The following is a 135,530-nucleotide window of genomic DNA, read 5'->3' as shown; positions in this document are numbered from 1 at the left end:
ATTGAAGAAAGGGGAGGGGGCCCATCGCTCAGGGCTGAAGATTTGCAGATCGAGGATTTGCTGCTGACGGCTCGCCGTTGGAGCTTGGAAGGGAGGAGGTGAGATGCTTCTTCGTTGGACACTAAACGGTGTGCTCCGTACGACCTCCAGCATATGGACTAAGTGTTTCTTTCAACCAAAGCTAAAGCGAGTCGGGGGCGGAGGAATACGATATCGCGTAAAGTGGATCATCACGGATAGTTCTCCTGGCCAAAATAAATGGAAAGAGCGAATAGCGAATGCACAGTTGATCTATTTCTGCTGTGTTCGCAACTTCTCCCAGGACACGGAGACTGAATAAAAGTCGGCAGGAACGAGGAGACACACATTCTGGAAAACGAAAACAGGAAACCACCACAGCTTCCGCAAAGAGAACTAGTCCAGGGGTAGAAACGCAAACTGTTGGATCCGAAAACGTCAAATTATACGACAGCACGCTGTGTTCTGCAGAGATGGGCAGGACGGGCTTTCGCAAACAAGCACGTGTGCTGCGTAGTCTAAGCCGACGCAAATCCGAGAGTACGGAGATTGTGATGGGAGAATTACCAAGTTTGGCAGGTAGGTGGATACTCAACCGTAGACTTGCGCCCAAAATGTAGAAAGAGCAATCGCTACGCCGGGGACTCGGCCCCCGTAACTCCGGCCGTGCACAGCCCTGCCAGTGGTCCGTTTTGCCCCAGCAAACAGTCTCCGTTTTGTTTCTTGCCGTGGCTTGTTTGCCCACTTAATTAGAGTTGGCGAGACGGCGCGAAGCAGTGCGCACGGAGTGTCGTTCATTGGACCTTTGCTTGTCTTCGCACACTCTAGCAAAGAGCCAAACATCCAAAGTACTCCATAACTTTGTACGAAGTACTTCGTACTTACCAAATGACTTCATAATGCTCTGCACATTCTCTAGTTTCCCTTTTTTCTTAACATAATCAAAGTACGACATACGGCGTCAAGAGCAGCCCTCAACGACTCTTGAAGATACCGAGAGGATGTTGTGCTACCCAGGTCTGCTGGTACAAAAAAAGGTAAGAATAGTCGAAGGACACGAAAAAATGAGGACGATCGGTTGAATAGTAACACCGATTCCAGACAAAAGTCACGTTTCGTCGATCGATGGCGTGGCTGGACTTTTCGAGATCTGCGGTTGTAAAGTATCCATAGTATCCAAAGTATTTCGGCAAAGTACCTACGGAATTCGGTGTCGAATTAGCGAGACGATAAAAGAACGCTGTCGGTCAAAAACAGGACGGTATCCGGGAATGGCAAGCCAACACATTCGTTGACAGGCACGGGCAGTTCTGTATTCCGGACTGCGCAATCATTTTGTTTCTCTTTGTGTTCGCTTCTTCTCGTGTTGCGCCATCCTATTTACCTTTACATTCTCTTGAGATGGTATTTGTGTTTCCCCATGTCCTAAAATATAACGTGTTGCACAAAATCGAAGGATATACAAATAGAAAGATTTTTGAAAATAGAAAATAATAAAGGGAAAAATACAGAAAAAGAAAGAGATTACAAACTAAAGGAAAGAAACGCATAGCAACGGCCTCAACCGGGCCGTGCATGTGTTTTCTCCTTCAGATCTCTGTGCACTTGTATCGTCTTCCCAGCCAGTGTTCGTTTCGTCTTTCTCGCAGTTCAGTCACATGCTCACCCATAAGCCTCTATTGGTGGACGACCCCAAACAGGTCCTCATCCCTCTACGTCCTCAACAAACTCTACGACGTATTTACTGCATCCCATGCGCGACGCATGACAGGTCGTAGGTTTCGAGGCCCCAGGCCCTTAGACGGACTAATACTGACAATGAGCTACTCAGTCCGTGGAACCGCTAACCCCAACTTTTTGGCACTGACTGATTTTCGTTTTCACGGCGAGTCCGACCGACTCGGAAAATGGGGAAGACGAATCAGGCACATGGGACCTGCTCCTCTCTTTCTCTTTCTCTTTCTGTTTCGCATTCTCTTCCTGTCTTGATCTCCATAACTTTGTACACTTTGTTGTGTCAACAGCTAGGCAAAGCGGCTTACCGTTCAGTTTGAATATGCTCTCCGCTTTTTTCATTCCATTACTAGAGATTACGGCGCAGCTCCGGTGTGTTCGACAAGCCGCGGCCCGACACCGTTGCTCAATATGGCCATTGTCGTAATACGTCGTACACTAACAAGAAGGCACATTAGATCGTGTCGCGCTGGCCTCTACGCCTTTTGTCTGGTCAAGACGTTTGTCACTTTGTATCCTCTTTGCTTTTGAAGCAAGCATCTCCGCTTATGAAGTATGTTCTCCATATCGCATCGTCCTGTGACTTCAAAATATTCCCACATTTTATGCACATACCCACTATCAGCAAACAGAGGCACGTGCATCGTTGAAAGGGCCGACTCCAGTGAGACTTGGAGAAGGTAGATACCATGTGCGTCTTTTACTTCTGAATATGTACAACGAGCCTTTTTCACTTATGTTACTGAAAAAGGGGAGGGAAGGAGAGGGAATGAGGGAATGAGGGAATTTGACGGCCACGGGCGTGGAAGTCTCCATCTTGTGCTACAATAGACTTGCGATGCGATGCATGCTCTTGTCTTGTGTAAATGCCTCGAGCAGCTCACTCGGTCGCGCTTCTGGTCTCACGCCTGCACCCACAAAAGTCACCCACATGTTTTCGCTCGGGATGGATGGACAGGAAGAACAAGCGCGTGATAAGAACCCCGTCTTCTCTGCCCTACAACGCTTGCGCCTAAATTTCCTGTTACGGCGTATGTTTGTTAGCCTGTCCTGCCTCCACTCCTGGTATTTTGTATTTACGACGTATTACGTGGAGAGCAAAGCGTTGGACGTTGCACTCGTATCCGCTCTGCGCCCGCATGAAGCGAAACCAGGTTCTTGATACGGTGTACGGCGAACCTCTATTTGTCAAAAGGCGCCCGTCGCGCGGCAAACGTGACCGCCGTGAGTGTGTCCGTCACGAAACAAAGGCCTGGGAAGAAAGGGAATGTAAACGACGATCCATGGGATCAACGAACAATACTTTGTGACGACGGTCCCCAATAGGGCAGGTTTGTCGATCAGTTTTGGGGCCTTTTAGTGTTGTTCGGGACCGAGTTCTCGGCCAATTCGCAACTTCCAGCATCTCCCAAAATCCCGACAATTCCAAAGAATGACCTCATACGCACTCGTCCTGCTGTAGTCGAATCAACAAAGGCCAAACACACAACAATGACAAGGGTACACCTCCACGCTCTTTTCACCTCGTGCCCGCATTCGGCGACATGGTGATGGCCTGTCCCCTGTTTCTATCGTTATTCCACGATGTAGCCAATGCGTTCATTTTGCATCGTTCCCGCATTTCAGGGCTCACATGGGCACGCACAATTCAGGTCATGTTCAATTGACAAGTTCCAAGGAAAGAAGACTGGTGTGGAGAATAGCGCAAATCCCACCGATTCGAGGAATACGAACCACAGTAAGAGGGAATAAAGACAAAGGACATAAAAAGAAAAAGAAAAAGTGAACAGCAGCAACAGTCGGTTATCAAGACGAATGGTCCCAGACGAGTGTAGCTCGGGACCTGGCAGACAGTTCGTATGTGGTTGGCGTCTGCGATGCGTAGAACGGATTTAAAACCACGGACAATTCGTTTACTCCGTGACGAAGTGCAGAGCACACGCGCATTCGCTGAATGGCCTGCCCACCTAGCTTGCGCCCGCAAGATCGGTTTATTTTGCATAGCATTCATGGAACGGTGTGCTTGATGCACTTTCTCGCCTTGTAGGGAGGAAGAATTCTCGTACAGCATGGCATTGCATGACACGGCAGGGAGACAACACCGCATTTTCTGTCTGGCGAGACTGGTGGACGTCAACGGCAGAGAAGAGAAAAGCAGACAGACGAAAGCGAACAAAGTCCCGTGCCATGACGGAGTGCGGTCTTGTGCAGTCTTGTGTCGTCTTGTGTCGTCTTGTGTCGTCTTGTGTAGTCATCGTCTGTTTCGGCTAGCTGTGGTCAAATATGCACGTCCAGACTAGATACAGGACGATCCGTCATCAGAAACGTCGTAGAGTGTGGTCTGGAATCTTTTGCCGCTGACCAATTTGCAATCTGCCGAGCAGTGTTGACTACACCCTGTCGATTACACCCTGCCGACAAGCATAGCAAAAGTACATCAAAGCCAACGCTCACCGACACTCTCGTCAACCAAAATGCCGTTGATTTATTCTTGGAATCATTTTTGGACTTTTGTCTGGCATCCTCCTTCGCCCTGTCCCTGTCCAGGACGCCTAAGTTCCCCGGCTCAAAACACTCCCGGCTCTGCAGGGCAGACTGGATGACAGGAAACAGACAGATCCGGGGACGGTATCATCGTATGGCATCGTATAGCACTTGGAATGGCGTCAAACAGCGTCTTTCGCATGGTCCTTGTTATTTTCGGCGCCTGCGGGCGCTTCTGGGTTCGTCGCCTGTGCTGCGCATTCGTTTGGGTCAAGCTCTCTCGGCTCTCCCTTAGCCGGCAGCCGTTTTTTGTTTATTTTTATTGGAGAGGACTCGTCCCAGCCTTTTTCGTTTCTAATTGTAGGCCAATTCAAATTTAGAACAGCCGGAGCTGCCAATCTGCTGCCCACTTTCAAACCCGCCGCCTTCAGCCACGCTGTCGTGCTGTGCGGCCCTGTCGTCCAGTTGTCAATCGCAAGGTTGCAGTTGCAGAAGAAGCGCCTCAGCCACGCTCCCAAATGCCCCACCGTTCCCACTGCAACTCTGTTCCTTTCGAGCTTGGCTCCGTTTCTGACTTTATGTGTCTTCTCACCGTTTTGCCGACGCCCAAGAGCTACAACGGATTTGGCACTGGCAGAACCCATTTCTTACCTCCGGCTGCCGACCAACAAGTGTCGACAACGACAAAGACGACAATGTCGCGCCAAGTATTTGTTTGTAAGTCAAGTTTACGTTTCTGTGTAGGAGTTCTGTCAAGATAAACAGGACGTTGAGAAAGAATCCAGACAATGTGATTGGAATTACATGAAAGCAAATAATAACAAGTTTGTGCCTGCGACATACACCCTAGAAAACAAAGAAGCCGTTCCCAATCACATATTGTTCACATCTGCCTATTGATTTTCTCGAGCCCACGTCCCTGGCGCTTCCTGGATCTGGAGACGATGATTCTCGTGTTCTATGCCGTTTTTCCCCCCCCTTTTCTTTTTCCCATTCAGTTTCCTTGTTCATCCGTTCTTTTTCCTTGGCTGCAGCGGTTTCTCTGTCCTTCCTGTCCCCTCAAACACGAACCGATCGACAAACGTTGCAAGGGCGCAAAAGAGGAAACGGACCAGGGTTCTTGGGGTTTGCTCCATTGGGGACAGGGGGGTATTGCTCGCGCTTCGGATTGTTTTCTTTGTTTCCGTTTCCATGTCCATTTCCATTTCCGTTTTTCCCCCTTCTCATGTCGCCAAAACGATCGGCATAGAAAGGAACGACGGCCTACATCCGACGTCCATATGCAGCAGTTGATTCTCGTATCTGTAACTCCGTACACCCATCACATTGCGATTCGGCAAAGACAAGAAGAAGACAAGGAAAAGACAGAATGGGCAAGTAAAACGACAACGGCAACACGGACATGCATATGGGCTCATAGATGTCCTGTCCAGTCTGTTTCCCGTATTCCGTGGTTTTGATTTAACACTGGTTTCCAGTCTTTATCTTTGTCGTTGGCTTCTTCGTCTCTCGTATATGTCTTCCGTTTGTTTTTGCCTTGTTGCTTGCTGCGTGAGTGCCTTCGCCATCCTCCGGTCCTCGCACTCGCATCGCCCGTATAGCCGTAAACCCCGTGGCCCGAAACGGCCGTAGGATGTCCTGTGCACCGTTGCAGAAAACCACTCACCGCAACACCACAGGCGGATTCCTGCCTATCTGACGGCCAAACTGGCCCATAAGGCTGGCCTTCAGGCGGGGGAGTGCTCCATGCTTTTGTGCATTTACAGGCAAAGGGAGGGGGGAGAGGGACGTGCATGCGCCGGCTCGCAGGGCATGTAACGACAGTTTCTGGGTGGGTGGTTATGGGCCGTTTGAGACACAATGAGCTTTCCAGCGCCTTGGGTTGCATGTAACCTTGGGAGGTCGATCCTTTTTGGCTGTGCTCTGTCCACTTGTCTCGTCTCTACGTATGCAATACGGTCTATCCAAGACGGACTGGTCTGATACGGTCCATACGGGGCAGGTGTCCATCGTAGTAGCCCAAGCCAAGGAAAGAGCAATGGAACAGGAAGCGAACTGGTTCCAACGGAGGAAACAGCGGCCGTTGAAGAGCGCTAGTGGTTTTGACGGGTTGAGGAAGGAACGATCAGCAACAAAGAAAATCTTCCAGGCTGGGAAGAGGACGATATTAAGATAGGAAATAACATGAAATCAAAAGGAATAAAACAATAAAACAAAAGCGAAGGAAAAGAAAAAGGAAAAGAGGAAAGAGGAAAGAGGAAGGAGACAAGGTACGAGGGAAAAGGCATCGGGGACATTTCTCAGGGCCAAGTGCAAGGAATGGAGGGGGCGTGTGCAGTGGACGTCGAGTCAACAGGAGAGAGGGGGCGTAGGGAAGGAGCGGCAGAGGGGGGTGCAATTCCAAGCCGTACCTTACTTTGGGACGTTCGTAAACGGTCCCCGTAGGGCAGGAACTGCCTGCTCAGCATTCAGTGGACCAAGCCCCCCCCCTCCCCCTACAAACCCGCTAAAGCCCGCCCCAGTGTCAGTGCATCCACGCCTCCACTTACAAACACCACCGCCCAAGACCATCCTTCAACCCAAGTGCCATCTCCTCCAGATCAGCTTTCTTCTTGTTCGGGTTTGTCTAATCCTTCGAGGCATGGCGTAGCATGTCCGTTTTCTGTCCAAAGGCCTGGAGGAGAATATTTAATACCAGGCATCCCCCTCTGTACTGACCGCGTTCTTCCTGGACCTCCAATATCATACACCCCATATTTACGTTTCTTTTTCTATCTTCCATAAAGTTTCCTCGTCTTCCTGGTCGAGCTTCTTTCCTCGTCCTTGACATTTAAGACTCGAGACATCCCCCGTCCCTTCTTGGATTTGCTTCCTCCTCTCCCTCACATTCACCTCGCTCTCGACATTAAGCGACTCGCTCCTTCCCATTTAATATAATATCCTCCTCGCCCTCCTTCCTCTTCCTCGCCAACTCTTTTCGTCGTCAACCTCAACCGTCTCCTTTTCCACAGCTTCCTCACTTCCACATATCCTCACACGCACAGTTCCTTGCTTGGAACACCACAACCGCCCGCAATGTACAGCATGTCATCACAACACCTCCAGTACGCGTATGCGTCGCCCATGTCCACACAGGTCGTTCCCGCCGCACCCGTGGCCACGGGCCCGTCAAGACAGTACGCCAACCACAGCAACAGCAGCGCCTTTAGCAGCTCCGCAAATCCGGACGAGGACTGGACCAAGATTTCCGACCTGGCCGAGCGCCGCCGGATACAGAACCGCATCGCCCAGCGGAACTACCGTAGGCACTCATCCTTTGCGTGCTTTTGAGAGAGAGACAGAGAGAGGGAGAGGTACAGTGCGAGCACGAATTCTAACAAACGCAGGCAAGAAGCTTAAGCGCCGGCTGGAGGACCTGGAGCGCCGCGCCGGCTCGTCCGAGTTCCCCATCCCTGGGGCCAAGGCTGCGATTGGGGCCACCAGCAGCCGGAGCAGCAGCAGCGGCAGCAGCACCGGCAAGAACGGCAAGCCCAAGAAGCAGCAGCACACGCTTTCGTCCCTGTCGGCCGCGGCCGCCGCACAGCAGGCCGCTCTGGCGGCAGCACAGCAGCAGCACCAGGAACAGCACAGACAGACGTCGCCATACAGCAACCAGCACAACCAGATGGCCCCGCCACACAAGAACAGCATCTCGCAGAACCAGTTCACCCCACCGCTGAACCCCGAGGACGACATGCTCTTTGCCGCGCAGACGGCCGCCGGCGGGGCCTATGACAGCAGCGGCGCCACACACAGCCGCGATCGCTCGCACTCCCCGCCGAACATGTTCGCTGCAGGCGCTTACTCGTCCTACCCGGCACCCGAGGACGTCATGATGGGCACGACCAGCAGCAGCAGCAGCAGCCGATCGACGACAGCAACCGCACACGCCGGCGCGTCTCACGCGAGCCACCACGGCGGGCACCACAGTCACAGCCAGAGCCATAGCCCGCCCCAACACCACAGCCAGCACAGCCCACATCACCAGCACCAGCATCAGCACCAGCACCAGCACCAGCAGCAGGGCAACTACCGCACCGACGCGTCTGCGTACGAGTACAACGAGTGGGCCATGGCGGCGGCGAGCGTGCCCGTGACGCTGCCGTCCATGAACCACTTTACCGACGGCATGCTGAAGCGGGACGACGAAGCCGCGGCCGCCGCGGCGGCTGCGGCGGCTGCCGCTGCTGTGACCATGGCACCGTACAACATGGGCTACAGTTTTCTGTCGACGGCCGGCATGGACGCCGCGAACCCCTACGACTCCAACCCTCATGTGAGTTTGCGACGCTCCTCCTAGGAACAGACAAAAAATGGAAAGAAGAGAGAAAAATCACACAAAATGTCTGTTTCCTGTATTTTTCTTTTTTTCGTTCAATTTCTTTTTTGTCTGCGGTCCTTTTTATTTCTCCTCCCTTTAAACACGTCCTGACATGGGTTGGCTTTTCAGACCCCTCCACTGTCGAGCTCGTACGACCACTCGACCACCTGCTCTGACGCAGGCTACGAATACCCGACGACGCCTCTGTCCATGGCTTCGCCCAGCCTGGTTGTGTAAAGCGTGCATGGTGTTTTGTCTATTGTACAGCAAACAAACGCGCAAACCCATAAACACAAAACATGGGCAGCTCCTACGGGAGGATAAAGAACAAAGAACTACACAAGAAATCTAAACGGGCTGGTCTCCTTTACATCTTTTCACGTGCGACTCCTTCTCTTCTCACTCCTCACGGGTTCTCTTTCGTCCTGCTTCTTTTCGCGTCGTTTTATTTTCATGATACTCTGTTTCTGCGGGTTTGCCTTATTTATATACACTCTCTTGTCTCTGGGTTTTTTGAGAGTCTTGGTTTTCGATGAATTTATGCACGATTTCTTTATTTTGGTCAACTTCTTTTGGTATGGATATACGTTTTGTGGTTGGTTTACGTTATTGTTTTTTTCTCTCTGTCTAACTGCAAATTATCGTTTCGACGAGCGTTAGAACTGTGCTTCTGTTTTACTGTTCGTCACACTCCTACATTACATGATTGAGGGCGGCCGCAAGGGAATACAAAACTGGCAAGACAATTTGGGGTTTCAGGGGCGCGCCGGTTCGGTTTGCTTTTTTCTGCTTTTGTCATTATGCCAATTATATTTTAAGTTACATATCACACGACAACTTATATTCTGATTGTTTTTTGTGTCGTACATGTACATGTTCTTGACTCAACAGCTACCTAAGCGTCCCGAAAGACTCTATCTTGCTCCAATCGACTCGTGCAGAAACAAGACATAAAAAAAACAGAAACGAAAAAAAGAAAAGGTATACATGTCCACCCTACGCCCCAACGTGGGCTTGTATTACGATGGCGCCCAGGAAGCAGCAGGTAGAAGAGAAAGTGCAGATGCAATTGCTTCCGTACATAACAAAATACACCCATTTACGCTTGTGTACGGAGTACTCCGTCGTTCAGCCCAGTTTCGGTCGTCGTATAAAACATCGAGCCCACCATAAAATAATAGATGCTGCGATTGAGACGGCTCGGGATGCATAGTGCCATCGTTTGTTCATTTGGGGGGGTACAATAGAATGGAGGGGGCGTATTCGGAGCGGTCGGCGATGGGTCGAGGGCCGGACTTCGAAGAACACGGACAACACTCCAACGGAGGCGTGGGCCACGACAAATTCGTAAATGTGGAAACGGCCCCCAACCACCTTGGCATGTATATATACGATAAAGTCGTCGCCCCCCCAAACTCACCCGGGTTTTTTGGGCATGAAAAGGGGCCCGTCTGTTGTTTGAATCGCAGCTTTTCTGGTATTTCGCCTCCGAGTAGGATCACCATTTCCATTGTTGCTGCTGGATTCCCGGCTTCCTTCCAAATTGTACTGCGGCAAGAGGGCACGTTTACGAAGAGGTCGGCCTGTGTGTAAAGGATCCTCCTCGTAAATTAAACAGGCGCAGAGCGATCCTTTGGACGATTGGAGGATATGGTCTAATGCGGGCCTGTTGTGAATTGGGGGCCAAGAATATAGCCGTTGACGACAGGAAGGATTACAGGCACGGCACAACCTGGACATTGTGGTTCTAGGCGCCTGCCTTTTTACTTTACAGGTTACGTAGTAAGTGCTTCAGGATCAGAAGGAGTTGTAAAACAAACCTGTGAAATTGTGAAATCCAGGAGGAACAAAGGAGAGGGATCAGAGGAAAGCGAGCTCGGGGAATTAGTGGAGACCGAATGCGCGGTGACGAAGAGAGCTTCGATCGCCTAGGTCCCATATGTGTTGGATTCCAGGGAAAGATCATCCTTTGTCGAAAATCCTCTCTCTCCAACTCCCTCTTTTGATAAAAAAAAATTGATACGACCGTCGCGCGAGACGTGGCAGACGTTGGGCAGGTGGAAGGTGCTCTATTTTGAGCTTCTCCGTAGCCTTCTGGTGTCCTGTCAAAGTGCATATATTCTCTCAACAAGAAACAGAGGCACGAAATGCATGGCGCCCCCGCCTCTCTGTTATCTTGTTTCTGTTTGTGTGTCGTGTGTAACCACTCGATATACCCAGTATTTCTGGCCCTCGTTTGCCTTTTGAGTCAACCGTCCGAGCAGAATTGAGCGGCTTTTGAAAACTATTAACATGAATCACCAATTGTGTGTGTGTATGCGTTTTTTGCCTGCTGTTGATGAGGTTTCCTCATACTTTCGTATGATGGCTGCCAAGTAGTTACTACCTACTACTCAGAACTCATCGAGGCTTCGTGTGGGTTGAGTTTATGGATTGTCCGTTTCTAGATGCAAATCCCTCCAGCGAAGACAATACTGACTTCATGACAAAAATCTGGGGAAGAGGTTCCCCATAATAACAAGGATTCTACAAGAAGCTTCTGACGTTTCCACAGTCTCACGGCGGCCGTCTATTCTGGTTACTATGGTGCGTCCAGATGTTAGGCTTTCACAGTTAATACATTTAGGCGCTAAGACGTGTCAAAGGGTTACATCGACAAAAACGTTTCAACCGTTCAACGATTCTCTTGACCGGGAATGTTTGGACCGACGGGGCCCGCGGGGGTCACATTTCAAATTCACAAAAAGACACAAATCCGACGCGTTCGGACGGACACAACCAGACACCCTGAGGGACACCGGAACTCGGGGCAATTTCTCGCCAGTCTTTTTTGTGCCTGCTTCGCTCGTTTGCCATTTGCCTGCTTTTCGCTTTTACTACGACAAAGCAGAGAACATCTCGGAGTCCGAAACCCAGAGACCGACACGGCGACGTTGCTAGTGTAAAAGTGAACCAGAAAACGAAACGAATCTTGCTAAAAAAAAAAAAAAAAAAAAAAAAAAAAAAAAGAAAAACAGAACAAAAGGAAAAGGACTTCGAATGATCACACCCAGAAAGGAAGCGATCATCAGATCGTCTTTTTGTTTGAGCCTTTTCGAGACCGCCGTCCAAAGTGGACACAGCGGACGAAAGAAACGCCGTCGGCCGTCTGTGAGTCGTCGGCAGGCAGGCTCTCTGCGCGTTATGCCTAATGAACACAGCTCGAGTGCGTGAAGACTTTGGGGGGGAAAGAAGGGAGAATGAGGCACGAGACGAAACGACGAGAACAAGACGAACAAAAAGCAATATGCTGCATGATCGAACCACACGACTAAGAGTAAGGCCGAGTGCTCCGGGAACGATGCATTGTGGCTGCAAACACGACATCAGATTCGACGGCCGGTTCAGGCATCCGCGGCAGCTGCCTGCATCACGAAAGAAGACCATGCAGGCCGTCGGATGTGCCGGTGGACGCCAAATCGACAGAGGACAAGGCGACGACAGAAGGAGAAAGGTGTCTGGGCAAGAAAACGGTTGGACACAATAGCGGTAGTCGCCATGTTCGGAGTATGGATACGGAGTGCGGAGTAAGAGGCAAGACGCGCTGTCCCTTGTACATTCATCGTTTCTTTTTTTAAAACTCCCCAAATATGAAGCTATCTCCGGAATGCTGGGTTCGAACGCTGTCACTGCCTGTATACCAAAATCCCCAACAGCGCCTTTTGGCAGGACTGCACCGCGACCTCTCTGCCTGTGTTTTTTGTTTATTTGATCCGCATCCACCGGCTGAAATCCCCGAATTGTCCGGGCTATTTTGTTGCCTGCCACCGGTATGTCAGTCTGCCAACTTTCACCACGTCGATCGTTGTCTTTCGCTGTCGGACGCGGAACGTCGGAGTGTGTGTTCACCGACTAGGTAGAAGTACCAAATACACAAAATACGTACTGAACCCAGGCGCATGGCAGGCTCTCCGTTTCCCCAATAATAATGCCGTGCATGCTCCGAACTTCAACGTTACCATCAGGTCGAAGAGTGGCAATGTGCATCTTTTGTGCCAGGACGATTGCTCTCGTATTTTGTCGATAGACCCCTGTTGTGTCCCCGACGTTTGACCGTCGAGGTCTGGGTTCTCCGTACATTCAGTTGTATGACTCCATACTTTCTTTTTCGTTTTTTGTTGTTTTCAGATATTCCAAATTCATCGTTTAGCTGCCAATCGGGACGGGGAAAGCAACTTAAGCCCGAGCAACAAATGGAGAAGCAAACGGTACGTTTGAGCGACCGTTTTTCCTATTGTGTGTTAGCGTCTACGTCCGTCGTCTCGGACCTTTCTCTACCTATATTTCGCAGTCTAGCGCCAAAACCATAATTTGGAATCGGTACAGAATACAGACCCCACTGTTTTCGTCACGTTTATCGCCACCGTTTTGACACTTTTGCGCGCCTCTTCTCTTAGCTTCCAGCTTCAAGCTTTCCCCACAGGATGTCTGAGGCGAAAAGCCAACCGACATTTAAACGACAAAATAAAAGGAAAAAAATAAATAAAAGGAAAAAAATAAACGGCCATCGTACAAACGCAACATGGAAATGCCAATGCACAAGACGACAATCGGCATACAAGACTCGACTAGAGCTTCTATTCAGAGCGCCGTGCTGGGCATCGTCGTATCCACAAGGACTTTTCGTTGGATAAAAGAGAGGAACATAAAACTTAAAACGGTGAAGACAAGGGACAGTTGGGATTTATATAAACACCCCCACCCTTTTCTGTCGCCTTCCTTAATAGGACACTCGTGTTTTTGGGGCCCAAGAGCTGAAGCTCACTGTAATGCGCGCTGTAATACCCGAAACTTTAGTGTGGAATCACGTCCACCAAGGCCAGCCGACACTTTTCTGCTCCTGTTCTTCTGCAGAAAAACGTGAGGCTACACGAAGCACATGCAAAAATATTCCATACGATGACGAGCCAGGCGAGCAAAATAAGGCTGGGCAAAGCTGCATTGCACCAGCATGTCTCGTGCTGTTCTGTTTACAGAGGTATTGCGCCGATGGGAAGCACAAGGGCACCATGTTAGGCGGCACAAGGCATGGCAATGGGACGCCACAAAACGACCAAAGAGGCAAAAGGGCCGTGTCTGTTCTTCGGCACGGATCACAGCGACAGGCTGACATGGCTGCCAGGGACTGTTGTTGGAGCGCCACCGATGCAGGGCGCCTGGGTCAGGCTAGGCCGGCAGGGCAGTCTTGACTGTGCGAGTCTGACCTGGTCTTGTGCTCTTTTGTTTGGCCCGTAGTTGAACAGCAGCGGGTGCCGTGTTGGAGCGACTGGTTTTTTGGCCAAGTTCGCCAAGTGCACCGCGTACGAGGCAGGCAGTCGTAAAAGGGCTTTCTAAAGCATGTCGTACAGTTCGAAAAAGTGCCTTTGCCTCGACATTGGAAGGATTTTTTTGTGGAATTCGTTCGGATGCCAAGGTGCTCATGGGACGTGATAGGCCCTTGCTCCGAGCAAAATGAGGAAGTCGCAATGCAAATGGACCAAGGGGTGAAAAGGGGTCTTCGCGACATCTTGCAGCTCATAAAAAAACGTGCCGATACGGGGGAAACGAAGAGGATGGGACATCCTCGAAAAAAGGACGGGTGGAGATGACCTATACTTGAAGGGGTGTAATGAAAGGTGGAAACGGCAGAGGGCGACGACACGTCAAATGCCGCACATCATCGGATGCCATTGGTGGTTACGACGCGTGCGGCTGGACGCTAAGGCCGGTCGTTCTCGTCGTTGTGTTGGCAAGGTCCTGGCCTGGATCACCTGTTGCACGACCAGCTCGCAGGGATTGTTTTGTGGTACCATGTTGGACCTCGTTGAGGTTTGTACTGTGGTAGACACTGCTGGCGACAGTCGCCAGCTCCATAAATATCCATTAAATATTGACCTCCGAGTTGTTCACGCGGGTGAGGAGGCGCTTGGCGTGCATGATATTGTTTTTTTGCTTTATTTCGGGTTTCAAAATGTTGCCGGTTCTCATTTTTTCTTCTTTTTTTTCTCGGAACACGATCGCACTATTGATTTGTTCGTGCTGACGAACTCTGGCTGTCAGCACTCTAAACTGGGGCTGTAGGGCTGAAAAGAAGGGGGCGGGCTGACATCGTCAGCACGAAGAAACCGTAGCAATGTGGAAAACGTTCGAGAACGAGTCCGGGACGTGAGAAAAATGCACAGTGAGAGTGCCAAGTGCGCCGATTGCATTGGTTCGTTTTGGTTTTCTCTCTTGCTGTCAGCACTTGTCCCCAAAACCATCGCGGCCATATTCACATGTTAATTGCAAACGCGAGATACGTCATCATCCGTTTCATTGCTATGAGTCGACAAGCAACAAGCGCGCAGCCCATATGCTTCCCCAAGAATGAGGAATACTGTTTTCTTTTTGTTTTTCAACACTTGGTTCGTGTGAGCCCGAGCGCCTGGCGTCACGTATCCTCCTCGGCCTGCAAGGTCCGGCGGCTAGTACGCTTGCGCTGTCCGATGTGCTCCCAGGTCCAGCGCGAGCCGCTGTCGGCCCAGTGGTCCAGGCTCTCGCTAAGAAACATAAGAACCTTGCTGAAGAAGAACAGACTCAGAAACGAGACGCTGGCAATGACGGCAAAGGCGCCCCAGTAGGTACGAGCGGTGTAGCCGTCGGTGAGGTCGGGGATCTGAACGGAAAAGTAGCTGGTCATGAAGGAGATGGGCAGGAAAAAGACGCTGAGCTTGGCGAGCAACGTGGCGCTGCGGGTGAGGCGCTCGGTGGAGCGGGAGTCCTTTTGGGTGATGAGATGAAAGTACGTGTCCTGCAGCGATGCCTTTTCGTCGAGACAGTCCTGGATGGCGTCGAGCATGAGGGACTGGAGTTGGACTTGGAGGCGCCGAAACCGGTTCACGGCTTTGGGGGAGAGAAAACGGGGAGGGGCATCGCCTTCATTACCTGGGCCTGGGCTTGTCACTGGCTCTCCGTTGTTCCTGGCCTCTGATTCAGTACCGTTGCGGCTGAGGAGGCGGTCGATCAGAGTATTGTAGTTGGAAAAAAGATGCTGCAGCTGGCGCATCTCCTTGTTAAGTTTGTACAAGCTGGGAATCACATTGGTTGTGTCATCCCTTTTTTTCCAGTCCTACATAACATGTTAGTATTCGTGTGTGGAGGATTTTCTTCCTCCTTTTTTTTCTTTCTTTCTTTCTAAAGATATACGTAGACTCGACTGTGCCATACCGCAGTTCGAAGAACAATGCTGCTCTGTGAGCGGTTAGCAACCAAATTATTTGCGGTGAAATGAGGACGCGTACTACTTGGGAGACTTACAATATCGTCGAGGGCCGCCTTGGAGCTGTTCAAAACATCAAAGGCGGCCGTGTAGTCTTCAAAGAGGTAGTAGAACAGGTTGCTCGCGCCCTCCACACCCTGGGCAGCTGCACTATCTGGCCATGGACCGCGCCGCCCCGGCTGGCGGACTGAGGTGAGTTGCGAGAACTTGTGCTGGTCCTCCTTGAGGCCCCATTTTGACAGCTGGCGGAAGACCTTGAGCGTGTTGGAGCGCATGTGCCCGAGCTCTTCCGTTTCCCACGCCTTCCGGTCGGCAAATTTGGGTGTCTTCTCGTAGTATGCCGCCTCGTGAAAGCAGATGACCGTATCTACTCATGTTAGAAAGAAGAAAGACACTCGTGAGAGGCCACAGCGATGTGCATTGACGTACGATCGTCACATAAGACGAACCAAGACCAGTGCTTTGGCGGTACCAGGCTTGTGCTAGGTTTCGTTTGGCCCTTGGGTCGTTGGTGCAGCCAGTTGGCTCCTATGCAGACGACTTGCAGCCGGGGGTCAGTATATATGGGATTTCCTTTTTTTTTTTTTTTTTTTTTTTTTTTTTTTCGGTTGACAGCGGCAGAGGGGTATCAGCAAAACATACAATGTTGCTCTTGGTCAATGGTGGTGTAGTTGAGGCTGCCCTGCATGATCTGAAAGACAGCCTTGTTGCTGGAAACCATGGCGTCGAGGGCATCGTCGGCGGCGGACGCCAGGGCAGCACCACCGGCAGGCGGGCTTTCCGGCGCGGCAACAAATGAAGCACCAAACTTGCCGTCGCTGTCAACACCGTTCGACGCCGGAGAGGCTACAGCGGTAGCCACGGCGCCTGTTTCAATGTCGACCACTGACTGTGGTGGGGGTGGAGGTGGTGCTGAAGCCTGCGGGGGCGAAGGACGTCGCCAAAGTTCCTCGGCGGACTTGGCCTCGAGCAGTTTCGCCTTGACTTGGTCCCAGGCCCAAATGCTCATGGTGAGACGGCGGGAAAAGTGGTAGCGCCGGCCGATGGCTTCGACGATGCCCTGCTGGGCGCTGGGATTCCAGACGTTGATCCAGCGGACTGGGGCGGATGGATGACGGGGCACAAAATTGTCGCCGTCACCGTCGCCCTCGGCGAGCAGCTGGAGGATCTGCGTCTCCGACAGGTCAACGGCCACGCGGGCCGTGGTATCACCAAAGTCGACGACAAAGCTCTTGGCGGAGGCGGCAAATGCCTCAGCCACCACCTGGGCGTAGACGGCCGCATCGTCAAAGTCGCGGAAGACATTGAGGATGTCGTCTGGTGGAGGCTGAGGAGGTGGAGAGTAGATTCTGTCAAACGATGGCTCTGGCATCCGTAGGGGGTTGACAGATGCACCGCCTGAAATGGCGGTGGACGGTGTTGCCATGATCGTGGTTGTGGCCGCTATGACGTATTACGGTGGCCAGCGTATTTGAGCGCTTTACAGGACACGGAGAGAAAAAGGCGGCGATGACAGTCTCCTTGAAGCTCTTTGTCATCTGGGTGACACCAGATAATAAATAACCACGTGAGGAAAGAACGATGAAGTTATCTCAGGATAGAAGGAGCGCCTGAAGAAAACAAAAGAGGGAAGGAGCCATGGAGAATGAAGACGCAGCCTTGTCTTTACGCTATCAGAGCAGGACCTCTGTAAAGATCTGCGGTGGAAAGAGGGTCGAAATCATGGTGGTGATCAGCCTCGGTCACCATCAGCTGGATGGTGGACTTCTTCTACCTGCTGGCGCAATGAGTGCATGATACGCAACGGTGATTCGTCGCGTGTTCAGCCTCCACGAGGACAAGTAATATGGGGTCAGCCGTTGGGGGCATCTCACGTTCCTGGCACAGCCTTCCGGCAGCAAAAGCGTACGGGAAGGGGCGTTACACACAAATGCGAAGTGCAGGCTTGACTTTGTCGCAGTAAGAAGGGCTGCAGCTGTATTCATGTACGTCAAGACTGATACATGTAATGAAGGAGTACCTTGTCTCTCTCCAGTTTGGTAAATGCATCTTTAGATGAGGCGTCGTGCTGGAGAGTGTCTAATGTCATGGACGCGACTTGCCCTGCATTTTGGCCTCCTCACAATTTGGCAGCTTTTCGTTTTTACTGTGGTCTTTTCTTTCAGGAACGATTCGTTGTGGTTAAAAGTCGTTTTGTGGATGACGGGTACTCCAGACTGAAACATGAAACACGGGGTCGAGCCCAGGATTACACTGTGGAATGGACAGGATGACGATGCGGGAGCAGAAATGAAAACCAAACTACGCTTTCGAAGAGATACGAAGAAATCAACTATGGTCAACGGACAACACTTGTGACGAAGACACAAAAAAAAAGGTGTCTGGCTATTCTACATTTGAAGCGTGGACGCTGGGATTGGGGCTGCCCGGATCAGAAGAACCTGTTTTGCCTTTTCGGGGCTTTAAACAGAGAGTACGGCATGTTTGCGACGGCAGCCAACGAATCAGTGATGGGACGATGACGGGACCACGAGTTTGTATCTTAGGATACGGCAAAAATACCACGCGAAATGAGGCTTCAGTGCAGGGAAAGACATGGTGTTTTTGTCTCGGCAATATTTCAGGCATTTTGCTTTCTCGTTATTTGTGTTGAATGGCACGATCTTGAGTGACGTGAAGGAATACTTTTGGCGTTTTCAACGCTGTGCTTTGGCGGAGCCGTCATGTTTTTAAGGTTGAGCGTAAATTGCTTGATCTGCACAGTAATAAGCGGTTGCTGGATCCTGGATTTCCTGATCTCCTGAGGCTCCTAGGTTCCTGGGTCTTCTGGGTCTTCTGGGTCTTCTAGATTTCCTTGATTTCCTTGATTTCGTCGAGTTTGGCGTCTTTGACTTCCTAATGTTCGTCCGTCCTTATGATCGTCGAGTAATGGTTCTCTGGTGATGGCCAAGTTGAGGCGATTGCTTCAGTCGACACACGGACCCCACTTACACGCTGAAAGGGCATTAGCGGCTGGCGTCCGAAACTCTAAACTTGTCAAAGGGGACGGACCCTGGCCGAGCTTGAATGGCCCGCTCTGGCCACCCAGCCTTTTGTGTTTGGCAATTTGAACGACGGAGAGCGTATGGATAGCGAGGAGCGTAAAAGACCTTGAGAGGTGTGCTTGTCGTGTGTTTCATGTGGTTGGTCGTTGCTCCTGGTCGCAGCACGAGAGTTTGGACGAGACTGCTCTCTCCGTTTGCTGTTGTTTTCCCCTGGTCTCGCATGTCCCATTTCTCAGTTTGTCTTTTTCCTCTTCTGCACTCAGGCTTGTCTCGGCTTCGTAAAATATAGGTTGGCCGTGGCCCATCGTCGTGTGGCAACTCCTGACTTGTCTCGGACGTCTCTGTTTTTTGTTTTTCATCGTTTCTTTCCTTATTTTGGTTGTCGTGTATCCTACCTTTTCTTTTTGATTTTCTCCTCCCGTCTCTTCACTTCTTCTCCTCTACCTGACCTCGTCCGCCACTTTATATTTGCTTCTCCTTCTTCGCTTCTTCCCGTCCAGCTGGTATCTCGGACCTTTTGCACACAACTCAGCCTCCTCCAAAATAGCCGCCTGCGCCTGTTATTCCCTTCAACTTCATACTCTGTCTTAATTGCTCCCTTGCGTCTTTACGCCTTTGCGTCTTTTTTTTGTTTTTGGGTTCTCGTCTTCCATAGTACGCCTTTTAATTTTGCCGCTGGTCGCATAAACAGTCGTTTTATCCCACATCAATATCCTTCCATTCTCTCACGACAAAACAAAATCATAAAGGACAGTACTCAAATACGGCCAGGAGGACAACCAAACCTCCACAACTTTTCCTTTCTATTCATCTCCCTTTCCTTTGTTATCATGCCTTCTCAGACGACGGCCCGCCAACGAGCGTTCGCCCTGGCCGCCGCCGTCACGTCCCTGTCCACACTCGCCTCGGCCTCGTCCACCAAGGTCGCTTTCTCCGGCTGCCTCGGCCTCTGTGTCAACCACAACGGCTGCGGCGCCCGAGACACCAGCTGTGTCTGCGCGGCGTCGGCCCAGACCGCCTTCCTCGGTGACGTCGTGTCCTGCGTGGCCCAGTTTTGCCTCTTGAGCAACGGCGACGCCAGCGCCGCCACGGCCAACAGCGTCATCGGCACCATCGACGCCCAGTTTGTGGAAGTCGTGGCCGACGTGTGCGCAGCAGACAAGCAGAGCGTGCCGGCGAGCCGTATCAGCGCGGCGCTGTCGTCGGCGAGCAGTCTGGTATCGGCGGTGCTGGGCGTCGCGCCGACGGCGACAGGGGGCACGACCACCATAACAACGCACGCCACGACGACCATCTACCGGAGCACGCACACGGCGCAGGCCAAGACGACCAAGACGCTGCCAAACGGGGGAGCGACGTTCTTGTCGTCAACGTTGCCATCCGCTGTGGAAACAACCACCTCGGCAACGACTGCACCGTCACCGCCGCCCGCCACGTCGTCTCCGGCGCCCGAGCCGACACCCGCGACAACGTCCGACCAAAACGACACAACGTCCACATCAACAACCAAGACGGCCGCAACGGCCACGAAAGACGCGCCGGCAAGAGACACGACCGACTCGTCGCCGTTTACCAACACAAGAGAGGACTCGGCTGCACGGGCGCTTGCACCAGTGCCATGGCAGGTTGTGGCTGCCGCAGCTCTTCCCCTACTGTTGACACTGGGGACGCACCTGCTATAAATGCATGACATTGCACGGTGTACGATTAATACGTGGAGGGATAGTATTGGCGTATTTCTTGTCTATTTTTGTTGTTGCTTTTTATACTCATTGGCGTGGAGTCCCTGGTCCTGTACGATAATTTAGTAGACGACGGCATGAATCATACACGTTAATCAAACGGCCAGTCCATGAAAAAAAAATGTGTTGTATTTGTAACTACACGTTTTTCTCGCACAGCCATGGCTCTAGAAAGGCACGCGCTGTGTAGCCCAAAGCACGCCGCAGCCCTCGCCATGGACGTGCTGTCCCTGCTCACCGGTTCACCAGCTTCGCCACAGCCGACAGGGCCTTGGCTTCCCGCGGGCTCACAAACAGGCCCTCCGCCTCGGCCAGCAGCGCCCCCGTTTCTGTGTCGGGGTCGGCCGGGTCGCCCAGCACCTGCAGCCGGCCCCGCACCACCGCCTTGCGCCGGTCGACCTCGACCGTCTCGGCCGTCAGCACCACGTAGGTGCCCGCCAGGGTCGGTGCACGGTAGTCAATGTTGAGCCGCGCCGTCATGGCAATCCCGTGCGGCACCGCCTTGAAGCAGCAGCGCGCCATGAACTCGTCGAGCACGGTGGCGACGAACCCGCCGTGCACAATGTTGGGGTGTCCGCACAGCCCCCGGCCGACGTGCATGATCATGACGAGGCGCTCGCCGCGGTCGTCCTGCCACGTCAGCGGCGGGACGGCCATCAGGTCGGGGCCGACGAGCGTGCCGGCCGTCAGGTTGCCGTGGCGGTACAGGTGCGGCAGCTTGTAGTGGGGGTGGGTGGGTTTGAGGTCGGGGTCGTCGTTGAGCTTCTGGACGAAGGGGTGGTCCAAGAGGTACTCGGCGATGCGCTCGGCCGCGAGCTCGTCCTCGAGGCTATCAAACTCGGGCTCGTAGACGGGGCCGTTGGGCGCATAGTATCGCCTGACGATAATGTAGCCGACGAACTGGCCGACAAATAGGTACAGCGTGGCGCGGACAAGGAAGAAAAACGCACGCACGGTGCGGGAGCGCTTCTTGGGTTCTGGCTGGGGTGGTGGAGGCGGTTCGTAGACGGATTGTGCGTAGGGTGAGGCGGAAGAGGAGTATACTAGGAGTTCGGTTTAGTGCTGGCACGTGCTGGGAGAGCTTGCAGGGTCACTTACATCTGAAGTTCGCGAAGCCAATCGCAGATGCGGAAGGTGTTGACCGCAATAAAGGAACGAGGACTCGCGCGTGTGAGAGCACGCCACAGAATCGTAGGGTCTGCTGCAATGGCCGCTGCTGGCTTTGCTTCTGGAAGAGGGGGGCAGAGAGAGGTGACTGCCGGAGCAGTAATGGCCGGACGGTCACAGAAAGTGCGCGTTGCGTCGACATTGCGAAAGAGGTCCGCAAACGGCCAACAGCAGCCAATTGGAACGTGGAAGCCGCGGTTTGCCAATAGTTCGTATCCAGGAAGAAGGAGGCCCAGCCTGGGGTTCCTCGTGCTCGCCAGATCGTTGTCAGTTGAATTGTGTGAAGCCGGTCATTGCGCCTTATTTTCGCCGAGGCTCGATGCGATGGCCGGACGGAAGATGCGCGCTGTGATTGGCCCGTTTGTGCCGGTGAACGCAGCGGGCAGGTCCCCTGTAATACGTCGTACCTGGCTAGATTGTGGCTGATGGAGGCACCGCCACGAAGGACGTTTCAGGCCATATCTTGTTTGCACGGAGAGCTGGTGCGGGGCCAATACTATGCGCTACAGTAACACTGCCGTCACAGCACTCTCTAGCAAGCTGTCTGATACGTCACTCCTGAAGATCTGAACAGAGGTGACGAGGGGGGCGTCATCCCTCGACCCCGTTTCTCTGTTGCATTTCGTCATTCGTTTTGCATGTTTGTCGGCCAGGATATGCCAGGATACGCAGGACGTATTTCTTGGTTGTTACAGGATTCCAATTGACTACAAATAAGCCGTCTTTTTCTCCAAACACTTTCCTCTTCCTCGCAACAACGGAAATCGACGAAACGCAAACTATCACAAACTTTAACACAAACGAATTAAAATGGTGGGTTGAACTGGACTCGGGTGAGGTCGTCAATGGATCTACCGCATCTCAGAGCCGAGTGTAACACGTAACAGGCTACCAAAGAGACGTCTGATCTCGGCGAGGCGCATGTCCCCAAGGCGGCATCCGTCACGGCCTTTGGCGAAATCGAGCACGAGCTCAAGACGCAGCTCGTCCACCTGCGCCACGAGCACGACAAGCACGAGCCCGAGAGCTTTGCAGTGGCGGTACGTTTGCTCGCAGCAGAACCTGGAGAAACATAGATCCGTCTGCGAGTGTTTGTTGACTGACGTCTTTGTGATTAGCGCAACATCAGTGATCACGACCTGGCGTCGTTTTCGGCTGACGACTTTGTGCTCGTGCGCGTGGCCTCGACGGCGTATGGCTTGATTCTGTTTGGCAAGCTGCGCATTCCGGCGCTGGTGCAGAGCGGCAGCCGCACCGCCTATGTGCACTTCCGCGCGTTCTCCGAGGGCCCGGACCAGCCGGCCAAATTCCACAGCTTCCACACGGCCGACATTGAGTCCGCCGACGGACACAAGTCGTTCCGGTCGCTGTTTGCCAAGGACGACCCGCTGGACTGGTTTGATGCGTAGGACGGCGCGGTGCCGTGGCGACGTGGCGACGTGGCAAGGCGAAACAGGATACCAGACAGAGGGAGATGAATGCGATACGTTTTGTGAAATGCTATGCTAAATTGTACAATTTTGAACCCGACTGTAAATGGCAAAGGGCAAATCGCCCCGTCTAAATGAACCAACACCAATCCTTCTCTTTCCCCTAGTAATCCTCGTCCTCCTCTTGGCCGAGCATCTCGGCGTAGTCTTCGACCGAGGCAAACGTCGGCAGCGCCTTGAGCTCCTTGCGCCGCTCGCGGCCCGCCTTGCGACCGTTCTTGCTGGCTAGCGACACCAGACCGTCCTCGTCGGCGCCGGCAGCGCCCTCTTCGTCGCTAAAGTCGGCAAAGTCGGCAAACTCAACGCCACCGTCGACGTCCATATCGTCGCCGGCGGCGGCACCAGCTCCCTCCGCACCGTCAAACGCGTCGTCGTCGAGGTCGTCATCGTCGTCATCGCTGTCCGACATGTTGAGCAGGTCCTTGAGCTCCTCGAGATCGTCGTCGTCGTCGTCATCGTCCATATCCATGTCCGGATCGGCGCCCTCGTCCTCGCCCTCAATGTCGGGCCGCGAGCCCTTGAGTGCCTTCCAGATCTCCTCCTCTTCAGCATCCGAGACGTCCTCGCCGCCCTCCGCTGAAGCTGCAGCAGCTCCGGCTTTGGCGGCCGCCTTCTCCTGCTTGGCCGCGCGCTTGGCTGCACGGCTCGTCTGCGACTGCTTGCCAATCTGCGAAAAGTACGTGTGGAAGAAGATGTCCTCGGCGGCCACGTTCTCGGCCTTTTGGCCCCAGAAGGCCGCCGAGTTGATGGCCACCGTCTGCTTGGAAGCGCCCGACGCGCCGCTGGGCGCCACAATCTGCGCGGCGCCCGTCATGCTGCCGTTGCTGGCCGCCACGGGCTGCATAATGGATGCGCCACGAGCCTTGGACGCCGAGGCATCGACGGCCTTGGCGTTGCGGTACACAAACTTGTCCAAGAAGTGCATGAGCGTGTGGTTGGCCATGTCGGGCTTCGGCAGCGACTTTTGCCGCACCAACAGATTCGTGGCAAAGGCCGTGACCGACGGGTGGAAGTGCTGGAAGTAGGGCACAAGCTCCCAGAGGCAACTGTTCTGGGCGTTGCTGTACGAGGGGTCGCGCTTGCGGCCGTCGTAGACGGGGCGCTTCTTCTCCTCGGCCTTCTTCGCGTCGTCAGCCTGCTGGGCCGCCGCCTCGTCACCGTCTTCCGGCACATCCCGGTAGTACTCCTCCTCGTCGTCGTCGCCAAACTCGGGCTCGTTGAGCAGGGCCTTGAGATCCGGGAACGTCGCTTCGAGCTCCGCCACCAAGAACAGCACGCCGCAAATAAACGGCGGCTGGTGCAGCGTCGCAATCTGCAGCATGCGCTTGACAAAGGCCTTGACCCGGCGCACGTCGACGTCGTTCTTGAGCGCCCGGAACAGCAGGTTGAGATACATGCCTTGCTTGGACGACATGATCAGGCGCGGGTCCAGCAACGACTCGTATAGCGTGCGGTAGAAGCGGTCCACCGAAATCTGCTTCGAGCCGGCCACCTGCTGCACCAGCATCAGCGCCTGGATGCTCGTGTTGAAGTTGGACGAGTGCGTGATGCGGAACAGCGTGTCCATGTGCTTCTCGAGCGTCGTGTTGTCCGTGTTGGCAAATGGGATCGCGCGGTTGACACCCGTCAGCAGCGCCGACACGAGCTTTTCCGAGACGTCCTTCTCGGTGCCTTCGTTCTTATCGGCCGCGCTGCCGCCCTTCTTGCCGTCTTTGCCAGCCTTGGTCTTGTCGTTGTAGCTGCGCTTCCACTTCTTCTTGCTGTCTTTGGCAGCCGAGTCCTTGGCCGCGTCCGCGTTCTCACCCAGGTTGTCGGCGCCGGGAATGTCGATGGCGCCAAGTGTGCCGCTCTTGAGCAGCGTCAAAAACAGCTCAAAGTACACCCGCACCAGGCTGTCCGCAATCGCAGGCTCCTTGTTGCTCAGAATCGTCTGGTTCAGCGTGTTGATAGCGTAGTATTTGGCGCGTAGGCTCTGGCCGGGCCGCAGCAGAATCTCCTGCTCAATCGTCTGGACCACAATTGCCTTCATGCCCGGATGTGTCGTGAGCAGCTGCAGCAACAGATATGATGCACGCGACGCGATCTTACGCTCGCGGTCACCGAGCTTGTTGACCAGCAGGCGTAAAAGGTTGGCCTCTTGCTCGGGCTTGCTGCGCAGCAGGCCGAAAACAAAGTCGAGCGAGCGCGAGCGAGAGTATTCGATCTCATCGTTGCACCACACTTCGAGCTGCTGCAGCATGCGGAAGAAGGCATCCTTGAGCCAGTCCTCGTACTTCCAGAGCATCAGGTGTGCCTTGGTGATGCCGCCGGGCAGCGGCAGGTGTGGCTTCCAGGCGAGTACGGTCGCAGGGCTCTCGGACTGCAGCGCGCCCAGCAGCGCCGGCTGGGCATGGAACGACCGCAGGCGGCGGTCGCTGGGCAGGACAACGCCATTGCCGAGCAAATCGACCAGTGCGCCGAGCGCAGCAATAGCGGCGCCACGGCTGCGCTTGCCTGCCAAAGCCAACAGGTTCTCAAACGCCTTGCTGTTGTGGATGGGCGCCTCCTGGACCTCGAGGGTCAGCGCAGAGACTTTGTCGGACATGGTACCGGAGGTCATGATGGTGGACATGAAGCGGTGGGACGAGGAGGCCGAGGTGATGGTGCGGTAGGCGTTGGCGTCGGTCTCGACGAGCGTTTCGGCGTAATCCGCGAGGCTTTTGATGGTGTGCGAGAAGCGGCCAATGTCGTCCGATATGGGGGCCGGGAGGTCGCCGACGTCTGCCGTGTGCCACTCAGCGCGAGGCTCAAGCATCTGTATGGTTAGCAGTGTGAAGGCGCAGAAGTAGCAAGCTGTGCATGTCACGTACCAGCTGTGAGAACTTGGGGTTTCTTGGCAGAAACGGATCCGTAGATGGGACAGCCTTGGGTGTTGCAACGACTGGCGGCGGTGCATGCTCCTTTTCCTCTTCGTCCTCCTCGTCTTCTTCGTCTTCGTCTTCGTCTTCCTCCTCTGCGTCCTCCTCTTCCTCCTCAACCTCTTCTTCTGCTACCTGCTCCTCTACTTCTTCCTCTGCAGCTTCATCGTCTTCGTCTTCCAAGCGCACTTCGTCAAAGCCCAGACCAGCCGCAAACTTGGCCAGTTCGCTCTGGAAGGCCGCGTCCAGCGACATGTCTTCCTTGCCGCCCACACTCGCGCCACCGTCTTCCGCATCCGAGTCAATGCCGGCTACCAGGTCAAAGTCGTCTTCGTTGCCACCCAGCAGCTTGATCTCGTCGAGCATGACCGTCTTCTTGTCGGTGGCGGCAGCCGGGGCCTTCTCTTTCCGTCGAGGCTTCTCGTTCGTCGGCTGCTTCTTTTGTGTCTTCTGCGTCTTCTGCGTCTTCTGTGTTCGCTGCATCTTGTCGACAGCCCCGTCGTCTTCGCTGCGTTTCCGCTTGCCGCCGTTGAGATTCTTGGCATTCCGAGTCTCAAGGTCGCGGTCGATCTGGGCCGTCAACTGCGTAAGCGACGCCTGGCTGAAGGCGCCCGCCGAAGCGTTGCCGTTGGCATTGCCAGCCTTGCCCTTTGACGCCTTGGACATGTTCGGAGCCATATTGTGGGGGGTGGTAGGCGGTGCAAGTCGGCCTGGGTGTTGTCGGGTGGTTGAGGCGTAGTTCGAGAAACGAATTGACCCTGCTATCGCGATTTTTGACTGTTTTGGCAGGGCGTCGCTCTTTCCCAAGAAACTTTTTTTCGCCAGGCTTTTTCTGCCCCATTTTCGAAATTTTAGCGGGGCGCCTTCCTCAATGGCGCCGAAGGTGTCCCTCACCGCTTTCCTAATTTGCGATTTCCAGTCCATTGGCGCGGGAAGTCGCTGTTTTCGACGGAGGAAGGTGCTATTGGCGGTCGTTAGCACCAACGGTCACTGACAAAAGCGATATGCCACTATTCAGGTACATCCAAACAGCAAAACATATCTATGCCAACGGCAAGCCTCGACACGAGCAACCACCACAGGCCGCTGTTCGGTTCCTTGGTCCGATCCAATGGTATAGGCACTTGAGCATTAATTATAGCACATAGACTGCTCGGCAATGGCCCTCCGGTCGGCATTCCGGCCGGCATTACGGCCGTCCTCAAGGACATCGACGGGCGACATCTGCCCATTTGCGCCATTGACGCGACAAGCAGTAAGCAAGAGGCTTCGGGTCATGTACAGAGCTTGGAATGTACAGTCTGAAGAGAACAGTTGTCTAACCAGACTGCAGAAACGTCGGATGCAGCAGGACCACCGGAACAGACTGTCCAACATTTGGCTGCCGGCACCTCAAGTCTTCCTGAAAGACGCCAAACATGACGAAGGTACGTTTCCAAGAGTCGTTGACATTTAATTGATACCAATGTCTCCCTTCTAACGGCCCCAGAATCCCATGCAAAGCTCATACGAGCGGGCTTCTTCCGCCAAGCGCATTCGGGCGTCTTCCACATGCTGCCAATGGGGCTTCGAGTCCAGGACAAGATCGAGGCGCTTGTGGACAAGCACATGAAGGCCATTGGCGGCTCGCGGGTGTCGCTGTCGAGCATTTCGTCTGCGAATCTCTGGGCACGAAGCGGCCGCCTGCAGAATGTGCAGTCAGAGGTATGTTGGTGAGATGGGTGTCAGGCTGGAAACGCCAAAGGTGAAATGCGGCTAACATTGATAGTTGTTCCAATTCGCCGATAGAAAAGAAGCCAAGTATCTGTTGTCGCCAACGCACGAGGAGGAGATTACCGAGCTGGTTTCTCAGAACGTGCGGTCGTACCGCGGCCTGCCCTTGCGGCTGTATCAAATTAGTACGTTCAGCAGTCTACCCTGATATGAAGCGCCGTCATCTAACCGTCTGCCAGCCCGCAAATACCGCGACGAGATGCGTCCACGGCACGGCATCCTGCGCTCACGCGAGTTCCTCATGAAGGACATGTACACCTTCGACGCCTCGGTGGAGGACGCCATGGCCACCTACGATCATGTTCGCGCCGCCTACGCAGCCATCTTTGCCACCCTCAAGGTGCCTGTACTCGCGGCTCAAGCCAGCTCAGGCGACATGGGCGGCAATCTGAGCCACGAGTACCACCTGGCAGCCTCTCTAGGCGAAGACTACGTTGCTCACTGTAGCAGCTGCGATCTGGTGGCGAACACGGAGGTGCTGGAGGCAACCGTGGCTCCCAAAGCAGCAGGTCTTGAAGTCAAGTACGCTCAGGCGTGGCGCGGCATCTCGCGCAACCACACGACGCTCGTCAATGTATGGTACCCGGCCGAGGCCATCAATGCAGCGACGGGCGAGACGGTGCGCTTGTCAGACGACGACATTGACCCTCACGCTGTCAAGGCGGTTGTGCCGGACCTGCACTCGGGCATCGAGAACGCGGCCGCTGCTTGGAATGGCGTGCTGGCCAAGCTCAAGACCGATACAGAGGCAGACACAGAACCTGCCAGCCGTCCCAAGATTGTCAATCTCGTCGACCAGCGACTCGTACAGAGTGACGGTTCTTTGGCTGCAGCGGTGGACATCAACACCCGTCAGTGGCCCTTGTTCGGTTCTACAACAACGGGCCATGCAGACGAGATCACCCGCTACTTTGATGTCGAAGCGCCTACCACTGCTGACGGCACCGGCCGCTCCCTCAACTTTGCCAAGCCGCGTACCGGCGACGACTGTCCGCGCTGCCACGGTCACGGCACGCTTGTCGTAGACCGCGCAATCGAACTGGGCCACACATTTTACCTTGGCACGCGCTACACAGCGCCCGAGGCCCTGGATGTCAAGATACCGGCCGAGGGCAGCGGCGCTGCGGGCGCGCAGGCCACGATCGTGCCCGAGATGGGCTGCTACGGCCTGGGCATCTCGCGGATCCTCGGCGCCGTCGCAGACCACCTGGCTGACCAGCAGGGTCTCAACTGGCCGCGGGCGATTGCGCCGTTCGAGGTGGCGGTGATTATGGCGCCGCCCAGGCCTTCCAAGGCCGGCGCGGCAAAGGTTCCGGCCCAAGCGGCGGTGGCAGAGGGTGTGTACGATATTCTGGCTGGCCGGACGAACGCGTCCTCCAAAGGCACAGCGGAAGCTGAACTGGACGTCGTGCTCGATGACCGCAATGGTGCGTCGCTGCTCTACAAGCTCAAGGATGCCGACCTGATGGGATACCCGGTGGTCGTTGTTGTGGGCATGGCATGGTTCAAGAGCGTCGGCACGGACGATTTTGCTCGTGCAGATAGTCTGCCGCTGGACGGCCTGGTGGAAGTGCAGTGCCGGCAGTTGGGCGTGAAAACGGAGGTGCCATTGCGAGATCTGCGAGCCTTTGTCGCAGGTTTGCTTGACCAACTGTAATGGACAGAGTGTACGATATGTAATGAATTTAACATTTTACTTCAAGCTGAGGATTACAGTAGGATGGCATCTATTATATTAATAAAAATAGAACATGGGCGGAAACATTTCAATTGCTATCAAAACCATGAAATTGAAAAGAAAAAAGAAAAACGAAAACACGCGCGTGCCGATGCCCAGTTGTAGTAGAAAATCCGCAACAAATATGAAAAGCAGAAATGAAAATGGAATATTTTACAGGCGGTCTTTCCCCTGTCCTTCCTCCCACACCCACAACCGTTCTACTGTTTCACAGACCAGAGCTCGCGCGACCAGCCCATCTCGCGGTTCTTCTTGGAGCTGGAACCGGGGCCCTTCTTCATGTCGCTCGTCCAGATGGCCAGCGCTTTGCTGCACGAGGCAAACGACTCGACAAGCTCCTTCATGTGGCCCGTCGACACAAGCACACCGGCCACGTCGCTGTTGTCGGGCGCCGCAACGACGGCGGCGAGCTCCATGCACTCGAGCAGGTAGTCGCGGGAGCTGGTGGTGCCGGCGAACTGCAGCGTGCTGGCGTAGCCGATGACGACCTGGGGGAGGTACGAAGCGCGCAGGAGGGTGTAGTCGGGGTTGTCTGGGAGGTTAGCATGTTGGCAAACAAAAAAAAGGGGGAAATCAGAAAGGGCAACGAGAGACGTACCATCCACCGAGTGGAGCAGCCAGTCTTTGAGGAGAGGCTTCATAAAACCCGAAATGTACTTGGCATTGTCGTCAATGTTGCCGGCAATGTTGCGGTCGCGGGCCGGGTCGGGCGCTTCGTTGATCATCATGTGGGCCATCATGGCGGTCGTTTCGAGGCAGTCCAGCGCGTTGACGAGGCACTCGAGCTCGAACAGCGGCCGGGCATGCGCCGCGACCTGGCCCTTGGACACATCGGTCGGCACGTCGTCGTCCATGGCCATGGCCATGTCGTCATCATCCTCAGCGGTGAGACGCGACGGCGGGCCAAACACATCGTCCCACCACGACGGGTCCGGTTCCTCGGGCAGGTCACGGCCAAAGCGAGTCTTGTGGCGGATGATCTCGGAGCAGGTGACGCGTGACGCCAAGATGCGCGCGGCCGTGAGGTGCGCGTTGCGCAAGAAGTACTTGTAGATGCGCACGCCGAAATCGCACGTCTCCAGTGCCAGGCCGTCCACGAGCATCATCCATTCCATAGACCGGATCAGCAGCTCGTCGGCCTTGTCGACCAGAAGAACACCGTCGGCGTCACCGGGCAGGTCCGCCGCCGTGCCAAACAGGCCCGTCTTGATGAGGCGGCCAAACTTGAGCGTGGGGGCGCTGTTTTGTAGCATGCTGAACTCGGTGCACGCGGGCTTGGCATTGCCCGCGCCCTCGTCCGCCTCGGCCTCGGCCTCGGCCTCGGTGACGTCGGCCAAGAACAGCTGTGGCAGTGTCTTGACAAATTTGACCGGGTCGAGGCCGAGCTTGCGCATCAGCAGCAACAGCCGCTGCTGCACGTCACGCTCCTCAATGTGGATCAGGTTGAGGGCCATGTTGGTGTAGCAGCGATCGCCCATGAGCTTGGACGCGTACAGCGGGATGAGTTCCTCGAGGCGGGCGAGCCGCAGGAAGCTGATGTAGCTCGCGACGGCGTGCTCCTCGGTCTGGTGGCGGCGTGCCAGCGGGCCCAGTGCGGCAACGTCCTTGCCCTTGCCATCGAGCTTATCGAGGGCGGACACGACAATGAGCACGTGGGCGAGAATGCGCAGGCCGTGGCAGTCGGTCGGTTCGATAAACTTGCCGTCGATGGCCGTGGTCGGTGTGGTGGTGGTGTCGTACTTGGGGATCAGCTTGGAGGGCTGTGTGGCGTTGGCATACTCGGCCAGCAGCAGGCCCTGCTGGAACAAGAAGCTGTCGAGCTTCTCGTCGATCATGGCGGCTTGGAGGGCCTTGGCCGGCGTGTTGGCAACGGCTTTGCTGCTACGCGCACGGCCGTCGCGATCGCGCAAAAAGGATGAGGGGGCGGCGGAAGAAGGCGCGGACGTGGATGGATGTGCGTGGCGTGGGGAAGACGACGTCGCATCGGACGCGTAGCCGACCGGCACGTCGCCGTGCAGGATAAGCAGCGAGTGGACGGCGGCCGAGTCGGCCTGGCGGATCAGGTAGGCATCAAACTGTGCGCGCAGCTCCGCGTTGTACTTGGCGAAGGCCATGTCGTCCCACGATGCGCCAACCGCTTCGACGCTGGCCAGGTCGCCCGACAGGATACCGTAGACGGCACGCTCGTGTTGGCTGGCGCTGCCTTCCTGGGACAGCCGGTAGCACATGCGGCGCCACAGCACGGTGGCCAGGCAATCGAATTCGGGAGCATCGTCGTCCTCGCCGGCCACATCGTCGTTGGCCAGCGGCAGCGCCGAGATGGAAGCGGCGCGCCAGACCTCGGTGCGCTCGACACACCAGTCGCGGATGTCGGTCATGCTCTTGCCGCGGCGAAGCAGCTCGTAGCACCCGAGCCAGATGGCCTGCTCAAAGAAGGCATCTTGCGGTGCGAGCTTGCGGCCGACCAGGCCCTGGCGCGTCACGACGTCCGGGTCCAGCTGCGTGACGAGGCGGTGCGGCGCGTCGAGGTTGGAGTCGCGCACATCCGGGCTGTTTGGGTCGAGCGGTTCGGAGGTGGCCAGGAGACGCTTGTGCTGCTTGATGGCGCCGCGGGTGTGCAGCCAGCCGTGGGCAAGGATCTCGCCGCGCTCGGCGTTGCGCTGCAGCTCCTGCACGACCTCGTCAATCTCCGGTCCGCTGCTGCTGGCGCTCGACTGCAGCCACTCGAGAATGGTCTTGCGCTCGCGGGCCTTGGGCTCGGACAGAACAAAGTCGGCCCAGTACTCGCGGCGAGACTGTGGCGGCTTGTCGGCGCCGCCTGAGCGGCGTATTGAGACTCCTGCTGATCCAGGGCCAGTCGTCGTCGCTGCTGCTGTCGACCTGTCGCGGTACCGCAATGGCAGCAGGCGCCGCAGCAGATCCCACGTCTGCGCCTCCTCTTCCCAGCGCTGGGCACTGGCTGCTGTGTCGTCGTCGTCGGAGCCCGCATCGTCCTGCCGTTGCAGCGCCGCCCGGTTGTCGATGTCCATGCCCCCGCCTGACCGCAGTCCTGATCGCAGTCCTGCCCGCCGTCCCGTCAATGTGTTTGTATTTCTATTGCTGCCAATGTTGTTTTGGCTGCTGGCGGTGCTCTCGCCGCTGCTGCCTCGTGCCAGCCGGGCGAGGCGCACCCGCTCGCGTAGCACGTCGGCTACCTCGCGGGCATAGCCGTAGTAGTGGTCGACGAGCTTGAAGATGCGGGCGCGCTGTTCGGGGGCCGATCCGCGGGCAATGACGCACTCGTCGAGGAACTTGGCAAAGATCTCGACCTCCTCGCCCACGTCCTCGCCCAGGTGCAGCTCGTCGGCGGGCACGAGGTCGCGCTCGTCCTCAATGTACGCCATGGCGGGCTGTGGGTACAGAGCCCGCGTCTGATGTGTGGGAAGTGAGGCCGGGTCGCATGCAGCCTCGTGAGCTGCAAACAGTAAATAATCGAGTCGTGATGGTTGCTTCGCAGGCACGGGCGAACCAGGTGCCACCGGGCAGCGATCCACTGGCAATTCAGCGGTCGTATTTGTCGACTTTGAGCGTCACCATGTGCTGCCGTGCATTCGTTGGCGGTATGTATGGTGGCTGCGTGGGTGTTGGCAGTGCACGATGCGATTGAATTGTCGTTGATTTGTTTTTCTGCCTTTTTTTTGGTGTTCGTCGAGCTGCCGCCTTAGTGGACCTGCTTGGTGCTGGAGCTTCCTTCTCTCTGTGCCTGGAGAGACCGCGACGCGCTGTGCACGTAAAGCGGTCAAGCTGTTCACGTGATCAGACCCACAGTCTGCACCGGAAATGTGCGCCTTAAAAGCACACGCCGAATTTTCTGCCTCTTTTCGAAATTTCTCTTCTTCTTTTCTCTTTATCAATGTCTTAAATCATCGGCTTTCATATTAGAGTCTCGGAGCAAGACCTTCACTGCTTGCTCAGGTTCAAACGGATCTCCAGCGTGCTCAATGAATGCCTAGAGTAACCATGCACTCTCCGAAATTGTTGCCTGAGGTGCATTCTTTTGCGCGGTTTAGGGGACGTTATATCTGGACGAGTGCACATCTCTTTGGCTCTATCTTTCCTAATTTTTCTACATCTGTCTGCTGTCTATCTCGGATCATTGCTTTTTGCGCTGCTGGAGCTTGAGACGCAGCAAGTCGGGCTTGGGACAGCTCACTGTCGAGGCTTTGTCGCCGTTGCGATTGTAAAACGTCTGGCAGCATTCGTAGAGTGCGTCGACGAGGTGCTCGCACTTGTCCTGGTTGTAGCCGTTCTTTGTGAGGCAGTCTGGGATGTCAGTCGCGTGTCAGATCAGAGCATCTTGCGGAGTGCATCAAGAGCTGGTGTCACCTTGGATCGCGCACTGCATTCGGTCGGTTAGTCTCGGTGGACAACATCACGGGACAGGGACAGGCGGCACTCACTGCTCGCGGATGGCACGGCGGGTCGGTCACGAGATCGGCCTCGAGCTTCTTGTTCGCCTGGGAAGCGGTTAGATGTCGTGGTCGAGTGATTGATTGTTCTGGACAGATTTGGGGGCAAATCGGCCGCCCGCCAGTCAACTTGCCATGCTGTCGTCGGTGGCCAATGGAAAGGTAAGCTGCGTGTGTAAACAAAGCTCTGAATGCACGGGACACTATAATGGAGAGCCGTAGTTGATGTGGCCACGGGATTTGTCCAGTTATGCTGGTCGTTGTTAAAGGAGAAAAGACCTGATCTCAACAGTGTCTGGCGATTGCCTTTGTTAGTGCCTTGTGTAAAGCCTTCCTTCCCTTCGCATCGACCCGTTGTTCCTGCCCTTTTAACTTGGAACAACATCTCAGTGCAAGTCACGTGTGCGTGCCATTACGTCGACAGCAATTCATGAAGGGCGTGATCCCCCTCTGTTGAATTATAAACATTTTGTTTGCTTCACGTCGTTTTGCCATGTTGTGTTCTTTTGCACACAACCCAATCCGGCCTTTGTTGGCCTGTTTTCGTACCAGTTTGGTAATTACTGCACAGTCCGGCATCCGTGAATACCTGTTAGCGGTTGGCTCCTTCCCCAAACACGCTGCGTCTTGCGCCACTTTGGCCATACCGTAACCGCGCCTACCTGTTGGTGCCCACCGCCTATTATTAACACGCTTTCCCACCTGTCCACTATCCGCCACCCCCCTTGCCGCTGTAATGCTAAGTCGCTCCCCTCTCTACCGGCCCCTCTCTCTCGTGCGTGCCCTTCACTGCCGCTAAGACGCCCTGTCACGCTTTCCGTCTCTTTGTCGCCTCTCGCGGTTCTGACGACAGCCACTATTTTTCGTCTCGACTTTTGGACCTCTTTTTTCCAGACTTGCTCCCTTCTTCTCTCTTCTTTCTCCCTCTTTCCTATTCTCTCTTTGACACACCAGTCTTCCTCTCAACAACCAACACTGTTCCCGGTGACACTGTGCCATTCTCCAATTTTCCCTTTCTCTTTGCTTGTCTGGCAATCATCGGCATCGCATCCGACGATCGCATCGAACGCCACACCGCCCAGTCGCAACCGCGCAACGCACACAGCCCCCGCATCACGCTTCCATCGGTAAGTGCTATCCACCATTTGACGCGCCCACCAGCACCCGGTTGCCTCATGCGATCGCGCTCAGGCAACTGATGGGCGGGGCGCGTACCGCTCCGCGAGACATGCCGGACTGAGATGGAGCAAGGGGAAAAGCGTCGATGCTGTGGGAGGAGATCTGTCCGGGCCAGCCCGGGGGACGCTCCCGTGCGTGTTGCTGCGCCCTGTACTAGGCAGCAGCGCAACGAGGCAGCGGCAGGCTCTACATGTCCAGAGACAGCATCAAGATGGGGCTCAGGACGACAACTAACAAGCGTCCTCGTTGTAGAAATCACAGACACGACAACCTCGCAGCCACCACCATGTCGGAGACCAACACCCCCAACCCCACCGACAACAAGGACGGCGCTGCCGCCGGCGGCAACGGCGAGGCGGCCGCGCCCGTGGAGCACCTCAACATCAAGGTGACGGACAACAACAACGAGGTCTTTTTCAAGATCAAGCGGACGACGAAGCTGGAGAAGCTGATGACGGCGTTCTGCGATCGGCAGGGCAAGTCCCTGTCGTCGGTGCGGTTCCTGTTTGACGGCCAGCGCGTTCAGCCGAGCGACACGCCGGACACGGTAGGTTCCCGCCTTCCCCACCCCTCTCCACCTAGGTGGCATCGGATAGCGAAAGCGAAGGCGAGCACCCGCCAACCACTTACGGCTCTGAGCGAAAGGTCGGCCCTCCAAAAACACTTGCTAACTCGTCACAGCTGGAAATGCAGGACTCGGACACGTTGGAGGTGCACCAAGAGCAGCTGGGTGGTGGCAACTAGGAGAGGGCATGGTAGACCTGGGTCAGAAAACGGCAACGGGGAGCGGGCGAAATCTACTCGGACGACGAAAACCACAGAGATACGAGTTGCTGGAGATGGCAGTAGATGGCAGTAGATGGCTGTCCGCGAGGGCAGCCAATGGAGTTTGGGAAGATGATATACACACACTTTCGAAATCAGGGTACGGCCTGAACAGGCAAATAAAATAATCCTCCACATCGTCGTGTCGTGTCCTTTGTGATTTTGGCGGCAAAACGTTTGTTTTCATTTAAACAATGGGACATGTGTCATCATTAAATCTTGAGCGTGAAGTGCATCAAAAGAGCAGAAAGCAGCGCCGAGGAAAAACAGAACAAAACGAAGAATACCAAAAACGATCAAACAAAGCACGTTTTCCGCGAGCCAAAGCCATGCGAATAAATCAAAACCAGACAAATCATCCAGACTTGAACGTCAATGTTTCTTCACTACTTCACATCCCGACCCTCGTTCACGCTTTGAGCTCCCGTTGGCGACACATGGTGCATACGACTTGCATGAGGCCGCCAGAACCCTCTCGCGGAAAGATTTGGCCATCGACAAAGCCGCCGCTGCAGACGGCGCACCGGAAACAGTCGTCGTGCCACTCGGCGGCCAGCGCCTGTACGTACTGCCCAATGACGGCTTTCCCACAGGCGCGACACTTGGGGGCGCGGCGCTCCGTGCGACGTGTCTGACACGACACGCACCAGGCATAGCCGTCCTTTTCAATGTGTGTTGCGCCAGGCCCAAAGGGCTCGCCGCACTCGGCACAGAAGAAGTGGCCGACATGCCAGTGTTCGCCCAACGCGACGACGTGCTCACCGACAATGGGCGTCGTACAGTGCTTACAGCGCGGCGCAAACAATTCGTGCCAGTCCAGGTGGCAGAAGAAGCGCAGGCGGTCGTCGCCATCCTCGCCCATCGTCTCACCAGGTGCCTCCTCCAAAATCTCGCCACGGGCGCGCAGGGCGATGCGATGGAGACGCGCGTTGCGGAACTCTTCGGGTTCGGGCGAGATTTCGAGAGCTTCCAGCCCCGTGCCACAGGAATAGCAGCGGAAGCACTGTGGGTGGAAACGCTCGGATCCATTGCTGCCACTGCTTGCTGCACCAGGGAGGCCGGCAAGGGAGATGAAACGGCCTTCGATGGGATTCCGACATTCGTGGCAGCAAGCTGTGGCACGGCTGCCACGAACGCTGCCGGTCGACGACGAAGGCAGGGCAGGATGGTGACCATGGGCACGCGACCAGTGGCTGCGAGGTGCAGGATGGTTGCCGGCACCAGACCGGCCACCTGGCGCAGGGAGCGGTCGTGCCAAAGATGTTGAGGAGGATTGGACGGAAGGCGTCGTGATTATGACGGGCGGGCTAGGACTAAAATCGGTATTGTTGTCGCCGCTGTCGTCGGGGGTCAAGATGACTGGAATAGGTGGTACGGCCGGGCCACGAGCGTATCGACCATGACCCGGGACCAGGATGTCGGGGACATTGGATCGTTGGGACGGGGCAGATGAAGGAGCTTGAGCCACATCGTCGTCACCGGGAAGAACGATAGTTGGGTTTGGAGGAGCGGGCTGCGGCCGAGAAGCAGGTGCGGACGGAGTGGGGTCTTCGGACACCGCAATGGAGGGAATGGGTATGGGCGCCTGAGACACAGGAGCAGCCGGCGATGGTTCTTCCGACACGCAAATGGTCGGCACCGAGGTAACAGGGTTTACCTGAGCAGCGGGGGGGCGACTGAAAATGTTACGTGCTTGCGGGCGCGGCTGGTGCTGCTGTTGGTGCTGCAGTTGGTGCTGCTGCTGTTGCGGCGGGACAGGCGGCGGCGACCGAAAATCCGTAGGAGGCGTGACAGCAACGGCCGGCGTAGTTTGCTGTTGTTGCTGCTGTTGAAGTTGCTGCTGCTGATGTCGCCGGGCGAAGATGTTCTTTGGGCTGATCTTGCGAATCTTTTGGAAGGGGCCGGCATGGTTGCCGCTGCTGGGTGCACTGCTGGGTGCGTTGATGGGGACATGACTGGGGAAGTTCGTCTCCCGGACGCCTGGCTTCACATCAGTAGCCGCCTTGTCTGCTTGTGCCTCAACCTGGGTTGGGTCTTTCCAGTTGGCGTCAAAGCTTACAATCGGTCGTCCCGGGGTATCGCTGACAAAGGACGGAGTGGGGAGCTTGGGGTTGCGGTCCTTCAACTTCATGCTGGTCGCTTGGCGAATGTCATCGCTGCGAATCTCCACGCCATTTTTGCGCGCCACATCCGGGGACGCAACAGCGTTGGTGTTGGACAGCGTCGCTTCCGTGCCATTGTTGACGGTATATTGCGGATTCCGCGACTGCGAGGGTGCGTTGCGATGGATTTCGTAGCGCGAAACCAGTTTGGAGAGACCACCAGTGTGTGCTCCGCCGACGGTGCTGTTGTTCACAACACTATCTGGCTTCACCTGCAAAACACTGCTGCTGCCCGTGTCCGTGGTGGTCGTGGCCTTGGCCCGCTTGTCTGGCGTCGAAGTCTCGGGCTCCTCGTAGATCTGGTCGCCCGAAAAGGGCTTCTCAATCTCACCACTGATGTTGCGCTTCATGCTACTCCGGCGACGGCCAGTGGCGGCTGCTTTATTGTTCGCAGCACCGGTTGAGGAAAACGAGGCCGACACCATGGGGCGGGGGCCACCAGCAAGGCCATTGTACGTCTTGGAGCGCAGAGAGCCACTAGCAGCAGGCACAGACGGATTGGACGACGTGGTATCACGGGCTTGGTCCAGGCTTTGGCGGACACTGTTGCTACCGCTGTTGCCGCTCGCACCACTGCCATTGCTGACGACACGGTTTGACCCATAGGAGTGACGGCTGCGACGTGATCCAGACGCATCGACCGAGGATCCCGCAGAGCTGCCCGAGACGGAGCGCGAGGCCGGGTCCCGCGCGAGACCACTGGGCTCTATATCGTTGCCATACCGACCGACGCTAGCGGTGCGGGCATGGGCGTAACTGTTCTTGCGCAAATGGTTCTTGTATTGGTACGGTGCGCCGGGCTCAGGCGGTCTGATGCCGTTCTGATGCTTCCAGACAAGCTCCGCAGCCTCGTCGAGGGCAGCTGCGTAGATGCGCTGCTCGTCGGGAACAGCGTCGCTGCCGGGTGTGGGGATCATGGACACAGCGCCGGATGCCGCCGTGTCCTGCTGCTTGAGGTCCATATCCTCAAGTGCATGGCGCAGCGACACAACCTCTTCCTTCTCCATCCAGCGCTGGCCGCGCTCCATGTAGGTATCGGTGGGCACGACCTCGTCGGGCCGCAGGGGCCGAACAGAAGGTGCTGCTGAAGATGCGGCGCTGGTGGCGGCCGGGTAGTAGTCGCGGCCACGGCCTGTGACAGTGGAGTAGCGGGAGGAGACGCTGCCAGAATTGGAATGGCCGCCTAGTGAAGGACGGCCCGAGACGGGAGGCGCAGCGGTTGTTGCTGTGGCATCGGACTGGGAGCGGCTGTGCGAAGAGGAGCTGGAGAAGGCGTCGGCGGTGGCTACCATGGGCATGCCAAAAGAGACTCGGCTGCCAACGGAAACACGGCCAGAGTCACGGCGAGACGAGCTGCCACTGGTGGCCGGCAGCGGGCGTGTACCACCGGGTCGTGCAATGCGGTTGTTGCGTAGGTCGGCGAGGTAGTTTGCTGTTGTTGTTAGACGGAACTGCGGGCCCTCGGGAAGCCAGAAGACATGGGTGCAACCTACCGAACTGGTCATTAGACATGTAGTTGCCAGACGGCGTCCGGTCTTTCGGCTTGCCGCGGGCCGACACGGTCGACATGGCAGGCAACGTGGGGCGGAAGATTTTGAGACGAAAGGACAAGAAGATGCTATGGTCAGGTGAGGTAAACAAACAAGCAGATCTGCGTTAGGTACTGAGAAGAGAGAGTTGTGCGTGATGGTGAGAACAGGAAGCTGTTGTCCGAAAACGACGACGACGAGAAGATAAAGAAGCTTGTTGACAGCGGTAGACCAGGTTGCTGGGGCAGAAGATGCGGCAGAGTAGAGCAGAGTCGGAAACACAGAAAATAAAGAGAGCTCAGAAACAGTGTCTGGATGTGAGACAGGGATGTGGCGGCGGGCGGTGAACGAAGCGAGCGGTGAAAGTGGAAGGACAGTGCAACGAATGCAGGCGACAGGTCTGTTTTCGTCTTGTATTGTGTTGCGATGCGTTGTGATGCGTTGTGATGCGCTGTCTTGGGAGGTGAATTGCGTGAAGAGACGTGAAAAAGCACGAGAACAAAAGTGACTCCTTTTTTGTGGCCTGTTCCTTCCGCTCCGGTTGTGGTTGTTTTGGGTAATTGCGACCTGCCCAATATTACCTGTGCTTTCCCTAATAATGCTATTGCTACCCTTTCCAATATTTGGGCCAAAATACGATACAAAAAAGAGGACCCCTGTCAATTTGCGTTTGTTTACCCCACTCTAAGCGGTTGACTAGACAACTGTGGCCCAAGACGGGCCAGACGGCGAATTTGGGGATTATTTCGACCTACAATTTAATACCTTTAATCGCCCGCCGCCATTTCAGCTGTTTTGGGCTCCAACAGCGCACTGGACGCTAATGAGGCAGCTGAGGCGGCGATCTGTTTGTTCGCGATTCACACAACGGACGGCTGAGAGTCGCGACCGAAACAACAACAACAAGCCGCGCCGAGCTGAATCATAGATGCGCTTGACAATTGCGGCTCTGAAGGCTACGATAACCCGCTAGCAAAACAGCGCGGCAAACGGCAAACATCATAAATAAGCATCATGTGCTCTTGGCCATCGTCACGATAGCTTTCAACAAGCGCGCTTCTGAGTTGGCGACTGGCACGACCGTATTGGGTGTTCATGGAAGACGTCCAAGCTTCATTCCCTGTCCGCGCCATCAGTTGCGGAGGTTGTGTGCACTCTACAGAGTCCGAGTAGCAGGTTCACTGCCATCGAATACCCCTTACCTGTGACAATCACCTGTTATGACTTCCAGAAGGACGCAAGACGTAAGAAGTAATCAAAAGTAAATCATGGTCATCGCCGCTAATGTCCATGCCATATTTTCGGCGTTTTGTCTTCTATTTGTCGGCATCTGCTGTCGTGTCGGTCGTGGTGTTGTGATGTTTTGTTGCGACAGTTCCACGTATTCATAAGCGAAAGACAGGGCCAGGCTCCGTGCAGAGCCATGTCGGAGAGTGAATGCTATTCGTTGGACACATGCTTGTTTTCTGCGTGCACTCTGCGTGCACTCTGTGTGCACCTTCTGCAGGAAATCTTTGTATCTTACGGTATGCGTCCTCTTTATGCTGGCACTGCTGGCTGCATGACAAGTGCTTATCCCATTTCGGCAGTGAATTTACTAGGGCTCAGCTCAGAAAGAAGTTTTACGATAACAGGTGATGTGGCTTCTTGCGCCAGGCCTCCCAGAACAACTCGTAACTCCGTACGGAGCACGACGTCTTTCGTTCGTACGGAGAGCTCCGCACTCGCGGTAAATACAAAATAAGCAGCTTTTCCGGCCCGGTCAGGCCATCATCGTCTGTGGATACCGTTGTCTGCATGGCCGCCGCTTCAGTGAGCAAGGCTGATAGATGCAGGAACCAATCGAGGCAAGGTTCGCGCTGACGCTCTTGACAACTCAGGCGAAGTGTGCCGGCGATTGATTGAGGTTCCGATGTAAGGAGCACGATAGTTCAGTTTTACCATAGTACCGGGGCGTGTTTCAAACCCCGGAGTGACTCAGAGATGCGGCATACTATTGCGCCTTTTGCAGTCTGTGGATGGGATTTAGTCTTTGGTTTTCATGTAGTATTCTTCCTCACGATTCAGCGATGGTTGTTGCATTATGGAGCGGCTGCCATCGGCAGAATGGCGCGCCGCCCAAGGCGGTTTTACAATCCCAACATGAACTACTCTGAACGCGTCTGCACGCAACTGTGCCGCGCGTCTTACCCTAAAGCATTCCCACCTAAAACGCCCTGATGGCGCGGGATCATGTGCCGGATTTCGGGTGCCGCGGGCTTTACGTTTGGGCCTCTTACATTCACAACCATCTCTTCCAAACTTGCTCGGTGTGTCTCTCAGCAATCCGCGCCAAGCTCTCCGCTCCGTCCTCGTCGTCGACACTCCGTCTCCGTATAGAGGCTTGATTACCTGTTGTATTGCGCGAAATTCGTATAGTTTCACGCCCCTTACACTTATTTCACTTTAACAGTTTGCCCGATGGCCAATCGTTTGCCCGCGGAGGATACGACCGGGGCTGTTAAATTTGTCCCTGAGTCCTCGCTCTTAACGCGGCTGACAATGTTTAGTAACCACGTTTTACACGATGGGTATCATCAGCACGAGCTCGAGACCCAGGCGCGTTTTGTCGTTCTCCGCCTTCAAATGGTGCCACACGGCTCAGTCGTTTCCGTGGCTGGACCCAGTTTTCTCTCCTGTCAGGTTCATATGCCGTGTCGTCTTTACGACGTCGTACGACGCATGAGGCTGTCCACGACGCAGTAGCCTACCGATGCCATCCTGCTGCCAAGGCCGTTGTTCGTTTTTTTTCTGTCCTACATGATGTCAACACAGCCAATGTTGTCGTCGATGTGCCAGACCAACACCCGAGACATATCATTGGCTGGATGTTGTTCTGGAAAGCAGCCTGTTAACATCGGCCTTGCTTTACGATGCACATATCGATGGTTTGATGGATTTGGTCATAGAGATATCCTCGCCGGCCAACGTCGCCGATCTCGCGTCTGCTCCGTCAAGTTGGTGTGTCTGGAGTTTTCGTGGCTCTGTGGGGTTGCAGGCTGCAACTGCCTTGTCTGGAAACAAGCTGGGAATAAGGAATAGCCAGCCAAGGGTTCGTTTCTCTCCTCTGTAACACGGAGACACGGTCTTTATTTTCGTATGGCACTTCCTCTTCGAGCTCTGGTAACCAATCGTCTCCACTTGGGGCGCCCCGCCTTTTCTTATTTCCACGGGTTATTCGCGATGACTCCGTAGCTAACGACATCTCTCCCGTCTTTTTTTTCTTGTTTCTTTATGTCATGCCCATGTCTCCTCTTAGCCTTCCTCAGTTTACTACGCCCACAGTAGGGAATTGCCTCAAGGTGGAGTGCAGCGCCGGGTGCGAGTTTCTCCTCGCAGTGTCATATTGTTTCGGCGCTCTACCCATCGACGTCCAAGTATTGACTCCGTCGGGCCTGGCTATGTTCCATTGAATAATGAAAACCACGGCCGGAAATGGCACACCGGTCCGAGGTGCACGCGCATATGCAACAGTATGGCCAATACGTGCAGCCCTCCCAGTTTCCATCGTCCGTATTCCGCATTCATAAGTAGACCGTCGCTCTTTCCCTCCGTGACAGAAGCTCTTGCTGGTTACTCTGTTCGTTTCGTTGATGGCTCTTGCCTTTCTTGAGTCGTCGACGTCGCCATACGACTTCTGCCCGTTCCGACCCGCAGCCTTAAACCTTCTGTACAACACCTGACTCAACATCGGCAAGCGCACGCTCCTGCCGCCTGCCCCAAAATATAAAGAAAGCGGAAGGATCGCGGTCGAGTGCGGTCGCGGCCGACAAGCAGCAAGAACGTTGCATTCTGAGTCGCCGTTCTCTCCTCGATCCAGGAACTCGGCACGCCTTCCTAGCGCCTGCTGGTGGCCCATCCCCTCTTTTCGCTGCTTCGCTGTTTCGCAGCAGGGGTCCTCAATTTCTCTTGTTTATTCGAATCCTTCGTCTCCTTAATACATCCATTTGATTCTTCATTTGTTTGTTTATTTCTTGAAGCTATTGTCTTACGTGGCTATTTCTCTTTTCATATACCGTCCCCTGATTGTTTGTACGGCCCAAATTTTGTCTCTTACACGGCCCCGCACGCACGCATAGTCCACGCCCACTCAAAATGTCCGCCTCCGAAACGGCGTCGGCGCCGTTCAACGGCTATTCCATCGGCCGAGTTCCTGGCACGGCCGATTCCAATGAAGAGAAGCGGGACTTGCCAACGGGCGACGACGAGTCCACAAACAACGACTCCAACCAGGAGGAACCGTCCGCCGAGGCCGCGGCCGCGGCCGCAGTTGCTGCAGGCACCACGGGCGTCGAGCCGCCAATAGAGGTGCCGACAGAGGCGCCGGCCGAGGAGTTCAAGGAGGGCGGCTACGGCTGGGTCGTCGTGCTGGCGGTGTTCTTGCTCAACGCACACACGTGGGGCGTCAACTCGGCGTATGCCGTCTTTCTAGCCTACTACCTCAACAACGACGCCTTCCCCGGCGCGACCGCCATCGAATATGCCTTTGTCGGCGGCCTGTCCATCTCCATTGCCCTGCTCGTCTCGCCCCTGTCCACGGTGTGTGTGGGCCGTTTCGGCACCCGCGCGACGCTGCTGGTCGGCATGTTTTTCGAGACGCTGGCCTTTATCGGCGCCTCGTTTACGCGCCAGATCTGGCACCTGATGCTGTCGCAGGGCATCGCCTTCGGCATCGGCATGGGCTTCATCTTTGTGGCCTCCGTCGGCATCGTGCCCCAGTGGTTCACCAAACGCCGCTCGTTTGCCAATGCCCTGGGCACCGCCGGCTCCGGCTTCGGCGGCCTCACCTATTCCCTCGCCACCAACGCCATGATCCGCAACATCAGCCTCGCCTGGGCCTTCCGCATCCTCGCCATTGTGTCCTTTGCCGCCAATTTGGTCTCCACCATCCTCGTCCGCGACCGCAACAAGGTCGTCGGCTCCATCCATGTGGCCTTCCGCCTGAGCCTGCTGAAGCGTGTCGAATACGTCCTGCTCGTCACCTGGGCCTTCTTTTGCATTCTCGGCTACATCATCGTCATCTTCTCGCTGCCCGCCTACACCCAGGCCGTCGGCGGCACTGCCTACCAGGGCTCCATTGTCGCCGCCATGTTCAACCTGTCGCAGGGTCTCGGCCGTCCCTTGATTGGCTTCTTGAGTGACCCCGTCGGCCGCCTCAATGTCATGGGCCTCGGCACACTAACCGCCTCGGTCAGCGCCCTCTTCATCTGGATCTTTGCTGGCAAGTACTATGCTGGCGCCATCATCTACGCGCTGCTCGGCGCCTTTGCCGGCCTGCTGTGGGCCACCGTCGCCCCCGTCACTGCCGAGATCGTCGGTATTCCCCTGCTGCCGGCCGCCCTGTCGGTCCTGTGGATTGTCCTGGTGCCGCCCGCCACCTGTGCCGAGGCCATTGGTCTGAGCTTGCGCACCGACTCCGGCAGCGACTCCTACCTGCACGTCCAGCTGTTTGCCGGCTTCTGCTTCCTCGCCGCCTTCATCGCCGGCTGGCTGCTGCGCGCCTGGAAGCTGCACCAGCTCGAAGACGCTACCAACGAGCAGAGCGGCGCACCGCGCGAATCTTTCTACCGCTACCTCCTCAGGTTCGCGTGGGTCTTCAAGGTACAGCGTGTGTAGAAGGACATAGTCAGGGGAGTGAATCAACGTACGAAAACAAACTAGAACTCGAAAAGGAGTGACGTAAGAAGTGTATCGTACGTGAAGTGGGAAATGTTTATATGCTTGGTATAGACAGCATTTAAAAGGGAACCCCGGAGTCTGGATTATGCAAGCGTTTTTATTGCAACTCGTTGTGTTTGCATTGTATTGCATTTTCACTTTTTTCGTTTCTTTTTTTCTTTTTACTATTTTATTGTTTCATTTATCAATATTCTGACTACTTATATATCCATTTTAATGTCCTAATATATAGATTACTAAATTGATTTTTTTCACAATTTTTCTTTCCGTTTTAGGCTCTGATTTTTTTTTTTTAGATAAAATAAATATAATTACAACTTTAACTCCCACCTTAGTATACTCCAGAAACAAACTTAGGAACAAATTAAGGCCCAAGAAATGAAAAATTACTTTCTTGATGTTCATTAGAATGAGCCGTTGTAGTGTCGGACCAAAGTTCGTTTTATTTTATTCTGTATGTATCTGTTCATTTATCCGTAACCAAGAGAGGACATCAAGAGAATGCAACAAGAAGCATAATAACAAAGAAAAAAAGCTAGGCTCTGAAGTATTAAACAGTTCATGCTTGGAAAGTTAACCAACCGCTTCATACCGAAAGAGACGGAACGATAAAAAAAGGAAACGAAATAAGGTAAGAATAATACAATTTTGTAGAGAAAATAAGTAGGCTCGTAAAAGAAATGATATCCAAAGGATTTTCATGACGAAGTCGAAGAGAACGGAAGAAAAGGAAAGACAAAAAAAAAAAAAAAAAAAAAAAACAAGATTACACCCGAAGAGACTCGCTCGCACCAAGAACATCGCTGTCCTTGCGATGGCGGTGGGCGGTCGCTCCCATAATGTCGCTGTCGTCGCCATTGTCATCGCGTGCCGTCTCGGCGCCCGTCTCGTCGTCATTATTGTCGTCATCGTCACCACGGCCTCGGCCATCCCGAGCCAAGTGGTTGTCCTCGTCATTGGAGCCAATACTGCCCTCGCCCCGCGCTGCCCGCCGCGCAATCTCCCGCTCCTGGTAAATCTCGCTGCGCCGCCGCTCGGCCTCGGTCAGGCAGTCCACGTACGTCCGGTACTTGACAATCTCCCGCAGCAGGTACGAGCTCTTGCGCTCCCAGTTGGCCATAGCCTTGGTAGCGTTTTGGCCCCGCGGCGTGAACGCGAGCAGCATGGGCGACCGCAGCGCGTTGTGCGACTTGAGTTCGCTCTCGATGCTCTGCACGTACGCCATCAGCGTTTGCAGCTGCTGCGGCTCGGCCGCATTGGACGGGCGCAGCGACTGGGCAGGCGGCATCCACTCGGCAATGGCAATGCGATCGCCGGGCAGCTTGCCGCTGCCGCCGTGACGGCTTGAACTGCCAATACCTCCACCGCCGATATTCGCTGCCGACGCCGTGAAGCCACTGGACGAGGAACCGCTGCGGCCGTGGCCGAAATCGAAGGAGCCGGAGCGGAACGAGCTGCGCGATTGCAAGCTGGCGCGACCCGCAGCGGCCGAGCCAGGACGCGACGCCGACGGCGGGTAAGGGCCGTGGGTACCAGTGTTCGAGGTGGACGGCAGCGCCGTGCTCGACTCGCTCTTGATCGCGTTCACCAGCGAGTTGTTCACAATGCCGTCGCCCCAGCCGTACTCAATGTTGGATATGCCGCCGACCAGCGGATGTGTGCTCAGCCGCGCGCTCCAGTAGTTGGCCGTTGTCACAAACTCCTTGCAGATTTCGGGCGTGCCGACCTGGAACAGATGGACGGCGCCCGTGGGCAGGCTGAGCGCCCACACATGCGGCCGCTGGCGGGAGTAGCCTGGGGGCGGTAGGGCTGACGCGAGTGTTTGCTTGAGGCCAAACGAGCCCACGTTCGTGGCGTTCTCCTGCCAGTTGCCACCACCAACGACGGCGCCCTTGGGCAGCGCATTGTTGCGTCCGCGGTTCTTCGCGCGCAGGGACTTGTTGGGCGTAAAGGAGAACAGGCTCATGTAGCCCTTTTGCACAACGGCAAAGACCTCGGTCCAGTTTCTATCCTTGGCCTTCTTGTCCATGCCGTCCAGGTGATGCTTGTGGACAACCATGCCCTCCTTGACCCACGGCGGGCCGGCCAGTTCGAGCGACTCGTCGTCGAGCAGTGGGTTGGCGCCGTCGCGCTGGTGCATGGACTGGTCGTCACTAATTATCGAAGCAGCTCCAGTGCCGCCGAGCGCGTCCTCTCGGATGATGGCTTGGCTGAGGGCGTTGGCGAAACCAATGGACTGCTGGTACTCGCCGCCGCGGCCTGCCCAGTTCGAGCCAAAGGACTCCATGGACATGGACGTCTGAGTGCGACCGAGCGACTGTCGGCTCCAAGTGGCCGATGATACGGTGGGACTCCAGATGGAGTTACCGTCTTCGAAACTCGTGCGGCTTGACGAGAAGCCGTTGGCACCGGTCGCACCGCCTGCACCACCCGGACCACCGACTGCCGGGCCACGCACGCGCGACCGGCTCTTGGAAGTCCAACGTGACGAACCAGCCCGGGTGTTGGATTCGGTGACGCGTCCGCGGAGCGAGGCCTGGCTCTCCGAGGGAGCCTTGCTAATTACGCTGGGCGTGCGCTTGAGCATGCCAATGACCGACAGGCCGCTCTGGTTGTTCGGCGTCTGGCTGTTGCTGTTGCCGTTGCCGTCGGCACCAAAGAGCGGCAGGCGCTCATCGCGGATCGAATTGTATATGATCTTGAGCACAATCTCCATCTGCGATTCCCAGGCGCGCATCGAGCCCTCAAACGGTGCCTTGACTAGAGGGCCGCAGTCGTCCTGGTTGTGGCCCAGTGACGACTCGGATCGTGGAGGGAGGGACGCCACCGCCAGGTTGCGGTCTTGGTCCACCGACGGACGTCGGCCGCTGTCGGGGCCGCCGTAGATGGAGCGACCGTTGGCCTTCGGATCGGAGTCGGCGAGAGTGTGATGAATCGACGTCATTGTGTTCTTAATAAACTGGGACCGAGTCATCTTGGACTCAATGTCGGCCAAATGCAAGTCGGTGTTGAGGAGCATGATCGAATAGCACGTAGTGTGGACGACATCTGGGGAGGTGTTGTCAGCAAGGAAGAAACGGCACATGTGTCATAAGCACGAGACGGGATATACGTACCCAACGACTTAAAGCCGTGGTTGGGATTGTTGGCACACCATCGCTTGGAAAATGATACCAGAATACGGTCGACCTGCTGTGTCTCAGCGCGGAGCACGAGGCGACTGCACACATCGCGCAGCGCGCTGACAATGCTCTGGTTGCGGAAATCGTAGAGCTCCATGTAGGCCTGGAGCGTACGCTGCCGGACCGGGCCTTCCTCGCCCATCCAGGCAGCGGCCTTTTCCTTTTGGATAAAGTCTTCGCAGCCTTCGTAGATGTTGAGGGCCTTTTGCCGGTCATCCTCGGTAGGCATGCCAACGACAAACTCGGGCTCGTCGATGATGTTCGGGTCCTTGTCATCTGCCTTCGTGGCGCCGCTGTCGACCTTGACAATGGGCATGTGGACGCTTCCGTTGCCGCTGCTACTGCTCACAAGAGGCGAGGCCTTGGACGAAGCGACTCCGGCAGAGCGTGCCTTGGGAGACGTGGTGGATGCAGCGCCTTCAATCGGCAGGCTCAATTGGCTGCCACTCTTCTTGGAGGATGGGCGTTGGCTTGAGGGGGGTAGGTGCTGATCGTCCACAGCTGACGGGGATACGGACAAAAAGTCGCTTTGTTCAGAGCGTTTCTTGGACAGTGCCTTGGTCATGACGCGGCGCGGGCTTTCATCGTCGCCATCGCTGTCGTCGCTGAGGAACGAGCCCGAGCGGGCAGGATGAGGCGGCGCGGGAGGTTGTCTTGTGGGTGTCTCGAGGTGGTGTCGTTGGCCGCTGGTGCTCCGGTCTTTGCCAGACGATGGCTCGGGGCCCACCGAGCGGATGGTGGCAGTTGGTGGGGGCTCGTAGTCGGGCGAGAAGCCTCTGACGGCTCGATTGATCGTGTCGGCATTGTCTGGCTTCGCACCCTTGTCCCTGGACGGCGTGTGAGGTGTGCTATCGAGGTCTGTCGGCTGTAGCGGCGAAGCCGTGTTTGCATCGTCGCCATTGGTCTTAAGGTACGGGCTCATGGCATGGCTCAAGCTCGTGACGGGACTGGGCGCTGGCTTTTCGACGAAGCGCTGCAAGTTGGGCATCTTCAAGGGCGGCACGAGTGGCACAGGCCGAGACTGTTGTTGCTGTGCCACAGCAGGCGGAGGAGGTGGTGGTTGTTGTTTTGGTTGCGGTGGCAGCACAAGGGGCATTGGCAGTGGAGGCGGGGATTCCGTTTCCGAGATGCTCTTCTTGCGGCGCCTGAAGAAGCCAGAGGGTTTCTTTTGCAGCGTCGCATGTGTAGAATGGTGGCTGTCTCGGGACGGCGGAGCGCTTTGCTGTTTCTGGTTCTGACCCAAGCCAGACGAGCTGTGTTGCTGGCTGCGGGAGCCGTTTGCTACGTCGACAGAGGAGGACGAGGCAAAACCACCCGACGTGTTTGTGGACGCGGATGGTAGCTGTGGCACAGGCTCGTTTTCAGCCGCAGTGTCACGAAATCCACCAAACACACGCCGGAAAAAGCTTGGTTTTTGTCTGAGCGGATGCGGTGGAATCTGCTGCGGCTGTGCGGTCTGTGGTGGCACGACTTCTTTGGACTTTTCGTAGCCAATGTTGGGAGCCGGTGCCGAGTCGAGATCGAAGGCAGGCGGTAGTGGTGGAGTACCGGGTTTATTAAATTTGGTCTGAGACTGCCGGCCGACGGTTGCGCTTCTTGATGACCGCACGCTTTTGCGTCGCTCAGGGTCTGAGGGAGGATCGGGCGGCGGCGGTTGGAAGGAGGGGATCGACGGCATTGAGGGGGCAGAGGTCAGTTTTCGAGGGCCACCGGGAACGGTGGGCGTCGGAGCGGCGTCGTCGTAGGCGTCGTTGAAAAAGGAGTTTGAGAACTCAATATGCCACGGTTGCGTTTGTTGTGCTGTTTGCTGCGCCGCCTGCTGCGCCGTCTGCTGCTGCGGGATCATGGATGTGGGAGGCGGGTTGTTGCCGCTAGACGAACCAGGCAACCGAGGACCAAGATCGAAGCTCGACGAACGGCCCCCGAAACCATGAGCCCATCGCTGGCTACCGAGGACCTGCACATAGCCGGCGTCGATGCTGTTGGTGCTGCTGCTTTTGCTGCCCTTGCCGCCACGCGAGTGCATCATACGAGGCGTGCCTGGCTGGCTGCCTCGGTGCAGGGACGACTCGCGCATGCTGTTGATGCGCCCTAGACTCGACTGGAAGCCGGAGCTGCTGTTGCTGCGGCGGCTGTGGGAGATGCTGCCGGACACGCGACTGGCATCGTCGGGCACCTCGAAGTCGGAGCTGTAGTTGTTATACCCACTGCCGTACCGACCACCGCCCCCTCCTCCACCGCCACGTGGCGCTGTCGGGACATTGGGCGCACGGGCAATGTTGTCGTCGGTGGTGGTGGTCGACAAGGAGTACAGACGGTGGTCCTCAAAGGACGGGGCAGAGCGCACAGGGGCGGCTGTTTGGCCCATGGAGAACTGGTCGAGGGAGAGGAGCATGTTGGAGACGAGGGAGTCGCGGACGTGCCGCGAGGGGAGCGACAGGTCGTGGGAGTCGCGATGGCCGCGTATGGGTGGAGGCTGCGGAGCATCGGCCATGGTCAGAGACGGAGGACTGTTCTCCTTGCCGCTGGCGGACACGGCGTTGGGGGTGTACATGTCGAGAAATGTCTCGACGTCGGCGGCCGCGCCAGAACCCTGACGGGGATATGACGAGGTGCCGGACCGCAGGCGGTTGGGACCGACACCGCCGGCCTCGATGCTGGAGGCCATAACCGTAGTACCGAGTGCTGGGGGAGGTTTCGAGCCGCGGCTGCTGGCCCGAGAAGACGGCACAGGGACGTTGCGGCGCGGCGGTGACAACGGAGGCAAGGCAATCTTGGAGCTGGAGTTGGAACGCGCGCGCGAGGTGTTGACGCTGAGATCTGGCCGCCGCCTTGGGGATCGGCGCGAAGGGTCGGCGTTCATGATCGTGAGGGAAAGGAAGGAGAAGAACGAAACGAAAAGGGCCAACGTCCGTAGACCAGGTGTTAGGGTCCAAAAGGGGCACAGTAGGAACAGGTCGTACACAAGCAGACAAGGAAGGACAAGGCCCACCTTAGGCTAGACGCAAATCTTCGTTCGATTCCGTTGGCGTGCCTGGCGCCCCAGTGTTTGTGGGTGTCTTGTCCAGTCCCTGTTTCTGAGTAGCCTCGCCTGAAAACGATGGATGGGTCATCAAAGCGACGCCGTCGACGACGCCATCCACTCCAAGACGACGGATGAGACGCGCCTGATATTGGCGATTTTGGCGGGATTTGGGCGATTCGGCGAATTCGAGGTGCTGGCAGGTGGAAGAGTGTTGCTTCCCGGGAAATGGTTTAATGAGCGGAAAAGTGTATCGAGATTGGGAGCGGCACGCCGCGCGTGGCAGAAAGACGACCCAGGGGACGCAACAACTCTTTTGGGACTTTGACTATTGTTTTTCTTTTTTTCTTTTTTCTGTTTTCCCTTCTTTTGTTTTTGCCTTCTCGTCCTCGCAGGAACGCACACTCACTCCCTCCCCGGCCTTGCTCCTGGCTGCCCCTTTATTGGACTGCTAGTGATGGCGCTAAAATGCCTAGGGCAAGGGGGTGAGGAGGTATTGGATGCAGGGGTAAGACTGGTTGGAGTGCGCTGGTGTGGGGTTGTCGAGGCCGACGAATGGTAGCGCGGTGTTAGATGCGGGATGAAACGAAGAGAAAGGCAGACGGCCCGGTTGTCGATGATGGCTTCAAAGGAAAGAGAAGGCGGAAACAGAACGACTGAACAAAACAAAACGAAGCAGAGAAGGACGAGGCCCACAGTGTCGAAGAGTTTCTTGATCGATCGCCACGGCGGTTGTCAAGGCCGTGATCACTGCTCTAGATCACGACTCGAAGAGGATGGGTGGGCGGATTCGTGTTTCCTGTGGCCCCTGCCGAGTCTTCTTATGCTATTTGGATCGATATTTGAAGGGTCAGCCGCGCTCTTCGTAATTTGGTGCGAGACTTTGAGGGTTTCTTCGAAATCTCCTGGAAATTGTTTGGAGACCATTTTGGGATGCTGGCTGGTTAAATGCAGGATACTCATATGTACGTTGTACAGCAGGACCGTTTCTGCACTGCATCTGTGCGGGTGCAAGCCCCTTGCAGCAAATCACTGTCGATGCAGGCGAGTGGGGAGGAGATGACGGGTAATGGCTGATGCAGTTGTTGATGAACGATGAAAATGAGAGGATGAGGAAAAAAGGCCCAGAAGTTCAAGTCCCTTACGCCTGAGACGTTCGTCGCTGTTCTCGGCAGGAACGTTCGTGGTTGACCGTTTTCGAGGAAGGTACGAAATGCACGGTGCTTACTTCGTTTACCTTACCCGCCCTGTGCGTACCTCCTTCTTTGGGTGGTGCTCTTGCCTTCGAAACATACGTGGATCACGGATCGCCGTCAAGCCACAAAGCAACAAACCCAAAATTGATGGTGTCAGTAAAGCAACCCCAAATTAGCCAGAGGCGCTTCGAAGCATTGCAGCACACTTTGGAGTACACCACACGAAATTGCATGTGGCTATCATTAACAAAACTGGCACACCAGTGTTGGGCCTATGCGCTCGCGACAAAACACAATGTCGTTGCCGTCTAGTCACGTCGACGAAGTCGACGTCTTCAACAAACAATTCCATATCCATCCCCACTCCCGTCTGTCATCAATCGAATTCTTCCCGTGGCGTGCCCGTATCTGGCCACTTCCCACATGGTCGCCCGTCTCGAGACCCAAATGCGGCCATAGGCTTGTAACCGGCTCCAGGATCCATCGAAAACCACGTGTGGCGGACTGGCGGTTTTGTACGACATACAGTGGCTGGCTGGCCCTGGTCGTTCCAAGAGTGGTCCCTTGTGCCACTGCCAGACAAGGGTTCAGGATCTGACCACCGGACAGAACGGGAAGAAAACAAAAAGGTAAGGGACACGGTGCGACGTGGAATAACAAAACGACGTCAGAGACGCGTTTTTAGGTAGAGATTACGCTATCCTTGTTCCTGCAGTTCGACGCTGCGGTCCCATGTTTGTTCGTTCTGCAAGAACACAGCGCAGTTTTGTAAGATAAACGAAAAGCTGCATTACATCATGTGGCGTGTCCAATGAACGGGAACCATTTCGTCTCTTTCCAGGACTGAAAACGTAACTCATACTATGTCACACAATTACAGAATTGATGCGGGCCGGCTCCGTTGTCTCTTTTTATTTCTACTATTCAACTATTTTGGCCTACTTTGTGGCAGCCCCTTTTCTATTTATCCTACAAAGTCTCTCACCGCCTGACTGAGGACCAGGCACAAAACAGACATAACATAGATGCGGACAGAGGCGCACAAACTGCCGAGCCCCGTCGAACAAAAGAGCTTCGTGAGTCGCGCTGCCAGCGAGACCAGAGCACAAGGAAGCACGAAAAGGATTCACTTGGTACCTGTCAGGGTACGGCTCATAACTCAGTGTAATGTCTAACGTCGTTCCTTGTTGCAGGTTTAACTACCTGTATCACTCTGCCTTTGCCAACTCAAACATGAAATGATACTGAACATGCCTCCGAAACTATCAGCAGGGAGGAAAATACGGACAATATGCACTTTTTGCCGCCACAATCTGGGCCGTGTATACAATGAAGATGTTGCAATGCATTGACATTCTATGGCTGCGAGGGCAGAAGCGGCGCAGGCCAGGACTCCGACAAGATGGGCGTGGTGCAAATCACTGGCAGAGTAGTGCTTAGTTGCACAATGAGAGAGTACAACGTTGGACACGAATCAACAAAGGGTGAAAAGGGACAAATCCTGAATGTGAAAGCAGCGGATGAGCACTGCTTTTCACCAAGGTCTGATTGCCACTGCGACCATTTCGAGTGGCATCAATACCTGCAACGATGAGCGCAACTTGTTGTCGGAGCACAAAATATGGCAGTATAGATGAAATGCGACCTGCCATCCACTGTCACTTGGAATTGGATGGGCCGAAAGCACAGAGTCTTGCGAAAAGACGATAAAATCTAGGATAAGTATCCTACCCATGAGGAATGTTGATGCTCGGCTGGCTGTTGAAGGCAAATTCATTCTCCTTGTCTCGAGGGCCTTGCCCAAGAGGAGAAGTGTTGATGCAGGAGGAAACAAACAAAAGGAAACAAGAATGCGATAACTTATAGGACAATCCTCCAAATCTTATCGTCGTCAAGGTACCGCGATGCGACGCAATGCTGGCACGAATCGGGTCTTTGAAAACTGGAACCAGACAATGGGGGTATATACAGTAATTTAAAAAAAAAGGGCTTGCTCATAACCATATCGAATACGACTCAACCGGAAAAAGCCGAGTAAGAGTCAAGACTGAGAAGCAATTCAGAGATTCAGTGGACTGGTCGATCGAGTGCATGTGCCACGGTAGTCGGACACGCGATTCTCATAAGAGGGCTTTGTGCCCTGCCATACGATTGGACAGAGCTGGACCGACCGGTGGCTGACTGCCTGGTTCCAACGTCCTTTCTTGGCCGTTCTTTTAGTCTTTTTTAGGACTTGGAACGTATTTAAGGTGGCTTGGATTTGTCGCTGTTCCTCCCTCTTTCTTGTCAAACCCTCCCTCCTTCCCACCACTTTTCTGTCCATCGCCAGGTCGGTCAATAATCGAAGGGGACATCTTCCTGCAATCCCCCTTCCATTCGCATACTTTCCAAAGAGTCTACTCTTGAATTCTATCTTTTGCAATGGCTCAGACGACGTACCTCATCACCGGTGCCAACAAAGGTGGGAAAAACAAGCGTTCGAATTCAAAGGCGGGGTTCTTTGTTTATTTTGCCCCTTTTTGACAGCATTAAATCCGCAATTACCTCTGATAATCAAATCAACAGCCGACACACCTCGATTGCAATCTGTCATACCGTGTAAATGAATTATTTAGATTGTGTTCATTCGTCGTACTGATTCTTTGGCACAGGCATTGGCCGCGCCATGGTGCAGCAGCTGTTGCAGCGCGCCAACACCACCGTCATCGCCTGTGTTCGCCAGCCGAACGACCCGACCGGCGTCTCACTCAAGGAGATTGCAATCACCGAGTCGAGCCGCCTTGTTCTGGTGCAGCTGCGCAATCCAGCCGACTATGCCGCGCTGCCGCAAACACTGGCCGCCCAGGCCGTGGCGCGCATTGACGTCGTCATTGCCAATGCCGGACACTCTACCGGACTCGACAAGTCGCTGCTCGAGACGACCGTTGACGACGTCGTTTACGACTGTACCGTCAATGCGGCAGGTCCGCTGCGACTTTTTGTGGCAACATGGCCGCTCCAAGAGGTGTCTGCCGCGGACACCACGGCTGCCACCCGGTTTATCCTGATCAGCAGCACCCTGGGCAGCATTGGCGTGCAGGACCAAGAGAGCATGCCGGTCGGCGTGTCGTACGGGATGAGCAAGGCGGCGGCCAACTGGTTTGCCAAGAAGTTGAGCATCGACTTTAAGGACAAGGGCCTGGTGGCAGGCGTCTTGCATCCTGGGTAGGCATTTTTTTTGTTGCTTCCCACCATATTTGCTCCAGTCGTAGTGTATTTTACTGACCATGCTACATCAGCTGGGTAAAGACTTACATGGGACAGGCGCTGGCCGATGCGCTGGGCATCAAGGAGCCTCCAATCACGGCCGACGAGAGCGCGCAGCAGTGCCTCGAGCAGATTGACGACTGGACACCCGAGAAGAACGGCAAATTCCTGACGTACACAGGCAAGGAGCTGCCATGGTAGACGTCCGTACGGACCAAGCAGGGGGTTAATACAAGCCACTGTGCGCTGCCTATTGTATTCCTCAATCTATTGTCCATGCCTGCATCCGAAATGCTTTGCTTTGCTTTCATTGGGATTGGACCTTTCAATTACTACTTGCATATGTATGCTTGCTTGTCGATTTACAACACGAATAATCTTTATGTGGTCTTTCGGGCCAGTACAATGTATGATGTACGATACTCTGCAACGCGCAGACCTGTACCTCGGTGTTGTAGGACTTTTATATCTAATGGCGCCATAATACCACGTCGTCAAGAAATTACCGACATCCCCGGACGTCGAGCGTCGATGTTTTCGACATTTGACATTTGTTTCATCTCACTTTGTTGAGGATGTCATAATCTAGGACTTCCCAGCACATATCACAGACCGTACATCGTCGCATTTGAATGATGCAATCAGTATTGAGCGTAGTGGTGCAATGAATTGGCCTCCTTTATTGTGGAAACTTGGTGCATTTTAAGTATAACCAAGAAAACAAGAAGGAGTATAATCGCAGTCAACAATCTTATCTTAGAGATGTGGGCATGGTTGGATACGTTGGGAGAGACAGGTATTAGGCTCCGGCATTTAATTGCCTGGCAGACGGTACGACATAGATCCGTTTCGCTGCAAAGTCCATGGAAAGTACCTGGAGGAAGGTCAAATAAAGTCCAAATAAGGAGTGCCAAGGCTTAAGACTGGTGGCGGACATGGCCGATGATCGATGACCGATGGCCGACGAACAATACGGCCGAGTTGCTTCGTGGATTATCAACAAGTTCGCACACCCAGAACCAGGACCGCTTCACGTGAATATGGTAAGAGACTCGTATATACTAGCAATACCTTTAGTTTTTATTTGTTTTATATTTGAACGCAAAAGGAACCCAGTAGTCGAGCTTGACCAGCAAGGCAGCTTAAAATTACTCGAAAATAATTCCAGTCGCGAGGACAGGATCCTACAAACCCGGCGGCAAGGGAATATCGCAAACGACGCCATCTTTCCCTGGTACTGCTTAACTTTTGACGGGGAATAAAACCATGCAACGTTGCCGCCGCCACGTCGATATGTCGTAGGACTTTTACGCTTGGTTGGGCTGGTGCTGGACAACTATGCACAGACGCGTCAACATGGACAAAGAGTTTTCTCGTTTCGGAGCGACCCCCGGCTTTCGCAGCGTATTGCGGAGGATAGCGCCCTTTTTTGTGGCCCTTTTCCGGCGGCCATAATTGCAACGGGATTGGAGAGTACGACGGGCAGGTAAGACGGCAAAACGATTCGCAAAAAGACCCAACGACAGGCTGAGGCTGCGTGACGGCTTGCCCGATTCAGCAGTCTGGGGAATAAACACCAACGCTGCGCTCCGGCGGGATGACACTGACCGCCCACACTGACCGCCCTTGGCCACTGCCGTCCGTAATGGGGCCGGCAACTTGTGGTAAGAGGGAAAAAAAGAAGCAAAAGGGCAATAGGAAAAACATATGTAAATGTGCAATTCAGCGGATGACAAAGGCGGCTGCATTTTGCACCCGTAAAAGGCGGTAACACTGCCGTAGGACTTGCATGTCTCCGAAGAGGCGAACGTCACCAAATGCAGGCAGTGGCAGCGTGATCGGCATATGCGTTAAAAAAACCCTAAAAAAGCAAAGAAAACAAAAGATGACGAGCACTGTCGGCGATGGACGACTGGAGCAGGGTAGAGAGGTACGATGTAAAAGTGGGGTTGGCCAGCGCCTGCCAGTACGGCCTGCCACTTGCCACAAGGCGGGAACTCCCCCGCGAAGCCGTTTCGGCACCGATGCCGCAAAGTGTCAGATGAAGAACGACATACAAACAGACCCCTACCAACTGACACCACTCTTGTCGTTCCGCATTCCCCTACATTCTCATCATTGACTATTCTTTTAGTTCTTTACTTTCCCCGATCCAAGATGGCACGCTGTTTGCCATCCGTGCTGCATTGTCACCCAACATATGTCGTTCGGGATGCGTGGGCTCGGCTAACTGACCGTGTTGTTGTGATCTCCCTTTCCTATCCTTATGCAACATGCACGCAGTAGTATCTCCTTACGTTTTGATGCATTGCCCATTTGTCATATCGGCCTCGCTTATGACTATCTCACCAGCTACGGCGGAATGACTTCTTCGATTGCTCCTTCCGCAATCTGTGTGGGTGGACTCCGCTTGCCACGGCCTTGATGTGGGTCGCCACCGCCGAAATTGGCTGTTCTGCAGCGCACCGGAGCAGGTCCTCTCTCCTCTTTCCTTTTCCTCCATTGGCTCATTCTTCTCTTACCATCCATCGAAGATTTACAGTGAATAAAATTTGATAAGTTGGTCTCTGCTACTTGGCGAGTTACTTTTTCTTGTAAAATTTGACGGTGACGTGCTCATTCTCTCCCATGTCTTTTGTATTGCAATCCCTGTCCCTATCGCACTCGTAGCTCCGATCCTGTTCCTTCCTCATTTTCCTTGTCGATGCATTGCGCGTGCCGACCGACGTGCATCTGCACAAAGGGGGGAAGGTACGACCCAGGATCTGCAGGTGGAGACTTGCCAGTCCCTAGTCATGTCGAAATCTGACGCCCAAACGCCGTTGGCCGGATGGCAGTTTTTCTTGGAAAGCTTGTCTAGATCGAGCCAAGCACTCACCACGCAGCACCCAAACACCCGCGCGAACCACAAAACCAACGTCCCTTCTCCGTGCCGTCTTTTGCGTAATGGCCGACGGTGGTGTCTCTGGTGGCTCGGAGCCGGCGCGGAGAATAATTGCAGCAATTCCCCCATATCTTTTGTTGCCTGCATCGCTCCTTCTTTCGCAAGAAAGGAGGCAACTGCCTTGGAAGGAGTGACATGATTTTGTTGGGGCGATGCAGGAGCGATGGAGGTCTCTTTCCCCAGGACACCGTCCATGGCAAGGGGTGGCATTTAGTATTTTCTGTTTTGTACGGATGCACGATAATTTGCATCTCTGCTACTTTTCTCTTCTCCCTTGTCGTATTTTGTCCGTCAATCTTTTCCATTCTTAACATTTTCTGTGTCCCCAACCGCAACTTAGGACTTCCACCTACAACACGGCACGTCCTCGATGCACTCATTGCTTGCCGCCCCATCCGTATACAAATTGAGCACCGTCTCGTTTATTATATATTAAACGTTCCCGAGTCCCAGGTCAAGCAACGACAAAATAGACGACGACTATCGACCAGAAGAAGAAGCACATTGATGATAATCGAGGTTAACAACTCAAATGCCAAGACCCAAAGTCATCATCAACAGCAAGCGGCTCTCACTTCCTTAATAGCCTGCATAGACTTACACCCACACGCTACATTTGCTCCATCTGACTTCATCACGTTTATATTGTACACAGCATCGTATTACATCATCTGTTTCTATACCTCACGCCATTGACAGCCCCTCCTCTTTCTCACAATGCCTGAAAAGAACAAAGAGGAGGCGGTGCTAGGGACACCAACGTCCGATGTGGACCGCGAGCTCCAAGGCGAAGAAGACGACCTCGCCGTCGAAGAACTTCATCCCTTTAGCAACGTTTCAACTAGTGCTGCTGCTGTCCTCGATGAGAAGACATCCGGATCCGACTGCGATGAAAAATCATCCGTCAAGGGTGCTGACGGTGTGATCACCGCTGTGGCTGCCACGTCCGAAAAGAAGGAGGACGCGGACGGCGAGAACGACGGCCCACCACCGCCGCCATACTCACGCTTCACGCACCGCCAGAAAATCGGCATCACACTCACAGTCTCCTTCCTGGCCATCATTTCGCCGCTATCCGGTCAAATCTACCTGCCAGCGCTCAACTCGCTTGCGACAGACCTGCACGTGTCCATCTCGTCTATTAATCTGACCATCACCACGTTTATGGTATGCGATTCGGTCACATAACAATTGATATCGACCCAAGCTGACATTTCACAGATTTTCCAAGGCATCACGCCGTCATTCATTGGAAACTTCTCCGATATCTACGGCCGTCGTCCCGCTTACCTCATCTGTTTCTCCATCTATGTCTTCGCAAACCTCGGCCTGGCCTTGCAGGACAGTTACCCGGCCCTCATTGTGCTGCGTTGCTTCCAGAGCATGGGCAGCAGTGCCACCATCTCGCTGAGCAGTGCGACAGTCGCCGACCTCGTGACCCGTGCCGAGCGTGGCAAGTACATTGGCTTTGCCGCCATGGGCGTCACGCTCGGCCCGGCGCTCGGTCCCGTGGCCGGTGGTCTCCTTACCCAATACTTTGGGTGGCACGGAATCTTTTGGTTCTTGTTGATTTTGTCATCGGTCCTTTTTACATTCATGTTCTGTTTCCTGCCAGAGACCTGCCGCAATATCGTTGGAAACGGTAGCGTCCTGCCGCCCTGGTGGAACATGTCTCTCTATCAGTTTCTCAAAACGCGCCGTCTCAGTGCAGCGGAGCGTGCCGAGGTCGGAGACCGGTCCACTTTGACTAGAGGCCGCCGTCGGCCGAACCCGTTTGCGGCCCTCAAGATTTTGATGGAGCGCGAGGGTGGTGTCACCCTCGGCTGCGGCTCGCTGCTGGCGGCCGGCTACTTTATGGTCACCACGACCTTGTCTGAACAGCTGCGCGACCGTTTCGGCTTCTCACCCGTCACGGTCGGCCTCTGCTACCTGCCCCTCGGGTTTGGCACGCTGTCCTCGCGGTGGAGCATTGGTCTTCTGCTCGACTGGAACTTTCGACGATGGGCACGTATCCTCGGCATCAGCATTGACCTCAACAAGCAGCAGAACTTGGACGTCTTTCCCATTGAAAAGATCCGCCTGCAAATCTCCATCTGCGCCATCTACATGGCCTCGGTGGCCGTCATCGCCTACGGCTGGACCATGCAGAGCCACGCGTCGCTCGCCGGGATTGAGGTTGCGCTCTTCTTCCTGGGCGTCTTCTTTGCCGGCTCCATGAACGGCATCAACACCTTGATCGTCGACACCCACGCTGAATCGCCTGCCACCGCCGTTGCCGCCAACAACCTGTTTCGCTGCTTTGTCAGCTCCGGTGGCACCGCCATTGCGCTGCCGCTCATCAACCGCATCGGCATCGGCTTCACGGCCCTTTTTATTGCCGGCGTGTGGGTGGTATTTAGTCCTGTCCTGTGGCTGGTCATGTTCCGCGGTGCTGAGTGGCGCAAGAACACCATGGCCAAAAAGGCCGCGAAGAAGGCCGCCAAGGACGCACAAAGGGAGGCAGCATCCTCCAATGTATAAGGATAAACGAGACGCAGGCATTGATCCGAGCGAGTCCAAGGGGGACGAAGCCAGGCTCACAAGCCACCACAACAAGTACTTGGGGGTATCGGAATTATCCGTCTTACGTCCATAGTAGACGGGCAGCAGCAAAAGGTATTTGTAAATATATAGCAGGTTAGTAGAACACATCAAAATGGTATACCATGGGCGTGAGATCTGATGGGATCCTAGGCGTATATGAAAATGAGTGATACTCGCGTCCTGGAGATGATATTATCCTGCTCTAGACCCTCGCTCTGTTGGTCTCCCTTTTTCTTTTCCTCCCGGTAAAGTATAAAAGCTGAAAGGACTACGTTGTCGCGTGGTGATGTTGTGATCGGCCAACGTGGTCACGTGCCACGATCATAAGGGCCCACATCGTCGTGTGCGCCCTGTCGGTGACATCTGTTTGGAGGGGCACTTTTTGAGAGAGATTTTACTTGTTTCTTGGTCGAATGTCTTGGCAACTTTGAGCCCGGGCGGACCGCTTTCCAGCGGAACCACGCTCAATCTACCCAATCAATTGTCATGACACTCTACATTCGTACGAATCCCACGAAACTTGCCAGATTCATACAGCCCTGACAGAACGTTCTATGCCGCCGTTTAAATCCTTCGCCTTCCTTTTCCTTCCTTCTCCTTCCTTCTAGCAGCGCCCAAACAATATAAAAGGCCCCATGCACACTGGCAGCTTTCCTCAAGATCCTCCACCGCGGAACTTACCGAATATTCCAGCAATCGTATCGTGACAGCAACCAACCGCCAGGATCGAGACAGATGCCCCCTCGGTCGTGCCTTTCCTCTGGTTTTGGTGTGCCATTTACACAACGGCTGGCAGCTCTCTTTGGCAAGACAAAGCAATCACAATTCACTGCGTCGGTGTCAAGTGTATCGGCAGTATCTGTTAGAGCAGTATCAGCCACATCGAGCACATTGGCAGCACCAACATCAGCGGCGTTCTCTTCATTTTCCTCGTTTGCGCAATTCCGGCAAACCTCGGGGCGGCAAACGCAACTTCGCTTTCAAGTCCTACAGACTCCGGCCGCGCTTTCGCGAGAAACCCCGTACACTCGCTCCTTCCCTGGATCCTCCACACCCCCCACGCTGCTCCTGCCATCCACATCGTATATCGGCCGCTCCTTCCAGTCAAACCCTCCGCCCCTTGTATTCCAGAAGAGAATGGCACATTCAACTGCCAACGGCAAAGACGGTATTGATGTGGCAGCGCGGATCGCCGACGCCACCACCTACGTGCATGATCCTCCACTGCCGCAACACCTCAAGATCGTGGCCCTCGAGACGTTCTTCACGCCTCTGCCGCCACTCATCATCCCCAAGCCGTACACCTACACCCTCACCGAGTACGAGCGCACCACGGCTGACCAGGTGGCAGAACGCATCCAGGATGCCGACATCGTCATCACGACCGTCGTGCCCATCCGTGCGGCGGCACTCTCCGCGGCCAATGCGCCCCGTTTGCGCCTGGTTGCCGTCATGGCCTCGGGCGTCGACGCCGTCGACCTGGCGGCGTGCGCCGCCCGCGGCATCCGCGTCCTGAACAGCCCCAACTGCAACTCCATCTCCGTCGCCGAGCACGTGGTGTCCCTGTACCTCGCCGCACGCCGGTCGCTCTTCCCCGTGCAGCGCGCCCTCGGCCGCGGCGATTGGTCCCACATGGGCGGCATCATGATGCGCGCCTACACGGCGGGCGCGCCGCCACGCAGCTGCTACGACGAGACGGTCGGCATTATCGGGTACGGCGGCGTCGGCCAGGCGGCGGCACAGCTGTTTGGCGCACTGGGCATGAAGGTCATCGTGTCTGGGCGGCGGGGCGAGACGGCGGCCCCCACCACCACCACGACAACCACAGCGACGCAGCAGCGCAGCAGCGATCGCGTGCCATTCGACGAGGTCATCCAGCGCGCCAGCGTCCTGGTCGTGTGCTGTCCGCTGGTGCCGGACACGAAGAACCTGATTGGCGCCGCCGAATTTGCAAAAATGCAGCCGGATACGATTCTCATCAATGTGGCGCGCGGCGGCATTGTCGGCGAACAGGCTCTGGTGGATGCGCTGCGGGCACGCCGTATCGGCGGTGCGGGCGTGGACGTGTTCGACCATGAGCCGGCCACGCCCGAGTCCAGTCCTCTCGTCGCCGCCGCCGCGACCGAGGACCTGAACTTGATTATCACGGGCCACACGGCGTGGGTCTCGGCGAGCACGCGGGCCAACTACCAGCGGGTGGTGCAAGAGAACGTCGAGCGATTCCTCCGAGGAACAGCTGACGCGGACCGGACAAAGGCGTGACGAGGGCGGCATGTATATGGTGGATCATCAATGGACCCTGACTCGAAACTTACCAGACTTGCATATGTAAACCGGCTAGACAATAAACATATTTTAAATACGCTTGCCCCAGTAGTTTAAAACATATATCCGTTTTTGAAGCGCCACTTTTATTTGAACGTACTTTGTCGTTCTTCCCCAAGAGGGAGGGCATTGAAAATAGATTATATTTTCCACATAAAAATTAAGTGAAAGAAAATAAGTTCTTCCTGTTACAGGCACCTCCTTCTGGTTTTATCGTCATATGCCACGCTCCTCTTGTGTCAGCGCCTGCGCCCATTCTGCTTCCTTGTTTTAGCAGTTCTCATCTTGCGAGGCAATGTGACTGGAGACGAAACGTCTTCGACCATGGTCGAGGGTTTCTTTTCCGTTCCCATCGCCAACGTGGCTGCATCTGATGCATTTGAGGACACAGCCCGGCCCCTGGTCGAGGCCGATGCTGCAGAGCATTGTGACGACGCAGATGATGGCGAAGATGGTGAAGATGGCGATGTCACAGACTTTGGCGCCGCTTTTGCTCGTGTGGTTGTGGCAGACACTCGTACATTTCCTGCAGCCGTCTGCCCTGCACCCGTGGCGGCCGCCGCCGTCGTTGTATATTCCGCCGGGTAGTAATAGTAATAGGCCTGACCATCGCTACCACCGCCTCGCACTCTCGCACTGTCTGCACCACCCGCTGTTCGCGTTGCGTATGACGTCGTGTCGGCGTAGTAGGAGCGCGTGCTGCGACTGCGGCTGCGTCGACGCCGGCCTTTGAACCGTGACGAGTACGTCACACAGATGCAGCCGACGAGCAGCAGAAAGAAGAAGATGCCGAGAACGATGGCCGCGATAGCGCCGGGGCTGAGGTAGTAGTGCCAGCCTGGTGGATGACCAAAGGGCGGCCCATCGCCAGGAGGGCCTCCCGGTGCCCAGTCTCGGGATAGAAGGGCAGCCAGGATGCGCTCCGATGCTGCTTTGGCAGGCGCCATTGTACGACGCTGTGCAATCGTGTATCGTGTGTTTGTAGTGCGATATGTTGACAAGAGGCGTATTTGGTGCAAGTAGTGTAGTATTCTGGCTCGACAAGACGGACTTGGCGATTATATTCTAACGACAGGTGATAGTGTCTTGCAACATAGCGCTGCCAGTCTATAAAGTATGTCGTGCATATGCATGTTTATAGATGCGGGGAGTGAAAAACGGCAGGGTACCGAGCTCGCTCATTCTATTTATGCAACCGCGGTTTACTGGAGAGATGACCGAGACATGTCTGTTCGCAGCCAGAATTGTCCGATGGAAGTTCCAGCCTCCCGATTTTCTCTTGGTGTTGATGATTTCTTCCGACGTATTGCCAGATATAGTGCAGAATTCATTTATACAGAACGTGGAGACAGGGGATCCTCTAAATGGCCCGCAACGTAGACTCGGCAAGATACATGGAAGCAAGAAGGAAAGGCACTTGGTAGAACATGGCAACCAGGTAGTAGAACGAGACAAGACGGATTGCCTGGACCTGGTTGCAACATCAAATTATTCTTTTCAAGTACAGTGTGTCAATAAGGGGCCAGGTGGCAATTACCCGCTTCAACAACCGTCCAATAAGGTCGATCATGTTTAAATGTAGGGCGAAAAGAAAACCAAATTGATGGGTGAGGACTGGAATAGCGGCTAATTGCGTAGGATGAAATAAATTGCATACGGGAGTACTCCAAACACAGTCTTCCCTCTTGTATCTGCCCATTTATTTGAGGCATTCCAAGCATTCGACGTCATAAGAGATATCTGTATCTGCGTTGCTGTCGCCCGATGCCGGGCTAGACATCCTAATGTCGTGCAGCACATGCCACCACTCTTTGTTGTTTTCCAACCTAAATAGTTGACAGCCGGTTGAAAAGTCGTGCGAGGTTTTGAACGTCGTCGACAGGCAGCGGAAGCACACAGTCGCAGCATGTGCTGTGGACTACCAGTCGCTCCTTCCCACAACCAGTACCACCCCCATATGGAAGGTGCATTACTTGGTGTTTCCATAAGGACATAACGAGAAGAGAACGGCATTGAGAAGAAGAGTCTTTGTCGATGATACTGCTCTTCCAATATACGAATATTCCCACAAGACTTACGATGCCCATCAATGCACCATTTATCGACGAACTACCGTTCGATCAATTTGGACTCGCCATGTACGAAGCCCGCAGAACCTCGGCGGGATCAATTCACGACGATTGGGCATTTCCCAGCAAAAGGCACAAAAATCATGCAACGCAAGGCAACCCACGTCGCCTATGCTGGCGAAAGTCACTGAGCCACATTTGACCAATCGTCGATGAGTGGCTGTGGGAATGCGGCTGAAAATAGATGGGCCGTCGTCGATTGAGGGGTCGGCCACCGTAAGCTTTCCAACGATATAAAACTGTGTGTGCCAGTCTTCACACGCTTGACGGACTCTACCTTTGGTGGCCCATAGCATCTCCTTTGGCGTCAGCATCATGTCCTTCCTTCACAGCCGGTCATCTCGCGTAGATCGCATAACGGTGCCAGGTGGGCTGGCACAGCCAGAGCCGTTCGAACCATCCGAGGAGCTACGCCGCAAGAACATTCGGCGAACGCGTACTCGATCGCGGTCCAGAAAATTGCATACGGAATCCAGCGAAGATGACAGCACCTCTAGCATCGATAGGGTGGTGGAACGCCGCCTGCGCCGAGGAAGACCCCGCCAGGAGGACGACATGCGACATCTTAAAATAGGTCGAGATCGAAGCCGACCAGACAAACCCTCCAACGTTGTCCACAGTCTTCTTCAAAACACATCCGTTTTCCAGCAAGAAGCGCTTAGACGTCAACGTGAAATACCCTACTACTCAGAGTCCGAAAGCGACAAGGACCGAGAAGAATCAAAGGAGAGAAAGTCGAACAGGACTACTTCACGTGGCCCACCGAAGGGTGAGACGCAAATTAAAAATACTTTAACAAAAGCCACACCACCAGGCAAAGCAGAAGCTAACACCTTGTAGGAGACGCGGGTTCAGGAACCGGAAGTGACACCGTCGTTCGTCCGCATCCCGGCCTCGACGGACAAAAAACACACCAAGAGCCCCCGACTCCGCCAGGGCCTGCTACCACCGCAGCTGTGTCTGACTGGCAACCAGAGCAGATGTATAACCCATTCAGCATCATGCCCATCTACCCAGTACTTTCTGAGATGCTAGGCGATGTACGCGACACATCCCCGACGCGCATTATCTGGCTGCAGAAAAAAGCAGCTGGTATGGAAGGCAGCGAGGTCATGGAGCGTATCATGGGCCTTTTTGGCCTAGAGGGATTTAAGAAGCACTGCCTCTCGCTGTACGAGCGTATTGTTTCGGTGCCAGCGCCACTGCGTCCGAGCGAGGCTGGCAACGTCGACATCTTTATCGAGGGCAGCGAAGGCGCCGGGCAGGACCTTGCTGCGCTGCGTTATCGTGAGCTGTTGGTGTCACTGCAAGTCATTCCTCGACCGTCTTTGATACACTACTTTACTGAAGAACCTGCGTCTATCGCCACCGCATTGCAAACTGTTAAAAAGACTCTGACGCAAAATGTCGACAGCCCGTCGAAGAAAAGTGTATGTATCTGCTCCCTTATACGTCGTGATATCCTTGGTGTGTTTAGTGAGCAAGTTGTTAATGCAGCCTGCTAGATTGTGCTTGTGTACCGCGGAGACACGTCAAGCGATCAGGCACAGTTTATCAACACACGAGAGCAGGCTCCATGGGAATCCAACAGACCAGAAAACGATTGGCACATTGTCTGGATCGGCGTCGGAACGTCTTCCAGGGGAAGAAAGTTCGGAAATCGTCAGTCCACTGTGCCGACAGTCCATGCCGAAGATCTTACTTTTACGGAGTTGTGTCATGGCTTGTGTTTTCTCCTTGGTTTTGGAGATTCCCTCTCCGTACAGGTCGAAGAAGGTCCCAGCGGAGATGTGATTTCAAAGACTGTCGAACGGATCATACGGGGGCACAGTTATCGAGGAGCATGGCAGCAGTGGACAACACTCGAGTCCAGCGCCAGGATGCTTCGCCAGCGGCGTCTTCGCCCGTACTGGACAACGACTGGGGCCATTACTATCTCTGCACTTGAGTCTGCCGGTCACTACTATGGGAGCTGCCACCTTCTGGGCGAGACGCCAAGGGAAGTTCGGGCGCGCGTTAGCGAATACGAACAGCTGATGCAAATGGTTGGTCTCGATGGCGTCAAAGCAGACGTGACGGCCCTGATAGAAAGAGAACAATGGAATCAGCAACAGCGTCTGGACAACAACGAGACACGGTTGTCCCGGTATCAGAGAGCGGCGCTGCACCGTTGTTTTGTCGGACCGCCCGGAACAGGACGGCGGACAGTGGCCAAACTGTACGCACGCATCTTGTGGCGGCTCGGACTTGTCGAGGGCATGGAAACCGTCACACTATCGCTAGCATCTCTCATCGGCCTGACGCGTCAAGCTATTGAGCGGCACGTACACAAAGCTTTCACTGACACAAAAAATGTCGGAGTCGTCATTGTCGAGGACATATGCATTGATGGCCTACGCTCTGCTGTACAAGAAACGTCCAACAACGCAAAACGTGAGAAGAGTGACGAAGAGGACTCCAACGGAGACGAGCAAGACGATGGTAGTGATATTGACGCCATCCACGACAAAATCCCTCGGCAAGCAGTACGACACAGGAATCATGAGATGCGACCCTTCGTCTTCGATCTTCTGACCAAACGCGTCAAGACGCTGGATGTGCAGGACACGGGTCCAGTTCTCGTTCTCGTCGGCCTTGCTACACAGTCTGCAGGCGCGAATCTTGCTCACCTCCCACTCCAATTGACTGATTCCAAAAGAGACATGGACAGCTCGCATGCATCGATATCTTCGAGCCTGCGACAGCTGTTCCTGAGCACGACGCAAATCATTTCCCTCAAACCATATTCGGTTGAAGAGCTGTCGTTGTTGCTCCAACGGCGTCTCTCAAGAAAACACGGCCAACCGTGGCCAATGAATAAGGCCGAGTTGCGGGATGCGATGCGCATTGAACGCTTGCGGCCAAGTTTCGACAACATCTGCTTTGTTGAACGCGTGGCGCTGCACCCAATGGGCTCCGAAACGCCTCGTGGCAGCGCGCTCGATGACAAGCCGTCGGACGAAGGAGACAACTGGCATCGACGCTCCGAATCAAGCTCGTCCACGGTGCCTTCCAAAAACGATGCGAAAATCGCACAGCGGCCTAGCGGCCGTGCCTCTTCAAGCCCAACGGTCGGAGACCTATTTGGGCTCGGCCCCATTGCGGACGTATTCGAGACCATTGATACCACGGCTACACATCTAACGCAGGGCCAGCTGGAAGATCCACGGCCTCACGTGCCATATCTCTTTTTATTTTCTGGGCCTCCTGGCAGCGGCAAAACGTCAGTGCTGAACAAAGTCCTTGTGCCGCTGTACTTTACCCTTGGTTTAGTGGACAAACAGGAGATCGTGTCATGCAACACATCCGAGCTCATGTACCCGCGATCCCAATCAAACGTTGGCAACAGACTTGACCATACCAAGGACATTACACGAGTCTCCGAGGTGCACGTGAAGCGTATGATGGCATTGGCATTTGGCAAAGTACTCCATATCCGCGGCCACAGAACAACAGGCGACACACGGCACCTCGCCAATGACAACGCCGAGGACCCAACAGCCTGTCGAGACAAGATCCTGACCTACATCACAGAGCTTTTGGAGGCGGATAACCACCTGTGGACGCACAACCTCATTGTTGTCTTCGAAGAGGACAGTGCCACGAGCGAGGCCAATAATGCTAGCGCCGCCAGCCTGGCAACCGGTCTATTTACGCATCTTCGTTTCCCGGCAATCTCCACCGCCAGCGTGATTTTGAGCATACTCCAGAAAAAGGTCGCCACTGCGTTTATTGAACTGCCACTCCTTTGGAAGCCAAAGCAGACCAGCACGGACTCCAATCCAGATGCGGTGGTAAAGAGACGGCTAGAGTCGATGCTAGAGCAGATTGCCCAACGACCGGCCTTCTCCGGGCGGGAACTCGACGTTTTGGCCAAGGACATTGTGCGGTATACTTATAGTCAATTGATGCCGCACCCACTACTCGCCGACAAAACGAAAGAGGGGGACTCGAGCCGACAGCCTGACCCGATATGTTTGAAGGTGTCGCATCTAATAGAGATTCTCTACCGAAGGTATACCAACGCTATACCAATCATGATCTACGATCCGCAGAAGAAACCTTACGGTCGCACGAAAGAGTCGGACTAGTCTCGATCCTTTTAGCTGGATATTGTCAAACGGATTGAAAATATAATAGACTCTGGCACGGTTTACCGATTACACGACATGACGACGGCTAGGTATCAATTGTCCTTCTCGTCTTCTGTCCGGTCGTGCGTTGAGTCGTTGAGTCTGAAGATTGTTGTACCAACTCGTACAGCCACAGGAGATGACAAGAGAAGCCAATATGATTATGTAGTACAAGCAACCACGTGCTGTATTTTGATACATTTATTTTCGTCGTGCAAGACAACTTTGCTCGGCCTCTGTCAAGAATCACATCTTTTACAGGACCTAGCTTCACAAGGTCGCAGTACCTCGTAGTGTTAATATAATTCTGTCTGGAGAAAACGAACGTCTTACAGCTGCTTCCGAAGGCCAGCACGCTAAACGGCCGTCAATGGTTCCTGCTACTTTGAAACCCGCGACTGCGACTCTCTTTTGTAACCTGTCAGAAGTTCCTCGTGCAGGCCGTTGCCTTCGGCGTATGAGGATAAAAATATACAATAGCGGCCGCTCCCGTAAGCAAAGTAGACCAAGAAGTGCAACCGTACCTTGTGAGAGTACGTGCTTCAATGATAGTTTATGTCAGTGCCTTGTTTTGTTGCACGTGGGCCTGATCTTGTGTTTTCCATTCACACTGCGAATGACAAGGCTGAGAATGTGTGGAAGCCTTTTGCTAGTGGCTGATTACATACGAGAGGTGGAGCAAGACCGCTGCCAAGTGCACGTACCGAGCTTGTTCCGATGACGGAGTTTAGCTACGCCCTGTGGCAGGTTGATTACCAATTCCTCAACAGGCAGATTGCACCGCTGAACCAAACGACTTCCAGTATGCGCCAGATGCGGTGCAAAATAAAGGATGACCGAGACGACTTCATTTATTTCGTTGGCGGTCGTATACGAAGCGTTTGTCCTTCTTTTTTTTCTTTCGCTATTTTGCCCATTCCCAAATCATGATCCTCGGCGAGCCTGTCCGGCCATCGTCAAACTCTTCTGGCCTCCAAAGGTTCACTTTATTTTTACCGTCCTTGTTGCCTACATGCAATTCTTGTCCTCGACAGCTGCTTCAGAATGTGCATTATAAATCGAAACGCTGACAAACTCACAGCTGCGACAAGCTAAGAGAAAACAATTTGCAGCTAATGCAGGTTACGTTGCTGGGCTGGGAGGTGGAAGGTGTACATTCGTAACAGCGAGTAAGATACAGTAAGCAAACACTGTAGGTTGTAATGCACTGTGCTGTTTGCCATTGGAAACGCATCGCCCTGGAGCCAGACGCTTAGCCAAATGACTTTGCATGCGCTGGCGTCGCAAATGGAGGTGTAGAGAATGTGCTTTTCCTCCGTATTACTTGACTATCATTCTGTTGTTTCTTATTCCAGGTTCCAGTCACGCAGCAGTGAAAGCTTACGTTCCGAATTCGCTCGGCACGATCTCTCCAGTCGACGAGGTCAGAGCATCGACGCAATACGGAACCCTCCGAGCCTCCCAGTGAGTCCTCTGTAAGATACGCTGAAAGCATGTATTCTGTGAGGAAAGGCCAAAAAGTCAATACGGTGCGCGGAAATTGACTCTCTTTTAGTTCTACATTAGGGCCTTTCGCAGCCACCCGCCGGTTTTACAGGCGCACCGCCCACTGTGCCTCCAGTGGTTCAGGCCTTGCCTTCTGGTCTTTCAAATTCCACATCGCTTTCTCCCACGGCCGGCTGCCGGAACATGTACGCATGTACGCCTCTTTGCACGTGCTTCAGTTCTCGGCAATCTGGCTGTTGGCTGCTGGGCTGTTGGTGATGTGGAATCTCCATGGCTTTTCTGCTTGGGCTACCAACCCGTGAAAACATCAAAAACGTGACCGCGCTGCACAATCGCGAATCGTTCACTTCGTACAGACGGCCATTGTCCCGCTCTGCACCCCCATGCTTGGATGCGGAGAGTGTGTATGATGTTGGCTTCATTGTACCGTCCGTACATGCAGAGATGCAGTTCAAATGTGCTGAAATGAAGCATGTGCATGTGGCACTGCGCAAGAACTCGTGTCGCTGGCACGCACGCGCTTGCCGCGGGGCAGTCACACTTTACAGCGATTCAGCAGCGAGTCTCCCCACTCCGGGTACTGTACCCTTCCCTTGGCGCGAGTTTTACAGGGTCCTTTCAACAGTTCACTCCAGAGAACCACCGCCCACGCCCCCAAAAGAGACAAGCCGTCCCAGGGCGAGCGGGGGCTGGTTTCTGTCTCGGCTGGACCTTGTGGTTACACTGTCGTAAATGACATTGTCCAGCCCATCATCCCATGTGGGGGGTCACGTCTCATCGCGAGCTTCGATGTTTTGGTCCGAGCTGTCCTCAATTGCACTTTTGCTGTCTGTTTGGTTCTGCTGTGTAGTTTTACTAATTTTGGTGTTTTTTCAAGTCCAGTCTGCGTGTTTCCTCGCTCTCACCAACTTTCGCAAGGGAAAGCGGAAAGCGTCATACAGAACGACTAAAAAATACGCGCCATTGTCGAGAGTGCCCGTTCTTTTTCGCACTGTCAATCTATCCGGGATTTGGTTGTGGCCAGGCTTTCGCATGCTGCGCTGCAATACGCCCTTGTCATAGTGGGGTGGGTGGTGGGTGGCGAGCGTGGGGTTCACATCGTTTGCCTTGGCCTTTTGCGAGTCAACACCCCCCTGTTTTCCTCTGTTTTTTCTGGTGCTTTGACTAATTATGAGGTGTGAGAGTTTGGGGCCTGCCGCCCACGTTTGTGCCTGCTCCAACAGCGTAGCCGCCCTGGATTTTCGGTCGCTCTTTCTCATTCACCCGCGCTGTTTCCTGCTAAACAGCATCCCTAATTCCCCTTTCCGGCCTGTGCCCGAGTTAGTTCATTTTTCATTTTCATTTTTGGCCCTTTATAACGGCGCTAGTTGCTCAGTATTACCCTGGAAAATAGCGGACTTTTCCTTGTTTGGTGAAAATACAAAGGTACAAAGTACCAAAAACACTAGTGAACAAAGGCGGAAACCCGAGTCACCCTCACTTCCGACGAGAAGGAGCCGGGGTGGGGGGGCGCGCTTCCTCGGCTGTATTTGGCTGCTTTCGCTGTCTTCGCCCGCGTAACTTGGCTGCTGCGCAAACGGAGCCAGGCGCTGAAGCCGCGAGAACGGGTAGTGAACTCTAGGGAGTGGTGAGTGGTGTGGTGCCCACCATCGTGCGCTCTTTCCCTCACGGTAAAATTTTCGCTCCACTGCACACTGTGGGAAAGAGGGAGGTCGTCGCCTCTCGAGTCTCCTGTTGCTTCCGATCCAGGACTCTTCTACTCTCTCTTTTCCTGCTCTTTCGTTCCCCTCCCCTTCTCTTCTTTCTTTTCCTCTCCAATCCCCAAATATACAACAGACCAGGACGACAACATCGTGGGTCTTTGTACGACGACAATTGACAGCGTGACGCATTTTCGCAATCTCGACGACTGCTTCTCGCCTCCGCCCCCGTCTGCTCTGTTTCCCCCCTCTCTATTCGCCCCTCGCCTTGCAACCAGAAGCGCAGAACACCAGGAACACGGCAACGACTTCCGAGACATAGACAGTTGCTGATTGACCGGAAGACAAAACAATTAACGGGCTGTCTCTCCTCGACGACATTGACGACAAATTGAACGGGCCAGGAAGGAGTCTTTCAGTAGATTTTTTTTCCTTTTGCCGCAAAGGCCGCTCAAGCCACAGCATCCTATCATCGTCACCACAAATACCAGACAACAAGGACTCGCAAACAACAACCCTACACGATGGCCTTCAACGGACGGCGCGGCCCCAACATCTCGCAGTTTCTGCGGGAACTGCACGAGAACCCCACCCTCGTCGAGAACGACGCGGCGTTCTCCATGGACGACCAGGACCTCTCCATGTTCACCAACACCGAGTTCTTTGACCTCGAGACCGGCCAGAACACCGACTTCCAGCCGCAACACAACCAGCACCAGCCGCCCAAGCCCGGCTCCGAGAGCAACTCGGCCTCCTCGGCCGTCTCGCCGCTCAGCGAGGACACCATGACCACCATGGCGGATTTCTCACACATGGACTTCATGACAACAGGTACGGACGCCCAACTGATATCAGCTTCCTTGTAACGTCTATAATGTTCTGTTTTTGTGGTTTCCCCTAAGCACATTCTATGCACATATCCTTCGTTTTTTGGGCCTTTTCCCGTCATGCGAGTTTTTGTGGATGTTGGGAATCAAGCGCTCGTTCATCTCACTACCAGAGTTGACTCATCTCGATGGTGATGATGAGAATGCGACGGATGCCAATGACAAGCTCGGGTTTGCACGCACGCTCGCTTATCATTTCATCCTCTTATTTTCATTTATCACTGTCTCGCCTTCTTGACACCCGTTTTATTCGTTTTCCTGCACGTTCATGCCTCAAGCCTCTCCCCCATGTTATGCAAGTTTACACCTTACTCGTTAACTTCCGGACAGCAAGTGGCTGTTCGTTACCTTTTTTGGGGGTTTGGTTTTTGAGAGTGTGCTCTGAGCAGTAGGAACACATTCCTCGTGCTCCACTCGTGTTCTTATTTCCTGACCCTGTCTTTTATCGCTCTGCCTGTGGATTGTGGTTTTGGTGCAGATTTGGAGTCACTCGGGTCCAGTTGGGCACGTTCCCTTCTTGCCCTGTTCCCTTATTTCCCTCTTTTTCCTGTTCTTTGTCACCCTCTGCACCAGGGGATTGCGGGCAGCCTCCATTTGATTGGAACGTGGTTGCGTGCAATGCATGCAGAACCGGCCTCCCTCAAAGCGAAATAGAGCGAATGGGCGGAGCCTAAGAGGATGGTGCAAATTGCGGGATGTGATGGTGCAATACCCCGTGACTTGCGCTCATCGACACCGACTCCAACAAAGGGGGCCCGCAGAGCAGCCCATCTCGAAAACCCTCCCCCAGTTTTCGATCGTCGCCCAGCGCAGCACCCAAATATGGCGTCTTGACGCTTTTGCTTATCTTCCCATCCGTCTTTTTTTGCTATTTTCTTCTGTTTCCTTCTCTTGCTTCCCTTCCGTTTATTGTTGAAGCCTTTCCAATCTCCTTCCTTTTCTGGCTATATCCCTCGTCGCGTTTCTTTATATTCTGATATTCACTGGCGGACATCCTTTTCTTTCCCTGTTTCCTTATACCTGCCGCGTTCTTTGTTGCTTTTGTCTTCCATCTTTTATCATATCAATTAGCCTTGGGTCTCCCCATTGCACAAGGTCGTGCCAGCCATGCTGTGATTGCGACAACCAAGCGGCGCTCCTTTCCCTCAATCAACGAAAACCACAAGAACAGAACAAGCCACAAGACGACCCGCATCAATAAAGTGTCTAGCTTTTGCTAACATGGCATAATGTCCTCAGGCGACTTCAACTTCCCAGATTTTGGCGCCACCTACTCTTCGCCCTCCATTCCGTCGTACCAGGACAACCTGGGCAGCCTGCACCAGCCCATCCAACCCGGCCCGCCGTCCGTCTACTCGGCATCTAACTCCGTCAGCCACCCGCATTCTCGCAGCCACCACAACCCCAGCTATGCGTCCACTGCACCCACGCCGCCGCGGATAGCCGCCGCCGCTGACAAGCGGAAGGCCGATGTACTGAGCCACCAGCCACAGCCGGCAGGACGCGGCGCTGTCTCGTTTGAGGACCAGACCCGCGTTGCCGCCGAGGAGGACAAGCGCCGCCGCAACACGGCAGCCAGCGCCCGCTTCCGCATCAAGAAGAAGCAGCGCGAGCAGGCCCTCGAAAAGTCCGCCAAGGAGATGAACGAAAAGGTTCACGCCCTTGACAACCGCATCCAACAGCTCGAGACGGAGAACAAGTGGCTGAAGAGCATCGTGCTCGAGAAGAACGCCGGCAACGAGGAGTTCCTGGGAAAGCTGCTCGAGGATTTCAAGTCCAAGCACGCCAACGGCGCATCAAGTCGCAACGGTGCCGAGGCCGACTCCGAGACGGCCGTTGCTGTCGTTTCCGATGAGGAGAACGAGACAAGAGACTCGTCAGGCTAGATAATACATTGTCTACGCCAAACAAGTAAAATTAAAAAACACCAAAAATAACGAAAAGTCTCCTTTGTCTCTTTTTTCTTTACGTCTCTCTCGGTTACACCAACCAGTCTCTGCCAATACAAAGATGGGTGGATTCTTTGTGTTTTGAGGTACCTTTACGTCTTCTTTTACTTTTCTTGAATTTTATACGGGGTTATACGGTTTTGCTCTTTCTTGACAACTTTGGGGCGGTGTTAATTGTGTTTCAACAATCATGTATTTGATGTGGGATTTTTGGTATAGGGGAAGAAAGCCCTCTGGATGGAGAGGATGTGAATGATAGCGGAAATGGCGAATGTCGTCTACGATCATATTTTTTTATTGTATTTGACTCATCTTTCATCAACTTTTAATCGCCTCTTGTTCTTTTTATCTCCTTTTTGGTTCAGAAAAAACTACGTTTTGATATTTTCGTCTCTTGTGTAAGAGACGCAATACAAAAGAGATTTCCTGATAAACCTTGCTGTCTGCAGTGTTGAGAAGTCTGACGGTTTCCGAGCCACCACACACCTCACGCCCTAAAACGCCACAAAAAACTGCAAGGCACAATACACCTAGGAATACTGTGAGAGCGCCAACGGCAGCAGGTTAAAGTGCCCGTTCACCGCGGGACGTGCTGGAAGAAGCAAAACACACAAAAGACAAATCGAGAGGGGCGATCGACCTATGCCAGTCCCGGAGATGCCATCATTTCCTGGGGATATGGCTCAATACGTCCTCCACGTTAGGTGTTCAGAGAGAAACTGTAATGTGTAGGAGGAGGGATCAGAAGGGAAGGGTATGGACCATCTGCAATCGGGATTGCGTCTTTTTTCGTCTCGAAGATGCCTTTTTTGGTTGCAGCACACCAACGAAGAAGACAGTACTCGGCATGAATACAAAAAGTTTATATCGGAGCGGGAGAGATCACATACGATGTGCATGAGATCTCCGCTTCAGATGGATTCTTGAATGTTTGAACCTGTGATTTGCCCAAGCGGCAACGGTTCCCGTAGGACGGATATGTTTGAATCGATTATGTCGTACTCCGTATGCGTATCTGATATCTCGGGGGTACGTTGTGTGACGGCGCCGGTAAAATCGGGCAGATCGTCACGGTTCTTCACAATTCACAAGCCTTGAATCGTCCTTGGTCACATTGGCCATCGTATCTTGTACGTTCACGTACCAAGTACGTTGCCTCTGCGTCTCAGGCGCCAGGTGACGAGACGGCCCCGTTTAACAACATCTTTCGAGCATCTATCTAATCCTTGCAGGAGAAGCCTTCCGCCGCACGTCGCACGACATACTCGAAGACACATCAAGACTTGGCTTGTGCTTTTGGCCCGCCCCGATGTAGATCGGCTTGGTGTACAAAGTAAAAGTCAATCGAACTTTAATCCAGAAATAACGGGCGCGACAAAGCGTAACAGGCAGGGTGAGAGAACGGGTCATAAGTCTCAGGGACGGGGCGCTAGGTAGAACAGAGCGAAGAAGACATGCCGAGCAAGACAAACAAAAACTTCCCACCGAAGAACATTCGCCGGAAGAGAGGATCGACAATCTAAGTCGTAATTAATACATTCGTACATGCGAACCAAAGAGAGAAACGCGCAAACTTTCTTCGACTGGCGTTTTCATCGACTTTTTTTGGCCCTGATGACCCCCACTCCTTCATATCTATATAGGCCAGCAAAAAAACTGGGTATTTCGTCTGGTTTGGGATTGGCTTCCCCTTATTTGGTCACGAAACAACACCACAAGCGATGGCGTGCTCGTTGTGGACACAATGTCGACATCATCAAAAGCATTCGCCAGTGGACGCTGTGAAAGTTTTTTGAGAGAAAAAATTATGAAATATACAGGACGCAGGTACTCAGTGGCGCACATTCACTTCGGGTTTCAACCTGCACAGTGATTTGTAAATAGTCATAACAGTAATACCACACCACAGCCCTCTCCGCTTAATTTATGAATACCGTCCCTAAGGGGGAAAAAAAAATCAAAACAAAATAAAGCAACAGGTAACCAAGCAGTAGCCGACAACAACCGCTCGAAAATAGCCACTTTCCCTTTCAAGGAAGAAGTCCCGAGAGAGACGGGCTCGTGAAGGTGAAAATCAAATCAAAGGACCAACAACAGCTCGCGTTTACTGTACGAATCATTGACAGGTTCAGTTCCGAAACATATTCCTGGTCTGCAGTTCTCAGCCAATGCGCTGGACAGTCCGTTATACCCATCGTTCCTTCCTTACAAGTTTTGTTCCGCTGTTGCCAGATTTTGCGTACCCAATGCTCGCAGCTCAACGACCTGACAACAAATCTTACATAAGCAAAACAGCTCAGCTTGGGGACAATGATGATCTGTGCTCGTTGTCTGCAAGGAATGAAACATCACGATAGCAAAAAGTTCGTGGCTATTTAGGACCATATGGCTACAGGTCGCGTTAAGCACTGATGTTTAGAATACAGAACGCGTCTCTTGGCTTGTTTAGACAGCTCTGTGCATGTTGATAACTACGTTGTCTATAAATCGGACAAACCAGATTCCAAAAATCGACGACAAGAACGTGCAACATTCACACTGATGAAAATGCAACATCCTTGTCGGCTCGTATGCGACTCTTTTTGCGAACATGCGCGACATACCCTGATGGATGCGGGTTTCTGGTTTGCCACGGCCCGTTTCCGCGTCGTATTTCAGTCGCCATCTGTCAAGACGGGGTTGATGCCATTCCAATGCACAATTGCGTCTCACCGTCTAGAAAACAGCCGCTCTGTCACCGGGTTAGGAAACCCGGTGCAATTGGCTCGTCCTTCTATGTTTCCTATTTTCTCGAGATATCGGATCACGACTGAATGGATTTTGCTCACACAACCGTCGTATTCCACCCGCATTGCAAGCTGTAAATAGCAGGATGAGCGATTCATATCATCGTACGACGCATGTCTTGAGAGGAAGTTGAAAGCAAAAAATAGATCAGTGCCGGTGAAGCGGCTTAAAACTTCACTTTTGTATGACTAGACAATGGTATAAATACGGCTGGTGCGTCTAAATAGATACATCCATTGTTCTCGTTGGATGGCTTCGACACGATTATCAAAACTTCTGCAGAGCTGTGGAGAGTACGGAGAATCATCAGTATAGCAATTTTGTGCCCTATTTGCAGCCACATGAACGTTTCTCTTCTTGTTCCCATGCCACATTTTTTCTCACCAACGTTGGATCACGCGTGAATTAACCACTGCGGAAAGTCGACTCTGGCACTTTTACACGATTGGGCTTCCATTTTCAAATAGCAGCTCTACTTTCATCTCTCAAAGTCTTCTGCAGCAGGACAGATCGCGAATAGGCATTTGTTCCTCATTCATGAATGGCTTTCAGTTCTCAGAGTGAGCTGAAACCACGTCGTAAAATAACAGGACACGTGATGTAATGGGCAGGCCCCCAACGCGGATCTCAATGCTTGTTGTTCAGTGTGTCACACTACAGGACAACCTCATATTCCTTGCTTTTGCTGGTCCATGGACCCCCATCCGCCAAAACAATATCTGTAGCCGACAGGTTGAGCTGCACGGGATAGTATATAGCCAAAGGTGTGACCGTGTGACCTTAAACTCCTCTCTTGTCCCCCAAACACTTGGCTAGTGAAGTGAAGGGAAAGTACGAGGAGCCTCCAGAGTGACTTTGTCGAGAACAGACAAGTCATCCCGCGGTAAAGTCTCCACTCATGTTTATGATACACATGGGTGCATGTGGGAAAAAGCTTCAGAGGACGGAGTAATTACGAAATGCTCAAAAATTACAGCGGGCGTGGGGATTAGAACGTGTCCAGCAGCAGGAGGGCCCCCAGGCCCCATCGTTCATGTAATCTTCCTCCACTCACCCACGCGTTGCTCACGCGAGCTGTGAAAGGGCGGGTGTCCCACGCTCAGTTGGGTAAATACCAGAATCGTCCAGAGTCTGGGCTCGAAAGAAACCGGGCTCCTTGGTCGGCTTGGTGGTCAAGACATGCATTGGTCCCGCACCCTCCCACGATGTCCTCCCGAGAACAAAATGATCAAAGTACGGAGAACGACACAGGTGTATCCATCCTGCCATTCTCTTACGAAGAACGACTATGCAGGACCAGGTGCCCCATACAGTGCGTGTCTTTGACCCTGTTTCTCACCCATTCTCTCGCTTCTGTTTGTCGTCTCTTTGCCTAATCAGGCAAAGAGAGACGCCTTGGGTTTTTTGAGGGGGGGCGTCTTGCAGGATGCGAGAATTGGGACGTCCTTGGAAAGCAAGCCACTGCTGAAAAGGAACGGCCAGTCCGAGGAAAACCGTTGCTACAAAGTAAACTCCCTGTTGATGCCGCCAGCCACTCTCCATGCAGATCTAATTTTCTCACCCTTTTCTTTCTTATTTCCTGATATTGTCTCCATCGGACTTTTCATCTCGCTGTATTCTTCGGATATCCACCGGACCACTTTCCAGGTGCGGCTTGGAAAATAGATCTGACGAGGTCCAGTGTCCCACACATCACGAAATATACATGCAGGAGAGGAAGTGGTAAATTCCAGCCTTTCGTTTCCCGTTTCGTCTCCCAGACCATCTTATTTCAACCGAGGTTGTGTTCATCGCAAGATTAGCTTTATGAAAAATTTAATAAAAAATCAAACATATTTTCCGTGGCCGAGATCACGCACGACACCGACGACATCCATCGTGACAATGGCGTGATGTGGGGGCCTTTTGTCAACGATGCCATGGCCTTGCTTCCCAAGAGACTAAAGTAGTATGTCGTAGAGCGGTATCCGCTGAACCCTGAAATGCCACCCAAAAATAATATCCTGCATTGCGTTTGTTGCCCTTGTTTCCTAGTACGTTGTTGTTTTCATATGCACGTCAGCGGGTAATCGGGTTTTCGAACCCTATTGCTGCATAGATGTCCCATGCGTCGGCTCTCTCACCGACTAACCCGTGAATAGCCATCCTTCACCAACCACTCTGCAGAATGCATGATTTTAAATTGAAGAAAATAGATTATTTTCTATGGTGTTGACAGTGTAATTACTATGGAAGTCAAGTTGCTGCGAACGTCGTATAAACACCAGCAAACACAACTGGCCAATGATAGGCTTGCCAAGTCAGGGAAAATCCTGCCAAACTTACACTCCATACGGGGACGAGATCCTCCCTCCTCGTCCCAGCAAAGGACGGCACAGGAATCGTTACGATTCAAAATGCTGTTGACCAACACGGCAAATACCAGGGCTAAAAGTGTCGGACAAACAAAATACAAGCCTCAGATATACTTGCTTGCATCTTCAGTTTGTATCACATTGGCAACCATCAATCTCTCGCTTCTACGTCGCTGTTCACGAAACAAACAAGGTATTAACAAAGAAGATTCGCTATATTCGTATACTAATGAAAGAAAACTAGCAAAGCGCCTAGATGGCAGTTCAATCGATCGCTGAGGAAGAAGCAAGCTCGTCGTCAAAAGCAAATAAACAAAGGGCAGCAGTTATGATCAACGGTCGCCGGTTGCCGATACTCGACAGACTCTCCTCCGTTCCCTCCCGCGACCACATGCCAAGTGACCGGTGTCTATTGTGCAGTCTTGTGCCTTGACGATTTGTTAGCAGTTGCACATACACATACTATCGCGACAGGGTGAAGCGAGCATGTAAGGGGAGAAGATGCTGGGGCAGGGCCCTGGCAAAGAACTTACTTGTTGACAACACGCTCGATGCCGTCACATCCCAGCTTAAGCGTATCCATCTTGGGGCCGTACGAAAAGCGGACAAAGTGGTGGCACGGCGAGTCAAAGAGGTCACGACGGCGCGCCGGGTTCAGATCGAAGAAGATACCCGGGACGACAATGACCTTCTCCTCCAAGCAGGCCTGGAAGAAGTTGAGGCCGTCCGAGATCGGGCCGGGGAGGCCCTCAAGGTTGAGCCACAGGTAGAACGTCGAGTCCGGCACGTACTTGATGACAAAGCCCATGGTGCGCAGCCGCTTGACGACGTAGTCGCGCTTGTCGCGGAAGTGGTGCTGCAGCGCCTTCATCTCGGCACGGACCAGACTGGGCTCAAGCATGGGCACCGCAGCCTCCTGGAAGGGCACGTTGGCACCGCCGTCCAGGTACGAACCGCACGAACCGATCGCCTTGATGAACTCCTTGGGGCCCAGGATCCACGCCACACGCCAGCCGGGAAGACGGAAGCGCTTGGTCAGGCCGTCAATGATCAGGACATCGTCCTCGTCGACATCAATGATATTCTCGGCTGTGCTGATGGTCGTGCCATCGCAGTCGCTGGTGTAGTTGTAGCCCGAGTAGAACTCGTCGCTGATCAGAGTCGCGTGGTCGCGGCAGAGGTCCTGGATCTCGGCCAGCTCGGGATTGGCGACAACGCGGCCCGTGGGGTTGCGGGGGTTCGAGGTAAGGATGACGCCAGTACCACGGGCAATCTCGTCGGCGATCTTGTCGGGGTGGATATGGTAGCCGTCCTCCTCTTTCAACGGGACGGGGATAGCGGCGAACTGGGGTAAAGAAATCCCATGTCAGCGGTGGTCTCACTGTGTTCGGCACCTTGTGTCGATCGAGAAGATCCCGAAATGGTGGGTCCAATGTCATTTCTACGCTATCTCGGAAAACTTACGTTCTTGAAAAGCGACAGCATCTCGTTGTACGCTGGTTGGTTAGTGGGAGTCTTGACCACAGACCAAAGGACGCTCGTGTCGACGTACCTGTGTAATCCGGGATGAAGAAACCAACATAGGCGTTGTTCAGGACGGCAGCGATCCGGATCAGGCCGGCACGGCCACCAGGCACAATGGCCACGTTCTCCCAGGTGTACTGGCTCTCCTTGCCCTTGCGGTGGTGCTCGTTGTACAAGTGTGCGACGGCCTCGCGGAGCGGGCGGATACCGGCAGTGGGGCCGTACTCGCGGCTGGCCACTTCCACGTTTATCGTCGTGGGACGCTCGAAACAACCCTCAATGTCGTCGTCAACTTCGGGGGCACCCTGGCCCAGGTTCGCCCAGTTCTGGGGCTCATCAAGGAAACCAAACTCGGCGGCACGCTCGGTGCACCAGACGACACCGGTGGAAGCGCGAGAAGCATCGAGGCCGGTGTGGGGCAAGTGGCCCTCGTGGGCGGCGCGGAACTGGCGATGGATTTTGCTGCTGGCCTCTGAAACAAGGGCACGGAATCGTTAGTGGAAGCAGCAGAGAAGGAAATCAACAAATACCGAGCGTGAGACAGTGGATCCTACCATGGACGCCCGGCTCGCCGAACGAAAACCGGCGGCCCGGCTTGGGCACACCAGTGTTTCGGTTGATGCTGAACTTGCGGTTGAAAAAATCCGCCATTGTAAAGTGAGGTAGGTAGGATTGTCGTGATGGAAAATTGAAGAAACGAGAGCTGGATTGAAAAGGCAAAGGAGGCAGAGAATAAAGGGCCAGAGGAATCACGGCAGTAGTGGTGAGGGGGCTGAGATGCAGGTCTGGGGAGAGGGGATCCAATAAATATAACAATGTGGATGGACAGCTGGACAGAAGACACGACAGAAAAGGTAAGCAGGGGCACAACAAACGGCGACACCGGCGGGAGTCGCTTCCTTGTCAATATGCGCAGAGTCTGCAGAAGTGTTGCGTGTGGAGGTGTACAGCGTACAGGATATGCAGGAAATGCAGAATATGCAGAATATGCAGAATATGCAGCTGCTCGTTTTGGCTTCACCGACTCGATGCGTGTTGGTCGTGATTCGCACGTTCCGTTTGCCAGCAAGAAGGGTTGCCTTGGGATGGGATGCGATATTTTTGTGATTCGCTGCTGTTTTGTTTGTCCCTGGATGAGGGGAGCTGAAGCTGTCTCGATTTTAGTCTCGAGTCGCCTCGTCTCTTACCGTTTTGTCTCTGCCCGGTCCTGTCAGCGACATCCTTTCTGGCCTTTTCGAGTCCAACGCGAGCTGCCGAGAGCTGGCATCACCTCTGCCCAAAACACGTACGTCAATAGTGGGGACTAGCCCCAAGTCGGCCGGCGGCGAAATGGTGAGCGAGTGGAATTGAGGGGTATTCTCCTGCCTGAACGGATCGTGGTTCGTTCGTTGACTTTTGTTTGTCCCTCCCCTCTTCCTCATTGGCGTTGTTGGCGTCGTTTTGTGACTAAAGAGAACGCCACCGCGAAAGGAATCACGGCACGATGCGTTGAAACAGATCCTTAGCCAATAGTGTGGTCACGTTGAAGCAAATGGGCAGCGACAGAACTTGCGGCCATTATCTTTTCTGTGGCTACAAACCTAGCTCGACATGTAATGTCTACATGGCGATGAGATGGCGTTGGGAAGGCAAAGAGAAAAGGGTCATTGGCATAAGAGGCATGAGAAAATGCGAAGATGTCAAGAGAAGAGATCGGCCGTCACTGTTGCATTAAAATTTACCCCTTTGGGCCCTGATAGCCAGACCAGGTGCAGATTCAGAAGGAGCAGCTGTGGCGTGCCTTTCTTTCCCGATGCGGAGTCCTGCAGGCAGGAAAGGAAACTGCGATGCCTCATACATGCCGCCGAAAGGAAGTACACAAGAAATCAGTGGGAACAACAGCTCACGTTCTTTCCTAAACAACTGCTGTGCTTGCTCGCTGTTTAAATCTTTGTTACTCCAAAACGTTGAAGAGGACAAGATATTTTCTTGGCACGACCTTTTTCAGTGGAGAAATCAATTGCTGGCAAGGTTAAGCAATTGGGAGGATGGGGCTAAATGCAGCAGGACCGACCCAACAGTGAGGGGGAACGAGGGCAAAAAGGCAGCGGTGATCTTGGGGTCGGGCGGTGTGAGCTGTTTGAGGCCCTCGAAAAGACCTTTCGTTAGAAGCAATACAGCGCAGTAAAGTGTCTCGCAAGCAAAAGAGGAGCAATGTTGCTGGTGGAGCAGCAGACCTGACGGCAGCTGCGAGCGACAGAGCCGGCCAATGAAGGAAACGACGAGGGCTCTTTCCGGAAGTTTCAGACAAGTTCAAAGTGCCTCGTTGGGATACGACATGACGCCGTCGCAAGGCAGGAACACCTTACCAGTGACCCTGTGCCTTATCTTCTGCTACGATTTCTTGCGTCCCCGACCAAAAAAAAAAAAAAAAAAAAAAAAAAAAAGACAGAGGCTTGTCCGGATTTCAGTACACCGGACTGTGGCTTGGTCGATTGTGCCTGAGAAGGCACTTTGGTGATTGACCAGAGCCGGGCCAGCAGACCCCCAACGGCTCAGTGGCTGTGAGCAAGCGTAGATGAGTAAGTGGAGCCCTGCGAGAAGGAGCAGCAACACGCTTGTGGAAGGCGCAAAGCAAGCGCATTTACGTTTCGCATCTCGAAGTGAACACCAACCGTACGGAGTTCTGTGGCGGCAAAACAGCGGAGACGTTGGTGCACAATTCTTTGGTGAAGCGTTTACTCGTCCTAAAGTCCAATACGCCGTCTGCTCGCGATTCACAGCAACTTGACGTCAGATCCCAAACCACTCCGTCCCGCATATCCCCGTTCCCCTGGCGCGCGCTGCGCCCCGTTAGGCTTCCCGCTACTTAGTATGGAGGCTGTTGGCGCGCCATGGTGGTCCCAGTTTGCAGACCAAGAGGCTGGCCCTGTGTCGTCCATCACATCGCTCACCATTTCGACCGAAGGTCGAGGTGTAAATGTAAGGACGATCTTCGGGAAACTGGCAGGAGTGATTAGGAACCATGGCGTATGAGACGAGAAAGAGACAGCAAACAGGAAGGAGCAAGCTAAACGGAGTAACGAAAAGGGGAAACTACAGCAGCCACTTGGATCGTCTGTTGGGCCTCGTGCGCGCCTTCCGATCGTCGCCTAAAACATCTGCGATAGGCATGATTCGCCTTGTCTGCGACCAACAGCCTCGTCGTTTCCACGACCTGGCAAGGCACCACAAAACAGTCATTACGGGGTTGCGTATTTTCAACCTTTGCTCTCCGCCGTACCATCTCTGTAAGATTACTTTGGGGAAGTGCGGCGAGGCTAGCAAGTGCTGCTCCCCCGTCCGCCACAGTTGGTCTTTCTCGATTCGGAAAGCGGGCAGGTCGCCAAGAACAGCAGGAGCAAACCTCCGGCAAGCCTTCTCTCAAGGTTGAGCCTCCATTGTGCGCGTGCCCCTCATTGTCTTTCCTTTAAATACCACCCCTCACCCAACCTTGCATCCTTGTGTCACCGTTTCTTGAGGAGAGCATCGTGACGACACTTGCGCCTCCCCAACACCAACCAACATCTTCGTCACCTCTCCTTACCTATTGCATCCCACAGCAAAGAGTTACCAGGTTTGCAGCAGCCATCCTACCCGCAATCGCACAACCACGGAGCTTCCCCCGCCAGCTTAGCCTACTCGACTCAGCGCCAGCAAAACATCGAACTGAGCGCACAAGGAACACTCGACTCACCTTCGTGACAGCACGAAACATGTCCAACAACAACGGCCGCGACGGCGTCCGCAAGTCGTTCTTCGGCTCGCTCAAAAACAGCCTCAGGAAAGGCACAAGCTCAAATGGCGACGGCTCCGTGAGTCCCGTCTCGCCTGGCGGCGCGTCCGCGTCATCACCAATACCACCTGCCAGCCGTGGACTCAGTGCATCGCAGGCCCCGTCTTCCCGCAGTCGCCCGGGCTTCCCAGAGCCAACGAGACGTCCCTGTACGTGTTTCATTCCGCGGCGATCCTAGAGTACTTTCCCTCTCCCCATTTCTAACACTGTTCTAGCCAACGAACCTCCTCCGCCGTACTCGGCGATATCGGAGCTACCTGGAAGTACCCCTGCGGCCGCACCAGCTGCTTCTGCTCCGGCAGCTGCACCTACTGCTGCTCCCGCTCCTCCGGCGATCGGCTTCTCCATCCGCCCTGCCTCACCCACTCCCTCCCAGCGCTCCTCGGCTTCCGCCCGCCCAACCGTCGACAACGTCCGTTCCGCCGAGGACCCCTACGCCTTCCTGTCCATGTTCGACACCATCTTTGTCATTGACGACTCCGGCTCCATGGCAGGGCGCCCATGGCGCGAGGTCCAGGCCGTTCTGGCCAACATTACGCCGATATGCACGCAGCACGACGCCGACGGCATCGACATTTACTTCTTAAATCACAAGAACACGCCGGCTGCACAAGGTGGCGGCGGCCAGCAGGCTCGTGTCCCCCCGGGCAAAGCGGTCGGCGGCTACCACAACGTGACGGATGCCGCCGCCGTGGCGCGCATCTTCCAGACCGTCAAGCCGGGCGGCGCCACCCCCACGGGCACGCGCCTACACAACATCCTCCAGCCCTACCTTCGCTACTACGAGGCCAAGCGGAACGAGATGGAGCAGCGCGGCGAGTACGGGGATCCAGACCCCGACGACATCAAGCCCGTCAATATGATTGTCATTACGGACGGCGTGCCCACCGACGACCTGGACACTGTCCTCGTGCGCGCCGCCAAGAAGCTCGACAGCTTTGACGCGCCCCCCTTCCAGGTTGGCGTGCAGTTCTTCCAGGTCGGCACCGAGGCCGAAGCTGCCGCCTACTTGCGACACCTCGACGACAACCTGGGCAACGACGTGGCCGGCGGCATCCGTGACATGGTCGACACAGTCACCTGGGACGCATTTGTGAGCATGAACCACGGCAGCACAACGGGTGGCAGTGGTCCAAGCACCGCTCTCGGCCTCACGGCCGACGGTATCCTCAAAGCCGTGCTGGGCGCCGTTGTCAAGCGTCTCGACCGCCGGCCAACAGGTCCCTCTGGTCCACCAGCAAATGACTCCAATGTCCACCGATATCTCACACCACAACGTTAACCGCTGAACTACTTTTGACTTCTTTTCTTTTCAGGACATTCAGGTTTTCTTTCACAACTCTGTTTTATTAGATACCCGCTTTCTTTTTGTTGTTGACGGTACAAACACTGTCACTCTTTCCGTTTCGTGCTGCATTTAATTCATGTCATATTAAATACAATTATCGGACATTAGTGCTTCTTGCTCTCAAAAAAAGTTAAAATGGTAGGGTAGGGTAAGCTGGGGGCTTATTTGGCATGAGTGGTTGATTGTTAATTATTTTTACGAATTCAATCCATAAATTTCCGGCGTTGAGTATTTGCTGGATTTGTTTTCATCCGAACCAATTTCGTAACATTTTTGTTTCTACGAATAAGGCAATGCTCAAATCGTCATATCGAAGACACCAGATGAAAGTTTGCTTTGAGGGTGAAGGAGTATTTGCATTTCTGTAACACTATGTTCAGGATATCAAGTCTGTAATAGTCTTTATATCATCACTTGGTCGCAATTGAGGCCATGTATCCCCCACGTGCGCCATACAAGCAGATGTTGTGCGCAAGTAACCGTGCCCCCTAATAACAGACGATGGCCCAGCCCGTAACTCCTTCCACGGATTGTAGGTGAGAAAGGGAAAAGATAAGAAACGGAAACCTGTAAAATTAGAAAACAGACAGAACAGGACGGTTGGTCCAGAGCCAGCACCTCGATTTCTTGTGATAACCATCACCTTCTTGACGATAAGCCGACTAGAAGGAAATCAATCTCAAGCAAAGGGCTGGAATTACATGATATAGGGGAAAGGTACATGACTCAAAGGTAAAGGGTAGACTAAGCAAATAAACTTGAGAAAGAATAAAGGTAAACGAGAAGGCAGAAGACAATAAGATAAAAAAGACGCAGGCAAACGAGATGATAACCTAAGTAAGGCTTTGAATATGGCGAGACCGTGACCCAGGATCGGAAGCAAGCGCATGGCCGACGATGGCGAAAAAAATAAAATAAAAGAAGTCCTGGGGCCATACATAAACAACGCGGGTCATTAGATGTGAAGCTGAATTAAGTCGACTAGTAAAGTAGGAAAGCGAAAGGCGATAGTAACGGTAAGGCGACTGAATGGGCGGGCCTCCGTGGCGCGGGCAGAGTGAATCAAAATATAAAGTCGGATCTTGGAAAATGGCGTCAGTGAAAAAAAAAACGGGAAAACAGAAAGAACTATATCGACAAACTCGAGACAATGTAAACAAGGCGACCCTAATAGTATTGACTGGGAGGAACCTCGCCAGTTACTGCATGAGAAGGACATTGGCCTTGGCCAAGAAGCGCGGGTCCACACTGACACCGGCGTCGTTGCGATACGTGATACCAGGCGTAACAACACACATCACGCGCCAGTGGTGGGCCTGTAGTTCGCGTGATGGGATGCTCGAGTTCAGAGGTCGGTGAGACTGGTCGCTGAACTTGATACCGCATTCGTTGAAGATGAACTGGAACGAGAGGGGGGAGGTGAAGAGTTTGGTGGACAGCTCCACGCCCTCCTCACAAATGATGTGAAGCTCGTGGTCTGCGCTGTCACGATCCACCTTCTCCAAATCCAGCATCGGTCCAAGGATATCCTTGGCGCGGGACATTGCATAGGTCACCTTCTGTGCCTGGAACTTGCTCCAGCTGGGTCTGTTGATGAAATCGCTGATGGCGCGCGAGCGCTTATCGACGAGTGCGTGGCGCTCATGAGGCTGTAGGGCAGCGTCTGTAGCAAAATGAAAGATGTCAGTCCGGCTTCTTGGTATAAATGTACAGCATCACAGTGGGAGTGTGTCTTACCGTATCCATACTTGAAGTCAAGCCTGTGCTTGACACTGATTAGCAAATCTGTCAGTTGCTCATCCATGCCCTCCCACGCTTGTGAGTTCCACATCTGCTGGACAAAAAATTGGATGACAAGTCGTGAGATGAAGAAACTGCGATACGGCTTGTTGAGAAGCATGTAAAGCGCGTGGCTCGAGGCGTTGTGTCTGTTATTCGGGTATGTAACAGTGCATGCATAGTCCCAGAGACGCGGGTGTTGACGGCTCATGTTGTGCATCGCGCTCTCATTGACAGCGCTGCAGTACTTGTCCACCCAATCCTTGATCGAGTTGTAGAAATGGAACATATCATAGACTCGCACTGCATCCAGGCCTCCAGAAGGGTGCACAACACCTGCCGCGAATTTTCCATTGCGCTCCTGGTCATTTCGCACAATTGCCAGTTCCTTGGATAGCGGGGCCGGTGTTTGACCGCGTGTCGAGTTCGCCATCGTAGCCCGGGGTGCGGATGAGCGTCCGTTCTTGGTAAGAAATAGAGGTGGACCAGAACTAACAGCTGGCTCGCTCTTGTTGGGAGGACATGTGCCATTCTCGGCAGACGAAAACGACGAGGCCGCTCTCTTATGAGCATGGCCATTGTTGCCAGGTCCGAAGAATTGTTGCGTTTGCGGGAACGGGGGTTGGGGAGGCGCTTTGAAGGGTCCATTATTCCCTGGCCCAGGGGTCTGCGTGAATCGACGGACTGGCCCACCATTGACAAAATCAGGAGTGCTCTTTCCCGAGCTGCTTGCATATCCACTGGGAGGCCGCGAGATCATCACAGCACCGCCTCTTTTGGCAAAGAATTTTGATTGTTTTCGAGGCCCTCGACTGGCAATATGAGGCGTGTTCGATCTGAGCTGTTGGTTCTGGTTAGGTGCAGTGGGGTGCTCTTGCTCAGCCGAGGAGAAACTACCGTTGACGTAGCCTGGCGGCCCTCCGATGATGCGCCTAGGAGAAAATGGCATGTCTTCAACTTTGTTAGGTAGGTGCGGCATATTTTCGTTCGAGAAATTGTCAAGATACTCTATCTGCCCAGGCCCGTTTCCATTCCGCGGAAGAAATTCAGTCACAGCCCAGCTATCGCTGCTTTTGGCTGATCCGGTCGTTGCCTGTGTTAAGTGCATGCATTAGTCGTTTTCTTCACTGTCGAAAAAATAATAAGACAGATCGGGGTCGTGTGCGCATCAATGTGCGGCTTACCTGATTATCGTTATTTCCCGCTCGGTACTCTTGCATCTCATTCGTCAGCTCATTCAGGCGGCCACGGAGAAACTTGACTTCCTGTTCTGCAGCATCGCGCTCAGAAGCTCTGACATCACGTTCGTTCAAGGCGGACGAAAGAGAGCCCTGTAGCTGGGCACGCTCCGTATTGACGGCCTGCTCCAATCTGGCGCTGGCCTGTTGTGCTGCGATAAAGCACTGTGCAATTCTCCGAAGTTCATCAAACCATCCCTCGCGGATGGTAGAGGTTAGCCCAACTTGGTTGTTCGTCGCTTGTTGGAGTCGCATAATACGGCCTTGTGCCGACTGACACGCAGCCCGGATGTCCTATCAAGAGGTACCATTAGCAGACGCTAACAAGATCACAAGCCAAGCACTAGGCTTCATGTGAGAGAGTAGTAATATACGGCGACATAGCTTCTCACATTGAAGGACCCCGACATTGAAAAGACCGCAGAAGACGTCTGTGGGGGCGTAGGGAGCTGGGAAAGTGAATTGTGGTGGTTGCCTGTATTAGGCTCGTTGTTTGGATGAAAGCTGAGCCGCATATCTGAAGTGAAATAAAGGCCGGCTTCAGACGACCAGTCTGGCGGAGGGGAACGCATGCTATACCATGTGTCAACTAAGCACGCCTTTTGCGTGAAAAATGTAGGTTTGACGACTCACAAACAAAATTGCGTTGAAATACTGAATAGATCTTGGATAAAATGGTTCAAAAGGTAAGTTGCCTGTAAGTTCTAGCCCACAGTGTCAGTTGCCGTGTGCAGGTCATGTCTCAAGAAACGAGCGGTGAAGACATACCGGTGGTGAAAAAAATCCAGTTGCGATAGAGGTTCCAGTGAATTGTTTCACTTCATAGAGTAGAAGCGTGCAGTGAAATAGCGAATGACTGAAGCAAATAAGGGCAGCACAATTCGACAGTGAGGTGCGCGTGAAGAAGCTGCGAATAGAAAAGCGCGAGAGACGACGAAGTTTCGATGAGGCGAAGATCGCAGCGAATGCACTGGGCCGTACGACTCCTCACTCCGAGGCGCCAAAAACTTGAAGAAACGTCGAAATAAAGGGGGACAGCACGAGCGCCAGTTTCGGGAAAGGGGCAGGCCCTGGTATCGTGATCGAAAAGCGTAGGTCTAACCTGGACGAAGCGAAACGCGCGTCAAAAGAAGCAATCCAGATCCAGTGAAAAGATTCAAGCCAAATGCAGGCGGGAAAGTAAAGTGTAAGAAGAGTGAAAACGTACGAGAAGTAAAGGGGCAAGCTTCCAAGTAAGTTAAACGAATGTGTCGAAGCTCCTACCACACAAGTATCTGCTTCTTGTAGGATGACGGATGAGGACGAAAAAGAAGCCAGAACGCCAAGAATAGAAGAAAGAGAAAAGGAGGAGAGGGTGAAGGGAAGAAGAAAAATAATCTGGGAGGGGTAGACTTAAGTACCCACGCACAAAAATATTGGCCAAAACAAAAATTAACGAGCACCACGCGGGGGAAGGGCGTCAAGAGAGAGTGCAGTCTGGTGGCGTGTTGCTTAACTTGGCTCAAAAAGTTCTAGGCCAGAATCGAGCCGCGTCTTGTGAAACGTCGGAAGCTTGGTGGAAGCTCTTGTTTATGTGATTCCAACAGTCATCTGAGCAGGGCAGTAAATGGCAGGATGTTGCCATCACTTCTCTCTGCTGTCCTGCTTTGTATTTGGCTCCCCATAAGGCTGGTAATACTGGCCTTCTTCCAGATACCGATATTGATATCGCCCAGGCAGCGTCTCTGCCGGCTCCTCGGATGTTGCTCTGTGAGCTGAAGTCGAGGCGAATCGATGCGAAGCGCAATACAATGACAGCGAAAAGAGAGGCTCGCCAGAAATATTATACGCCAGAAAAGCGACTGAAGAAATGCAATTGCTTGAGGCACAGGAAAAGAATCAACTGGGAATGGGAGCTGGCCATCGGCCGTCTGGCCGTGGTGTGTCCGCGGATGGCAAAGGGGGCTTCGTTAAAAGAACCTTAACTGTGGACTAAGGATGATCTTGATGGAAAGGTGAGAAAAGAGTCAACATTTTCTGAGAATATGTCCCCAGAGAAAGGGGGCAAATTTTGGTTCCTCAGGGCGGCTGCCTACCAAGTGAGGGGCGCAAGTGGTGGGTGGCGCCTCCCTTTTTTGTCGACGTTGGAAAGTAAACAAAGAAGGCAAGAGTGATGGACTTACACAAAGAGAAGGAGCGACTAGCCTCGCCCCACTCTTTTGGCCGTTTGACAACGTCAGGTACTCCAACCATGACCACAATTACATCTGTACACCTGCACACTGGTCCAACGAAAACAAAGATGTATGAATTGGCTTCTATTGAACTTGAAGTAATTTTGATTGAAATATGATACGCGACACAAGCTTAGACAATGGGATTAAAAACATAAATCACCTGCAGTAGCTATAGGCAAAGGAGCCTTGGGTTATGCGCTGTGCATCCGACGACTGGAGACTTTGTATCCGGCATCTGAAAACCAATCCACGCGAGTCGTAGCAAAAGCGACAGCAGACAAGCAATCCGATAAGCAGGTTTTTGGGGGAGGAGCCAGAAGCAAATGCAAAGAACTCCATAACCAGGGCCGGCGGGCTTGCAAGGGCAAAGCATGCCATCTGTGAGAAGAAAGTGAGATGAAAAATGCCGTGAATGTGACGAACTGGAAATTTCTCAAAATAAAAAGAAAGGCGAAATAATTTGACGTGGACAGAAATTGACTTGCAGGCGTAAATGCAAAACCAGCCGAGATGTCTGTAGAGACAATGCGACGGAAGATATCGGGATTTTCGAAAAGGTACTCGATCCTATTGAGGAAAGCACCAGTCCGCTGTAAAAATTCTGGAAAAAAAGAGAAACGTGAAGTTTGAGAAATGGCCGCCGCGTAACAAAGGATACAAACTACCGAAAGATTATTGGAAGGAAGAACGCCGGGTACCGAAGCAATTGACAAAGGCCGTTATTGAGAGCGCGAAGCGTCTCTGGAGAGGGATCGAAACTAGGTAAATGATGAAGCCCGTTGGCCAAAACGACTAAGATGAAGGCCATTGTATCAAAAAAAAAACCTGGTTGCTGCTCAAAATTGATAGCGCTGCTGAGACAGACGAAGGAGAATCAAAGTCGTTGAAGAGAGAGGACGCCCAAGTGCTAACCTCGCAGCAGTGGCAGGAGGAAGAAAAGACCTGTACAATCCGAGTGAGAAGCTGCCCTCAGATAAAGATTGAGGAGTGCAAACCGGTCTGGAAGCATTGAACAGCCTCGGTTGTGCCGAGATGGGTACCCTTTATGGCGGTAGGGGGTAGCGGATATACGGAGATCGAAAAGAGAGAAAAAAAAGACAAGGTTAGCTTCCGTTCAACTCCAGGCGACGATGATTTACATCGCCTTGGACCGCGAAAACAAACTGCTGTAGACGGCATCAACAACGGGCGCGGCAGTGATCATACGACCACCAAAGTAACGGCCGTTGAGACCCTTGATGGCGTTCTCGCCGCCCTGCACCTTGTCGAACTTGAGGTAGATGTCGCCGTTGGAGTTCTGGTCGAGGGCCACGTGCAGGACGTGGCCGTATTTGTCTTCGGCCTCTTGGCGGACGTCGTCCTCCAGCTCCTTGACCCAATCGTCGCCCTCCTCCTCGGCGGCGTCAAACATGTTGTGCAGGACCACGCAGCGGCTGGCCAGGTTCACGTTGACGCCGACCGGGAGCGGCTTCGGGTCGTTGCGGGGCTTCATAATCGGGCGCTGCTGCTCGACGGCGTCGCTGCCACCGTTCGCAGTGTTGTAGCCGTTGTGGCCGGCACCGTTGGTGGCAGGCGACGACGACGAGGTTCCAACGTCATCGGTCCTAGCGAGTTTTCTCATGAGAGCATCTCGGCTGTAACTATTGAAGTTGACGCCAGCAACATCCGTATCATCCAGTGCACCAGCACCACTACCTTTGTCGCTATCGCGGGCGCCCGCGCGGTCGAAATTGCCGGAGGCGCCACCATTGCCACGGCGGTCCGCGTCGCGGCTGTTGCCGTTGTGTGCTTGGTCGCGGCCCTGGAATCGCTGCATCAGATGAGCAGTAGACTCGGGGGTAAACTTATCGTTTCCGAGGCCGACACGAATCGGACGTCCTGCCAAATCAAAGCCGTTCATCTTCTCGAGCGCCTCACGCGCCTGGTTGCTATCGCGGAATCTGCCAGCGGTTAGTATGGAGTACAGAGACATACAAATATAACAGGAGGGGGAAAGAGCCGGGGGGGGGGGGGGGGGGAGATGGGGAGAACATACTGGACAAAGCCGTAACCACGGCTGCGGCCGGACTCGTCTTTCTGCAGCTGAACAAACTCGAGCTCGCCAAAAGGCTCGAAAACATTGCGCAAGTCGGACTCAGTAATGCTAAAGTGGATGTTGCCGACGTAAAGCCGGTGAAAGGGCACGCCCGTGGCGTTCCCGCCGGTCGGAGTTTCTGCGGTGTTACGTACTTGCCGGTTCTTCTCAGCCTCCGTGACCTGGACAATAACAGGGATACCTAGCAGTTTCTGGCCTGTGAGCTGGAGCGCCGCAGCAATCGTGTCTTCACTCTTAAATTCAACATAGCCGACACTAAATTGTTAGCAGGGAATATATCACAAAAGAAAAAGAACAAAGAAAAAAAAGAGCCAATGGGAAAGAAGACATACCCCTTTGAGCGGTTGCTCACGCGATCTTTGACAATCTGAGCCTCGGCAACAGGGCCGGCCTTTTCGAAAAACTCCTTGAGCTCGCGCGTCCGCAGACGGGCCGCCAGCTGTTGCACGAAAACAGTCCGTCGATCGCGCTCACCGACGGCCGGTGGCGATGCAGAGCGGCCGCCGCCGCCACCACGACGCGACTCCCGCGACCGATCGCGTCCGTACCGGTCAACACGGTCGCGGGAACGGTCACGGGGCGAGCGGCCACTCAATCGGTCATCGCGATCGCGCCTAGAGTCGCGTGGCCGGTAGTATCTGTTGGGAGAACGCGACCGCGAACGGTCACCGCCACCGCCATGGCCGCGGTTGCGCCGGCGCCGCCGAGGGCTCCGGCTCCGGCGCCGGCTGCTGCGGTGGCTGCCCGCCTCGCTGCGGGCTGGTGTGCGTTCACGGTCGTCGCTGTGGACGTAAGAGACATCGGCGCCGGCACCTCCGCTGGTGCCGTTGGCGTTGCCGCGTGGGCTCTGGCTGCGCGGCTCTCGCCGTCTGCGATCACGATCACGGTCAGCTCGATCGCGATCGGCACGTTCACGCTCACGTTCGCGGTCACTGCGTGGCGAGCGGGAGCGCGTACGGCTCAGGCTGCGGCTCCGGCTGCTGCGTCCGCTGTGATGACCGTTGGCCGTATGGGCGCCGCCGTTGCGCGCGTCGTCGATGCGTGGGCTGCGTCCGCCGCTGCGGTCTTGGCCGTCGCCGCTCGCGGCGGCGTCGAGAAGGGCCTCTACATCTAGGTGAGCCATCGCTCTCGTATACTAAAACAAATCGTAGATAAGAGGTAACGTGCTGAGTGGTCGCTGGTATTGCTCACGTCGGAGAGGATGGATAGATTACAGAGAACGATGGAGCCGAATGGAGACGAGATTGAAGTTTGAAAGAGGAGACGCATAATAATTGCCGCTGGGATTTGAGAAGGCAGTCAGCGGACAAGCCAAAAGGATTGCGGTTAAAAAGTGGGGTTGGGGCGAATCTCATGTAAAATTTGCAGTCAGTCATCAATTAATGCTAGCACGTGACGCTAAGTCGTTGGCATTCCATCAGAGCATCATGATCTACAGTCAAAATGCAAATACAAAACAATTGTCTTGCGGGACATAATTTGGCTACTTTTTGGCTCAAAATATCATTAATATACACCGGACAGTGTCAAGAATTATTACAACAGGTATCTCTCAAATTAAGCCGTTCTCCAGGCTGCGTGCGTCGCAATGCTCGTTCCCGAGTCACTCTCGGGTTTTTTTGTTTGATAAATGGAAGAGACAAAATGAATAGACGTTCCAAAACTCCGCAAAATACAAATTTATTTTCCCGTATCAAATTCGTGTCACCGTCTTGCTCGCAAGGTTGGCGTCTGTTGGAACATTGTGAGATTCGTCGGTGCATGCGCAACAAAGGTGCTTTGAGGTGGGAGCCAGAAACGGCCGACGTCCTGCTCGACCGTCAAGAAGAATGCCGAGCCATTTATTGCGACTTGACGACTGGGGTCGCCATCTTCAACTCGGTGCCAAAGACGACGTCCCAGAAGCGGCTGGTCACGCCAAAGCCCAGCTCGTAGTCGAGGAAGTGGTGGGCAAGGTGGTACTTCTTGAGGTCCTTGTACCAGAGCGGAAGGTTCTGGTGGTGCAGGAAATAGTGGGTGAGGTCGTAGCAGATGTAGCCGAAGACGCCGCCGCAGTAGGCAGTGGCGGCGACGTACCAGTCGTAGTAGAAGATGGTGTGCGCCAGCTTCCAGAACGGCGTGGCCAGAGCGACGAACAGGGTCGGCGGCATGACCAGGCGATACTTGTCCATGGGCAGGTAATGGTGGATGCCGTGGAGGAGGAAGTGCAGCGTGATAAACACGCGGTTGTCGGGAAGGTATCTTGCGAAAATATGTTAGCATGGTCATAGGGAATAGAGACCGTCAAGAAAAGCACAAAAACTTACTCGTCCAGGTGGAACAGGAAGCGGTGCATGATGTACTCGATCAGCGACCAAACGGCAAAGCCGAATACAAAGAAGCCAGCCTGGATAACGGACGACGTGAAGCCCACATTGGCATAGTAGAGGAGCGCCAATACGCAGGGAATCCAGAGCGTCGGGATCACCCACCACGGCGTCATAGACAGTGGCTCGAGGAAGTTGCCAAACAGCGGCGCCGACGCACCGCCCTTGTAGTGCCGTGGGCGGTGGACCTGGTCGAGATAGAAGGCCTTGGAGAAGCCGCCGTTCCAGACCTGCATCAGCAGCGGGCGGTTGAGGTCCAAAAACTTGTGCTTCTTGAAATCGGAGACGGCGTCCGTGTCCTTGCTCAGGTCCTCCTCGCAGGACATGCCGGTGCGCGGATGCACGCTCCGCTTCTCGACATCGGAATCGCTGGCATACTCGGCGCCCGTGGACTTGCCATTGCCGCTGGCGCCCGTCTTGCTCGAGCTCAGGTAGCCGACGATGGAATCGTCAAGCACCTCGTACGCGGTCTCGGAATGTGCGTGCGAGATCTCGTCCTTGAGGATGGCGGCGATGTCCTTGCCTGCGTAATCGAGGATCAGGTCGGCGCCGCCGGGGTGGGATTCGAGGAAGTCAGTGACGTCGTACACGGTCTCGCCGACGAGCACATAACACGAGTCTTGGTTGTTGTGCTTCTCGACCTCAGCGGTCGTGAAGGTGGGAAGCGTGCGTGCAGGCATGGTCGAACGCGTTGTGGAAGGGGTTAATAAAGAGGCCAAGGCCGAGGCGGGGGGCCGTACGAGGCGATATATGAATCGTTCCAAGGACGAGAGGCGGTGCAATTGAAGAGCCAAGCGACGATACGAGGGACGAAGCAATGCGAGCTGTCGAGATATCGCGAGAAATGAAAAGAGCGACTCAAAGAAGAAGCGGAGGCCGCGGGACAGGTGGCAAGGCGCTGCGAGAAGAACGACAAAGTAAGATTACAACGTTGAGCAGAAAACGAATGACAACAGGAGACGACAGAGAAAAGTAGAAATGAAAAGGGTTCGAGATCGACGAAAAGGCGGATGTGCTCGGGATAGATGAACTGTTCAGAACAAGAACACTAGGCTCCAGGAATGAAAAGGGGGTCTACAATGCCGCAAATAGTGCTGTATTACAGGGCGATCGCCCCTGTCGTATCGAATTTTTAAAATACTAAATTAATAAAATCTCAAATTTTCTGGCAACACCTCTGGTCCAGGTAATACGGAGACGGAGTGCGCGGGTGGCGTGGTCGTGTCTTATCCGGTGGAGGAATCTGTCGCGACGCGCCTGTCTCCCCAGAAGGCCACGCCCCTGAAAGTTTAAACAGCACAAGCCTATCACCAAGCGCACATGAAAGGTCGTAAGATTTTGTGGTGCGGAAGGTGCGGGTGCCGAGGAAGGGCATGTGGCGTTACTTTCAGGGCGGAATGGCCCGACAAGGCCCTGTATGGTGTGAGTTTGGTGGCAGTTTGTCACACCCAATCAAAGTTTTTATGGTGTCTACAGGGCACTTTTGTCACAAAGTAGGATTAAACGTAAGTAGGCCAGCGCGGTAGACGGCACTTGCTATGGGGCATCTAGCCATCAGTGGCGAAGAGTTCATACAGCAGCTAATCTCATGAAATTTTGCACTGTATGTATACTGTGCAATTTAATTGGCCCCAGCAGATATGGTCAAAATGCCACAGTACGCGCACGGCCTGTCGGATTAAGGGGCCCGGGATGTTAACATTGCCGCCGGAGCGGAATCAGATACTGGCAATGGGTGTCCCGGTGCTCTGAGAGAGCAAAGGCCGGAAGAACAGCTAGTTTTTCGATGTCTGTTTTCTGCTGCTCTTTCCAGTAGATTTGCACTTCCCAAGACTGGTTTGTCTATGCTCAGCCCTCCAATCTCGGCATTACGGAGTACAGTGACGGAAAGCACGGCTGTGAGCCACCTCCAGCCGCCTGGCAACGCCTATCACACGGCATCTTGGCTCAACCACCTTGACATCATCATAATCGTGGAAAGCCGTAGAGGCACATTCTGTCCTTGAGTCAAGCCGTTCTGCGGTCTTCCAGCCTCATCACTAGCGATTTATTTATCAACAAATTTTAGAGGTTAGGGAAACTTCATTATTAAACAAAAAAGTAACATAACGCCCTTCTCGTGCTCTGCCATCCAAGCTGATTATGAAACCAAACTGAAAATAACAGCCAAAGGGCAAGACCCAAAACAAACCAAAATCAAAACCAGAAGCACCGCGGAATCGCAAAACAAATGTGCCTTCTGTCCCATGTTCCGTCGTCCATCGTAATCATACACCAATCCCCGCTCACCACGCCCGCTGTGGCCTGCCTACAAGAAGCCCTTGGTCATACTCGGGGCCCGTGCGCGGCCAATACTGCTCTTGCGCTTAGGAATGTCCGGCGACAGTTCCGGGTCCGTGGCCGACGATGTCGTAGAGGGCGCGGACGAGACCGCAGACAGTACCGTGCGTGTAGTCGCCGTTGATGCCGTGTGGCCCAAGACCGACGACCGGAACGTGTTCTGTGTGCCCGTCCGCCGCATGCTGCCACCAGCAATGCTGCCACCGCTCACACTGCCGCCGCTACCAATGTTCTTCCAGCTGTCCAGCTCCCGCTCGAGACGCAGAGCCTTCTCCTTCTCCTCCCGTAGCTCGCGCTCGGCCCGCCGCGCCGCGAGCTGGATGCTCGACTCCGATGCCTGAAGCTCGTCGATCGTCTTCAGCAACTTGTCGGTCTTGTCGCGCATCCGCGTCACGTCGTCCTGCAGCTGTCCATTCTGCTTCTCCTTGCGCTCCAGCTGGCCCTGCAGATCCTTGACAATCCGGTCCACGTTACGGACCGACCGGTTGGACTGCGCCTGCTCGTGCTCATGCGCCTCCAGCTGCGTTTCAAGCTGTGCAATGTTAGTCCGGTGAACAACATTCACATATGCGAGGGCATGATGATGTAGGTAGTCTTCTTACCTCTTGAACGCGCTTGTTCAAGAACTTAATGTCTTGGCTGGCGCTTGAGTAGCCCTTCGTCTCGAGGTCCACCAGCTTGACTTGCACCTCGCTGAGCGTCTTCTCTAGCGATGTCTTCTGTTCTTGCAGCTTGGCGCTCGCCTCCCGCTCCGCTGTCATGTCCTTTTGCATCTCGGCAACAAGAGCTTCGGCACGGCGCATTTTCTCCACAGCAGCCGCAGCAATGTCCTCTTGCTGTGCAAGGCTGGACCGCAGATCCAACATGACCTTGTCGGTATTGGCCGCATCCCGGAGAGACGGGCTGGCGCCGCGGGCGGCGAGCTCCTCCAGGCCGGTCTTGGCCTCCTCGAGACGCGCCTCGACGCTACGCTTCTCACGTACGAGCGAGTCGCGTTCCGAGGTGACCTCGTCGACGGCTGACCGCAGCGTGCGCACCTGGGAGAGCAGGTTGACAATGCGGCCTTGTGCCTCGTTGTGGGCCTGCACGGCCTCATCACGCGACGACACGACATCCGACAGCGTCGTCTCCAGGCGCGTCTTCTCCTTGGCCCACGTCGAGCTGTTGAGCACCTCGTCGTCCCACTTGGACCGAAGCTCCTCCAGCTCGTCACGCAGGCGGCTGATCTCGGCCTGCTTGAACAGCTTCTCCTCGCGCGCCAGGTCGAGCTCCTTGGTGAGTGTCGCAAACTCGGCCTGGTACTTCTTGCGCGTCTGCTCCATGCTCGTCTCCGTGTCCTCGATGTCCATCGCACGCTGGCTGCGGTAGTCCTCGAGCTCGTGCTGCTGCCGCTTCTTCGCCTGCGTCACCGATTCGAGATCAGTCGACAGGTCCTCGAGACGCTCCTCCAGGCGCTGGTTTTGCCGCTGCAGGTCCTCCACCATTGTGTCCATCTTCTTGCGCTGTGCCATAACCTCGGCGTAGGTCTCTTCGGCCTCGCGGGCCTGCGTCTTGGCGAACTGCTCGGCTCGTGTTGCCTTAAGAACGGCCATCTCAGCTTGCTCCAGCTTGCCAAAGTACTCGTCGGCACGGCCCTTGTACAGGTTGAGACTCGCCGTCACATCAACGAGTTTGGATGATTCGGCGTCGAGGCGGATCTGCAGATCCGCAAACTCCTGCAGCAACTGGTTGCGGCTCGCAGCCTCCTGCTCGCGGGCCTGGCCCATCTCCTGCAACTCCGACTTCGCATCGCGGAGGTCGACTTCCATCTGCGCACGGTCATGGCGCAGCTTGTCAAAGTGCTCCTTGATGTCAGTCAGCTCGGCAACGGCGTCCTTGTGGCTATGAAGTAGAGATCGGCGCGACTCTTCTTGGCTGTTAAGCAAGTCGAGGATCTCCTCGTACGACCGTGCCTGGATGTCGTGAAGTGAAAGCTCGCCGGTACGCAATGCCTTCTCCAGCGCCGACACCTTCTTCGCAGAGTCGTCGAGCAGGTCGTGCAGCCGACTGTTAGCTTTTTCAAGCTTCTCAACACGGCTGTTGTTGTTCTTCGAGCCATCGTTGGTGTTTTTGGCGCCTGCCGACTCAGCCCGCTCCAGCTGGCTCTGGAGGTGCCGATTCTGCATTTGGGCAAGCTGCAGCTGGTTCTGGAGCTCTTCCATTTCAGCCTTGAGATCCATGCGATTGTTGAAGCTAATAATCTCTGCCGTACGGTCCGAGCGTGCAGAGTCGGGCATGGCAGAGGACAGTTGTCGTGGTGGCGTCAACGCAGTGTTGTTCATCTGGCTATTGGAAATGCGGCGAGTACCGCCTGCCTTGTTCTTCTTGGTATGTGTCGGTGAACCGTTATTGAAGTAAGGGGCCTCATTGGGGCTGATCTCCTCGAGGAGGCCGCGCTGATGCACGGGAGACGACTGCTGCTGCGCGCGAAGGTCTGCCAGTTGAGCCTCAGCATTACTGCGGCCCGCTTGCTGCACACGAAGGTCCTGCTGCAGCTCCTCGATCTTGCGCGCCAAGTCGAAGAAGTCTTTGCTGGTAGGGAAACGCTCCTTCCCACCTTCGGGGGGCGCATTCACCACGGGCGATGCAGGATCCACCGTTTTGAGGATGCGCAACATCTGGCCACGTAGATCTGCGAGCTCCCGGTCGCGCGCTTCAAGGGTTGCTTGAACCGTCCGAAGAGTGCCCTGGGCTTGGCCGCGCAACTGGCGCTCTGCCTCCATGGCCCGGTTGACCTCAGCGAGCTGCGACGTTGCGTTGGAGGACACCTTCTCGGCATTGCGGCTGCTTTTGACCTCGCGAGCCACTTCATGGTTCATGTCCTCCAGGTCCAAGTTCAGCTTCTCCACCTTCTTCTCGAGAGATGCGGACGTCATCTGCGACTCGCTGAGCTGCTTGTTCAGTTTATTATTAAGCTCCTCAAGGCGCGCCTTTTCACGCTGCAGAATCTGAATCTGGCCACGCGAGGCCTCACCTGCGCGGGACGTAGATCGGGCTATCTCCAGACCCTTCTGCTGAAGCTTGTTAAGCAGGGCCCGGTTGTCATTTTCGGATGCCGTCAAGCGGCTCTTGACAGTCTGAAGCTCACGCTCCATCCGCTCCTTGGCCTGGTCGTTCTTCAGGCCGAACTCGCCTGACGATACAATGAGCTTGTTCAGTCTCTCCACTTCGGAGCTCAGGCGAGCCCGCTCGCCCTCGAACCAACGCAGGCGCTCTTGGGCGGCATCCAGGTCACGCAGGAGGCTCTCCTCACGCTCTCTGGCCATGCGCAGGGCTTGGCGCTCGCCGGATGTTTCAGCCTCCATCCGAGCCTCCTCCGCCTCAGCCTTGGCGACACGAAGACGGCGGACTTCTTGGCGGGCGTCGTCGCGCTCCTTCTCAATGGCTTTGCGGGCTTCCATTGTCCGCCGCAGAGTGTCCTGTTGGGCATACAGCTCCTTCTCGATGATGATCTTGGACTCGTTAAGGTGGTCAAATTCTTCTTGCAGCTTCTGGTATTTGTGCTCGCTGAGGAGGAGAACGTCGTCGCGAGATTGGCGTTCACGGCTAAGATCCATCTGGATCTTATAAAGCTCCTCCTTGAGATCCTTGATCTGAGATTCCAGAACACGGCGGTTCTGGTCTGCCTGCGCATCCTCAGAGAGGCGTGCCTCAAGAAGCTTCTTGGCATCCTCAGCCTCGCGACGGAACTGCGACTCTTGGGAGCGCATTGCAACGATCTCAGCCTGTACTTCACGAAGGCGGGATGCGGCCTTCTCCTTCTCGGCAGCGAGCAAGCGGCGGTGTTCTTCGAACGACCGGCGCTCCGCCTCGTACTTCTTGTTGTCGCTGCGCAGGAGGGCAAGCTCGCTTTCTTTTTGCCGCACGAGATCTTCGTAGTCCGTCGACGTCTGAGACAGCTGTGCTAACCGCTGCTGGGCGTCCTGGTTCTCCATGGCAAGTCGTTGTTCCTTGGACCGCGACGCCTGGAGTTCTTTCTGTGCCGCGGCGAGCTTCACAACGGCATCCTGGTCGACCGCAAGCAGGCGGCCCTCAAGATCATGCACTTTGCGATCCTTGATGGAAAGCTGGCTCTGGAGCATCTTGACCTCGTCAGCGAGAACCATTTCCTGCTCACTGCGCTCAGACTGCTTTTGCGCCGCATCTTCCATGGTCCGCTCGAGGTCGGTGATTTGCTGTGCAAGCTCTTTCTTCTCTTCTTCAAGGCGCGCGATAATGCCAGCGGCCTGTTCGAGCTGCATGCGGTACTTCTCGACTTCGTCTCCAGCACGTTTCTTAGCATCCAGGAGATCGTCAAGCTGGTCCTCGAGGCGTTCCTGGTCATCGAGGGCGCCAGCAAGCTTATCCTCAAGCTCGGACTCGCGCTGTTGCAGGCGCTTAAAGATCTCCTCTTTGTCCAGAGCCAGGGCGCGCTCGCTCTCCAGTGTTTGCTGGATGCGGGCCATTTCCGCCAGAGTAGCACGGCGGTCGTCTTCCAGCTTCATGCGACTTGCCGCATGCTGTTGCATCTCGTCTTGGAGTTGGCGAATGGTCTCATCGCGACGCTTGACCTCGGTGGCCGTGCGGGTTGCACCCAACAAGGGCCGCATCTTGACCAGCAGTTGCCACCAAGGGTTATCGCAAAGGTCGAGATAAGCATGGAAGTTGCGCTGGATAACGCGTGTCGCCTCGGCACGATAAAGACGCTTGTAGGCAATCCGGCGCTGGCTGAAGCCGCGTGCCACAGCCTGGAAGCGAGACATTATCTCGTTGATCAGAGCGTCACGCTGCTCTTCAAGCTCGGCCAAAACGCCAGAGCGGAAGAAGACTTTGGTGAGACCAATGCGGAAGAGAGCCTTATCCATACCAAGTTTGTCAAGGATCATGGCAGCCGCCGCCTGGCCCTCTAAGTAGGTACCCTTTGGCATGTCACGGCAGAGAACTTCATACCGCTGACGGAATTCGGCGAATGGAAGACGATTCGGGAAACCGGTTCGGGCAATACGAATACCCTCCAAAACACCATTGCAACGAAGCTGGTCCAGGACCAAGAGGTTGTTGAATTGCTTGGGACGCTTCTTGTGGTTCGGCAGAATACAGCGGACAAAGTGCGGGTGTGTTGAATGCAGCTGCGCCATGAGCTGCGCAAGCTGCTCCTTGTGTCTCTGGGCTACAGTGCGGAAAAGGCCCTTCTTGACTCGGCTGCTCCGACCGACGGCGGCAGCACTAAGCTCATCGTCTTGGTCAGCGCAGTCTGCAAACAGGCTGGCGACATGCTTGTCTGTGGAAGCGGCGAGAAGTCGGGTAATGTTGTCATTCAGCGGGTCCTTGTTCTTTTCCAGCCAGTTGTTGGTTGAGTATTCGACTTCCGCGGCGTAATGCGTCAGGATAAAGCCATTCCGCAGTCGTGATGGTCGGTACTTGGTCGACTTCTTTTCCCAGAGAGAGTTGAGCTTTTCGGTAAAGGACTTGTCTGTGGCCTTGGGCATGACACAGTCTTCGTCGAGGCACGAGAAAATACCAATCGGGTTAGACAACTCAATGAGATCAATGGTCGGTTGCAGGTCGCGGCCAAAGTCAATGAATTGCCACTCAATCTGCTCCCGAGCGTACTCCTCCTGCTCGAGAACAAACATGTGGTGATTAAAGAACTGCTGCAGCTTCTCGTTGGTGTAGTTGATGCAAAGCTGCTCGAAGCTGTTCTCCTCAAAAATCTCGAAACCAGCAATATCGAGTACGCCGATGAAACGAGAGTCATCCATGCCCATTATGCCAGCGCGGTCGAGCTGACGGTTGATGCGTGTCACAAGATCACCGAATCCGCGTTCATAGATACCCTTTGCCAAGGCGTCGATGCTGAGGCGCACTTGATCGGGCGTCTGCACCTTTTCAACCCACTCACGGCCTGCCTTCACGCGGGGGTGCAGCAAGCCCTTGAGGAAAGGCTCAACAGGGACACCGAGAAGTCTGCAGAGACGCTCGGCGTGGACCTTGGCGTCCGGCGCCAAGCGTGCCTGATCGGCACCGCGGCTTTCGTTCATGACAGTGATGTTGCCGAGATGCAGCACAGCCGCTATTGTCCGGAGAACGGATGTCTGGTCCTGCTCTGAGAAGCCCATGATCGAGAAAGCCTCCATCAGAGACTCCCACTCGTCCTGGTCCGAGACACCGCTAATGACATCATTGCCTTCGCGAGTATAGGCAAAGTCCTCGACACCCATGCTGTCCAGCAACAACTCTTGCCGCAGGCGGCGGTCAGCACCCTTGAGCAACTGGTAGAAAATGTGGTAGTTCCGCTCCTGGCTGTTGATGCGGACGACGCGCGACTTTTCGAGCAAGTACCACTCAATGAAGGCGCCAGCTATGGAGCCATTGTTGTGGAACTCGATACGGATGAACTTTCCGAAGCGGGAAGAGTTGTTGTTGCGGACGGTCTGCGCGTTACCAAACGCTTCAAGGATCGGGTTCGCGCGTAGGATCTGGGCAGAGAGGTTGGAATGCTGTGAGCCCCGACTCTTGCCAGTCGGCGTGTCGCTGTGGGCCACGGCAGCCAAGTATTGAATGACCTTTTTGGTGTTTTCCGTCTTACCAGCGCCAGACTCGCCCGTGACGAGGATGCTCTGGTTCTCACCGTCGTCGACCAAGTTCCGAAACGCCTCATCGGCCATGGCGTAGATATGCGGCTTCGTGTCTTCCCGATTACGGCCTTTGTACATGTTGATGTACTCATTCGAGTAGATCGGGAGCGGGCAGTAGGGGTTGACAGTGACCAAGAAGAGGCCCGAGTATGTGTAGATGAGGTCGGCTTGGTACCGCATGTGCAAGTTGTGCACGACAGAGGCCTCGTTGAGGTGCGTCAGCTCGGCCATGTCGTTCGCCTTATCGAATTTGGCGGGGTTCACTTTGTCGACGCTCTCCGCATCGATCTCGCGCTGCTACAAGTTGAACGCACAAGTTAGCATGTTGTAGTCACTCTATACACGCCCGGTGATGGAAAACTCACGCTGCCATCCTCGCACTGCACGAGAATGCGATTAGGTCCCAGCTCTTCAACGATCCAGCCCTTGACAAAGGCAGTCTGCGGGTCTTTCAGCCAGACATATCGCTTGCCTGAGAAGTCGTTCTCGCCCTCGATACCACGGACGACGTCAATGCTGCGCTGCTTCATCTCCTCGGTCTTGATGAATGAAGGGGCAAAGGTGCCAGAGGCAGGAGTGCCCTCGCGGGAACGATCGTAGCCATTCCGCGAGACGCTCCCCGACCTAACAAGGCCGTTCATGCCAGACGGTGTTGCTTGTGACTGAGAGCGACTGTGTGATGGCCGTGCGGGGGATGTTGGTGCAGGCGTTGAGAAGAGGACTGATTTGGGCCGGCCGGCGACGCTGCTGTTACCAGGCGCCGGCGAGGCTGACGGGGTGCGGGCAAAAGGGTTGCTACGCTGCTGCGCAGAGAACCCGGAAGGCCCAGTCACCATTGCGGGCGACGTGGCGTTGTAGTAGGTGTTGGGGTGTGCTGACGGTCGGAATACGGGTCAGCGTTCCTCTGAGGGCAACATCCGCCGGCAGAACGTTGGAGGAACTTGTCGAGGACGCTCGAAAGGTCGTCGGGAGCGTGTCGTCGTGCTGCAGTCGTGACACAATATGCTGCTGAAAGTGCAGACAGAACAGAAAAATAGAAAGGAAAGCGCAATGTCAACAATAACGCGAGGCACGGTCAACCATACAGTGACCGTAGACGTCGCGCCGTTGCAAGAAACAAGTGTATCTAGGAAATATGAGGAATTAGAGATTGAAGAATTCAAGAATTAAAGAATCCAAAAGAAAGAGCCTCTCAGGCGTCGTGGTCGAGGCTCAATGGCATGCACACCTGCTCGTGTTTGGCGTTCCTTCCTTCTGAACTGTTTGGCCCGCGCTTTCCTTATTCTGCGGGACGGAGCCCAGCGAGACAGGCGCTTTGTCCCACACCGGTTGCCACGACAACAACACAACAAAGCCAGATTAGGAAAGGCAGAGATGCAGGTGCCGGGTGGGGTGAGCCTAACAAGGGAGCCACGACCAAACACGGAACACTAGATAATCCGGCCGGTTCACTACAACAGCTCGCGTTCTAATTATATACCGATCTTGGGCACTGTTTGGGGGGCGCGAGGAAATCGCTGGACAACACACGGTCTTCTAAATCACGACTTGCTCAGACATATCGCACTGCACGACTCAACGCGCGTTCTGAACCTCGATTTCGCAGTGTTTGAAATCGCACGCGCATTTGTGCCCTTCATGTTCGCGGTGTCTCCGCCCTTATTGCTACATAGGTGGATTTTTGCTTAGGAAGGAACAACTCGTGTCGTTTTGGCTCCTTCCTGCCTTGACAGGCAGCCAGTCTCCAGCGACCAGCCAGGTTGTTGTCCGTGTCTGCAATTCGTCTTAACAAAACTTCATTTCCTCCGCACCCACGTCATCCGGTAACAGCGCCCCATGCTTTCACTCAGAACCACAACAACGCATCGTAGACGGAAAACGGTGACACACGACAAGACAGCTTCTTGATCGACCTCGCGCGAGCTCCATCAAGCTGAAATGGCGGGCTATCCCTATGGCCATGGGCAGTGGCCACCACAAGCGCCACCGCCACCATTTTCCCAAGGTTCTCACCCGGTAGCTTTTCAACAGCAATATCCGCAGTACGACTACCGGCCATCGAGCAACCCTCCTCCGGCCATGTACAATGGCAACCCGTATCAAGTGCCTCCCCCCATCCCTTCGCCAGGAGCTGTTAACCAGCAGCAGCCTCAGCAGAGCTACTATGGAGCTGTACAGTCCGCACAAGCTGCGTTTGACCAAAATACACAGGTTTCCGGCTTGGGCATCTCCGTAGCTTTGCCGGAAGAGCGCAGCCCAAATGCGGTGGGTGGCGACCTAAGCTGGAGCGAGGCATTTCCCACTTCGCAACCTACACCCTCTGCGCACCCACCATACAATCCGGGCCTTGCACAAGTACATACACAGCAGCACAGCTACCACCAGCAGCGCCCACCACAACCTCTACCGCCGCAGCAGATGCCGCCGCAGCATGCCTACTCGCCTGCAGGCTATGCTCCCCCTCCAGCCGCTTCGACAACAGGCCTTGCATACAACCCAGAAGCCACCGTGACCACGCGAGAGAGCGAGCCGGAGGAAGGCGAGCTCAGCGAAGACATGGAAGATCGATACGAACCTGAAGAGACGTCCGGGTCCACGGGCAATGGAGGTGCGAGGACTTCTCGCTCGGCTGTCTCTCAAGAGGCTCATGAAGAGAGTTTTGCGCAAGTTGCTCTTGGCCACGCCGCCGCCGATTTGCCGAGCCGCGATGCTAGTGTTATTGATACCCAAGAAGACGCCTTTTACGACGATGATGACGACAATGAACCTGGTGAGATCAAATCTAGCGGCAACGGCGATGAATCTGACGCAGACGATGAAGACATGGGTTACTCCGATTCAGAACCCAAGTCTGTCGGGGCCACCGACCAAGAGCGTGCTGCTACGTACTCGCCGCGCCTTTCCCCTGGTGAGGTTGAGGACAGCGACCATGCTGATACAGCACGACAAAGCCTGCAAAAGGACAGCTCCGGATCGGCTGGCCCAACTGTTGGTGCCGCTATTGTAACCTCAGATGGTACTGCAGTCGGAAACGAGACGGCGAGCGGTGTCACGACGAAAGTCGAAAAGGACGCGGCCATTGCTGTAAAACAAGCGATGCCCTCAAGTAACCTAATTTTCACTACAATGGACGATGCCAAGAAAGAAGCACAGAGAGCCATTCTGCGACTAATCCCATACGGCGTCAATTACCAGACATATATCGATGAGGGATTCGATAGCAAACTGATTCAGTCCCTCTTCTCGGAGCTGGGTCTGAAAGCGGTCCCCGCAGCGGTTTCAGCCTCGCCGAGATCAACCTCGCCATCGCAGTCTATTGAGCCGGTGGCATCCCAACCCGAACCAGGTGGTGACAAAACGGCGCCCAAGGAAGAACGCAAAGACCGCATTGCGCGTCTTCTCGCACTCCAGGCATCGAAACCAACGCCCGCACCAGTTCCGAAGCCCCCTGTTGCTGCCGCAGCTGCAAAGCCCGACAAGCCCAAGTCACAGAAAGAAATCATGCTACAACAAAAGCTCGAAGCTCTTAGGCAGGCACAAGAGAAGCGTGCAGCTGCCGCAACGAAAGCTGCCGCAGAGGCGACAGCTCTCGCAAACACTGTGTCTGGACAACAGGGTGATGTTGCAGCGGCTATTGTGGGAAAAATTGCAGACAAGACGGCTGCCATTTCTGCTACCCTCCCTTCTTCTCCCGCCACTGGTTCCCGCCAACGTCCTATGGCAGCTGACTTTGGTGGTTTTGCTTCCTCGGCGGTGCACAGTCTACCCACACGCCCACCTGCTCCTGTTCGGCAAGAATCGTCGATGATCATCGAAGTCAGCGATGATTCGGATGAAGATGTGGCCATGGAACTTGATTCACAGGCCGATGATTCGTACTCGAGACCAGGCCAATACAATGAACAACGTTCGGGCGGTGCTACCTTGTACCGTGAGCAACAATACAACGACAATGTTGGCAAAAACGGGATTAGCCGCAAATCTCCGGCGGATCATTCTTATTCGTCTCCTCGAGGGTATGCAGGACGTGCTCCGCCTATGATGCCGGCACCACCGACCGCCCCTGCGAGTATGATAGCGCGGGCCAAGGACGACGAGTATACAAGAAAGATGCGGCAGATCGAAGAGATGAAGCGCAAGATAGCAGAGGCCGAGGCGAGAAAGTCACAGATGTCGCCGGCAGGCTCTCTAACGCCGCAGACTGGTGGCAACAGAACGCCATCTGAAGGTGGCTCCAGCGGCAACCGCAATAACGACAGCCCATACCCAGTGCTTCGGCCTGCTCCACAGCCTCTTCGGCGGATAACGTCCAGCGGCGAGCTGTGGAAGGACGATAGCACCGGTAGCCCTCTGGCGCCAATGGAAGAAGCTCCTATCCGTGTAGCGAAACGCACTGGCGGTCCGTCGCCGTCATCTTCTCAAGAAAGCCACCGAGAGAAGCGGGTGCGTGTGGCGAGTCTACAACTGCCTCGTGTCGAAGCCAGTCTCCAAGAAAAGATGTTTAAACTACGCCTTCTTCAGGAACGAGTTGCAGCCCTTCAAGCCGAGATCGATGAAGGCGTGGCTGAAAAGCGGCGGTTGACAGAGGACGCTGAGGACCTAGGCAGCGAGCAAGAAGAAGCTTCCACTGAGAACGAAGCGAGCGTACAACCCCACCAATCACAGCCGCCGACAGACGAACCCATCAATGACGCTGGCAGGATGACGGATGTCGATCTCGCTTCACAACAATTAGATGGCCTTGGGCAGCAAGAGGAGGAAAAAGAGGGCGAGATAAAGGCAGGTGATGCCCCATCCCACGGCACCCCGAGCGATGCCGAATCAAGTGTAGGGCTATCTGTTGCTCGGGCAGAAGCAGAAAACTCGCAGTCCAACGCTGCGTCTGAGTCGGACCCAGTTCAAATGTCAGATTCTGCCAACGCTAGCGATGCGGATGGCGACACCGAGATGCTGGACAATGCATCGGATGGGGAGGGCGAACCGGATGAGGATGACGAAATAAAGGATGGCGGAGTTTCGACTTCCGACAGCGCTATTGATGGGGGCGTTGCCGCCGTGGCAGAGCTGTTCCACGAGGAGTCACAGCAACAGCACTCGAATGTGGTGGTGACGCCAGCAAGAGTGGCAGCAAAGCCGCCGACGGCGACATTTGCACCATACGAGAGCCCGTTGCAGTACTTTGAGTCATACCGCTTCCACCCGCAGTACAAGACACAGGTCCCCGGCGGCTTCAGGTCGTTAACGTACAGTGGTAAGATCCAGGACGATATCGCGCTTTGCCCAAATGAATTTTTAGGCGACAGCTGCTCGGACCCGTCGTGCAGTTTTCAACACATTGCATCTATTGTGCCCAAAGGTAAGTCTTCCATCACTCTGTCATGGTACTCCTATGCTTCTTCTTTCGTCCCTCCCTTTCTCACTCTCTCCGCTCCGCTCTTTATTTTCCGCGCTTTTCGGCATGACCATTAGACGATCAAATTCTTGTTGAACTCGGTCGGTCCGACGACTACACGGGTGACCAAAAAGCGCGGTTTGTGGACGGCCTCAAAAATTTGCTGAAGAAATTCCGCGACGACCATGAGCGCGATTTTGACAAAATTGCGGAGGGTATTATCGACTTCCGGCGCAGGTTCCTCGGCGACGACAGTCGCGTTCTCGCACACCTCGAGGGCATTACTGTCTAAGCGAGGAGACGCAACGATTTCGTTGTCTTGCTCTGATCGCCTCTTCCTTCTTCCCTCCCCCAGTTTACAGCTATCTTGCTTTTTACTGTGCTACGGCATTTGGCTACGTGAGTAACGCACAGTGAATTGGATCAGATGTTCTCCTGTTGAAACAGACATCTTTGAAGGGGACGTCAACACGAGGCAGTGAAGACGCTGTGTGATATGAAAGAGGTGGATGGCTCAAAGGTGCAAAAGGGGAGAAAAAAAGACGATGAGAAAACGCGTCACGTCGCACTGTTGCGACGCCCTTACCCCTCCCCTTGGTGCCCTACTTGCATGTTTTTTTTCTCGGCTTTCTATTTCTCATGGCATCCTTTGAAGGTCATGACGGATTTGTGCTTCTATTGTGAGTTGCACCTGCCCCACTGCATGAAGGCTCAGCAGCCTCCTCTCAAGGCTGAACGACACACGACAGTGCGCGCAAAGGAAAAGGTGGACGCGCAGCTGCAAAAGCACCATCTGCCTTCCCCCTGCTGCACATTATTTTTCTTGTTTTATTTGCATGAATCGAAGATACCCCTTGTCTATGATTTTCTTCGCAGAGAGTCGCAGCTTGACGGATGACTAAGGCCATCCAACATTTCGTTTTGCTTTTTTATTACTGCCAGCATCCCTCGCTATCCAGCTGCATTGCAACTTCTTTTTTTCGATTTCGCACTCTTTTCGTTTTATTTTCTTCGTTTCCACTTGTGCCACCAAGCGCGCATCTTGCTATACAACAGCATTCACAAATGACGTGGTGGGTATCACACCTCAAGCGGATTGGGGGAGGAATATAAAAGAAGGAATGGCGACCGTCAAGCGAATATAATATATTGGCGTGGTAATAAGTGCTGGTTCAGGACAACTGCACAAAAGGAAGAGGTGGAGGTTGGTTCGGTTTATGATCGTAGCTCGTTTATATTTTCACTTCCATTTTACGGAGCGCTGAACAAATAATGATCGTATTTTATTCGTTTCCTCTTATTTGATGCTGTATTTTGTGACATTTTGTGCATTCCGTCCATAAAATTGATAAAATAATAAATAAGAAACAATAAACAAATAATTAATAATTAATAATTAATAAAATACAAAATACGCGCAAAACGTTAAAACGAATAAAGAGACAAATTCAAATAGGCTTTACACTACATTGTTTTTATCACAAAGTGTCATTATTAGTTGTCGCTGTCTTTGATCTATCCTAAACCTGTTTTTCTACACCATACTCCGTACAGGCTTCTTATTTCCACACAGTAATACTCAGTTTAAGGCGCCACCAATATTCCAACCCCAGTTGTCAGGCCTAAGCGAAAAAGGCAAAGCCCTCAAGCAGTGTGGTAGAGGTTAGCAACGGGTAAGTTATTCGCAAAAGAGATAAAAGCTTGTATAATCATAAAGGGCTATTGATTGCTATTTTTGTCGGCCGACGCTTTGTTTTCTTATTCTGTGGTTCCACGACACGTTGTTCAACTTTGCCTCGTCATTTTGTCTTTTCAAAGACCCCGAGCCGTGATACTTCCAGTTCTTTACCAAGCCACCCGGAAGGCATACCCACACCCTATGGCTTGCACGTTCGCTGGGCCAATTCCGTTGTCCAATTCGGTCAGCTGAAGGGGCTGATATTATGCTTGTTGGTCAGCTTCAGAGGCCGCGGCTGCGTTGCTGCGTTGAGAGAAAAAGAAACATGAGAGAATGAGACGGCTCACGCGTCTCTCATCGATTGGCCCACTTTCCCAGCCACAGTCGACTTCTCAGGTTGAGGAGCTATTGTTAGTTTTGAGCGAATAGCATCCTTTGCTGAAGCAAGGAGAGAAATGGGAAAGAAAAGAAACAATTGACGGGCGTGCATCGTCGAGTGTGCAGTTTAGCGCCCTTCCAGTCTTATGCAGCCCTTTTTGAGGCACCTCAGCACACTGTGGGCCCAGCAACGGCTTCGTCACCAAAGGCGACAGGGCTGGTCGCCGCAAGGGCAACCGCATGTTCCGGGCAGACTTGCACAGTCGACCCCAACAAACAACACGAGTCAGCCAACCACCATCTGCAGGGCGGCCACTCCAATGCAACCCTCCCGCCACAGCTCGCTGGATGGACGACGAAAGCAAGGAAGAGGCGAAGGAAGCCATCAAAGACAGGAAGAGCAATGAGCAGCAAAGGACCTTGGACCGTTTGACGAAGCATTTTGAACACGTAATGATGAGGAAACCCCGAACGGGGAGCTGGCAGAAGATTGAGAGCTGAAGCAACGAGCAAACGAATCGATGGGAAGCTTGGACGCGTAGAGACGAGTTGGTGTGGAGGGTTGGGGAACAGAACCAAACCCCTGGCTAGTCATTTTGCAGGCAAAAAGAGGCACCAAAATGCACCAAAAGGCACCTCAAGGCGCTGCCAATTTCCTTGGGCTGACGATTCTTGTCTCCTCTTTCCGGGGATGGATGAACAGGAAAAACCGAAAGGGAAGGAACAGTCTTCCCCCCTTTGAAATGGTTACCATTTTGGCGGATCGTTTCCCGTTTGCTCTTACCTTGATGAGCTTGCCCCCTCTTTTGTTGTGAGAATGGTCAGTATTAAGTGACCTACCTGCTTATTTCCACTCCTTCCCTTGTCGGTTTGCGCTGCTCCTCACGCCCATGCTGATATCTGGCGCTGCCCCCTGCTCCTTCCCGCAGCATCGGTGTTGTCTCCTCACTGACTCGCTCTTTATATTGTGGACGGTGGCCGCTCTTCGCTCTTTCCCTGGCCCTCCTGCGTATTTACAGTTTCTTCACACACCACTTACACATACACTACAGAGTACATTCCTGTCGATACACTTCATCCTCATTTATTCCGCTTCTCATCTACCTCACACCTCTCAACCCACCACCGCAGTTACAATGAAGTCTGCTGTCGTCGCCCTTGCCCTGGCCGGTGCGGCCGTTGCCCAGAACCTCTCTGGCGAGCCTGAGTGTGCTGTATGTGTACTTTCTCTCCAAGCAGAATATATTTCATATGTATGGTTTTGATGCACACCACGTCGTACTAACTACTCCCAGTCCTCCTGCCTGATCTCTGCCATCTCCAAAGCCGGCTGCGCCGCCAACGACGTCGCCTGCCAGTGCGGCCCGACCGAGAGTGCCATTGCCTCCCTCGTCGCCCCGTGCCTCATCAACAACTGCCACTCCGCCGCTGAGCTCATCCAGGCCCAGAGCGCCGGCTACGCCCTGTGCGCGGAGTACAGCAAGACAGCCGGCGCTCCGGCCTCGGCCTCTGCCTCGACCACCACTACGTCCGGCTCTACCTCGGCGACTGGTTCCTCCGGCTCGGCTGCTGCCACCACCTCCACCGCCTCCACCGCCTCCACCACCAAGTCAACTTCCGGCTCCCTGGCCACTGTCACCACGTCCTCTTCCAAGACGACGTCGCGCGGCATTGGTAGCAACGTCACCGTGACCACGGGCACCAAGACCGTCTCCAACGGCGGTGGCGGCGGCGGCACGGGCCCGTCGACGTCGGCCTCGACCGCTGGTGCGGCGACGTTGGGCGCGGGTGTTTTGGCCGCCTTTGTTGGCCTGATTGCTGCTCTGTAAAATACAAGGAGTAACAAAGAAAATACGTTAGAAGGGAGGGGGGATGTGGCTGGCTGACGTTTTTGTTTCATGCAACGAGTGCGTTTCTAGCTAATTGGGATCGTCTCCAATATCCGGGGGCAGTGGCAAGCATCGAGTGCAACCCTAGTCTTGTGTATTTTGGTCCATTTTCATCGCTTTTTCTCACGTTATTTTCACGAGCCATAATGTCTGCGTTTTAGCCATCCCAGGATTGAAAATGGGGGATTTAATAGTAGTGATGATTATCTTTTGCTTCTTAACAATAAAACTAGTTCGATGAGTTCTTTGTGATTTATTATGAGGAAGCCTAACAAGAATACTGGGGACGGAATTTCCCTAGCTGCCTGTCCCGTTCCGGGCATGGATGGCACTTCGCCTTTGTTCGTTTTCCAGTTTGGTTGCTCCCTGCTGACAACCAGACCCTGATGTGCTACGTTGCACATGCCCAACCGCAGCTGCATGGAGTCGTCACAAATTGCAGCCAAAGACATCAAGAAGCCCACAACGCGTGCCAGAGAGATCGACACGCGTCCCTAGTTAAGGGGAAAGCAATTCGAGTCAGTTTCCCGATGTGTTGCAGTAGCTCCACGTGATATGAGCCGGACTAGGTTCCTCCAGTGTTCTGTCATGGTAGCTGCTGTACGACACAGGGACTAATTACGTCAAAAACTTGGAATCGATGATGATGCTACGATGGCATGCGTTTCATTTTCGACATTGATTTCTCCAACCATATCCGTTTCTGTATGAAAATTAATCACCTCCATTGCATATCGCGTTTAACACCAGAAACAAAAAATCGAAACGTCGTCACCAGCAATGGCCAGTACGCAGACTCCCGCCGGCACCGCTGGCGCATCACCTATCCACTGGCTGTACCGGCTCATGTTGAACACCCTCGAGCCCTTCTTCGCCTTCAATGGCGCACTCCTCGTCTTCCGCGATCCGGGCAGCTACCTCTCTACCATGACCCGCCACTCCATCGCCTACCCGGCCGACCAGGGCGACGCCGCTGCCTTTCTCTACACCCAGCTCGGCGGCGGCTGGCTCTATTTTGCCTTTGTCGAAGCCATCGTCCTGCGTCTGTATCCAAACGACACCCGCCTCTGGCGCTGGCTGTGTATGGGCATGCTGCTGAGCGACGCCGCCTACGCCCACGGCTGCGCGCAGGCCCTGGGCGGGTGGGCCGCCTGGGCCGATGTGGCGCAGTGGACAGGCGCCGACTGGATGGTGTTTTGGACGACGGCGCCGCCGCTGCTGGCGCGCCTGTTGTTTGTTTTGGGGCTGGGCGTGGACTTTACCAGCTACGGCGTCACGAAGAAGCAGGACTGAGTGCAACAAGTAAAAAGAAAGGCTACAGAAAGGAGGCAGAACGTTGAGAATGGAAAGACAGCCGATGCTGGGCGGCATGCGGCTGGTATGTACTTCGTAGGTTCGTTCTATGTGGCACCGGTATGTACGGAATGGCCGGCGCAAATAAGGCGCAGGGTTCATGTACCTATTTAGAAATTTTGAAATCAAATATATATAAAAATAACAGCGAAAGATATTTAATCGAATAAAAGAGCTGTTGGTGATACAGGATTATCAAAGTCTGGGCAGGGCTGTTGCTGTAGCTTGGCTTTCGTGGGGAACTGGGCGCACGTGACGCTGATTGGCCAATTCTGAGCACCGCGTCTCGTCAACTACCACAGCTCCTTCATTCCTGTCAATTTGCAACGACATCTGTCTGTGCACAGCTCAGCATCACGCGCAATCCGAGCCAGAGATCACCCAATACCACCGACAATCCACACAACGATATATCTCCTCCGACGATGGCTTCTGCTTTCGGCAACAACGAGCCGCCCTCGCTGCCGACGGCCGCTAACGGCGCCACCACTGATGTCTTGCAGACGCGTTTCGAGATTGAGTGCGAGTTCGTTGCCTGTCTCGCCAACCCCTACTATCTGCAGCACCTGGCTGCCGAAAAGTACCTGGACGACCCTCGTTTTGTGCGCTACCTCGCCTACCTGCAGTACTGGCGCACACCACCGTACCTGCAATACCTCAGCTGGCCGGGGCCGTCGCTGCGGCACCTGGAGCTTTTGCAAGAAGAGTCCTTCCGGCAGGCGATTATTAGTCCCGAGGTGGTCATGCGACTGGAGCAAGAGGGTATACAGGCCGGGTTCCGCTGGGCGTGAACAAGACTCGGACATGCAGATGGTACACAACAAGGTCGAGGAAAAGAGGCACAAAACAGTCTATTGCTACAGCTCTGGGTATTATGGCACGAAACTCACAACCTCCGGCCTCTGGACTCCGGTTCCCAACTACACCTGACCACATCGCCGAACTCTTAGTTCTCCCGCCACCGGTTTCCACACGTCATGCACTGTTTTGGTTAGCCATCTGGTGAAAAAAAAAAAAAAATACAAACAAGAGGGAGACGACGGGAAAATAGGACATAGGGCCTGTTCTCTCACCTTGAAGAAACTCGTCATCGGTTCGTCGGCCGACCGGATTTGCACCTGGAAGAACGCTGCCTCGCCGCCGTCGCAGCCCTCTGCCGGGCACTGCACCTTGGTCTTTTGCGCATTGTCCCACGCGCCCGGGCCGCCGAACACGTCCTCCTTCTCCTTGCGTGTAAACTCCCGGCGGCTAAAGAGCGGCGTAGCAATGGCGTACTCGTACGGGCAGGTGCGGCACTCGAGCCGGTTGCGGCCCGTCTCTGGGTGTGCCGACACCGTCAAGATGTTGGCGCAGCAGGGGCAGACTGGGGAAGTTTGTTAGTGACAGAGCGAGAGACGCGTGGGGAGGCGTGGGGAGGCGTGGGGAGGCGTTGGCGACTACTGGGGCTCCTTCAAACCGGAGCATGTCGCGTATCCTGAAAAGACGTACAGAGAAGCATGTCGAGTGAAAGTGGTAGAAGTTAGGATGCAATGAAATGCAATGAAATGAAAGGCCAGTTTTGGCGCCAGCAAACACGGCGCAAGGGGTTTGAAACTGTCTTGTCGTCGTGATTTCGTATGTCTATAAGCTCATGTCCATAGCTATGAGATTCGAGACATGCCATTCGCGCGTGTTTTCGCTCGATATGCCGTCGTTTCCGCCCAAGGCTGTCGTCCTGTCCTTAAAGAAAAAATTCATGAAGACTTATCGCTCTGCGCAATATCCCCGCCACTTGCCGTCGCCCACCGCGCTTCAGCAGCGCTTGCTACTTTTAGTGGGGGTCACGTGGAAGTCGCCACTGAACCACACAACAGCCTTGCATTAAAAGTCACAACGCTTGAAACATGCTTCGATATTCGGCATTTCGTGTATTCTCATCAAATTTCATTCGCATCATATATGTACGCTATGAAGCTCAAGTTTTATCCATCGAGGCATGCGTAGTTCTGGTTCAAGCTTTGAGGGCCAACTCGTCTGCAACCGCGCTGTGCATGTTGCTCTATTTTCTTTGTCCAGAAAGCGACACGGACAGTTAGCTGTTGTATTTATGTGGCCGAGATTTGTGTCGTGGGCGGCTGTATCATTTACCGCCTCAATCTCGTAAAGCGGAGCGAGCAAGCATTGTGGCATGCTCACCGATTTTTGAGATTAGTGACGAGCGTATGTGACTCGTTGGGTGGCGAAAACCTTGACGACTTTGCACAGCGGATGCAAAGAGTCTAAACTATTCTCGTCAAAGCCGGAGTTGCTCAGAACATCACCACCTCGCGGTCGGCTTGGGATGGGGCTGGCCGCTGACGGCAAAACATCGGGCGACGCGTTATGCCTCGCACTGTCTGTATGTACCCATTATCTCGAGGAAGTCAAGTAATTGGGGCTTTGCGCCCACGTCCTGCGGAACCGACATTAAAACTACCCCGGCTCGATGATTGTATCGTCATCCGTGGCCTTCACTTGGCCAGAGGGTTCGCGTGGACCGTCACACGTTCAATCCGTGGCGGCTCTGAGGACACGGCTGCCACCGCAGACGATGAATCGCCTTCCTCGCCCTCCTTGTTCATGGTAGGTGGCGGCCCTGACTTGGGCCGATGCTTCTTGTCCACGGGCACGGCCTCGATCTTGTCCAGCGTCTCAAAAGACGCCTCGCCCAGCAGCCGTCCAAACACCGTGTTGACACCGTCCAGGTGTGGCGTGCGTGCAAAGGTTACGAAAAACTGCGAGCCATTGGTGCCTGCAAGGCCGCTGCCGACCGGCGGCGCGCCCTTGTTGGCCATGGACACGATGCCCCGCGCGTGGTGGCGGAGCGCGGGCAGGCGGATCTCGTCCTCAAAGGGCTGGCCCCAGATGGACGTGCCCTTGTCCTTGTCCTTGTCCTTGGAGCCCTTGTGTTTGGACGACTGGGCCGGCATCCCTGTCTGGGCCATGAAGCCGGCGACGACGCGGTGGAAGGGCGAGCCGTTATAGTAGCCCGACGCACAGAGAGCCAAAAAGTTCTGCATTCTCAGTTAGAACGGCGGCCGCGTAATTAACAATCTGTAAAAGAAGGGACAAGCATGGCGGCCTACCTCTGCGGTCTTTGGGACACTTTCGCAAAAGACCTCGATCTTGAGATCGCCCACATTGGTGTGGAGCGTGACCGACATGATTGCACAAAACGTAAAGCAAGACTCGACTTGGATTGTAAGAAAGGAAAAAAAATGCGCCTTTTTGCAACCCAAAAGTGCCGGATTGTACAGATGAGCGAGGAAGGCTGTCGCTGGCCAGTGACGCGAGGGTGCACTTTGGAGAGTGCTGCAATGCCATCAATTGGCATTTGCTGTCCACCAAAAAAAATAAGCGTGCAACTTTGGAAAGATTAGTCATCAGGTCCATGTACGGGACCATCCGCCCCTGTCCCATCTTTTGGATCTCGCATCGCCTTGTTGTTTACTAACAGGAGTGTAGTTTCACGTCTCCTCGGCATTTCCCGTATTTCCCGTACTCCTGTACATCGTACATTTTACATTTTTTATTCATTATGTTCTTCATCACGAGAAATTGCACCAAACGACCAACCAAAGCACAAAAAAACCGTCGATTCAAAACAGACGCTGTCGCTAAACATCATTGGCGCATTCTCGTATAAAAAATGTCTGTGTGGCTTTGGAGCTATTTTTTGAAATTGCCCACGCCAATAAACGAAATAATACAACCCAAATGGCTAAACGTAGACTCCTTTAATAATCCCACAATTGCCGCCTGGCGGCTTTTTGCCAGCCATTCTTCGCCCGCTGCCTGAAAGCACTCGTAAAAGAAACATGCTGTGAGGTGAAACCCGACCCAACCTTTGACCACGTTCTAGAGCCACGGGCCTTGTTAGTAAAACTCTGCTGTATGCCAGAAAAAACTCTTCCGTGTCAGCTACCCTCGGGCTGCCCCTGAAATACACCCTTCTCTATATTGGCGTAAATGTCTGGATATTTATTGCGAACACGGTCCCGCAAATCCGTCGGCTGGCGGCTGGCGAGATTAAAACTGGGATGCCGGTGGATCTTGGTCCAGGCCGGTCCATAGATCTGGAGGCCCTCGAGGATCTCCTTGTCGTCTTGTTCTGTGAATGGCCGTCTCTCGCGGCGATGCGACTTCTTGAAGGGCCCTTGGATGCCCAGCTTGATCATGTCTTCCATGTTCCGCCGGTGGACACGCCGTTTCCGCATCTTGGGCTGGTCTGGAGACAAGGCTGAGCTAGGCGAGCCATCTTGGCCCTGGCTGTTGTATGCTTCGAGTTGTTCGTCGGGCTCAGTCAATATGTCTTCTAACGACAGACTTGTTTTCGATTTGCCTTGGCCAGACGCCGTAGATGGCCCTGGTGTCGACGACAAGGGCGTGGATGCGTCTGGCGGAGAGGCGGCTCCCGACGGATCGTTTCGGCTCAACTTGCCACGTAGCTCTTCGGGGCAGCAAGTACGGAAGCGGTCTTTCAAGTCACCTGCTGTGCGGCTGCTGAACTCGAACTCTGGGTCCTCCAAAATGGCCGTCCACTTGCCAAGTCCATGTCTGCTCACACCAATAAGCAGCTGATTGGTCTCTTCTTCTGTCCACCGACGACGAGGCTTCGTTGCACGCCGTTTCGGCTTTGCAGAGTTTGTTGAGGATGCTGCTTCTGGAGAGTCGCCGGCTTCGCCTGTCGTCGATCGCGTCGACCGTGGTGCTCGTGCTGGACGGCCGGGTACTGGTGACTTTTTGGTCGCCTTGCCCATTTTTGGTGACACGTCGGTGGCAGACGACGCCGAAAAGTGCCGTCCTCCCACCAGCGGGAGCGTAGACGAGGACATGCCCATGGCCTCACCCATTCTATCGTGATCAGAGACCATGTGTAGCCCACCTCCAGAGAGCATGCTGTCAAAAAGATAGTGGCCGCCGCCGCCGCCAGTGCTGTTCCCTGTACCTCCACCGCCAGAGTTTCCTCCGTAGTCAGCATTGCGGTTTTTCGACTCGTCGCCATCATACTCGGCATACGCGATAGGAGGGAACACGGCGGCGTTCGGTGGCGGTTCGTGCAGGCCGTTGATGATGGGCGGAAAGACCTGGTTCAGAGAACCAACTTGTTGGCTCGACTTTTGTTTTTTCAGTGGTTGCGGTAGTTGTATTAGTTCATCTGTGTGTGGTACAACGTGTGGCCGCTTGCCCATATGCGAAGACGATGATGACGACGGATCGTCTGGCCCGCCTGGAAGCATGAAGGGGTCGACCAAGCTGGCTGAGCCATCGCCAAGGAACATGCGGAGCGGACGGTTCGCCCACCCGCCGGCGCCTCCGGAACCACCCAGACCAGGCTCATCACCGCCGCTCGAGGGCGAAAAAGCCGAGTTGAGTGTTGAATGGTTCAAACCGGCTTGCTGGTGATGATGTTGTTGTTGTTGATACTGTTGCTGCTGCTGCTGTTGAGACTGCTTCCCCGCCGACGACTCGGGCGAGTTGAGTTCTAGGGGCGGAAGCATAAGGGCTGCGGCATCTTCGTGGCTATCCGGGACGCCAAGAGTGCTGTGTATCGAGGGTAGATGATCCCTGTCGTCGTTCACATTGAGGAGGTGCATTAGCCGCGGCTCGATGGTGGCCATGGTGTTGGCAGCCATGGTGCAAGAGGAGGGACATCGGGGTCCCGTTAACTCATGGTGGTCCTTGACGGAGAGAGAAAGGGACAAGGGCAAAGTGAGTAAAAAAATGACGTGAATCAAAGTGAAATAGAAAATGCCAAGCAAAAGTGAGAGAGACGGGGGCTAGAGGGAGAAGAAATAGAGGTGAGCGTGAGAGGAGGCAACTAGGTGGCAGGGAGGGAAAAGGGAAAGGTAAATTAAGAAATAAGTGGAAAAAGAGGCAAAATGGTGACAACCCAAGAGTCTGGAATATTAGACTACTAGGGTGACAGAGGGCGTTGACAGTCCACGGGTGGCCTGACGAAACTCTACGTAGTATTAATGGCCAGTGGCTTCTTTATTGGCTTCGGTTTGGCTCTGATGCTTCAGTCTCGTCCCACTGCGTGCTGCCGGTTGAGATACGTTCGAGTTCGTCTCTATGCTTGTCGTCGTGCAGAAGGCTGGCGTGGCGGTTAAGGGTTGACCGTGCCTGTGCAAGTTGACGTCGAAGTTCCGGCCGAGGTCGATTATAATTGCGGCTTTCTTTCGTATTGGCAGTCGTCAATATTGTCGTCGTGGCTGCTGGGTGGCTCTCTCCCATTTGTGGGTTCCTGTGCGTTGTACATTCCTCTTTGCACTTCTGGACTTTTTCCTCTTTGGCTCGTTCCCAGCTTCCCTGGTCTTTCCAACCGAGACTCCAATTCCCGGGCAGGACCCGTAAGACACACCGCCAACGCGCGCACGATAAAACAAAAGACGGAAGGAACGAAGGGGGAGGGCAGCAGAAGGTGCAATCAAGGCAATCACGGTGCATCAACTGCTGGCAGTCGGTCTACCGAGACAGGAAAGAACGACGCTGTGGTCCATGAAGAGACAATGATAGAAACTGAAAGGGACGTGCCTGCCGTCTCTGCACGCTGAATGGAAACAATATAATAGACGTCCACGCTGGCTACTGCCCGGACTCGTTCGCAGTTCGCAAGCAAAAAAAAAAAAGAATGACAATGCCATACAATGCGAGGCAGCGACAGAAAAAGACGGGTAGTAATAACGCCAAAACATGGGAAACTCGAGAGCCAGGGACAAATGTATAAACCACTTAAAGTTGAGAAAAAAAAATAGAGCTACATCCACCGTGCACTAATATAAAGCGCAAAATGGGCGAAAGGTCTAGAACGTCCCCGTCCTCCTGGATTTATTCCGTAGCTGCGATAACAATTGAGGGGTAGGCAGACTAGGGACCCAATGAGCCAAGAGGGGAAGGAACTACCCACACCCACGCTACAAAGTATTACCACTTGCAATGGGTTGGACATACTTGGGGAAAGAACCAAGGGCATCACGCCAGGAAAGACCAACCAGAGGTACAAACCAAGCTTAAGGATGGCAACTGAGGAAGAGGACCAGTAGAGCCAAATCGACAAAGCGGGCAGGCGCGAGGCACATGATTGAGTAGCAGGCGAGCACTCCTTCCGAGGGAAGTCGTAAGACGGAGGCATAAATTATGGCGCGTGGCCGGTTGGTGAGAAATTGAAATTGGCATTTGCTGCATCGTGCAGGTTGTTTTGTGTCCTGTGCATGCTGCCAGGTGTGCTGACTTTACGATCTTACGAACTTGTCAGGCTTGCTGGTGCTCTGCAGCGTCGTGGCCTGGCTTTTTGGCCTTTTTTGGCTTTTTGGCCCATGCCTTGGCTCTTGTCCGCAAGTAGTCGCTTCCCCGGGCAGCGGGGGGACCTTCCGTTTTGGCTCCTTCAATTTCCACTCATGTGCTGTGAGCGCACGGGTAGTGCAGGAACGAGCCAAGTGCATGCCCCTTTTGTCTTGGCTGGTCATGTCGACCCAAGGCCAGGCCCAGACTCTTTCTTCCTCTAGTTTCTGGAATTTCTTGGATCCACTACCCGTCTCTGCCACGACACACCCCGGTGTGCCGTCAAGCCTTGTGTTGTGTCTGTGTGTGAGTCTCTCTGTGTGTGTGATTTCTTTTTTTTTCTTCACCCGCGACGTTACCGACAGTTAATGAGGCTGGGGTGCTGCATTATGCGCAGGACCCGTTGTTAGAGGCGAGCTTAATTTTTGTCTGGGGTTTGGAGTTGTTTAGTTGGGGCTGGAGTCGACTTTGAAGATTTGAGTTCCAGCGATTTCAGGATTTCTTTTTTGGGGTTGGCACCTGTGCGTTTTGCTGTGCTGGCGCATTGCCCGACGGAGCAGGGGGTTTACGACTACGGAGACAAGCATTGACAGAAGGGGGCGCAAGAAATAGAAAAACCCGTCGAAAACCGGAGCACACAGAACGAAGCACGTTCGCTTCTCCTGAAACAAGCCAGACCAACCAGCATCGCCCTGCTGCAAGCCACAGCTAAAAGAGGCAAAAACGAAGTAGAACAACACATGACGACAACAGCAAGAATACGCAGAACCAGAACGTGCTAGGCTGGACCAACAAGGCGAAGCCCAAAGGAACAGAACGCACCCACACCCAAACACACCAGAGACTCGATCGATCGGCTCCATTGCATCGACCATGGCGTCCCGTCTCCCGACCATCCCCCGGTTGGTATTCACCATCATCGAGCCTATCTCCCTGTGAGTGGCTAACTGTATATTCCGAGCCCGCGACTTGGCCCAGGGACTGGGCCTGGGCCTGGACCTGGTGGTTTTCCGTCGTCGGCTTCCTTTTACATCCATTCCTTCTGCTAACGACCCACCTCTCTCTGAACTTAGCATCGGCGGCTGTGTGCCTGCATTGTTCGCGACCGATTGGTTCGTCCGCGAGCAGATTCCAGATGTGCCATTGGCCCCAGCCATTGGCCTTTCAGACCAGGCACGCATCGTGGCCCAGCAGCTTGGGAACGCTTATGGCCTGCTGTTTATGGTCGGCGTCGCAGTCCTCTACACCAGCACCGAACTGAAGGTCGTTCACAACTACCTGGTAGCACTATTGATTGCAGACGTAGGTCATGTTGGCTTGACCATCATTGCTCTTGGTACAGAGCGGTTTGCTGCCGTCGGCGACTGGAACGCCATGACGTGGGGAAATGTTGGGTTCACGGTATGTTTTATTGTTTTCAATACACTCTCACACGCTCTGTCTGTGTATCTGGCATCACGTATATTGTGCACGGTGAATCCGGCTTAACGTATCGTCGGCCCGAGCAACTTTTCGTGGAAGAGGCTGCAAGCATGCAAAGAGGCGGAGTGAGAAGGTTACCTATTCCTTTACCGCAAACTAATCTCCAATGTGCTAGACCTTCCTCGCCGTGATGCGAATTTCGTATCTTCTCGGTCTTTTTGGCCAAGACAAGCCCACAGCTATTCCAGCATCAGAGAAGAGGAAGTGAAGCCATCGCTCTCACCAACCGCAGCGCCCTCGTCCCCCGTCCACTCGAATAGTGCTCAACGGCGCACAGAGACACATATTGTGAGAACAGAGTCGAGACAAGGTCTCTCCTTGATTCGCGTCGTTTGCGTCCCTATCTTACTTGTCTGGTGTTTTTAATTCCTGCTCATGCTGTTTCCCATCGTACTCTTCTCACCACAAGTCATTGCTGATCCACGTGCTTGGTATGTTTCTGCACGCCGGGAGTACGCGGCGCATATCGCTGTCACACGAAAGGGTGGTGGTCTCGAGCAAACCGCTTGATATTGACGAGATTGGCCGGCTGGAGTATCGTTTTCATTGAAAATTGAATCTTCGAGAGTGTCCCAAAAAGGCGGTCAAGGAGTTTGGGGTACTGGCGAGAAAGGCAGTAAAGGTTAAGTGGAACGTGTGTCTCTCTTTCGGCGAGTGCCCATTGAGAGAACAGACAGTGTTGGTAATGGTGATGAAGTGGTCTCGAAAATCCGGGATATTGTTTTGTGATATATGCCCGTTCATTTCCTCTCCCTCTGTTTTGTTTCTTGGTACACACCCTCTTTTGCTTGGCCCCCTTTTTAATTGAATTTCAACGAATGGCCAGTGACATTACCGTTTGTGATACCACACGTGAGGCTGTTATTCTCAGTCGCTACTTACTATCCGGACATGGAGCATAGCTTCTGGTTGCACACAATGAGATTGAACTGGGGATAGGAGACCCAAATGGTGTTACAAGGCACTACGGTTTCATAACAGACACCGAATTCTGCGATTGTGCATGAGGACAGCAAGTGAATGAACCAAATACGGTTTTCTTTTTGGCGAGGTTGCCGAACGACCAACCCCCGCTGCTATCGGTCAAACTCTGGGGATCAAGACATTTTGAGGGCCGAATATGATTATTCACGGCGCACAATCCAGCGGCAGACCAACGTGACACATGAAAATACGGACCCCACACGCCAATTCGGACGAACTGAATTATACTGCCTGGTTCGTGGAGTGTCTTTGCCACGGAAGGAAGAATGGTGGCGAACGCAGCTGCAACTCGAAAGCTGGTGAAGGATTAAGCTATACGAACAACACGAACGACATGAGCCACATGAACGACTCCGGATGCAAGTTGCAGACGCGCAAAGCACGCCCGGGATGGTTTCACACCGGGCACCCTTGAACGACTCACAGAACACGCCAGAAGCAGGCAACCCCCAGCAACAGCCTTCCAGCCACACCATGCGATACGATGCAACATCTTGTGTCTCGTGTCTGCTTCTTTTTGTGCACTTGTCTGCCCCAGTTTCTCTGCGAGCTGGGAAGGACAAGGATGCATGCAGACCGGCCCAATTGCGGTGGGCGTATTGGAAAGTGGCCGGATGGACGGCTCATCTTGTGCGATGCCACGCACGTCGTGTCTGCTCCGGGGCCGAGGCTGCTCCAACAGTATTTGGAGGTCCACGGCCATGCCAATCACAGGTATCGAGTCCAAACGAAATGTCTGTGGACGTAGCTCGTTCAAGCACTTGGAGATATTTAAAGATTCCTCGCTATGAAAGCCAAACATGAGCCAACTGCGGACGCGGCCCCGTTTGAGATCCAGATGAAAATCAGATGAGAATGAACCAGGCAGGGCCAAAACAAGGTCGATTGGCAATGCAGTCCAACTTAAATATAAGAAGAAATGTATTAATAGCTAATAGCCTACAACGTGTATGTTGCACATCCAGGCACTTCCGTTTCAGCGATTCGCCTGATTTAATGCCGAGCTGCAAAGGTTTCCAGCGCCACAATATGACGTTTCGTCCGAAAATAGATTATGGAAATAACCCATCCGGGCACAAATGTTCAAAGATTGTAGAAACAAGAAATTAAAGTTGGAATATCAGTGTGTTTGGCAATGGAGAGTTGAAGTTCAAATGATGGACCTTTGGGGTAAACGAAAGTGAGAATATCGCAATGATTATTCATATCTATCATCACAACTGCCCAGTTGCTGTGCTTAAAGCGTGCTCGCCTTTAAGCTGTCGGAGATAAGACCCTATCCGCTCTTTCCTCAAGCTAGACGAGCGATGACAGTTTCGCCTCCCCGCAATTGCAGCAAGGGTGGGCCATAACGCGCCATAGATACGATACTGCTCTCGCGGAGTTTGGTCCAGCAAGAGCGACCGGCAATAGCTCAATGAGCTTAGAAATAGGGAGGAGCACCTGAGTCAGGTGTTCGTTTAAGAGGCGTTTTTGCAACGAGGAAAGCGCAACCCAGATGGACATTTCATTCAACCAGGCCATTCTTCTTCCTCTCACCTGTTTTTGGCCTTTAATACAAATCGCTGTATTTTTGCTTCCCCACGATTTGTTGACGACTTCTTTACTTTCCCTTCACTCGATACTCCGCTTGGCCGCCACACGCACGTCCGGAGTTGATTCCGGATTCAGGAAACGAAACCCACGCTCGCACTTTTGCCGTCGTTCCTTGACCTCCGATCAAACCCTTGCACACACTCAATAACTTGCTCACAAAGCTCTTGGGCTGCGCATTTTGTGGCGCTGTGTGTTTTGTGTCTTCTTTGCGAGCTTCGCAAGCGTGAAACGGAGTTGTGCAATACACCGCCCGCCCCAAGCTTGTCCAACCCTATCCAAGACATAACGACATGTCAGCTCCGCAGACCCCAGGCAACGACAACGGCAACGGCAATGCTGGCGCCGGCGATAGCGAAAGCAATGGTGCTGCCCCCTCTGACGTCTTAAATCTTCTGCGACAGGCATATCGCCTGCGTGCAGGCGGCGCTGGCGGCGAGTACACAGCCGTACATGGCGAGTTTGGCGACGACACCAGCCACAGACTACTCGACGACGACGACGAAGAGGAAGATGACGACGACGACGAATACCATGGTATGTGCCGTACGATTTAAACCGGTCGCTCCGATTGAGCCGTAGTTCGAATAGCTCTAACTGTTCCGTATAGATGCCGAGGACGGTCCCATGCACTACGATATAGAAATCGAAGAGGTTGTCGATGAAGATGAGGAGATTGTGGGCGATGGTGACGAAGAGAACGACGACGAAGATGACGGTGAAGAGGAAGAGGAAGAGGACGAAGATGACGAAGACGAGGAGGAGGACGATAACGACGATATCGATGAAGGTGCGAACCTATGCCCACTCTTCCTCTAAAGCTGTTTATACTAACGTGACAGGTCGCCCGGTACCCTACTTAACCCGCCGGCAGCTGAATATCATGCTACAAGGAGAGACGCTGCACAACGTCCTCTTGAGCGTGACCGACTGGGGTGGTGGTTTCGACATCGACGCCTTTACCAACAGCCGGCGGCGACGACAGCAGCTGCGTGACCCGAATAGATTCCCCAAGGTGCCGAGCGAGGAGGGCCGAAAGCTCATGGACTCGGGCGTGTTCGGCTCGACGGAGCGGCCGCGCAAGGTCTACCCTACGATCTTTGACAATATGGCCTCCGACAACCACTCTCTGCATACCAAGATCGAGGCCAGACGGCGGCCCGTGTCGCTCCGGCTTTTGGACCGTGAGCTCGGACTTGGGCAGACGCAAGCCGACCGCACGCTGGGCAAGAACATGATTGCGCAGAGCATGGTGCCTTCGACCGACGCCGACATGGTATTGAGGTACGAGGCTCCTGTGTACCTGGGCCAGTTCTCGGACGACGGGAACTTCTTCTACAGCGCCACCAAGGATTTCCGCGTGCGGATGTACGACACCTCCAACGTCAACGAGTGGAAGCACTACAAAACCGTGGTGCATCCGTCGGGCCGCTGGACCATGACAGATGCGTCGTTGAGCCCAGACAACAAGTGGCTCGCGTTTACGTCCATGATGCCCAAAGTGTGCCTCGCGCCGACGGATCCCAACGACGAGGGTGAGCCGTACCTTTTGGACCTGGCTGGCCTCCCTCGGGACGACACCATTGGCGATTTCTACGACTCGTTTGCCATCTTCTCCGTGCGGTTCTCGGGCGATGGCCGTGAACTGGTTGCCGGTACCAACGCCAGCACCATCATCGTATACGATATCGAATCGCGCCAGGTGCTGCATAGCTTCGAGGGCCATAAACACGACGTCAACGCGGTGTGCTTTGGCGACAAGCAGTCGCCGCATCTGCTATACTCGGGATCCGACGACGCCACCATCAAGGTGTGGGACCGGCGCAGCCTGGGCGACAGTCGGGCGGCTGGCGCCTTTGTTGGCCATTGTGAGGGCATCACATACATCGACAGCAAGGGTGACGGGCGCTACATCCTGTCCAACGGCAAGGACCAGACCATGCGGCTGTGGGACCTGCGCATGGCCATGAGCATGTCTGACTTTGATGCCAAGGACCCGGCCGCCCTAACACAGTACAGCTTGTACGATTACCGCTTCCAGCGCTACAACGATGACCTCTACTTCAAACACCCACACGACAACTCTGTCGTGACCTTCCGCGGTCACCGTGTCGAGCGTACGCTCATCCGTTGCCACTTCTCGCCACCAGGTAGCAGCGACGGGCGCTACGTCTACTCGGCAAGCCACTCAGGCAAGGTCTACATCTACAACCTGGACGCCACTCTGGCGGGCGTCATTGACGTGCGCGAGGCCACGCGCGAGACGCTGTCGGCGGTCGCCGCCGAGGAGGAGCGCCAAGCTGAGGCGGGTGGCCATAACAACACCGCGGAGACTCTCAATTCCCGCCAACGCGTGCGCCAGCGCCGCTATACGCACGGCCCGTTGTGTGTGCGTGACGCCAGCTGGCACCCCACGATACCCGTTCTTGTCGGTACGTAATTTTCCCCATACTGCCCATCTCTTTTTTTTCTTGGTTTGGTTTTGTTTGACCACGTTCCACCTAACATTTTGTCTAGCATCTTCGTTCGACGCTGAGAGTATGGAGACCGGCACGTGCTCGGTCCACTCCTGCGACATTGCCAAGGATGGCGACGCTGGCGGGCGCGAACACCGATTGTATGACGATCGGATGCGGCCGATCTCGTCCTGGCAGACGTCGGTACGGAACACAGCTTGGTGGGCCAACTAGAGTGATAGGATTCGCTCAAGACAGGCTTTCGGGGTTGGCTAGTCTCTCGGATCTTGCTCAGCTTCTCATATTCATATACATATATTAGAACACGTTTACCAGCAAGAATACAAACCATCCGTCATACTGTCACCACACAGAAAAGCCAGTCACGAGTCACACGACATGTGCAGAAATCAGGTCAAATCGAGTGAGAGTAAAAAAAGTGTGTTGCGCTATTTGATCAAAACTCCGGTATGCCTTCCTGCTCTTTTTATAGTTTGTTTCTCGGTCCATGCCTGCGGTTTTGTACACAGTAAAAATTATTACAAAAGCGAAGAGTGTGTTCCCGTCTGCAAGATGGGGGATACGGCCTCTTCCCTTTTCTCGACTAGTTTATGGGTGTTTCGCTTTCTTTCTGTTCGTTTTCGTTACGACGCGCGTCCGAGTCTTGCACATTTTCGTCAACAATCCGTGGTTTCGCCGGACTCTTGCGGCCAAAGAGGGACGTCCAAGGCACGTAGTGTTGTCCGTCCCGTGGCAAGAGACAGGGCATGTCGGGCCACGCTTCTTATCCGTCCACAATTCTCGTCGCGCGCTCCGCTTACGCGCCGCCGACCAGAATGTTGTTCAGTGGGATGTGCACTACGGCGAGACAAAGAGAAAAGTCAGTACATGCACAGCGTAGACGCGATTCGAGAACGTAATACAAAAGGAACGAAACGTACCCAACTTCACAAAGTAACCGACGGCACCCATAACGATGAAGCCGACACCAACAGCCTGGCTGATCTTGGCGAACTCCTTCGCATCAGCTATACAAGAACATTGTTAGCATCGTCGGCCAAATTTCGTCAATGTCGCGTGATGATGCGTCTGCATCTGTCCCAGCAGCGATGCGGCCGCTATTGCAGCAAAGTTCTGTCCTGTTGCATCCCCAACCAGGTCATCTAGAGCCATGTTCATCAAAAGGGGAGCGCGGCTGTCGATTCACGTACGCTTCTGGCAGCGGTTCAGGAACTGCATGCCATCCTTGACAAACTCCCGCGGGATGTCGAGAATCTCTTGGAGCTGCTCAGACATGCTGACGGCTGTGTATGTGTTGACTGGAGAAGCGGGTGAAAACAATAGAGATGGTCTTTGTAGCGAGGTCCGTCGATTGCTGTCGAGAAGGAATGGAAATGGTCGGTCGTGATGGATTGTGGAGGAAAGGAAGACAAGAGAAAGGGGCAGATTCAATAGCGGTTCAAAAAAATGGGTATTCGCGACGACCTCTCTTTCCCCAGCTCCAGCACAGAGGTCATGCCAGATCGCCCGAACCCTGCTATATCTAAATAGAGTGCAGTCCCCCTGCCCTGCACGTGTTTTGACCACCCAAATCTTGCATAGTGCGAGAGGAGGCTACAACGCCACTTGTTACAGTATACGCACTGTATTTAGCACGGTATTCTTGGTCTGCTTCTTGCAGTCTGCCTGCCTGCTTCCAAAGCTTCCCTAGCATTTTAGCAGGTGACCCACACACTGGGGCTTCCCCTTTGTTCCAGACAGACCTCCTGCCCTGTTTGACCAACTGTGTCGCGGGAAGCTCCTGCTTCCTCATTGACCACCCCAGTTTTGCTAGGAATAGTGCGTGCGTGCACTACGGAATTTCGCGTGTCTCTCGTTCTCTTCTCTTCGTCTCTCTTTTCCTTGCGCGCGACCTCTTTCAAACCAACTCGACTCGGCATCACAGCGGCCTTGTCGATTTTCGCCCTCATCGACTATTCTCGTCGTATTGAAAACGAGTTTGCTCTGCACTCGTGTTCGCGCCTCCCACGACAGTAGCCTACAGAGTAGCTGCCTGGTGCCAGAAGCTGTCGCAACATTCTATCATCCGAACCTTCATCACATTTCTTACCCCGTCGCATCTCCTCTATCACGAATACGGGAGCTGCCGTCCGGCGCTACGCTCTTCTATCTTCCCTCTCCTACGTCGAACAACCACGAACCATCGGCCCAGCGTCGACCGAACTCCAAACGAAGCTCCCGGGCCGCCCCAACAATCGCGCACTGCTGCTCCGGCCCGACAAAAGACAGACCATCGTGCTCTTGTTACTCTGCACATTCGCATCAGACTCTTTCCATCGCTTTATTTGTTTCGGCTGAACCACAGCTCTTCTCTTCTCACATATAACCCTGTACCAGCTCGTCCTGTCTACTGTCCTACAGAGCCAGACTGCAAGCACAGAGCTTCGTCTGCCGCACGTATCATAGGGCTTCCTTTTGCACTGAAAGGGAACTCCCCATCATCGTCCGTTTGTTATCGAGAAGCCAAGTTTCTTCGTGTCTAGAAAAGAAAGCACCCCAGGAGTGTACGTACCAATAGCTCTGTTCTGTCCTTCGCTCGGATTGTTGTCTCGGGTTCCTCATTTTTCGTCGCACATTTTTTGCTTTTACTTTTCTCGCTTTTATCTCTCGATCTTGGGGTTTCCTTCTTACTTGTTTGGCGCCGTTTCCTTTTGCTCTTTTTTCTACCTGTCGATTTATTATTATTTTCCCGATCTTGCAAGACACCGCACAATGGCATCTTCAGCAGCTGGTTGCGAAGATTACGAAGATGGGTGGTGCGCCAGCATTTCTTGTATCTCTGGTCCTAACCTAGGTTTCAATACAGTTTCGGTGGACACAGCAACTGAACGCGGCATCGCATAGCTCAAGCACTGTCTTTGAAAACTTGACATTTAACTTTTAGTTTTCTGCGTGCCTCCTTTAGGCACTGAGGGGTTTCTGAAACGCTCGACAGACAACACTACAAGGCGCTTTCACTCACTCTCCTTCCACAGCAAACCGACAAAATGACGACCGAAGAGGATTTTGAGATCGACATCTACGGCGATGCCAACGGCGACGATGGCGGCAACAGGCAAGACAACTTTGCTGGTGACGACCAGGACCAGAACCAGGCCACCAACAACCAAGGCCAAGGCCCCGACTACGATGACCAGAGCCACAACCAGGATGACCAGAACCAGATTGATCGCGCACAGGACTCGTCCAAAACAGAAAACCAGTCGCCGCCAGGGCCGACACAAGGTGTGAAGCGGAAAGGAAGCTCAGATGATCGTCCGATAGATCCGGGTGCCACGACGGCCATTATGGTTTCAGAGCTCAACTGGTGGATCACCGACGACGACATTCGTGGCTGGATTGCAGCAGTAAAGTGCGAGGAAGAGCTCAAGGACATTACGTTCAGCGAACACAAGGTCAACGGCAAAAGCAAAGGGTGAGTAGGACTGCCTCGGCTCGCCTGTGGTCAGGCCACACTTGCGCTTTGTTTCCATCTACATCGTTTACTAACTCCCTACCTTTCTTCCACCTTGCATAGGCAGGCCTACGTCGAGTTTTCGTCACAACAGGCCGCAACGGCCACCAAGCACCGGATCGAGTCACAAGCGACAGGCGAGTACCAGGCAGGACAGAAGAAGCATAGTGTCATCTTCTCGTCACCAGCCATTAACCCTTTCCGGACTCTGCCCAAGGACACCCCTGGCCGCGGCGGCGCACACAATTTACAAAATCGCAATGTGTCCAGCTCAGGCTACCAGGATCGGTCCGGCGGCAACAACAACTACAACAATTACAACAATAATAACAGTGGCAGCAGCTTCCGTGGCCGTGGCGGTGGCAATATGTACAACAACCGTGGCGGCATGAACAATCAGGGGGGGTTCAACCGGAACTTTAGCGGCGGCAATATGAATTCGTTCAACAACAACAACAATGCCGGGCCAATGAACTTTGGCGGAAACCCCATGGGCGGCGGCGGCTTCAACGGCAACTTCCGTGGCAATATGGGCGGTGGCATGCGCGGTGGCCCAGGAGGCATGCG

At 54.2% G+C, this 135,530-nt stretch overlaps 35 protein-coding genes across 35 annotated transcripts in view; 18 read left to right on the top strand and 17 right to left on the bottom strand.

Moving 5' to 3' along the window:
• Positions 1-7,311: 7,311 nt before the first annotated feature.
• Positions 7,312-8,833, top strand: SPBR_01645 (uncharacterized protein; the record flags this gene model as incomplete). The annotated part of the gene is made up of 3 exons (XM_040759955.1): positions 7,312-7,537; positions 7,623-8,551; positions 8,726-8,833. The coding sequence occupies 3 exons, from the start codon at positions 7,312-7,314 to the stop codon at positions 8,831-8,833; spliced, it is 1,263 nt and encodes a 420-aa protein (XP_040619327.1).
• Positions 8,834-15,044: 6,211 nt separating this feature from the next.
• Positions 15,045-17,298, bottom strand: SPBR_01406 (ADP-ribosylation factor; the record flags this gene model as incomplete). Its single annotated transcript, XM_040759717.1, has 4 exons — positions 15,045-15,722; positions 15,821-15,844; positions 15,911-16,239; positions 16,515-17,298. The coding sequence occupies 4 exons, from the start codon at positions 17,296-17,298 to the stop codon at positions 15,045-15,047; spliced, it is 1,815 nt and encodes a 604-aa protein (XP_040619326.1).
• A 2,448-nt stretch (positions 17,299-19,746) lies between these two features.
• SPBR_01966 (uncharacterized protein) lies at positions 19,747-20,598 on the top strand (the record flags this gene model as incomplete). The annotated part of the gene is made up of 1 exon (XM_040760275.1): positions 19,747-20,598. One exon carries the CDS (start codon positions 19,747-19,749, stop codon positions 20,596-20,598), a length of 852 nt encoding a protein of 283 aa, XP_040619325.1.
• A 294-nt stretch (positions 20,599-20,892) lies between these two features.
• On the bottom strand, positions 20,893-21,967 carry SPBR_01860 (thioesterase family protein; the record flags this gene model as incomplete). The annotated part of the gene is made up of 2 exons (XM_040760170.1): positions 20,893-21,639; positions 21,938-21,967. The coding sequence occupies 2 exons, from the start codon at positions 21,965-21,967 to the stop codon at positions 20,893-20,895; spliced, it is 777 nt and encodes a 258-aa protein (XP_040619324.1).
• Positions 21,968-22,676: 709 nt separating this feature from the next.
• Positions 22,677-23,050, bottom strand: SPBR_02123 (uncharacterized protein; the record flags this gene model as incomplete). Its single annotated transcript, XM_040760430.1, has 2 exons — positions 22,677-22,887; positions 22,962-23,050. The coding sequence occupies 2 exons, from the start codon at positions 23,048-23,050 to the stop codon at positions 22,677-22,679; spliced, it is 300 nt and encodes a 99-aa protein (XP_040619323.1).
• A 368-nt stretch (positions 23,051-23,418) lies between these two features.
• SPBR_01250 (ribosome biogenesis protein MAK21) lies at positions 23,419-26,890 on the bottom strand (the record flags this gene model as incomplete). Its single annotated transcript, XM_040759561.1, has 2 exons — positions 23,419-26,109; positions 26,165-26,890. 2 exons carry the CDS (start codon positions 26,888-26,890, stop codon positions 23,419-23,421), a joined length of 3,417 nt encoding a protein of 1,138 aa, XP_040619322.1.
• Positions 26,891-27,371: 481 nt separating this feature from the next.
• SPBR_01402 (prolyl-tRNA synthetase) lies at positions 27,372-29,642 on the top strand (the record flags this gene model as incomplete). The annotated part of the gene is made up of 5 exons (XM_040759713.1): positions 27,372-27,467; positions 27,546-27,639; positions 27,702-27,916; positions 27,981-28,110; positions 28,165-29,642. The coding sequence occupies 5 exons, from the start codon at positions 27,372-27,374 to the stop codon at positions 29,640-29,642; spliced, it is 2,013 nt and encodes a 670-aa protein (XP_040619321.1).
• A 281-nt stretch (positions 29,643-29,923) lies between these two features.
• On the bottom strand, positions 29,924-33,106 carry SPBR_01269 (nuclear pore complex protein; the record flags this gene model as incomplete). The annotated part of the gene is made up of 2 exons (XM_040759580.1): positions 29,924-30,255; positions 30,322-33,106. The coding sequence occupies 2 exons, from the start codon at positions 33,104-33,106 to the stop codon at positions 29,924-29,926; spliced, it is 3,117 nt and encodes a 1,038-aa protein (XP_040619320.1).
• Positions 33,107-35,636: 2,530 nt separating this feature from the next.
• On the top strand, positions 35,637-36,094 carry SPBR_02101 (uncharacterized protein; the record flags this gene model as incomplete). Its single annotated transcript, XM_040760410.1, has 2 exons — positions 35,637-35,897; positions 35,933-36,094. The coding sequence occupies 2 exons, from the start codon at positions 35,637-35,639 to the stop codon at positions 36,092-36,094; spliced, it is 423 nt and encodes a 140-aa protein (XP_040619319.1).
• A 490-nt stretch (positions 36,095-36,584) lies between these two features.
• On the bottom strand, positions 36,585-39,906 carry SPBR_01259 (lim domain containing protein; the record flags this gene model as incomplete). Its single annotated transcript, XM_040759570.1, has 2 exons — positions 36,585-39,769; positions 39,831-39,906. 2 exons carry the CDS (start codon positions 39,904-39,906, stop codon positions 36,585-36,587), a joined length of 3,261 nt encoding a protein of 1,086 aa, XP_040619318.1.
• Positions 39,907-44,000: 4,094 nt separating this feature from the next.
• Positions 44,001-45,521, top strand: SPBR_01646 (MFS transporter (Mch2); the record flags this gene model as incomplete). Its single annotated transcript, XM_040759956.1, has 1 exon — positions 44,001-45,521. The coding sequence occupies one exon, from the start codon at positions 44,001-44,003 to the stop codon at positions 45,519-45,521; it is 1,521 nt and encodes a 506-aa protein (XP_040619317.1).
• An 829-nt stretch (positions 45,522-46,350) lies between these two features.
• On the bottom strand, positions 46,351-51,629 carry SPBR_01193 (sec7 domain containing protein; the record flags this gene model as incomplete). The annotated part of the gene is made up of 2 exons (XM_040759504.1): positions 46,351-48,632; positions 48,701-51,629. The coding sequence occupies 2 exons, from the start codon at positions 51,627-51,629 to the stop codon at positions 46,351-46,353; spliced, it is 5,211 nt and encodes a 1,736-aa protein (XP_040619316.1).
• Positions 51,630-55,649: 4,020 nt separating this feature from the next.
• Positions 55,650-56,431, top strand: SPBR_01989 (uncharacterized protein; the record flags this gene model as incomplete). The annotated part of the gene is made up of 2 exons (XM_040760298.1): positions 55,650-56,188; positions 56,263-56,431. The coding sequence occupies 2 exons, from the start codon at positions 55,650-55,652 to the stop codon at positions 56,429-56,431; spliced, it is 708 nt and encodes a 235-aa protein (XP_040619315.1).
• A 3,460-nt stretch (positions 56,432-59,891) lies between these two features.
• SPBR_01546 (MFS transporter) lies at positions 59,892-61,694 on the top strand (the record flags this gene model as incomplete). The annotated part of the gene is made up of 2 exons (XM_040759856.1): positions 59,892-60,341; positions 60,396-61,694. 2 exons carry the CDS (start codon positions 59,892-59,894, stop codon positions 61,692-61,694), a joined length of 1,749 nt encoding a protein of 582 aa, XP_040619314.1.
• Positions 61,695-62,894: 1,200 nt separating this feature from the next.
• Positions 62,895-64,019, top strand: SPBR_01836 (glycerate dehydrogenase; the record flags this gene model as incomplete). Its single annotated transcript, XM_040760146.1, has 1 exon — positions 62,895-64,019. One exon carries the CDS (start codon positions 62,895-62,897, stop codon positions 64,017-64,019), a length of 1,125 nt encoding a protein of 374 aa, XP_040619313.1.
• A 302-nt stretch (positions 64,020-64,321) lies between these two features.
• On the bottom strand, positions 64,322-65,029 carry SPBR_02012 (uncharacterized protein; the record flags this gene model as incomplete). Its single annotated transcript, XM_040760321.1, has 1 exon — positions 64,322-65,029. One exon carries the CDS (start codon positions 65,027-65,029, stop codon positions 64,322-64,324), a length of 708 nt encoding a protein of 235 aa, XP_040619312.1.
• Positions 65,030-67,212: 2,183 nt separating this feature from the next.
• On the top strand, positions 67,213-70,341 carry SPBR_01278 (uncharacterized protein; the record flags this gene model as incomplete). The annotated part of the gene is made up of 2 exons (XM_040759589.1): positions 67,213-67,641; positions 67,978-70,341. 2 exons carry the CDS (start codon positions 67,213-67,215, stop codon positions 70,339-70,341), a joined length of 2,793 nt encoding a protein of 930 aa, XP_040619311.1.
• Positions 70,342-74,113: 3,772 nt separating this feature from the next.
• On the top strand, positions 74,114-74,455 carry SPBR_02134 (uncharacterized protein; the record flags this gene model as incomplete). Its single annotated transcript, XM_040760441.1, has 1 exon — positions 74,114-74,455. The coding sequence occupies one exon, from the start codon at positions 74,114-74,116 to the stop codon at positions 74,453-74,455; it is 342 nt and encodes a 113-aa protein (XP_040619310.1).
• Positions 74,456-75,705: 1,250 nt separating this feature from the next.
• Positions 75,706-76,362, top strand: SPBR_02042 (bzip transcription factor; the record flags this gene model as incomplete). Its single annotated transcript, XM_040760351.1, has 1 exon — positions 75,706-76,362. The coding sequence occupies one exon, from the start codon at positions 75,706-75,708 to the stop codon at positions 76,360-76,362; it is 657 nt and encodes a 218-aa protein (XP_040619309.1).
• A 5,733-nt stretch (positions 76,363-82,095) lies between these two features.
• On the bottom strand, positions 82,096-83,741 carry SPBR_01602 (uncharacterized protein; the record flags this gene model as incomplete). The annotated part of the gene is made up of 4 exons (XM_040759912.1): positions 82,096-82,911; positions 83,031-83,062; positions 83,119-83,562; positions 83,645-83,741. The coding sequence occupies 4 exons, from the start codon at positions 83,739-83,741 to the stop codon at positions 82,096-82,098; spliced, it is 1,389 nt and encodes a 462-aa protein (XP_040619308.1).
• A 3,083-nt stretch (positions 83,742-86,824) lies between these two features.
• Positions 86,825-88,186, top strand: SPBR_01723 (von willebrand factor; the record flags this gene model as incomplete). Its single annotated transcript, XM_040760033.1, has 2 exons — positions 86,825-87,053; positions 87,120-88,186. 2 exons carry the CDS (start codon positions 86,825-86,827, stop codon positions 88,184-88,186), a joined length of 1,296 nt encoding a protein of 431 aa, XP_040619307.1.
• A 1,265-nt stretch (positions 88,187-89,451) lies between these two features.
• On the bottom strand, positions 89,452-90,980 carry SPBR_01643 (uncharacterized protein; the record flags this gene model as incomplete). The annotated part of the gene is made up of 2 exons (XM_040759953.1): positions 89,452-89,915; positions 89,990-90,980. 2 exons carry the CDS (start codon positions 90,978-90,980, stop codon positions 89,452-89,454), a joined length of 1,455 nt encoding a protein of 484 aa, XP_040619306.1.
• Positions 90,981-94,620: 3,640 nt separating this feature from the next.
• On the bottom strand, positions 94,621-96,703 carry SPBR_01446 (RNA-binding protein 39; the record flags this gene model as incomplete). Its single annotated transcript, XM_040759757.1, has 3 exons — positions 94,621-95,425; positions 95,521-95,835; positions 95,913-96,703. The coding sequence occupies 3 exons, from the start codon at positions 96,701-96,703 to the stop codon at positions 94,621-94,623; spliced, it is 1,911 nt and encodes a 636-aa protein (XP_040619305.1).
• A 718-nt stretch (positions 96,704-97,421) lies between these two features.
• On the bottom strand, positions 97,422-98,626 carry SPBR_01798 (fatty acid hydroxylase; the record flags this gene model as incomplete). The annotated part of the gene is made up of 2 exons (XM_040760108.1): positions 97,422-97,821; positions 97,887-98,626. 2 exons carry the CDS (start codon positions 98,624-98,626, stop codon positions 97,422-97,424), a joined length of 1,140 nt encoding a protein of 379 aa, XP_040619304.1.
• Positions 98,627-100,254: 1,628 nt separating this feature from the next.
• SPBR_01174 (myosin heavy chain) lies at positions 100,255-107,778 on the bottom strand (the record flags this gene model as incomplete). The annotated part of the gene is made up of 3 exons (XM_040759485.1): positions 100,255-100,818; positions 100,889-107,236; positions 107,308-107,778. 3 exons carry the CDS (start codon positions 107,776-107,778, stop codon positions 100,255-100,257), a joined length of 7,383 nt encoding a protein of 2,460 aa, XP_040619303.1.
• A 1,102-nt stretch (positions 107,779-108,880) lies between these two features.
• SPBR_01232 (uncharacterized protein) lies at positions 108,881-112,626 on the top strand (the record flags this gene model as incomplete). The annotated part of the gene is made up of 2 exons (XM_040759543.1): positions 108,881-112,298; positions 112,412-112,626. 2 exons carry the CDS (start codon positions 108,881-108,883, stop codon positions 112,624-112,626), a joined length of 3,633 nt encoding a protein of 1,210 aa, XP_040619302.1.
• A 2,900-nt stretch (positions 112,627-115,526) lies between these two features.
• On the top strand, positions 115,527-116,219 carry SPBR_02023 (uncharacterized protein; the record flags this gene model as incomplete). Its single annotated transcript, XM_040760332.1, has 2 exons — positions 115,527-115,604; positions 115,686-116,219. 2 exons carry the CDS (start codon positions 115,527-115,529, stop codon positions 116,217-116,219), a joined length of 612 nt encoding a protein of 203 aa, XP_040619301.1.
• An 840-nt stretch (positions 116,220-117,059) lies between these two features.
• On the top strand, positions 117,060-117,572 carry SPBR_02085 (uncharacterized protein; the record flags this gene model as incomplete). Its single annotated transcript, XM_040760394.1, has 1 exon — positions 117,060-117,572. One exon carries the CDS (start codon positions 117,060-117,062, stop codon positions 117,570-117,572), a length of 513 nt encoding a protein of 170 aa, XP_040619300.1.
• A 376-nt stretch (positions 117,573-117,948) lies between these two features.
• SPBR_01811 (uncharacterized protein) lies at positions 117,949-119,130 on the bottom strand (the record flags this gene model as incomplete). Its single annotated transcript, XM_040760121.1, has 3 exons — positions 117,949-118,167; positions 118,706-118,995; positions 119,121-119,130. 3 exons carry the CDS (start codon positions 119,128-119,130, stop codon positions 117,949-117,951), a joined length of 519 nt encoding a protein of 172 aa, XP_040619299.1.
• Positions 119,131-120,121: 991 nt separating this feature from the next.
• On the bottom strand, positions 120,122-120,814 carry SPBR_02022 (peptidyl-prolyl cis-trans isomerase-like 3; the record flags this gene model as incomplete). Its single annotated transcript, XM_040760331.1, has 2 exons — positions 120,122-120,664; positions 120,737-120,814. The coding sequence occupies 2 exons, from the start codon at positions 120,812-120,814 to the stop codon at positions 120,122-120,124; spliced, it is 621 nt and encodes a 206-aa protein (XP_040619298.1).
• A 753-nt stretch (positions 120,815-121,567) lies between these two features.
• On the bottom strand, positions 121,568-123,286 carry SPBR_01563 (myb DNA-binding protein domain containing protein; the record flags this gene model as incomplete). The annotated part of the gene is made up of 1 exon (XM_040759873.1): positions 121,568-123,286. One exon carries the CDS (start codon positions 123,284-123,286, stop codon positions 121,568-121,570), a length of 1,719 nt encoding a protein of 572 aa, XP_040619297.1.
• A 2,521-nt stretch (positions 123,287-125,807) lies between these two features.
• Positions 125,808-126,485, top strand: SPBR_02029 (uncharacterized protein; the record flags this gene model as incomplete). Its single annotated transcript, XM_040760338.1, has 3 exons — positions 125,808-125,869; positions 126,008-126,335; positions 126,456-126,485. The coding sequence occupies 3 exons, from the start codon at positions 125,808-125,810 to the stop codon at positions 126,483-126,485; spliced, it is 420 nt and encodes a 139-aa protein (XP_040619296.1).
• A 2,801-nt stretch (positions 126,486-129,286) lies between these two features.
• On the top strand, positions 129,287-131,683 carry SPBR_01384 (WD repeat-containing protein 23; the record flags this gene model as incomplete). Its single annotated transcript, XM_040759695.1, has 4 exons — positions 129,287-129,530; positions 129,604-129,783; positions 129,836-131,425; positions 131,511-131,683. The coding sequence occupies 4 exons, from the start codon at positions 129,287-129,289 to the stop codon at positions 131,681-131,683; spliced, it is 2,187 nt and encodes a 728-aa protein (XP_040619295.1).
• Positions 131,684-132,266: 583 nt separating this feature from the next.
• Positions 132,267-132,745, bottom strand: SPBR_02097 (uncharacterized protein; the record flags this gene model as incomplete). The annotated part of the gene is made up of 3 exons (XM_040760406.1): positions 132,267-132,307; positions 132,391-132,477; positions 132,661-132,745. 3 exons carry the CDS (start codon positions 132,743-132,745, stop codon positions 132,267-132,269), a joined length of 213 nt encoding a protein of 70 aa, XP_040619294.1.
• Positions 132,746-134,496: 1,751 nt separating this feature from the next.
• Positions 134,497-135,530, top strand: part of SPBR_01675 (uncharacterized protein) — a gene marked incomplete at both ends in the record, with an annotated part of 1,462 nt that continues 428 nt past the window's right edge. Inside the window, 2 exons of the mRNA XM_040759985.1 lie at positions 134,497-134,924; positions 135,027-135,530. The exon at positions 135,027-135,530 is cut by the window's right edge and continues 173 nt beyond it. Of these exons, the coding sequence (XP_040619293.1) occupies positions 134,497-134,924; positions 135,027-135,530 (932 nt within the window). The remainder of the gene's footprint in view (positions 134,925-135,026) is intronic.

The sequence above is a fragment of the Sporothrix brasiliensis genome (assembly GCF_000820605.1).
Source record: "Sporothrix brasiliensis 5110 chromosome Unknown Cont18, whole genome shotgun sequence".
Classification (NCBI taxonomy): domain Eukaryota; kingdom Fungi; phylum Ascomycota; class Sordariomycetes; order Ophiostomatales; family Ophiostomataceae; genus Sporothrix; species Sporothrix brasiliensis.
The sequence above is the reverse complement of the archived record's forward strand: the minus strand, read 5'-3'. Positions and strand labels throughout refer to the sequence as shown.